This window comes from Anabrus simplex, chromosome 3 (genome assembly GCF_040414725.1).
Source record: "Anabrus simplex isolate iqAnaSimp1 chromosome 3, ASM4041472v1, whole genome shotgun sequence".
NCBI classification, from domain to species: Eukaryota; Metazoa; Arthropoda; class Insecta; order Orthoptera; family Tettigoniidae; genus Anabrus; species Anabrus simplex.
This window is the reverse complement of record NC_090267.1, coordinates 372,050,533-372,194,711: the sequence shown is the minus strand read 5'-3', so window position 1 is coordinate 372,194,711 and position 144,179 is coordinate 372,050,533. Positions and strand designations below refer to the sequence as shown.

Sequence of the window (144,179 nt, the reverse complement as noted above, 5' to 3'; positions counted from 1 at the left end):
TGTTGATCTTCAGTAGTGTCCTCTAGAAGAGAAAGTTCACACTTCTTTCCACAAGCGAAACAAAAATACGTCGAAAATGACACAGTTCAAAAACTCTAAAATTTCCTGGTAGTGACATCTTCTGAGAAACTTGAAGATTAATACCGTCAATAAAGTTCAGACTTCCTCCAGCAGAGGAGTTTCAACTGGCGCACATTTTAAATTAGCGGCGTGGAGGTGTACCGCCCGGTACAGACCTCCCCCCCCCCCCAAATGTTCCTCCAGGGGTGACACATGAAATTTGTTTGAAAACAAGGTCCAAGTTTTGATATAGATATGGAGATTAATTGCCGAAGAATTAATAAGATTTTCTTAATGTGGTTTGATTCAGTTTCAAAATTTTTGTTGTAACTGGAGAAGTAAAGTTTTTATGTTTGCAGAAGTTGAATTCAGAAGGAAAACTTTAGTTTTTAAAGTTGAGGAAAATTTTCTAAGTCCACCAAAAATTGCAGTAGAATACCCAAGAAAAGGGTAGTAAAGTTGATCTGGAATGTCCATATAGTTGATGTTGATTAAGTTGTTTGGCCAGACCGGCCATTGCAGCTTGCGTCCAGAGGAGGCCGCTCGGACCCCTCAAGTACCCTGAGATACCGCTCGCCCGCACTATGAGGGGAGCAGTGGTGTAGAAGCACGCCGCGCCCGCGGTGAACATATACAGGCTGCGGGCAAGTAGCAGGTTGTGCGCCGCACATCAGCCTTGGCCGGGAGGAGAGCTCCGGCTCGCCATGCACATATCGTCCTCGCTGGGGTCGAGGGGGCCCTTCCTCTAGCCCAGTCGCGGCACGGCGCCACGCGGCTGCGGGGGCACTGAAACATTAAAACTAGGCGGCAGACTTGTTGGACCATCATCATTTTTTGAGGGCACAGGCTTGGTGGAGAGGTTGAGGGGCCAGCGGCGTGCAGATATCCATGGCATTTAATATAAGCAAGCCACAGTGTGTATAGCAGGAGACGGGAGCGTGGTAATGGCCGTGGTAAGGACAGAATGGCAGTTTAACGGTGCGGGGAGGGTTTACAAAATACTTACATATGAAACTAAATTTTATAGAAGGGGCAGAAAGCCTTAAAAGTGAAACTCAAAAAAAAAATATATAACCTTCATATTCCTTTCAAATTATATGAAGCAAGTTGACACAAAATTTACACTGGTTTCACCTGTGACAGGTGAACCCTAAATATCCTCTCGGTGGCTGGATTACTTAATAACAACGTAACCGGCGTAAGAAAATCGAGAATGATACAAAGCCCATGAAATCTGGGGGCAAGCTTGCCCGCGTGAACAAAGTTCTTGACCATAACTTGGTCACCTACCTTCAAAGGGGTGGGTCTCCGTCCACGATCATACCTTTCCCTAACCTTTTCATGAGACACTTTAAGATTGGCTTTAGCTTTCTTCCTAAGATCTTTAATGTTGTCCGGATCTATTGTCTCGGATAGAATGTCACTCAGAGACCAGAGGTTAGAGAGCGGCGTGTTGGGAACAAACTTGAACATCAAAGAGGCTGGAGTAAATTTATGTGATTCATGAACCGCCGAATTCAAAGCAAAAGCTAACCAATGCAGGGACGTATCCCACCTGGAATGATCTTCATGATGATAGGCAATAAGCGCGGACCTGAGATTACGGTTAACCCGTTCAGCCAGAGATGGTTGAGGGTAATAAGCAGAAGTTGTCACATGAGAGATGGACAGGTCAAAGCAGAATTTACGAAATAAATTAGATGTAAACGCCTTAGCATTATCAGATACAATATATTGGCACGGACCAAAAGAGGCAAAAATAGAATTTAGGCAAGTAATGGTGGACTGAGCGGTAGCCAGCTTAGTCGGAAATAACCAGGAAAATCTTGTAAAACCATCTACGCATACAAAGATGAACTTGTTGGCATTTCCCTTTGACTGGGGGAAGGGTCCTACATAATCAATATACAGGCGTTCCATGGGGCGCGACGCTTGATGCGAAGACAAAAGGCCTACCTTGGTGGACATGGTGGGTTTACTGATTAAACAAGGTTTGCAAGCCTTCACTAGTTCACGGATTTCACCGTCCATACCTTTCCAGATGAACATTTCACGAATCTTTTCACGAGTTTTAAAGATACCAAGATGCCCTCCTAATGGGGTCTCATGATAATACTTGAAGATCATAGGTACAAGAACAGCTGGAACGACAACTTTCATCATCTTATCATGCCTCGAAGGGCAACATAAAACACCATTCCTCAGAACATAAGGGACAACATGTTCCCCAGAAGAAAGGGTTTCCATTATCGGAGCCAGCGTCGGATCTTCACGTTGGTATTTCTCGATATCCCTAAAGAGCATGGGAGCATCAGTTAAGATGGCATTAACATCAGATAGTATGGACTCGGGAGGTGATGAACTGTCGACCGGTGCATGGGTCTCGACGTCGTTGGAAAACATACGGCTGAGTCCATCAGCAACAACATTTTCAGTACCTCGGATATGCCTGACATCGAATTGGAAGGCAGAAATACGGATGGCCCAACGGGCTATACGACCAGTACGATGCGGCCTACCTAAGACCCAGCTTAAAGCTTGATTATCTGTCTCCAGGTCGAATTTGACGTGTTCCAGATAGAGACGGAACTTTTCTAAGGCGAATAAGACTGCCAAACCTTCGAGCTCATAGATGGAATACTTGGCTTCTTGAGCCGATAAAGTCCTAGATGCATAGGCGATGGGTCGCCTCCCTAGTTCAGTCTCTTGAAGAAGGACTGCCGCTACTGCTGAAGACGACGCGTCGGGTTGGACGATGAATTTCTTCGAGAAATCAGGCATATCAAGTACAGGGGCATTACAGAGAGCTAATTTAAGATCTTCAAAAGCGGCTTGTTGAGAAGGTCCCCACTCGAATTTGATGCCTTTCCTACGAAGAAGGTTTAAGGGTGCCGCTCTATTAGCGAAGTTAGGAATAAACTTCCTGAAGAAATTCACCATACCAATGAACCTGGCGATACCTTTAATGTCCTTGGGAGGTTTAAAATCACGGATGGCCTGTGTTCTAGAATGATCGACTGCTACACCATCAGGTGACACAATATGCCCTAGGAATGACATAGAGGGCTTAACAAAGGCAACCTTGGACAACTTGACAGTTAACCCAGCCTTACGAAGGCGATCGAGAACTTCTCGCAAATGATCTAGATGTTCTTCAAAAGTCTCTGAAAATACGACGACATCATCCAAGTAGTGATATAAGTACTCAAATTTGATGTCGGAGAAGACCCTATCTAGTAGCCTAGTGAGTACAGCTGCTCCCGTGGGGAGCCCGAAAGGCACGCGGTTGTATTCGTATAAGTTCCAGTCCGTGGCAAACGCTGTAAGGTGTTTAGACTCTTCGGCAAGGGGAATTTGATTATAGGCCTGATTCAAGTCCAAGATAGTAAAGAACTTGGCCTTACGAAACCATGAAAAACAAGAATGAAGGTCAGGAAGGGGCACAGATTGTAACACCACCTTCCGATTGAGAGCCCTATAATGAATGACAGGCCTGAAGCCTCCTTGGGGTTTCGGGACTAGAAAAATAGGTGACGAATACGCCGACTTAGAGGGCCTAATAATACCATCCTTCAACATCTGATCAATGATTTCTTTCAATGCCTTCATTTTAGGTGGAGATAGCCTATATGGTGGAAAACGGACCGGAATCGAATCCGTGACCTCAATTTTGTATTCGATAAGGTCAGTAACACCAAGAGTATCAGAGAACACCTCTGGAAATGACTGACATAATTTACGAATACTATCAGCCTGCTCCTCAGGTAGATGTCTAAGGTCTAACAACATCTCATCCTGGGTAGGCGAAATAGATGAACATGATACAGAATTACACTTTAACAAGGGAATTTTACAATTGGACGCAAACTTGAATGTGCACGACTTACTCTGGAGATCGAGCACAAGACCAGTGTGAGAAATGAAGTCCGCTCCCAGTATGATGGGGCAAGACAAGTGCTTAGCCACAAACAGTTTGATTTTCCATGTAAATTTAAAAATACGAATTTTGGCATTTACAGAACCTAGAATTTCTAATGGGGATGAATTAGCCGAAACATATTGAACAGGAGATGAATCATAGTCAGGTAATTTACAAACAGACTTAAATTTTGAATACCATTGGTCCGAAATAATTGAACAAACACTGCCTGAATCTAATAGAGCGGTTATAGGCTCGTTATTTAACTCAATCTTAAGAAAAGGAACAGGTGCGGGGGTATCCGCCGCAATCCTAAGACATTCTTTAGGGCATTCAAAAGATGCATTTGAAGACTGATCGTTCCCTGAATTCACAACCTTTTTGCCAGGGGCTGAGCCTTGGGAAGCAGGATTAGTCGACTCAGCCGAAGTCACTAGTCATTTTTTATTATTGGCATTGGTGGAATTTGCACCAGAAGTTGAGCAGGAGGGGGTGCTATTTGAGTTTGGGCAATTCTTGGCGATATGTGAGGAAGCCCCACATTTAAAACAGCCTTGTGATGAACCAGCTCCATTATTTGCCCTACTAGACTTGATCAGTGGACACTTATTGCGCAGATGGTCGGGCGACCCGCAAGCAAAACATTTACGGGGTGTGACTGGTCGGCGAGGTGGAGGCCGAGTATTACTAAAGGAAGGTGGGGGTTCTTTCGCGACACGCAAGGAATCGGCGTATCTAACTCCTTCCGCTGAGACGGCCAATGCTTCAAGTTCAGAGAAAGTTTGCGGGCATGCCGCGAAACACAAATATGACCTATAGGATGGTGAGATACCTTCCACAATGGCTTGTACAATCTGATCCTCAGGGAAGTGAAGAGCAAACACCCTAGTATAAAACTTAATGTCCTGTATGAAATCAGCCAAGTTTTCATCCAAGCGTTGTACACGGTAATAGTACTTCTGAATCAGAGATGACCTCGCGCGGGCGGGAATAAAATTTGCAAGCAAGTGTGCATGAAAATCTTCAATAGATGACTGTTCAGCTATGGCTCTTACTATTTTGTCAGAGAGAATACCAATTGCATAAGGATAGATAATTTGCAAAATTTGACATGGAGAAAGAGAAAACACAAGGGCATGATCCTGAAATTCAACTAGAAATCTTAAAAATGAAATTACGTCACTGGTGGTATTAACGGAAAACTTAGAGATACCTCTGAGCAACATTGCCAATGGATGAGGCAAGCTACTAAACCCGGGTGACATAGTAAGTAAAGGTTTCAATGGCAAGGAAGTTAATTCAGAACGTACATTATTTAATGAGTTACGGCGTTCAGACTCGTCCAATGGGGCAGAGGTTGTTTGAGCAGCGATGGTTTTCCTATTTGCTTCTCCCTTAGGAGGCTCTTCCTCACTACCTACATTCACTGTGGTGGATAGATCGCTGTTGGGAGGAACCTTCCCCGTTAACAATTGAGTGACCTTGCTAGACAATTCAGAAATATTTTCAAGCAGCGTACTAGCTTCCTTCCTCTGAACGTCATTCAACTTCAGAGACAACAGATCGTTAACTCTATTTGAAAAGTGATGTAGCCTGGCTTGGACACGCTTAATTTGATTAGGAGAAGGATCATTTTCATCAAAAAAACTAACTACAGAAGCTAGCCCAGTAATATTCTCGACGATCGTGGAAAGAGAGTCGTCAACTTCTTTCTCTCCCAAGGTGGGGATGGAAATGGGCAAATCAAGGGACTCTCTAAGCTTATTTGTGTCTACTGCAACCGTGCCTCCAGATTGCACATTTCTAATAGTTAATTCATAGATTAACTCCTCCTTGCGCAAATAGTTAAGATGGAGAACATCGCGAGGGCCGGGCATGATGACAGAACAATTTTGAAAAAATCAAACAAATTCCAGCAACTGAGAAAATTGTTAGAGTTCGGAACAAAACAATGTTTAGCCGTCAAAAGGGGCTAAATTGAGACCCATTCAACCACGCTCTGCTACCACTTGTTACCGTGTTTTAGTGGTAGGTAGAGGTGAAAGAAGGTGCGGGCGTGAACGGGTCTCAAACTACGGAATCAAAGTTAATGTAAAATTTAACAAGGTTATATTTTCTTTTTAAAATAAAGAAATAACAAACATGGCAGGTACAGAGTAGCAAGTCAAAAGGGTAATTACAATATTTACAGAATGTGGGCTTCGAGCCCTGACTTCACAATGCTTGGGCAATCAGCCCAACCTTACTTCAAAATGAGTATTAACAGAGGGGCAGAAAACCCCATTCATGCTCAGGAGCACTTGCTCCAAATTACACCGAAAAGCCTCCACGAGCCATCCAAGACTCAATTTTCGAAAAAGAGCCGCATGCTCTCAACTTTAAGCCTCTCAAAGGCCACCCCAAACTCCACCTTCAAGTTGTCCTCACTGAACATAGACACAGGGGTAAAATACCCAACCTACTGAGGTCTATTAAATGAAAAAGGGGTAATTACATGACCTCCAAAATAACAATTTGAGAGGAGGCGATCTGCACTCCTAATACACTTTGTTTTTAAAACCTAATCTGGCTCTAGGCCACTAATGCAAGGGCTAATCCCATACTACAGAGGTGACTTTAGAAAAGAACAAATTTACATAATGTTAAGGAAGAATAGGTTGAGAAAATAAGTTCACCTCAAAACAATATGAGTGGGAGCTCGAGAGGGTTACGCACTCTCTATCCCGATACGTAGTTTAAAAGATAGAATAGATACAAGTTTCTTTACATTTTTAAGGAAGGTTACATAATGGAAAAACTTCGGACCCGCCCCGAGAGTTAAACTGCTGAGCTAGCAAGGAAAGAAGTTATTAATTGGCCATTACCTTGTTGTTGACCGCTGCCGAAGAAAGAGGCGCTTCCCGCCCCCTGCTATGTACTTTACACACTGAAAGATGGAACAGAAGTGGCCCGGAGACCCTAAAATCAGCAGTTTATATCCTCTCGCGGAAGGTTCGAGGCGTTAGGGGAATGAAAACACCCTCCCACAAACTCTTTATTGGGTAGGATACAGCAACATATTCAAGTTGGGGGAAGATACCTTTGATGGGTCAGAAATTAATAACAGAAATTCGGGATTGGTTAAATGCAAAACAAGGGGAAAGAGAGGGGTATACAGCCAACTTAAACAATAACAGAAAGAAATTTAACAAGAAACAAACTTTTGAAATAAAAATTTTCTCCAAAAAAACCAGTTCTTTCACTCCGCACTAGGGTGCACTATTGTTGATCTTCAGTAGTGTCCTCTAGAAGAGAAAGTTCACACTTCTTTCCACAAGCGAAACAAAAATACGTCGAAAATGACACAGTTCAAAAACTCTAAAATTTCCAGGTAGTGACATCTTCTGAGAAACTTGAAGATTAATACCGTCAATAAAGTTCAGACTTCCTCCAGCAGAGGAGTTTCAACTGGCGCACATTTTAAATTAGCGGCGTGGAGGTGTACCGCCCGGTACAGATGGCACCAGAGAATAATAATAATAATAATAATAATAATAATAATAATAATAATAATAATAATAATAATAATAATAATAATAATAATAATAACATCACGAGTTATTAACTAACTCTCATTCATAACTATATATATTTCTCATTTCTAACATCTGGATTACAGTCAAAGGAATCAACTTATCAGTTGATTCCACTGAGGATGAAATTCACCATATTTTGCTTTCAAAATAATATGAGGTATACGGATTATTCATTTTGGATCATGACTCTGTTGGCAATGAACATATTTATTCTCTTAAATTCACCTTATCTCAAACGCAGAGTTTTATAATATATACCTCAGAATGTTTCTCAATAAAATCTTTCGTTCTACACAAAATGCTTCAATTTATACAAAAATTGTTCCTAAGCCTCCTAAGGATACTGTACGAAGAAGACATCTCGATACACACTATTTAGTTGTTGTGTGTCTGTCTGTTTCTACGTGTGTTTATCTGCTACTTTCCATTACAACAGATCGAACTGCATAGATATAAATGAGTTACTGGATTCACATTTAGGTCCATTTTAGTTTTTATATTTTTAACAGTTTTCTAAGAAACTCCACGAAGCGAAACCAAATACTACCCAAACGCGAGAACAATGAGCTACCGTTCTCATTCATTCCACAGATGTTCGAATCCACTGCAGAGAAACTCAGCATAGAATAAATACTGTGGCAGTTTGCCGGGGTCCTTAACTAAAATCAATATTCGGAGAGGTAGCGTATTTTACTATCCACTATTTACAATTATTTAAAGGTTCACTTGCATTTAAGTTTTTCATTCGACAAGGGTTTTACGCACACGCGCACACAAACGCGCGCGCGCTCGCGCGCAGAGCACTCGACTCACAGACTTCAGTCTCGTCGAACTTCTGTTCTCCAACATGGCCTCCACAGTGCAGTGTCGTTCCAGAACAATTCACTTCACGACTAAAAAGCCTCACTGAACTTCACCTAGCCGTCTGATTGGTTCACTCCCGATGAATGACTCGTCAAGAAATCACGACCTTCTTATAACTAATCTCGTTCAATCGACACTGACTGACCCAAGATTCACTCACTCGAGACTGACCGAAGGGCACCAGCCGAGTTCTTCCAGATCCAAAGCGGAGGCGGGACAGGACTTTTCTCCGGGTACTCCGGTTTTTCCTGTCATCTTTCATTCCAGCAACACTCTCCATTCTCATTTCATAGCATGTATCAGTCATTACTAAATCACTTTGGGAGTGGCGACCCCATCGTACTAATAGCATATATATGATTCATTCATTACATCCCTGACCCGGTCAACGACTGGAAAACAGGTTGTAGGTTTTCATTTTTCAGTCTTCCAGATCTTTCACATAAGTTACACTTCTAAAAGTACACTCATTCCCTAATGTGTATGAACGTCACAGAAGAAGGTTGAACGTATGTGAAAGTCACTGTAACTGCAAAGCAGGATAGGAAAAGCAAGTAATTAGAATGTTACAGTAACTATGAATTTTTCGGCCAAAGAATGTCCTCTGGACTCTCGTGTTTGACGTGTAAATTTAAGGCTGTTGAGGATTCAAATTATTTGTGTGTCAGAGTCAATATGCTTTAAATCTTTCTCCTAAAGTCTTAATGCCCCGTCGTGGTAAATGGCCCAGTTTAAACAACGGAGTTTGAACGGGGACGAATGATCAGGCTGCTTGAAGGTGGATTTTCGTACCATGACATTGCTGCTCTTATAGGACATATTGCCACAGCAGTGAGGAGTGATACGATTGTGGAAACGGCGAACTTACGAGAACCAGACGCATCGAAGATCCAGCAGTAGATTACGAACAATGACGACACCACCGCATAACAGACGGATATTTTGTCGATCGAACAAATTCATCACAAGTATTAGCAAAAATGTGGAGCACTATCGTATTGTCTGCTTAGGAGAGGACTGGTTGCACTCACTACATTGCGGCGGATTCGACTGATCGCAGACCATCAACGGATCAGGCTAGAATGGGCTCGTAAGCACACACACGACAACACTTCTCATTTTCGGACGAGTCCCACTTTAACTTGGATTAGAATGATGGCCGTATACGCAGTGGATGATATCGTGGTGAACGTTATCATCTAGCATGCATTGTCCATCATTACGCTGGCCAACCGACAGGCGCGATAGTGTGGAGCGCAAGAGGGTATTTTTCACTATGTAGGTTGCTGCGAACTGAGTGCTACCTGACAAGCAAGTTATATAAATAGCACAGATTGCCAGGAATGCTCAAGATTTCATCGAATCACTGCGGATACTGCTTCTTCCATGACCTACTCGATCGCCATATATTTGGCGTGTTAAACATAGATGGATTATGGTCGATTGGCAGCTAACCCATCGAAGTCCTCCATCAGCCAGCATCAAAATAACTATGAAATCGCAAACAATCAGCCTGACAAGAAATTCCCCAGGAAGACATTCAGTGCCTCTTTGATTTAAGTCCATGACGTAGGATAAGAGTTCTCACTGCAGCTCGTGAAGGCTTCACAGAATACTGATATTTTCATGAGTAATTCTCTGAAGCTTTAAACATTCTTGTACATCTACATTAGTAATGTATTGTGATTCAGTTTTGACGACTGCTTTATGGTGTTGCAATTTTCGTAAACACACGAATATGAATTAATACACCAATGTTTCAGATCACGATAAATTTAAACCACTTTCAGTCTGAGGATTACTAAAATTAGCGTTCATATATATACGATTACCACGTGGCAGTTGCGTTATTCGTTTGATTATTCACTAGATATCACGCAGAAATGAAAAAAAAATCGATCGGGTTTGTGTGGTTGCAAGTTTTGACGTAGAAATCGTACTGCGTGATAGGTAATGTCGAAATAAAATATCTAGTCAGTATAGGTTTGATATTTTACTGTTGATATTTATTATTGAATTATAAACAAATGTATACATATATCTTTAAGACAAAGTCGATCTAAAATGAGTTTGTTATATTATAAGTGGCATGCATATGGTAAGGGATTGACGTCAATATTACGGGCCAAATTTAAGTCTTTTTTTGTACCAATCAAAGTCGAGGAAGCTTTAGTAGATGCACCACAGCCTCTTCATTACCAAGGTGATCAGTATCCACATCCATGAGTTCCAAATCATTTTCCGCTACTGAGGGCAGATGTGCTCGGCTGGAGCTTCAGTAGCGCGGAACTCGCCTCACCAGGCTTAGCTGTCTAAAATTTGAGACACTCCCGAAAATACTTCTGATGCTCAACATGGGTGATTTTGAATTCTCACACGCTTCTTTCTTCTATCGAATGTGTTTTGGATAATGCTGAAGCCACTTATTGTCCATATGTCGCGACATTTTACGAAAGAAGGAAGTTTTTCGCATTTATACTTAGCACAATGTTCTCAAATGTTCTCAGTTTGATTTCTTACCTGAAGCTGAATAAAATGACACCACTCCAGAGATACACCACCGCACAGTACGGCGATTTTAGTTTTTAGATTTTATTTCTTTATTAATTTGCTTTACGGTGCACTGACACAGATGGGTCTTAAGGCGACGATGCGTTAGGAAAGAGCCAGGAATGCGAAGGAAGCGATCGTGGCCTTAATTACAGTACATCCCCGGCATTTGTCTGGTGTGAAAGTGCGAAACCAAGGAAAACCATCTTCAAGGCCACCGACACTATCTCCATAATGCAAGCTCACGTGGCTTGGATCAAGCAGCTGTAAGAATCAATTCGGGAGATAGTGGCTTTGAATCCCACCGTCGACAGCCCTAACGGTGGTTTACCGTGGTTTTCCATTTTCACACCAAGCAAATGTTGGGGCTGTACCTTAATTAAAGACACGGCCATTACCTTTTTAATCCTATCCCTTTCCTATCCTTCCGTTCCTGAAAACCTTCGATGTATTCGTGCGACGTTAAACAAGTAGGCAAGAAAAATGCCTTCCATATCGAGGTCGTTCTCTTCTAAATTACCTCATACGAACAAATGCAATAACATGCAGAGATCGTCGCTTTCAGCACAAGGACGTGCCAGTTGTGATAAGAGTGCTTTCGAACACCATAAGCTGCACGTCTAGATTTCTCCGATATATTCCGATTCCTCGCCGTATAATGAAGAGTTCTGTCTTCCTCGTTCATATCAGCCTTGATACACCCAGAACTAAAACTTAAAACTTTACCATTTTTCTCACGTAGTGCAAAAGCTAGTGATTCATTACGTTATTTGGTGTGAAACAAATAGCGTACGTCTGTTGAAATAGTACATTATTCAACAAGCCTCCAATGGCAATAATTAAGACACGAGTATGTTTATAAAACGAACGAAGCGAGTCGTGCATGTCACTTCAGCGTGGGTAACGGGAAAAACTAAAGAGCCGTTTTACTCTTTTCGGTAGAGCAGATATTAAGAGAGGTCTCATCAACGTCAGAGTGCCACGCAAGTGATCAGAGATACAATATGCAACCTGAGAACCATGGAGAATTTCGAACAACTTCGGAACAGTAATAAATTCGAAAATCTTCCTCGTTCTCTCTCGAATTTGTTCAGCTTCATCATATTTTCGTTACTGCCCCGTGCTGTCGTTGAAAAATATAATTTCAAAATGTCGCATTGAACGTGAGAATAGAGCCATGTAACTTCGCATAAATTCCTTAAGGAAACATGTAATCCACTTCAAATTTCCGTGCGAAGAACGGGTACAAATGCTTGTAAGTTAATATGGGAAAGACACCTGATTCAGAAAGTGATGGAAACAACTAGAGGGAAGAATATTCTGGACGTGGTGCTGGTAAAACCAGATGAGCTCTGTAGAGAAACTGAAGTAATAGATGGTATTAGTAATCACAAAGCTGTTTTTGTCGTAGTTAAAAATAAATGTGATAGAAAGGAAGGTCTTAAAAGTAGGGCTATTAGGCAGTACCGTATGGCTGATAAAGCAGGCATGAGAGAATTTTTGAAAAGTAACTATGATCGGTGGAAAACGGTAAATAAAAATGTAAACAGATTCTGGGATGGTTAAAGCAATTGTTGAGGAATGTGAAGACAAGTTTGTATCTTTAAAGGTGGCAAGGAATGGTAAATACCCACTACATTATAACAGAGAAGTAAAGAGACTAAGAAAGAGGTGCAGGTTGGAAAGAAATAGAGTTAGAAATGCCTGTGGAAGTAAGCACACCGAGCTCGATAGCTGCAGTCGCTTAAGTGCGGCCAGTATCTAGTAATCGGGAGATAGTGGCTTCGAACCCCACTGTCGGCAGCCCTGGAGATGGTTTTCCGTGGTTTCCCATTTTCACACCAGGCAAATGCTGGGGCTGTACCTTAATTAAGGTCACGGCCGCTTCCTTCCCATTCCTAGGCCTTTCCTATCCCATCGTCGCCATAAGACCTATCTGTGTCGGTGCGACGTAAACCAAAAGAGAAAAAAAAGTAAGCAGAAATTGAAGGAACTTACTAGAAAACTGAATCTAGCAAAAAGTCACCTAATGATAACATGATGGAAAGCATAATTGGCAGTCACACACATTTTAGTGAGAAATTGAAGTGTATGTATAGGTACTTTAAGGCAGGAACAGGTTCCAAGAAGGAAATTCCAGGAATCATTAAAAACACGTCAGTTAAGTCGGATATGGAACAACTAGATATCCCACTGGGACAACTCATGACCGACAACTGTTCCGTCAAGCCATCCGACATGGAGTTTTCCCAACGTCCCTTACTAGTAAGAAGACTACAGGAACTAAGTGGACAGAGGAGAGAAAGCTGGCTCATAGTCAGCAAATGAAGGAGTATTGGAAGAAGAAGAAAGCAACAACTTTACCGAAGACTAGATACGAGCCCTGTGGTCCTCAGTAGGCCTAAACGGCAAAGAAGAAGAAGAAGAAGAAGAAAAAGAAGAACAAGGGGAGTGTGTATGCGAGGATCTTCAAAAGGCAGAAATATTCAGTCAGTAGATTGTATAGATTGTTGGTTACAAGGATAATGTCCAGATAGAGGAGGTCACTAATACTAACGAAGTATTAAAATTTAACTATGAAAACAACGACATGTACAGTATTAGAATATACAAAACCGAGCTCGATAGCTGCAGTCGCTTAAGTTCGGTCAGTATCCAGTATTCGGGAGATAGTAGGTTCGAACCCCACTGTCGGCAGCCCTGAAAATGGTTTTCCGTGGTTTCCCATTTTCACACCAGGAAAATGCTGGGGCTGTACCTTAATTAAGGCCACGGCCGCTTCCTTCCCACTCCTAGCCCTTCCCTATCCCATCGTCGCCATAAGACCTATCTGTGTCGGTGCGACGTAAAGCAACTAGCAAATATATATATATAGTCCTGTCAGTATACCTTTTATATATATATATAAAAGATGAAAACTAGAAAATTAGCTGGAATTGATAATATTTCGGGGGATTTACTAAAGACAATGGGTTGGAATATAGTACCGTATCTGAAGTATCTATTTGATAACTTTTTGCATAAAGGAGCTATACCAAATGAATGGAGAGTCGCTATAGTAGCCCTTGTGTATAAAGGAAAGGGTGATAGACATAAAGCTGAAAATTATACGCCAGTCAGTTTGAATGCACTGCATGTAAGCTTTGGGAAAGCATTCTTTCTGATTATATTAGACATGTTTGCGAAATTAATAACTGGTTCGATAGAAGGTTGTTCGGTTTTAGGAAAGGTTATTCCACTGAAGTTCAACTTGTAGGATTCCGGCAAGATATAGCAGATATCCTAGATTTTGGAGTTCACATGCCCTATCTAAGGCATTTGATAGGGTAGACCATGAGAGATTACTGGCAAAAATCAGTGCAAATGGAGTAGACAAAAGAGTGACTGAATGAGTGACTATATTTCTAGAAAATATAGGTAGCAATCAGAGAATTAGAGTAGGCGAAGCTTTATCTGACCCTGCAATAATGAAGAGGGGAATTCTCAAGGCAGTATTATCGGACCTTTATGTTAAGTGATATGAGAAAATAATTGGAATCAGAGATAGGGCTTTTTGCGGATGATGTTATTCTGTATAGAGTAAGACATAAGTTACAAGATTGTAAGAAGCTGCAAAATATCCTCTATAATGTTGTGAGGTGGACAGTAGGCAATGGTATGATGATAAATGGGGTTAAAAAGCCAGGTTGTGAGTTTCACAAATAGGAAAAGTCCTGTCGGTATTAATTACTGCGTTGATGGGGTGAAAGTTCCCTTTGAGGATCATTGTAAGTATATATGTGTTAATATAAGGAAATATCTTCATTGGGGTAATCACATAAATGTGATTGTAATAAAGGGTACAGATCTCTGCACATGGATATGAAGGTATTTAGGGATTGTAGTAAGGATATAAAGGAGAGGGCATATAATTCTCTGGTTAGACCCCAACTAGAGTATGATTCCAGTGTTTGGGACTCTCGCCAGGATTACTTGATTCAAGAACGGGAAAAATCCAAAGAAAAGCAGCTCGATTTTTCTGGGTGATTTCCTACAAAAGAGTAGCGTTACAAAAATTTTGCAAAGTTTGGGCTGGGAAGAATTTGGAGAAAGGAGATAAGCTGCTCGACTGAGTGGTATGTTTCGAGCTGTCAGTGGAGAGATGATGTGGAATGACATTAGTAGACGAATTAGTCTGAGTGGTGTCTTTAACAGTAGGGAAGATCACAATATGAAGATAAAGTTGGAGTTCAAGAAGACAAATTGGGGCAAATATTCGTTTATAGAAAGGGGAGTTAGGGATTGGAATAACTTACCAAGGGAGATGTTCAATAAATTTCCAATTTCTTTTCAATCATTTAAGAAAAGGTTAGGAATACAACAGATAGGGAATCTGCCACCTGGGCGACTGCCCTAAATGCGGATCAGTAGTGGTTTATTGATTGATTGATTGATTGATTGATTGATTGATTGATTGATTGATTGATTGATTGAGTGATTGATTGATTGATTGATTGAACCTGTTAAGTACAGACTACAATAAGCACATTGGAAAGATGATGCATTGCAAACAATACACTTCATGACGGTTCCGTATTGACTTGCAAACTCATGGTTTCAATTTTTACGATTTTTAATGTTCGGGTCCACCTTTCAATACTTGATATACTAGTACAATTTAAGACATAAATTTAGTCATATTTTGTTTGGTGGAAGCTTCGATCTCTTGTGGTCATCATCAGCCAAATACAAGTACCGAAATCATTGGAATAACATTTTAAAGTCTATGAATAAATAAATAAATAAATAAATAAATAAATAAATAAATAAATACCTTAAACAATGGGTATCAAGAGTGGGTGAAGACATTATGAGCACTCAGTCAAGTGTATGTCATAAAATTTCTTGCTTCTGTCCTTGTTAAAATTCACAATATAATTCTGGAAGCTCCTCTTGTTTAGTGTAATAGATTAACGTGTTATCTTTGCGAAAACTTCTCATATTCCGTGAAATTGTATAGACAGCTTTTAATTAATGAACGTCATTGCGGAAACGTTGGTGTGTTGTTTAAAATTGTGTTTAAAAATTAATTTTGTGTTGAATGGAGAAGTCAACTCAGAATTAACTTGTGAACATCGTTGAATGGACATGCTGTTAATTCTAAGAAGAGAAAGAGACAGCAGAGGGGGTTGGAAAGTATCGAGCCTGTCCCCATGACAGACATGCTGCCAGGCAGGTTTGGTGTTAGGTTGCATGGCACTAGAGGGTGATGACACGAGCCAGGAGAAAACCCCATAGGCAGAAATAGAAAGATGCCTACAGGTAAAACTTGCTAAATTCTACATAGCACATGCAATGATATGGGCTGGAACAGTCTAGAGGTAATGTTAGTTAGAAATATGCATCATGCAAATCATAACAATTTTTCCAGCGTTTTTCAGTAAAGGGGATCAGTCGGTCTTGTCACTGCTGGGTGCGTGCTCGGGTCCACTAACATCCGGGCTTTTCCCCCTGTGGGTGGGGGCAGTAGAATAACATATCCCCTGCGTCTCGTAAGAGGCCACTAAAAGGGGCCCCAGGGGCCCTCAACTTGGGAGCGTGATTTGGCGACCATGGGGTCCGTAGCTGAGTCGTGGTATTAGTTTCACTTACTTGTGCCAGGCTCCTCACTTTCATCCATCCTATCCGACCTCCCTTGGTCAACTCTTGTTCTTTCCCGACCTCGACGGTATTAGAGCACTCGAGACCTAGGGAGTCTTTCATTTTCACGCCCTTCGGGGCTCTTGTCCTCCTTTGGCCGATACCTTCATTTTTCGAAGTGTCGGATCCCTTCCATTTTTTCCTCTCTGATTAGTGTTATATGGAGAATGGTTGCCCAGTTGTACTTCCTCATAAAACAGTAATCACCACCACCACCTCCGGGCTTTGGGGCAGGAGAAGCATGGCGTATTTATATTCGTTGAGGCGTAAGAGAACTGAGAGGGGCAGGTGAGGGCATCGAAAGTTCCTGTACGTTGCAGATCAGTGGCGTCAGCTGGAGCTGCAGTCAGTTGAATATGGTCGCGCTGCAGGATGGACGAAGTGAAGATATTTGACAATGCATAGTGCCCTCTGGTACGAAAGAATGCGGTTCGATGACGGCAGATGAGAGCTGAGAAGGCAGATAAGAGCTGATAAGTCGTATCGTCACATTCTTTGATATAATTTAAGAAGAGACTAGGTAAACACGTGGGCAATAGCTCTACTTGTGCAATAGATCAGTGCTGACTAATTACTGTAATTAAGTGACTGATAAATTGATTGATTATTCTAGAGGCTGAAATAGAATACATATAAAGGCGTGTCGAAGGATCATATTTCATTTTCCCGAACTTCCCTATTATAAATAGCGTACTTTGCTTTCAAAAGGGCACTTCTAAGAATACTTTTACACTAAATGAAGTTTAGAAGATGTAGTCGGTCTGTCCGTAGTACGGTTTTCCCCACTATGAGCATCAAAGTAGCAGCTCCCTTTTGAAGTTATGTATTAAACCTGAGACATAATTTCCATTCATAAACATGACTTTCAGAACACGATTCATTTCACTATCGTGCGTAATCAATTCATGTAAAGTATATTTTGAAAATATATATTTAAATCGATTTTCTCTATTTATAACCTATGTAAGAAGGACCACAAGTGGATGGGGGTTGGGGAAGGATAGCACTGTGTAACACAGTAACTGTGAAACGTGAGAAAACCGACCAATAGTTACCGAATGACTTGAGAAGCATAGTACGTGTGTGCATTACCTCTGTTAGCTCACGAGGTCACAATAAAGTGAAATGATTAACCATTACATGATAAGGGAATATGACGTACTAACCAACGAAGTTTCAGATATTAAACTCTCATATAAAGACGTAACCTCGTTGCTCTTGAAGATGACTGTAATGCACGTCAATTATAACGATAGCTAGCTATTGTGTTTCTTCTTGTAATTCGGTTTGATGGCACTTTGTAATATATAATTTATTCACCAATGAATTATCATGAAGTGTATAATGTCACTGTTTAGCCACAAAAAGAAATATCCCATGAATCATGAACGTGTTGTTGGATTTGTAAATTAGTTACTCTCCAATGTGTATTTCTACCTGCTTGTTATTTATTAACATAGTTGAGCATTTGTATACATGTTTTGTGATCTGATTGGACAAGTTTATCCTTCAGAGATTGCAACCATCAAAGCTGGCTGTCATTAGTAAGATTCTGAGAACGGGTGTTGCGGGACTTGACATCTCGGACAAATTACAATAGGCCCTATGTAATTTCAAACAATATCAATATGATTTTCATTTCCTCAAGTTAAAGAAAATAATTAAATGCATGAATATACCATAACTACTTTTCTAGCAACACGTTTGTTCGCTGCTGTTTCTTTTGTGGAAGTCTTCAGAAAATATGTTTTTGAAGGCATGCTTCAGAGCAAGAGAACTATTTTTGTTCTCCAGGAGAGCATCATATTTCTGTGCATGTACTTACATTTGGTCGAAAGTATTCTTGTTATTCTTTTATTAAATGTCGTTTTTCACTTTACCGAATTAGCCACTTGCGTAACACGACATCACTTTCCAAAAACGAAAGCAGCAAGGGAAGTAATAATCAGTGAAGGCAACTCAAAGGCAATAGAACAAAAGCTGAGCGCACGCTGGGAATTTGCCGTTCAGAAAAGATATTACGTTCGCGGTCAAGATTGTAGATAAATGTCAGCAAATCAATTTTTTTTTTCACGAATTGTTTTACGATAGCAAATCTCCAACCTACGAAATTATTTATTTTTTCATGTTCACTAGAGAAATAGATAAATTATACATAGCATTTCGAATTCGTAAAATCCATAATAATCATTACCACTTCGATATTGCTATAGTGTATGTGCGAAAATTGTAGATACTACGGAAAACCTGAAGTAGTTGACATCTCTGCAAATTAGGGTCCTGGCCTTGAGAATAGTTTATATATTCAGTACATCATCACATCATCCATTATACAATTAATTAATTTATGAATGTACCTACACAGATTGTAACCGCTGAATTAAATTATATTCTTGCTTGATGATGCCTGATGTTTAAAGGGGCCTAACATCTAGGATATCGGCCCATAATTATACTTAGCAGAGATATATATAAACTAGAACAATTTTTTTTTTTTTGCTATTTGTTTTACGTCGCACTGACACAGATAGGTCTTTGGCGACGATGGGATAGGAAAGGCCTAGGAAGTGGAAGGAAGCGGCCGTGGCCTTAATCAAGGTGCAGCCTCGGCATTTGCCTGGTGTGAAAATGAGAAACCACGGAAAACCATCTTCAGGGCTGCCGACAGTGGGGCTCGAACCCACTATCTCCCGATTACTGGATACTGGCCGCACTTAAGCGACTGCAGCTATCGAGCTCGCTAGAACAATTCTTGTTCACAATAGAAGATAATAACTTTATTGGACTTAAGTCCCACTAACTAATTTTATGGTTTTCGGAGACTCCGAGCTGCCGGAATTTAGTCCCTCAGGGGTTCTTTTACGTGTGAGTAAATCTACCGACACGAAGATGACGTATTTGAGGTTGACTTTTTAAGGGCACGTGAAGAGGTTGAACCTAATTTTAATAGAGAGTTTGGCTCATAAAGTACTCATTCTACTGGAGAAATGGAAAAACCCATCCCTGTTGGCTGACAGGGGTTGACAAAGATCTACGTTAAGGTGGTGTAAAACCAGCAGAGATTCAAGACAGACTTCTTTTCCGAAAGAAAGTTATCAGTGGATAATCCTCAGAAACAACCTGCTAAACCACGCAATCTCGGCAGAAGTACTAAAACGGAGAAGCCTGATTTTGATAACATTTGACGAGTAGGTAAAGATGTAAGCCTGAGAACAAAAGCATGACATGTAGATTGTATATTTATAACCCAAACTCCATTGATGTAAATAATAACAATGTTATGTCCCACTCATTAATTTTTACGGTTTTCGGAGACGCAGACATTCGTTATGAGTTGGCTACTTATCACAAGTTGTGAAAAATTTAAGCTCGCATTTGGAAAATCGCCGGTTGAACCTTGCCATCAACTACCTAGAATATGATTTTCTGTGGGTGAGCACGGGTGAGGAACTGTCCCACTGGATTTTTGTAGATCTAAAGTTGGTGTACTTGAACACCTTCAAATACCAAAGGACTTAGCCGGAATCAAACTCGCCAGCTGAGGCCCAGAAAGTGAGCGCTCTACCATCTGAGCCACTCAGTCCGGCATGAAAATAGAACCGCTAGAATATTAATGATCAAACATAATAACGTTGACGCGGGCGATAAATGGTCAATTCGTTCTTTCCTAATTGTTTAACGACGTGGTTTTTAAAGATAAATTTTCGGCGATGTTTGAAGAAAAAAGGAAGGTAGCAGCCATTGCATTAATTAAAATTTTACTGGAACCCACAGAAAATCATATTCTAGGTAATTGATGGCAAGGTTCAACCGACGATTTTCCAAATGCGAGCTTAAACTTTTCACAACTCGTGATAAGTAGCCAACTCATAACGAATGTCTTCTGTGATTTTAAGTGAAACGAAAGACATATTAGTTAATCAATTCAGTTCAGTAGTATTTGCAAGTGGATATACGATAATGCTTAAAAACATTCGGTAATTTTCGAAATTTCGTATACCAAATAACCTCTACCGTAATTTTAGTAAGTGTATCGCAATAGCGCCGGGCCCGTCGTGTAGGGGTTCGATTCCCGGCCAGAACAGGGATTTTTACCTGGAGGGGAGGGGCAGCCCAACTAGAAGGTAGCTCCTTCTCTGTGGCCAGGAGACTACGCTAGTTGCTTTACGTCGCACCGACACACATAGGTCTTATGGCGACGATGGGATAGGAAAGGGCTAGGAGTGGGAAGAAAATGGCCATGTCCTTAGTTAAGGTACAGCCCCAGCGTTTGCCTGGTGTGAAAATGGGAAACCACGGAAAACCCTTTTCAGGGCTGCCGACAGTATGGTTCGAACCCACTATCTCCCGGATGCAAGCTCACAGCTGCGCCCCCCTAACCGCACGACCAACTCGCCCGGTCCACATGAGACTAACTATATAGAATTTTAAATCAAGATCGAAGTCTAAACCTTATGCCTTCGCAGGTCACATTCGGGAGACGAGTGGGTTCGAGCCCCAACGTCGGCTGTCCAGAGAATGATTTTCTGAGGTTTCCTGCTTTCCCTCCATGCAAATGCCGAGGCAGTTCTTACTCATAGGTCACAGCCGATTCCTTCCACTACCGAATTTCACTCACCATCATTCATTTCATCATCATAAGCTCCTTAAGTGACAATGAGGTTGGCGTCAAGAAGGCATCCGGCCGTAAAAAACATGCTATATTTCATCTCAACTCTTCCCGGGCCCCGTATCAGGAAACGGAACTTAAGGGTAGATAATAATAATAATAATAATAATATAAAACTAACGTAAACTCGTGTTCTCGTAATCCTCGACGTTTCTTCCAAGGCTTTTATTTATTTATTTATTTATTTATTTATTTATTTATTTATTTATTTATTTATTTATTTATAGATAATCATATTACACAAAGCTTATTGAAATGATGTTGAAACGGCAGCTTTGCGCTGTGCAAGACGTGCAATAGAAACATGAACATTGTAAAATAATCACTGTACATTGTTTTTTAAGTTCCACACCAATTTCAAATAAATTAAGCACACTCTATAGAGTCACTGTTCCTTTCTTCCATTTCTTTTTCACGTTCAAACTCTAATTCTGGAGCACTCATTTTGTGAAACCACACTTGCACCGTTATGAATTTTATCACTCGGGGTTTCGCTTACAACAATAATAATAATAATAATAATAACGTTATTCGCTTTACGTCCCACTAACTACTTTTCCGGTTTTCGGAGACGCCGAGGTGCCGGAATTTAGTCCCGCAGGAGTTCTTTTACGTGACAGTAAATCTACCGACACGAGGCTGACGTATTTGAGCACCTTCAAATACCACCGGACTGAGCCAGGATCGAACCTGCCAAGTTGGGGTCAGAAGGCCAGCGTCTCATCCGTCTGAGCCACTCAGCCCGGCTCGCTTACAACAGCCACCAATCCAGTGTGTCTTTATGAATGAAAGGTTTATTGCAGCAAAAAACCACAATAGATATACGAATGAGCATACAATGAAAGATAATATTTTCGTTAGTGATATTTGCATTTTTTTTTGCACATATTAGCATAATACCTGGTACATTGATTGTTACAGAGTTCACATATACAATCCTCACTTGGAAAGTGAAATCTTTTGTTGGTGAAAACCGTGCACTGCAAATCGCGTGAAGGCGTATCTCACTTTGTATCCTTTAAGTGAAGAAGATACATTCTCGGATATGACTGTCTGGATAAGGAGGAGAAAGTGCCGCGGAAAATATGCCAGTAATCTAGCTGGCCTATGTTAACCAAGAACGGCATTTAATAGCGTTAAAGCCTAAATAATAATAATAATAATAATAATAATAATAATAATAATAATAATAATAATAATAATAATAATAATAATAATAATAATAATAATTTTGAACACAAAAGTATTGAGATAAAGAAACGCGAAATCATAAGGAAAAATCTCGGCCCAAAACAATGCAGACTGAGAGGCAGACAATAAATCAAACAATACACAGACACTCTCAGTGACATCAGAAAACGCAGAATATTTTTTTACGGACACGTCAAAAGAATGAACCCTGACAGACTCAAAAAACGAACAGTCGAATTCTATGAAAATAGAAGTACTGTATAATAATAATTACGTGTGGTTATTGCTAACCTGGTGCAACTCTTGTAAGGCAGACCCTCCGACGACGGTGGGTGGCATGTGCTGTGTATGGGTAACTACGTATTGTTGCAGTGAATCATAGCGTTGTGTGTGAGTGCAGGGAAATTGAGGTCAGTACAAACATCCAGTCCCCAAGCTAGGGGAATAAACCATTTAAGGTTAAAATATCCAACCTGGCCGGGAGACGAACCCAGGCCCTCTGATCCGAAGGCATCATTCAGCAATGGAGCCAGACAGGATCAGAGTGGGAAAAAGACAATATGAAATGGATGGAAAAAATGAACAACGACTTTTAATTAGCTGGAATTCCACAAGAAGACATCCAAGAAAGCGAGATCTTTAGATCCAAAATTCACAAAATGACAAGTGACCAAGTGGACAAACCGAAGAGAGTGCACTCAAAATTTGGACCAAAAAGAGAAAGAGCAAAAGAATCAAAGAATGTGTGCACAAAGGAATGTAAACAGACGCTTCTATATATGCCTACTTGCCGTAGTCCTAAATGGGCTTATTCGCAAAAAAAAAAAAGATAGAGAGAAAGAAAAATTAAGTTATTACTGTATAAATTTATTATAATATTGATATAAGTGACGTATGGCCCCAAGTACTGTTTTGCAGACTTTATGAGGTTATATCATATTCTCTAGATGGTCTGCCTTAATTCTGACGGCTCCGTTTTAGCAGTGAACCCTAAACTCGTTTGTTCGGTATCTGATATCGAGTAGGAAATTTAGTAGGGTGCCTCTGATTGCGCCATTAGGGATGTTAAATGTGGCTACAACAGTGACATAGAACGTAGAGTATTGATCCCTTCCTGCAAAAATCGTTTACTTTGGATCATGAATCGGCACGCTGCTATTGATGCACAAAGATAGTTACTTGTGAGATGAATATTTAGGAGTTTGTACTCACTGATACCTTCTCAGTAAATATTTAGGATGCACGAAACAATTCAAAGCGAAGCAGTTTTTTATGCGCTGAGTTCATAATGACATGCAGGATATAAGAGGACAGTTATCGTAAAAAGTTACCACCGCGATAAGAGGCGAGTCTTTATAGCTGAACGTTCGCACGAACGATGCCATTTAACCATGACATCCATTGCAATTACCAGCTTGCTTATTGGAGGTTTAGCGGCAACTATTGTTCACACGACTGAGGAAGAGTTCTTTCTGGAAACGGTAAGAAAATAAGTATTTCTGAAAGAAATAGGAGCGTCATTCTCAAGAGGGAAACTGTGTATTAACACTTTTCATTTATCTCCTGCATTATATGTTACCATGATTACAATGTTAAAAAGAGAGTTAAGAGGTTCGACGTATTCAGTACACTGATATTCAGTTGCACAAACTTATGTTACAACATGTTTAATTCGGGACCGGTTTCGACACATATTTGGTGCCATCATCAGCCGATTGAAAGAGCAGGGCAGAAGGTATACAATTATAAACACACATAACACAAAATATAGGGCAATGTTCACCCTCTAAAGGATATACGGTGACCGTCATAATTATTCGAACAGGCAGATTCCTTTAAAATTAAAAAAAGGAGATAACAAACATATATAGTTTAATTTTGATTACTTAATGAATAGTTACACATACAGATACCAAAAATAAACGTGCACTTCATTTCATGATACACAAAAAAATTAAAACTTATGAATGTAATTACAATAATACAAAATTGTCTGTTCATAAATATTCGGACAAAAATGCCCAAGTACAACAAAAATATGAAGGATGGAGTCTATATAGGAATATTAATACTTCGTGATTCTTCCCTTCCTGCGAAGCACTTCATTCGGGCGTTTCGACATGCTCTCCACGATTTTTCTTGCCGTAGAATGGGAAAATTTCCCCACTCTTCTTGTAGTCGTCTCTTCACATCACCTTTGGAATTTATGGGATGTTTCCGGATGTTGTTTTCCAGTATATCCCATAAATTCTCTATGGGATTGATGTCAGGACTTTGTGGGGGAGGATTCACAACTTTAGGACAGTTGTACAACAACCATAGCCGTACATTATAGGCCGTATGTTTCGGGCCGTTGTCCTGATAAAATTTAAAACAGTCCCCAACTCCCATATTTCTCCACTTTTCTTCAGGTTTTTTAAAATCCGAGGATACTGACGGTGGTCCATGTTTCCATCTATAAGAATCAGCTCACATACTCCTTGAGCCGACATACAGCCTCACACCATAACATGTCCCCCTCCATGTTTTACCGTTGCCTTCATATTTCTTTCTTCAAACTCTTTGTTGGGCTGTCTACAAACTATGATGCGCCCATCTGAGCCAGAAACGTCGAATTTCGATTCATCGCAGAAAATGACAGTCTTCCACTGGTTCGTATCTTTGCTAAGATGCTCCTTAGCAAATCGTTGTCGTTTGATCCTATTTATTTTATTGATATAGGGCTTCCTTCTTGCAGTTCGCCCGTGGTAATCACCTCTATATAACACCCTCCGGATTGTACTTGCACTGATCTTCTTTCCAAACTCGCTCTCAACTGCAGCAGCAATAGTGGTTGTAGTAACGTTGATTTCTTTTCACTTTTCTTACTACTGCCCTCTCTTCTCTCCTAGTAAGGACCCTTGGGCGACCTGTCTGTGGCAAATTTTCAATTCTGTCTTGAAATTTGCATCGGCAGATAATATCGCTAACAGTAATTTTCCTCACGTTCAACAAATCTGCAATTTGTTCACATGTTTTCCCTTTTTCATGATGGAATATTACTAATTGCCTTTGATCAAATGTGCTGTTCTTTCCTCTGCGTCCCATTTCACTCAGGAATCGTTGCGTGTGCTTTGTGCATGAGGAAGGCACTGAATGGGACCTGCCTGCACAGCGCATAACAAGTGCAAAAACATGCCTCGAGTAGCTAAACATCTCCTGTCCGAAAAATATTGACCAGCAAATTTTCGTATCTCAAATAAGTAAAAGGTATTTATACCCTGTAAACTCATCTACAAATCGCAGTTGGATAATTACAGTACCTACGAAGTGCATTAAATTCAGAGTTCAGTAATTTCGAATTTATTACCTGTTCTTTCTTTAATAACAGGGGTATTACTTGTATAGATTATTTTGCCCGAAAAATTCTGACTGTCACTGTATGTAAAAATGTAGCACTTTTCACGAAGATAAAATTTAACTCCTCTAAACACGTCTAGCCACCACGGAAAGCTGAACAAGGTGAGCCTCATAATATTACTTGTTTTTTAACTTACCAATTTATCCCCGTTTTTATTTGTAACTAATTTTCCTTTTTTCTATAGACTTCATATACCCACATCGAACAGAGGAACTTAGGTCCTGCAATATATCTTAGGAGCTCATATATGTCGCTATCCACATTTGGACGTGCCGAAAAAAAACAACATGTTATTCTTTGCCTAGCAACAACTGTTCACAAACTGCATCCTTCAAGATCCTTTTTATCACAATATAACCAGGAAACCCTCAAGATTGAATGTGTTGAATCAAGTCCCTTAAATCGTTCTTATCCATTCAATTCAACACCATTATATGTGATTTTAACGGTCAAATCAGGAGTATCATCGCCGTAAGACATATCTGTGTCGGTGGGACGTAAAGCAAATAGGAGAAAAAAGCAAATCAGGAGTGTACAAAACTGTCACGTTGCTTATGAACTTCAATTGAAAATTTTATCTTCGTAAAAAGTGTTACCTTTTTACATGTATTCTTTAGTTCTTATCCATTAATTCAACATAATTATATGTGATCTTAACACTCACAGTAGGAGTGTACAATACTGTCACGGTGCTTATGACCTTCAATATAATATTTCATCTTCATGAAAGTGTTACATTTTTACATACATCCTTTAGAGTGTAAACATTGTCATATATTTTGTGTTATGTGTGTTTATAATTGTATACCTTATGCCCTGCTCTTTCAATTGGTTGATGATGGGACCACGTATGTGTCGAAACCAGTCCCGAATTAAACATGTTGTAACATTAGTTTGTGCAACTGAATATCAGTGTATTGAACACGTGGAACCTCTTAACTCTCTTTTTAACATTGTGATTCTCAGTTCAATACGGAACAATTATGAAATTTCTAACTTTAAATTACCATGATTATACTGTTTATATTTACATATTTATTTACCTTATTTGTTCGTCAATGTTGACGTATATTACATAATAATAAAAAAATAATAGTGATAATAAGTGGTTGACAAAACATATTTTTAAAATACTGTACAATAGACCAGCATTTTTCGCATAAGTGGTTTCAAGAGGTCCAAAGGGAATTGCAGAACGTTGTGCTAAAGCGAGAAGACATATTACAAGGGAAGGACGCGTACTGGGGAATTCCCAATCTTACGTAAATTTTGCACACACGTTAAATAACACAACGGCAAAAATACTATTTTCAGAAATTAATTCATGCGACCTACAAATAGCGTTAAAGTTCGTATATTTGAATTGACGCGCTCGGTTACTCAGTTCTTGCACCGTACCCTACTGTAAGTTCACTCGTCGAGAGGCCGCTCTATGCCCTGCCCGCAACTTTACTGTCCACGAGCATAGTTGTCTGCAACTGGTCCGCGAAGAGCGGAGTGAGTCAGACGTGTCAGTGTTGTTTACATTAAGCAAGAACACAGCAGTGAACAGTGAACTTTTACCACCAAGTCTTGTTAATATTCTGTGAGATATTAGTGTTTATATTTAGTTAACTGTTAATGCAAAGCATTCGAAAGAAACCACATTGAAATGCAGTTTCCAGCGGAGTTATACAAGGCCATCAGCTGCGGAAATGCACACCTGAGTTTCTGAAATACTACAAGTAAAAATCGACCGGCTAGCAGCTCTCCAACTGGATGCCCCGGCTAATGCAGTATGTATCAAGGTAATTACATCAACCATTATGGAGAGATTATTATATAAATTTGAAACAGGTTGCACACTCAAACTTTTTGTTGGGGAGACAGTACCGGTAGTTCTTGAAGCAGTTGGAATTGCGAAGACTAGAGCTCGTCTGTTTAATATTTCCCAGAATTGCCCAAAGAAAATATCAGACATTATTTCACGAAATACGGTCATTTTAAAGACATTTATGATGAATCGTGGTCTCAGTTCTATTGTCTACCAGTACCAAATGGTGTTCTTCAAATCAAAATTCAGTTAAAACAGCAGATTCCATCCTTCGTAATTGTACCGGGTGGTACACCTCCACGCCGCTAATTCAAATATTGCGCCAGTTGAAACCTCTCTACAGGAGAAAGCCTGAACTTTAACAAACTGTATTAACTCAACGGTTTCTCGGAAGATGTCACTACTGTAAATTTGGTAATCTTGAAGTGTTCTGAACTGTGCCTATTTTGATTTGTGTTTGTTTGCTCCGTATCAAGAAGTTTGAACATTCTCTAACAGATGTCGCTACCCAAAACTATGGTAACACACTCTGGTGCAATGGAATGAACTTTCTTGAAGAAATATTGTATTCCTAAGTTTTATTTTTACTAAATTTTGTTCTGTGGTTTGTGGGTTGGCAATATAAATCCTTTCCTTCCGCCAGTTTTGAAATTAGCTAATCATAAATTTCTGTAATTAATTTCCCACCAATAAGGTGTTTCTTCATCGTCTTGTGTATTAGTTTTTGCTGGTAGCCAATAAAAGTTTGTGGGCGGGTTGTTATCATTCATGAAAGGTCTCGAATGTTCCACGAGGGTATATAAACAGCTGATTTTATTGTCTCGGTGCCACTTCAGTAACATCTTTCTCAGTGTGTGAGCATATAGCAGGGGGCGGGAAGCGCCTCTTTCTTCAAGCAGCAGCTCATCTACAAGGTAATGGCCTGTTAACATCTTCATTTCTTGCTAACTCAGCAGTCTACCCTCGGGGACGGTTGGAAACCTTTAATATGTAACCAATTCCTTTAAAATGAAAATTAACTTTCTGTGTATGTAAAAAACTTCATATCTCTTTTACCGTAAAGCGGGGATAGAGAGTGCTTCACCCTCTCGAACTCCCCTTCATTTTGAAATTGAGGTGACTACGTTTTCATAACCGTTTCTTCTCTTCCTTATGCATTAAAGTTTTCTCATACGTGTCACCTCCCTAGCTTGGGATTAGCCCCTGTATATCGGCCTAGAGCCACTTAGGTTTTAAAAAGTGTATTAGGAGTGCAAACTACGTCTCCAGTCAATTTGGTATTTTGGGCCTTGTAATTAACCTGTTTCTTTTCTGAGTAAGCCCAGTAGGTTGTGTACATGATACCCCTGTGTAAATTTGTAAGTTGTGCCTGCAGGCAAGCGATTGTAAAAGTCGAGGATGCCTTAAATAGGTGTGAGTAACTGGGAGCTGGTTCGCTCGTTTCAAATTAGGTTTTGAGTGCCTCTTGAAGGCCGGAATGTATTTGGTGAGAGCAAGTGCTCTTTGATTTCAGGGGAATTCTGCCCCCAGGTGGTCTGGTTGAATATTCGTAAAGTGGAGCTTGGAGCTCATTAATTATTCACCCGGGGCTTGAACCCCAGCAAATGTAATTTATTAACTTGTTTTCTTGCTACTTGGTACCTGTTTCTCTGTTGTTGTTATTTGTTGATTTTGAAAAGAAAATATAACCTTTGTTAAAGTTCTAAATTAACTTTAATTTGGTAGTTGAGACCTATTCCAGCCCGCACCTTCTTTCACCTCTGCAAAACCACAAAACTCCGTAACAGTAACAATAGAGGGGTGCAGGGGACAAGTTACATATAAGGGAAAAGAAAACCCCCCTGCTATATGCAAGGCCCCTCATCACCGGCGTAATGACCGTCCCCGCCGTGCGGGCAATGTTTTGAGACAGCCGACATCACTTGCCACACTATTCCGCCCTTATGTACCCACAACAACATCAATCACTCTCCAATCTGACTTAAAATTGACGAGTGGAACCTTTGCCTCCACTCGTAAACAATGTCAAACTGACTTTTTTCCGCACTCAGTCACACTTACCCAAATCTAAACACAAACAATATTAACCAACAATACGATAATATTATTTACAGTATGCTTTACGTCATACCGACACAGATAGGTCTTGTGGCTACGATAGTATAGGAAAGAGATAGGAGTGGGAAGGAAGCGGCCGTGGCCTTAATTAAGGTACAGCCCCAGCATTTGCCTGGCGTGAAAATGGGAAACCACGGAAAACCATCTTCAGGGCTGCGGACAATGGTGTTCGAACCCACTATCTCCCGGATGCAAGCTCACAGCTGCACGCACCTAACCGCACGGCCAATTCGCCCGGTAACACGATAATAAACATGTCAGATGTCATAAACTGATGCTGATAATGAGGAAGTCAGTTTTGTGGTGTAGAGGTAGCATGCCAGTTGATCCCGGTTGATCTAGGGATTTGAATTCTGGTTTGAGGGCTGTACCAGCGTTTACTCAGTCTTGTGAGGCCAATTGAGAAGCTGCACGATACAAAAGGCAGCGGATTCGGTCAAGAAAGCCAGACAATACGGCTGAGGATGTCTCACGCTCACCATGTGGAACTTATCTGCAGGCCACATGGATAGACAACAGTCTTCTTGGCAGGCTGAGGTCGTAAGAGGCTGTTACACCATGATTCCTGTGTGCGTTGATGATGATAAGGAGGAGGTGAAATATTGTTTTGAGTCTGCGGTTAGGGTCACTTAGCTGTGAGCTTGCATTCGGAAGATAGTGGGCTTGAACCCCACTGTCGGCAGTCCTGAAGATGGTTGTCCGTGGTTTTCCATTTTCACACCATGCAAATACTGGGGCTGTATCTTAATTAAGGTAATGGTCGCTCCATTCCCACTCCTAGCTCTTTCCTTTACCACCGACGTCATAAGGCCGATCTGTGTCGGTGCGACGTACAGCAAAATTGTAAAAAAAAAAACAACCTTGAGTTTCCCCTTGTATACTTCTCCTATAAGATGTATATTCTCATAATTAGAATTAGTCTGACTCGTTAGCTGAATGATCAGCGTACTGGCCTTCGATTCAGAGGGTCCCGGGTTCGATTCCCAGTCAGGTCGGGGATTTTAATCGCTTCTAATGAATTCTTCTGACTCGGGGACTGGGTGTAGATGTCCGTTCCAACACTCGCATCATATTTAGACAACATACCACACTACCAACCACCACAGAAACGCGCAATAGTGATTACATCCCTCAATATAGGGTTGGCGTCAGAAAGGGCATCCGGCCGTAAAATAAGGCCAAATCCACATGTGCGACACAGTTCGAACCCGCGTCCCCACAGGTGTGGGGGAAAGCGGCAGGAAAAGCAGAAGAAGAAATGAAATGGCGTATGGCTTTTAGTGCCGGGAGTGTCCGAAGACATGTTCGGCTCGCCAAGTGCAGGTCTTTCGAGTTGACTCCCGTAGGCGACCTGCGCGTCGTGATGAGGATGAAATGATGATGAAGACAACACATACACCCAGCCCCCGTGCCATTGGAATTAACCAATTAAGGTTAAAATCCCCGACCCGGCCGGGAATCGAACCCGGGACCCTCTGAACCGAAGGCCAGTACGCTGACCGTTCAGCCAACGAGTCGGACAGAAGAAGAAAATTCTCATAATTAGAATTTTGAAGTCAATACAGTTATTCAGTTATTTGATGTTGAGCTGAGAGTCCTTTGAGATATTCTGATCAAAAACTAGTTTACTATGAAACCGCTTAGGAATACCCAATATCAGTCATGTTAGAAAATGACTAAATACTTGAAACTTGTGGTTTGAGATGACCGCCGTCATTTTAAGATGAAATAATTGTAAAAATGACCAACGTCGGGGCATGAACCTGATAAAAAGCTTAGTGAAATAGGTTAAAATACCCATCCAGAGAGCAGAGAATATGAGTTCAAATCCCGAGTGTTAGTACATTTTCAGCTGTTTTTTCTTGTAAGAATATGACCACCGCCATTTCATTATTGCTTTAATGATATTTGCTTTCTAAATAAACGAATGGAAAGTCAACATCATTAAAGTAATAAAGATCTACAAATAAGCGTGCATGGGCGCCCGCAGGATCTTTTCCAGGGGGGGGGGGGGCACATTAACAATTTTCTTGAATATAAAAACCAATATAACGTCAGCAACATTAAATTGTTTACAGAAACTTCCAGTTATAACATATGCTAGATGACTGTCAGTAATTTCAGTTTATGAAATAATCTGGTATGATATTAAACAATTGAACATCAACATCTTTAGAATTCCAGGGGGGGGGGACAAGTGCCCCCCCTTGCCCCCCCTTGCGGGCGCCCATGTAAGCGTGTTAATAATGTATTCAGGCCTTAACAATATGTTATTTCATTAATCCAAAACGTATAGTTCAGTGAAATCAATCGTAAGGTGAGAACTATTCTCATTTGATGTCCACAGCCTGACTTGGTGAGGAGACATGGCTACCCATCAGAGACTCACAACGTTACCACCGAGGACGGTTACATCCTCACGGTACATCGCATCCCTTATGCTATGAATTCTACACATGGAGCTTCAAGGCCTGCTGTGGTTCTGATGCACGGGTTTCTCGGCAGCTCGACCGATTGGCTCATATTGGGACGTCATAATGGGTATGGTATGTCCATGCAAAGAAGTTGCATTCCTATGCAGTTCGCATACTGAGGACTGAATATACAGTTACGGTCAAATGCACAGGAGTAGTATGATAAATAATAATTGGTCGGCAGCACTGAAGATGGTTTTCCGTGGGACAGTACCTTAATTAAGGCCACGGTCTCTTCTTTCTCACTCCTACCCCTTTCCTATCGCATCGTTGTCGGAAGACCTACCTGTGTCGGTACATTGCAAAGCAACTTGTAAGAAAAGTAATAAGTAATTAAATACACTGACTGACAGAGCAAATGCAACACCAAGAAGGAGTGGTCAGAACTTTATGCCAATTGCAGGGTAGACTGACGTCACTGAGGTATGCTCATGATGTGAAATGCGCCGCTGTGCTGCGCACGTAGCGAACGATAAATGGGACACGGCGTTGGCGAATGGCCCACTTCGTACCGTGATTTCTCAGCCGACAGTCATTGTAGAACGTGTTGTCGTGTGCCACAGGACACGTGCATAGCTAAGAATGCCAGGCCGCCGTCAACGGAGGCATTTCCAGCAGACAGACGACTTTACGAGGGGTATGGTGATCGGGCTGAGAAGGGCAGGTTGGTCGCTTCATCAAATCGCAGCCGATACCCATAGGGATGTGTCCACGGTGCAGCGCCTGTGGCGAAGATGGTTAGCGCAGGGACATGTGGCACGTGCGAGGGGTCCAGGCGCAGCCCGAGTGACGCCAGCACGCGAGGATCGGCGCATCCGCCGCCAAGCGGTGGCAGCCCCGCACGCCACGTCAACCGCCATTCTTCAGCATGTGCAAGACACCCTGGCTGTTCCAATATCGACCAGAACAATATCCCGTCGATTGGTTGAAGGAGGCCTGCACTCCCGGCGTCCGCTCAGAAGACTACCATTGACTCCACAGCATAGACGTGCACGCCTGGCATGGTGCCGGGCTAGAGCGACTTGGATGAGGGAATGGCGGAACGTCGTGTTCTCCGATGAGTCACGCTTCTGTTCTGTCAGTGATAGTCACCGCAGATGAGTGTGGCGTCGGCGTGGAGAAAGGTCAAATCCGGCAGTAACTGTGGTGCGCCCTACCGCTAGACAACGCGGCATCATGGTTTGGGGCGCTATTGCGTATGATTCCACGTCACCTCTAGTGCGTATTCAAGGCACGTTAAATGCCCACCGCTACGTGCAACATGTGCTGCGGCCTGTGGCACTCCCGTACCTTCAGGGGCTGCCCAATGCTCTGTTTCAGCAGGATAATGCCCGCCCACACACTGCTCGCATCTCCCAACAGGCTTTACGAGGTGTACAGATGCTTCCGTGGCCAGTGTACTCTCCGGATCTCTCACCAATCGAACACGTGTGGGATCTCATTGGACGCCGTTTGCAAACTTTGCCCCAGCCTCGTACGGACGACCAACTGTGGCAAATGGTTGACAGAGAATGGAGAACTATCCCTCAGGACACCATCCGCACTCTTATTGACTCTGTACCTCGACGTGTTTCTGCGTGCATCGCCGCTCGCGGTGGTCCTACATCCTACTGAGTCGATGCCGTGCGCATTGTGTAACCTGCATATCGGTTTGAAATAAACATCAATTATTCATCCGTGCCGTCTCTGTTTTTTCCCCAACTTTCATCCCTTTCGAACCACTCCTCCTTGGTGTTGCATTGTCACTGTCAGTCAGTGTATCTGATTGGTAGTTCCAGTCGGTAAGTGCTGAAGGATTTATCAGAATATTTACCCAAGTAAACTCTTTCACCTATTATGAATTTCCAGTTTAATTTTTTATTGTGTGGAAAATAAAGATAATATAGCATTTCCTCCTCTGTTTTTTCTTCATCAATGTCATAATCATCTTAACGTTTTTTTCACGTGCCTGCTGGATCTTGGATCGCCACTTAAACTGGTCTGAGGCGTCAACTGGACGTAAGTTGGTCGTCTTCAAGTCTAAGTTTATGGTCTCTTGTCAAGGCTGTTTCGATAGGCTCCTTGATCGATGATCATCAACTTTCAAGTTTTGTGCCATGCTGGTTATGATAGACGCTGCTGCTTGCAAGGTGTGGCCGTACCACGTCTTTCTCGAATTTCATCATGGATGGGCGCAACACTCATCTGTCTTAGATCGTCTTCATTGATGACTGGATTGGACAAGACGAGAAACCCCAACGTCCAGTGCAACATTCGCATCTCCATAACATGGAGCTAGCTCTCACGCTCTTAGTCGCTGATATTGTTATTCCGTACAATAGTTCGGTAAAAAAACCTAGGAATGATAATGGATAGTACTCTCTCGTGGATTGAACACATAAGAATGATTATTATTAATAAATCTGTCTCTTAGAAGAAACATTCATGTCAATAAATTTACGAAAGTTCTTTGTACAGTCTCTTATATTACCTGTATTGGAGTATGGGTCAGTAATATATAACGATCTGTCAGAATCTGTTAACATCAAGATTCAACGCCTACAGAATGCATGCGTTAGGTTAATTATTGAGATCCGTAGAGATGATCATTATAACACCTCACTTTCTTCAACTTCAGTGTATTAATTAAAAGAGAGAAGAATACTGGCAATAGCATTATTAATACTAATTACGAAATATTATCAAATAAAAATCTGCCCCGTATCTATATTCTGCATTCTCTTGAATGGAAAATGGACATCACTACAGATCCACATGGAATACGATGCAGATAGCGGAAATCAAAGTACAACAAATCTTTTACATCATGGAGAGTAAGTTATATCATCATTATATTGTGTCTTTTGTCAAAATTTAAAATAGCATGTTAACCCATGCTCATTTATAATTTCTGCTATTATACTTGTATTGTGCTAATAAACTTATACCATCATAAATATGAGAGCAGATTGTGTACAATAACTGGGGGTTTCATAGCCTATGTACTCAGTCTTTAAATAAATAAACAAGCAAATAAATAAATAAATAAATAAATAAATAAATAAATAAATAAATAAATAAATAAATAAATAAATAAATAAATAAATAAATAAATAAATAAATCAGCTCCAGACAGGGCAACAGGGCGAATCACTGTTCGGTAGAATTTCGACTTCAGATTAACTGGAATGTATGAATTTTTAAATATTGTCTGTTAGGTCATCAGCCCAGAGGCTGGTTGGATCCTCAAATAGCACCACCAAAGGTTATGCGGTTATAAGGAAACCGCAAAAACCAATGGCAGCACCAAAATGAGGCGTACTAGGCAAGACGAGGAGTGAGGTAGTTTGCCATTGCTTTCCTCACTGGGTCAGAAAGTGCTATTGCAGCATGACTGACCCTATGAGCAACACCTTTCATAACACTCAGATGCACTAGTCGTGCTCTGAATGTCATTACTCAGCACCACCCATACCCCAGCAGCTTCCATATTGTCACAGCCATGGATGAGACTGGGACTTCGGTGGAAGCTACACTTTACTCTGGCCTGTGCCAAGAGTTGGATACAAAAGTACTGTATCCATCAAGAAATGGCAGCAGGCAATTTTAAATATTTATAGCAGTATATACTGTACCAACATACTGCTGGATTCTAAACATAATGCAACATTAAAATTAAGTTCCTAGCGGGGAACCATTAATTCAATTTCATAGTTCGAAAACATCTAATGAAAAATATAACCTACCACTGGATAAACTGGTTGTAGGATGGTATACCTGTACCAAAGCAATTCTCAATACCGACACAATCTCCTCTGTAGGGTTGTCCATTAGTAGATAACAATTTCGTATTCTACAATTTCCAATGGCAAATTGCATGATATAAATGTGACAACTGTAACTTTTCCATTTGCGAAAAGCTAATAATCATGAATGTGTCTTTCATTAAATGAAACTCTGACAAATATCAAGGAGAAATGCGACTCTACGTCGAAGGAACCTAACTTGTAGCCGAAGCATGTTTGGCGACCAAGGCCTACTGTAACGTCAATTCCGTCACATATTTTGTGGCGTTACACAAATTTTTGGATGACCCCCAGCCATAAAACATAATCATGTCAATAAACTGTTCAGACTTTTCATTTGTAAAACAACCAGCGTTTCGCCCAATTGTTGTAGCGGGCTACGCTTCTCGAAGGTGGTGGCTAGTACGTTGTTGAGATACGCGGCGATATGAGGTACAGGGTTGGGGTGTTAAGTGTGCTTTCCTTGGCTTTCAATAATTAAAAGTTAAATTCTCAACACTGTACCAGCCTGCTTCTTGGAGAGAACTGATGAGTGTCGTAGGGATTGTTTCACAAGTGTTGGCCGAGCGGTTAGGGGCGCGTAGCTGTGAGCTCGCATCCGGGAGATAGTGGGTTCGAACCCCACTGTCGGCAGCCCTGAAGATGGTTTTCCGTGGTTTCCCATTTTCACACCAGGCAGGGTACCTTAATTAAGGCCACGGCGCTTCCTTCCATTCCTAGGCCTTTCCTGTCCCATCGTCGCCATAAGACCTATCTATGTCGGTGCGACGTAAAGCAACTAGCAAAAAAAATTGTCACACGAAATTATTATTTTTTACTTATTTAATTTTTTAGTTATTCACTAAATAGTAAAAAACCCTCAACCTCTAGCTTCTCTCTGGATAAATTGTAGAGCTCTCGTTATATCACTGGAGGTAAGTTAATTTTTTTTCATTGCTTATGCCCCGTGACATTTTAGATGCTCACAGTTCATTTGATGTCACTCATTAATTGGTGTTACCTTAATCTTGTAATGCCATGCATTACATATTTGCCACACGAATACTAGAGACTTAGGATATAAGTTTTCTTATTAGTATCATCCTCTTAAACACACTTTAAAGTTAACATCATGTTTTATAAATTCACTCTTAAGAAACGACGTAAGTAAATTAATGCTATCCGACGTATTTATTGTCACTTATGTCTTTGAATAAGGAATGGAATATTTTTATACATATTTTGGTAATTAGGTAATAAGGAGGTATTTTGTATTCAGTTGTATTAGAGGACTTGTTTTCCAAATATATTTTTGTTGAATTTGCATAACGTACTTAGATTTTTCTCATTCCTGTTCTCTGTATAGGAACATAAAAATTAGTTTCCACCTCTTTTTCAACAATACTATGAATGTACATGTTTCCCATTAGGAATTCAAAAAATAAAATAAAATCCTGCGCCTCTTATTAACCATTCTTTGAAATAAGTTACGTTGGAGAAGAAAATATTAAAATAAGAGTGTGTTTGAATGGAACAAACGAAAATAAGTTGAGGTTGTGGGGAAAAAAATATGATGTAAATATGATTATAACATAATGTAATTAGATCGACATTGCATGGTTAAAAAAGCCAAACGCCATGACGCAACAGCCCCGAAGGGTCATGACCTATCAAGCGAACGTTGCTCAACCCGAAGGTCTGCAGATTATGAAGTGCCATGTGGTTAGCACGATGAATAATCTCGGCCGTATTTTTTGACTCTCTAGACCGAGGTCGCTATCTCACCGTCAGATAGCTCCTCAATCGTAATCAAATAGGCTGAGTGGACCTCGAACCAGTCCTCAGATCCAGGTAAAATTCCCTGACCTGGCCAGGAATCCAACAGGGGCCTCCGAGTAACAGAAAGGCACGCTACCCCTACACCGCGGGGCCGGCTTTGCAGGGTTAAGGGAGCTTAAATAAATGTTAAGAGACCTGTGTCAGCAAATAACCATGGTGAAACTCTTCTTGCCTATGTTTTTACGGGAAGAGAGACTGTAATTACTAGTGAGAGGATTTTAAGGCGCACCAAAAGAAAAAAGAGCAAAGTCATCTCCGTACAGCTCATGAAGGTCCCTGGAGGGGTGGAAGGTAAAGGCTTCCACTATCCGTAACCTCGGCAATTGGTGAGGTACAGTGGTTAGTTCTACACTCGGCAACCTTTGACCCCAGGTATTAACGTGGTACTCTTTTTTGGGGTAGGAAGAGTGAACCTCCGGAAGTGGAAATCTCGTTTCTTAAATTTTTCGACTTCCTCATGGGGAAACACAATGTGTTACACGTTTTGCACCTTTTTGGTGGGAGATTACTACATTTTGCCACTTTTTCCCTTCTATTCCATTCTTCAGCACCTCTTTGACCTGCGGTTCTTAAAGATTAGACAGAATCTTCTTTCTCTTCTTGAACAGATTTTTAAAATATTCTTTAATCAGAAGACAAGAACAACCAATAAATATCAAAATATAATTTATGGGAACCACCAGTAATTCATATCTCAGCAAGAATGGCCAATCTCCAGCTGTGAAATCAAATTAAAATTTAAACAAGTTCATTTAGTACTGACATGAATTTAATGGTTCCATCTATCGACTGTGTACTCTATTCTTGGCCGTGTTAGTGTTTAACGAGTACGATCCAGAACGTATTTTTCCACAACACAAAATCATGCCGAAGGATAAGGGAATCGGGTAGTGTAAACGTTAGTTCCCAGTAAATCTTGAATATCTCTGAAACTACTTGAGATATATGTATGATTTCGAGTAATTGTTACAATAACTTAAGGGTATATATCAGTTGAATTTCGCGATGATTTAAAAAAATATGAGCAATGGCGTAAAGTTAAATTTTAAAAAGTGGCTGATTTGTTTTTGTACAATTTTCTTGTGATCTGGAAGACTCAGAACCTTTCGTATTGGAATATTTACTTGAAAATGTGTGATTAATAGCCTGTAGCAGATTTATATTGATGGGGTTGATGGTTGATTTTTAAACAAAAATCTAATCGAGCAAACTTTTTGAGCATTTTGTAATGGCATTTTTTGTTATACTTCATAACTTATCTCAATAACTACTAATAGTTTCAAAGCGATTCTGCTATAGACTATGCACTGGTACTTGCACAGTATGTGGTAGAAATTTCAGGATTGTACAGTTTTAAGTTCCCGAGAAAAAGTTACATAACCGATCAACAATTGTGTTTAGAGAAAAATGAGTTTGAAGTTTGAATACGAGGACATTCACAATGTAAACGTCAGATTAACGTAAACATTAGAAAGGCGGTAAAACGACCGACAATCGTTAATGCGTATTCAGGCTAGCCAATGTGATGAAGAGAATAATCTCTCAAAATAACAAACTTTCCCGATTTCAGTTACACGATGTAGAACAAGAAATATTCCCGGAAAACAAAAAGAGGACGTATGCATGGTTACATTAAAATATCAATAATGACCTCAAATGTGGTTTCTATACCCATGTGTTATATATTGTTGTGATCGGGAAAGAATGGAGAATTTTGTGAACCTAAAAACAAAAAATGCTATTAGTGGTCATTCCACACTACCCAGTTCCCTTAAGAAGAGGGAGAACTTGTATGCACTTTCAGAAGAATTCAAGATGCAGTTTATCGAAACTGATGGCATCATTCTTCGATGTGCCGTCTGTGAAGTAAATATTGCAATCGATGACAAGCATCAAAGAAATAGAATAAACCTGCACGTCTAGTACAGCAAACATGTAAAAAACATTGAACCTCTCAATCGAAACCTGAACAAAAGCCTTCCCTTCGGGATCTGAAAAACGCAGCAATCAATCCACAAGTTCAGGGAGGATCTAGAAAAGGGGGTCGGCAAACATGAAGTGAAATTCATTTGAGATGAAACTACTGATGACCTGCAAAGATATATTTTGAATGTGTTGGTATTTCCATTATCTGGTGAATGGGTGAAGCCTATGCTTTTAAAAATGTATAAGCTTGAGAAGACAAATGCCTGCACAATAATGCAATCATTCAATTATTCGTGGATGAACCTGTGGTCAGGGGGCATACAATACGAAAAGGTTAGGCTTGTCGTGACTGATCAATCACGCTACATGATTTTGGCTTTCCAACAACTGAAGGGCATGTACTCCAACCTCAGTCATGTGGCATGTACTGCATATGGACTGCAGTGTGTTTGTGAAAATATCAGGGAGAATTACAGCAAGGTGAATGACTTCATTATTGCTATGAAGAAGATTCTCGTAAAGGCTCTCAGTCGTCTAGTTTTGTACCAAGAAGTGACTGGGCTCTACCTTCCACAGTTTCTTGTCACCACAATTGGGGTACTTTGGATAAAATGCGCAGTTTTCTTGGGCGGAAACTTTGATAAAATCAAATGCTTCATATACGTCGTAGACTCAACGGACGCAGCAGCCATCAAGCAGAACCAACAATTACTCAACAACAAAGAGTTGGAACTTTTTGCATTGTATGGCTACGAGTATTAGCCTGATGTAATTCAGTGTTTAGAAAAAAGTTGATGAGTGTTAGGGAGAACCTTGATGGATTTGCTAAAGGCAAATTTGAATTTAATTTGAAGGATAATCCAGATGTAGAAACCTTTGCAACTTCGACTGAACTCCCTTTACGAGGGCTGACATTGGTTTCTATAAATGAGGAGCGGAGTTGCTCTATATGTAAGGAGCTACTGAGCTCAAAGCGCCAGCAACTTACTGTCGAAAAGATTTAAATGTTGTTTGTAATCCAATATAACCAGAACCCAATAAACGGGATAAGGAAAGTTCATGTAACTGGTTTAAACCTTAATAACATGATTTCATTAACACTTTTTTGCACCTTTTTGTATGCATTTTCAGAACCCTTTTTCCTCTTTTCTGACCATACCTTCCAACTTAGAATCATTTCCATAGTAATTACCACCCAGGATACAAAGGCGTACACTGTGTTGCCTACACTGTAGGCGCCAGTCCATGAACTTGTTGACGGTAGTAGTACTGTATGTATAAATAGGAAGCTAAGAATAACGGCCGAGAGGATTTGTCGTGCTGACCACACGACACCCAATAATCTACAGGCATTCAGACTGAGCAGCGGTTGCTTGGTAGACCATGGCCCTTCAGGGTTTGGTTTATAGTAGTATGTAGAATAGAAACTGCTAAAAAATCTGGTCAAATTGTTTACGAGTCATTCTATTAGCACATTCCATAGTAGTACAATTTACCAAAAAGTGCTATATTTGATTTTCAGTCATATCTGCTTTAGAATTTTGCAGTTATGATAATGTCCAGGGTATATTATCAGATTGTTACTTAATCAGTTTTCACAATCTACATAGACTCTTTGGCCAAAATAAACCATATTAAAATTAAAATCATAAGGCAAAGTAGCAGGAATCTCCTAACGTTTAACGTCAATAAAATTATTTAAACATCGAAAAGTGGTACCCGTTCATTTTTTCAGAGATGCGTTTCTATTTATTATCTTTGTGATGGCACAATTCTGTGAAATCACATTTGGAATTATACATATACGGTTATGTGTTAGTGGAAGTTAATAGGCTGTTAATAAAAAGTGTTACTTTCTTGTAGGTTACGTCCTTGCCAACTCAGGATACGATGTATGGCTACCAAACGGGCGGGGTAACGTCTATTCAAGGGAGCACGTGTCTCTCTCTACCAACGAGACGGCTTTCTGGAATTTCAGGTAGGTAAATGATACTTCTTTTCCTCAATTGATGACCAATTTTCACTGGGATTGTGTAATTTATATGGCTCATTAGAGTAAGTAATGGGTCAGAAGAAACACGGCTGGAGCAGTCCCTCCCCTTTTATTCGTACTTTTTTATGACTTCAGATTTCAACATTTTAATTAAATATCTTTAAAGTACGATTTTAGATATTTAGCTCTAGTCTAGTGTAACTAGAAAATCTTTCTAATTTATTTATCATTATTGATTCATTTTGGAGTATTTGTAGTTATTTTATTATGAGCTGTACGTAATTTTTAGTATATACGCTGACTGATACAGCCAGTTGTTATTACTTGATAGGCACGGTATTTTTGCATTTGTCTTGTGCCACAATCCATAGCAAAATGTAGCTTCAGTTGAAGTATCCGTCTCATTTATGGCTGTCAAAGTAAGGCAACTGCTGAGGTATGGGCAGTGCTGAGTATTGGCATTCAGTGCGTCCTAGTGCATCTAGATGCTGTAAAAGGCGTTACTAACTGGACTATTAGTGCTGAAATAGCACTTTCTGGTTCAGTGATAAAAGCACTGACAAGGGAACTCACTCGTCACTTTACCTAGAACGGCTTATTTTGGCAGTGTCCTGGTTTCTGCGGCTCCCTATAACTAGGTCTACATAACCTTAGGTGACTGCTATTTGAGCATCCAACCAGCCTGCAGGCTAGTGACTTAACAGACTTGGTCTGATAGCTTGTTGTGTAATACCGTCGGGATCAGAAAAGAGCGAGAGTTGACTGAGGGAAGGAAACCCATCGCATATCTGTTCTTCCTTTACCTCTTACCTACAGCGATATGAAAGATGTTAAATCATATATTTTATCTCAGTATATTTATGGGCATATTAGAGATAATACCTTGCTGTCAGAAGAAGGAACTCCGTATGTCAACAGGTAGCTAATGTATTATACATAGCGCGAATCGAACAGGGCAGTAGCCGGCTGGTAAGTGAAGCACGTTTGAATACATTACACTTTCTCGAGAATTACTAGCTCGATTTTCGAAATAATTACGGTGCTGAATTCGTAATGTTTGAGAGTTTAAAGTAGGGTGTAGCAAACAGTGTAGTTACATTCAGACAAAAGTCAGTACCATCTTCTCAGAAGTACTGATACCATGAAAAAGTACTTAAGTCCAATTATGAGGCCCCTGTTGAAATTACTGAAAAAGTGAAAACTGAATGTCAATATTTTTAAAGCTTCACGAGTTGTTTGAGGTGGACAACTTAGCTAAATATCCTTGTATAAGCACTAAAAATAGTCTGCAAGCTTTCTGACGTATAAGATATGCGAAATATCAAACCCCAGCAACATAAAATGAAATATTCAAATTTTTAACTGTTAGGATAAACCCATTATTACTCTCTCATAAACACATTATTTCTTCATCGTCTTACCGAAAATGAAAATCTACAACCTGTTTTCCAGTCATTGACCGAGTCAGGGATGTAATGAATGAAACATATATAGGCTGTTATTACAACGGGGTCGCCACTCCCAAGGTGATTTATTAGTGAGTGATAAATGCTATGAAATGATAATGGAGAGTGGTGCTGGAATGAAAGATGACAGGGAAAACCGGAGAAAAACCTGTCCCGCCTCCGCTTTGTCCAGCACAAATCTCACATGGAGTGACCGGGATTTGAACCACGGTATCCAGCGGTGAGAGGCCGACGCGCTGCCGCCTGAGCCACGGAGGCCCATCGTCTTACTATTCAATCATAACGTAATCCCTGGTGGCGCACTAACACTTTGTTGTTTACGACTAAGCAAGGATGACAAAAAAAAAAATGTTGGGAAGGCAGCGGCCGTGGCCATAATTAGGTATAAAATCAGGATTGTCCAGGTTTAGAAATGGGAAACTTCGGGAAAAATCACGGCTGCATAACCCATCATCTCCTGAATGCAAGCTCACAGCTACGCTGCCCTAACCGTGCAGGCAACTCACTCTCAATTATAACTGATTTTCTCCATATTTTCTGGCCCTATCTTATTTCTCATATCATTAAAAAGAAATGCACAGAAAAGATCCTTTCACCATCAGGAGAAACGGGTCGACAAAACTTTAAACCGGGCAATGTCCATATCACCATCATAACTTTGAAGGACTTCGGTAATTTCTCTTACCTTGATAAGTCTATCATTACCTGCAAGGACGTTTGCCATTTTCTGCTTCGTATCACTACTACATTTTCCACTTGCATATAGTCCAGAGTTGCGCAGCTCACGTGACAAGCGAACAATCTCGGCACGGTACAGGGTCAGTGACGAAGCTTCCCTCGCACCATTTTCAACGAAATGTTCATTTTAGTACAATATTAAAAAAGGGTCCGCCTCTGTGGTGTAGTGGTTAGTGTGAATAGCTGCCTTCCCTGGATGTCCGGGGATGATACCCGGCTTTGCCACGAAATTTGAAAAGTGGTACGAGAGCTGGAATGGGGTCCACTCAATCTCGGGAGGTCAACTGAGTAGAGGGGGTTCGATCCCCACCTCAGCCATCCTAGAAATGGTTTTCCGTAGTTTCCCACTTCTCCTCCCAGAAAATGCCGGGATGGTACCTAACTTAAGGCAACGGCCGCTTCCCTCCCTCTTGCCCCCCCCCCCCACAAGGCCCCCTGTTCAGGATGGTAGGTGAGGCACTGGTCTTCCTTCCCAGTTGTATCCCCGGATCCAAAGTCTCACGCTTCAGAACACTGCCCTTGAGGTGGTAGAGGTGGGACCCCTCGATGAGTCCCAGAGAAAACTAACCCTGGTGGGTAAATGGATTGAGATAGAAAGAAATTTTTATAAGACGTTTTAAAGGCAAAAAGGCTATATTTTTTCAATATCCTTGTTTAATTTATACTGCGCTAGATATTATAGTTGAGGAAAAGAAACATGACGGCCTCAGTTCCTCGAAGCGAGCTGGAAGCCAGCAGTCAATCACATCATGCACCCTGCTCAGTTAACGAGTTCTAAGTGGTTCTTGTTTGGTGTGGGGAGGTTGTCAAACCACTTTCTTCCACACTATCTTCAGTCTTTACCGATTGTTGGCGTCGAGTGCAGTAGATGAGTTGGCAACTCCGGCTATAGTAGACGTAGTGAATCCTATAAGCCGCTAATAGACACCGGGCTGCCGCTGGAGTGCAGTGGTGTGAGGCGAAGTCGTCATGTTTTGTCCCCAAGTAAAACAGGCATGGCTTTCTTTCCCCTATATTTACATATAAATAGAAAGCTGACATGTTACAGTTTTTCGTGTTTCAATGTACAAAGATAAGGATTTTAAGCGTGCAAGCTACGATTTTAAATTTCTTGGATGGGAATGATAGTATTTCACCAAGAAAAATAAAATTCCTGTTATTCATTCAGAAAAGTATAATATATTTACTTACTTCAACAAGTTTAATGCTTGATTTTGTAGAGTTTTGTAATGTTACGTGACTTTCTTTGTTCATTCAATTTTTGAATACACTATTTAAAACTTATCATCAGACGACCATTGATAACAGCTAGCCTCTAAATCGCGAGTGAGTTTCATCACGAGTACAGACACAGGTGTGTACTATCCAATATTAAATTACAACATTTTAAATGCAGTACCAGGAAGATATACAGTAAGACTTCAAATAAATAACCTAACTAAAACTATTCTCCGTAAACATGATAGGTAATTTAAACTCAAGCAACCAGAAGCTACAACTTATCCACTTAACTCCTTATTATATTACGGATGTTTCTAAAGCATACCTTCTTAAAATACGACATTGAAAGCTGTAATTCACTGCGTACAGAAAAAAATACTTTGAGATAAACTTTTTTGGAATCCGGTCAATATACGTAAACCGCAATGAACAGAAGGAACCAATTCCTTAAAACGTAATTTATATTTATAAATACCGGAAATAAAATTACTAAAAATAAAACATAACATAATTCCTTTATTACTCGAATGAACGTTCACCGTTCATTAACCTTTACGGCCTGTGACGTAACCACAACGTCGCTATGGCTGAAGCGCACACCCTGATCGCTCGCCTGCCCACTTGTGCGCTATACGCCCGCGGGACGAAAACCCCAGCGTGAGCAAGCACGATACAGACTTTTGATTGCAGGCTCAAACTCCTTCAAATGTACAGAATTCTCCATGCTCTGTGCTTCCAATTGCTTGATAGTATTGCAGAGCAAAGCAAAGTCATCCTCTTACAGGCCATGAAGGCCCTTGGAGGGGTGGAAGGTAAAGTTTTCCACTATCCGCAACCTCGGTACTTGATGGGATAGAGTGGTTAGCTCAGGGTCATGTGCACCTGCGGTAGTGGAAATCTCGTTTCTTAAATTTTACGACTTCCTGACGGGGAGAGTATTGCATACGCTACGAAAATATGATTTTATGTACACTATGCACATTTTGCACAGCATTGCCATGGTTACCACAAACTTAAAATTTAAAAAAAGGTCTGCTGCATGTCATGTGCTTTATCGAAATCCAGAAAACGGTATTCACCCCAAGAATTTTTAAGTATGTTCTAAATATGCTCTTAACATCGAAATATACATAAACGTTCAAAATATCAGATGCTTCATTTGTCTTAATTAAACATGAAACAGGTAATATACCAAACCCTGAAGGGCCATAGTCTACCAAGCGACCGCTGCTCAGCCTGAAGGCCTGCTGATTATGGGGTGTCGTGTGGTCAGCACGACGTATCCCTTCGGCCGTTATTCTTATTAAGTTTTATTAAGATATGCGGGGTATACCTATGCATTTGCATAATTTCTCAACACTAATTTAAACAATTACAAGGAAATTGATATAATATTCGCAAGAGCTTGTGAACATTACGGAGATTTTTAGCACTACAAACAGTTTACTTGTAGACATACAGAAAGAGGTTGTGATTTGTAAGTTGCGACATTCAGAATAAAAGTAAATTAGTACTGGTCCTCTCAGTTGTGGCCTGTGAATTTATAGTAAGTATATTACTTTTGAAATTGTAACTTGTGATCTTCATGAAATTACAAGTTTTCTCTATTTTTACAGTTGGCATGAGAATGGAATATATGATCTGCCGGCAGTAATAGATTACATACTAACGCATAATGGGCAGTCGAAACTTTTCTATGTTGGATACTCCATGGGTGCGACCATGTTCTACGTTATGGCTTCAGAAAAACCAGAATACAACGAGAAAATCAGAGCCATGATCAGTTTGGCGCCGGTGGCATATATGAATCATGTTAGATCACCCGCATTGCAGTTGTTGGCTCGAACAACTTCATATCTCACGGTGAGTAGTACTTCTTATTTATTTCGGTTGTTGATGTGCACTGGTGTAGGATTAGAACTTGTTTTTCACAATTTGGGACACCGCGGTCTTTACTGTCACAACATTTACTGTTCAAATGTTGTCTAATTCATGCCTTTAATGTGCGCGTTCGAAATATGCGTGATACACTTCAACTACAACGACTGTACGCTGAACGATCACGGAATATGAAACACCTGACGCGTGATGACACGAACGTGATCACGTCATAATTCTTCTTCTTTTGAAGGTTTCATTCCCGCCCGAAAGGCGGGGTGGGCCCCCTACAGCGTAATGCGCTCTATCGGGCCGGGAGAGGTGAAAAGAGTGAGGTGTGGTGGAGGAGAAAGATGGGAAAAAGAAGTAAATAAGTTAAGGAAGATGAATGGTGGAGTCTCTTGGCTAGGGAGATGTGAGGCAGGGTGTGTAGTTTAGACGAGAGTGTCAGGGTGAAGTTGAGGGTTAAGGAATTGTAGTGCGGCGACGATATGCCATAGTGAAGTTGTAAGGAGTCTGTAGAGCTCTGTATGCGGAGGTGTGTGGAAGAAGGAATGAATTGGGTTATGGTGTGGACGAACGTGGTAACGAGGTTGATAGGGAGGATGAGCTGGCCGGATGCGACGACGTGTAGCCCGAGGAGATGTCCAGGGAAAGGTTGAGGAGTGGAGCGAGAATGCTCCACTTTGTGATGGCGTCTGCAGATGTGCGCTCCACTGGAGATGAGACGATGTACTGCGTCTTCCGTCGGTAAATGGAGGCGTACTAATGAGGTCGCACCAGAAGAGTTCATAATGCGGAACGCCCACCGTGCTGGAACGCCTTCTGCGTGAAGTCCATGTAGGACTTCGCGTTCAGTGATCGTGGTGGCAACGCCGCGAATGACGCAACTAAACATTGAGGGTTGAGACGATGGTGGCGGTGGTGACGATGTTGGCGGTGCGGCGGCTTCCTTAGTTGGAGCAGGTGCGTCGTCGATTTGCTGGTGATTGAAGTAGCGGGGTGGGATATTATGAAGACTGGGGCGTTCGAAGGTGGGTTGCGTAGGGAGGGAGGAGGGCATTACTGGTGAATGAAGGGAGTATGCGAGCGTAGAGAAGAAATTGTGGGGGAGGGGGAGGGTGGAGGTCGTGCTGGTAGTAGTGGTGGTGTAGATGGTCATGGTGGAAGTGAAGGGTATAGCGGGGTGGCTAATTTCCATTGCTTTATTAGTATCGGCTGGGAGCTGGTAGTAAAGCTGATGTGCCACCCAGCCGATCAAAAAAATACGAGGAGAGTCTGGAGTTCGGAGACGTCCAATATCGTGAGATCGATATCGACTTGTGCGATGTGTGTGTTGAGTCATAATTGGGTGTCATATAATGAGTTCATCATTCCTCTGAACAGTGGCGTCACGTGCTTAAAATTTTTGGGTGTTCACAGAGAACTGACATTAGGTAAAAAAAATCCGATATATAGGCCTAAGTTGCTCCTCACCTCCTCAATCAGTCAATACGTTAACAGGAGCTCAGTTAGCGTATATTGTGTCGCGTCTTCGATTCATTAAGCAATATTATGTTACAAGTGCGACTGTCAACAACGCCATGTGGTTAGTCAATTAACCACTCCGAGGTAACAGCTCTGTGCATGAACCACTGCCATGGACTACGCGACAAGTGCTGCCATCGTTGGGATTTGGAAAGAACTTTGACAGAAGGCATTGGAAGCGGATCAGCTGTCCGTAATCCACTGCCTGCTCGATATGAAGCAGCCATCGGATGCACATCGAACAGACAGCGCCGTGATCACACAGTAAACTATGATCATATTCGCCATACCTACAGCATTGGCCCTTCAAGCTCTACCTATGCAACACGCCGAAGTCTATAGTTCAAAACGGGCTTGTGATCGGCTGGCGTGGCGCGTGATTCATATGGAAACGTAAAGTGAATCGGCACTTACAACTTGGTAAATACGTTCTCAGCGTACAGAAATCTTGTTTTCATCATACAATGTTGTGAACATTTCACGAGGTTTGGGATTAGCAGGGTGTTCACGCGCTCATGTGATCCTTAAGACGAGACGCCTCTACCTCTGAGCAATAAAAGGCTAAAGGCAGCACATGCTAACCGTGGGATAATGAGATTAATAGAGTGACTACTATGGCCCTGGACAAATTGTTGGAACCTAGAGCTGTGATGCCATTATCTCGTAAATAAAACAGCATTCTTTCACAGTATCAAGGATGTACCAAGAGATGAGGAGCCATGAGCATACATCCAGCAGAAGATCACACTGTGGCCGGCTGCAATGTGAGCATCTAACATTTCAACTGGCTTCCAAGCATCGACGTACCACTATAAGAAAATAACTACCTATATTACACTGCGCTTCCCGGTACATACCCCTAGAACTATGGATTCGACAATAATGTTAGTCGTTTTCGATTATTTTTAATGTCATTCCCTCCGCTAGGGGTGTCTTACCCCACAATTATTTTTCTCCACATAGTGTAGTAAGTCATGTGTTCACCATGTTTAGTTGATAGCTATGCTGGAATATAACACATTCATCTCTAATTTCGGCCATTTTGAACATTCTTTTCACCCCTTCTTAACCTCCAATCCGACTGGGCCTGAACTATGACGTGAACGGCATCCATAGTGTTAGGGGAGTCCTGCCCCCACAGTAATTTTTTAAGATATTAAGCCATATATGTACTATGTTTGGTAGAAAGCTATGCTGAAACATACACACATTCATCCGTAATCTCGATTATTTTCGATATCTTCTTTTTCACGCCTCCTCACCCCCCGTGCCGATGCGGCTGAATTTGGACTTAAACGACATGCGGAGTGTTACTGTTAATTTCAGTGACCCCGAAACCTATGGATTCGACACTATTTTTGATTATTTTATATGCCACCCCCTCCCCTCCATCCCTAGTGATGACTTACCCCCACACTGAATTTTTTCCAGACAGTCATACGTGTATCAGAATCTCTCCTTGGCCCAGCCTAAATTTACGCACGTGCCTACTTCGAACACCAGGCCTATATTCTGCTGTAGAATCCTTGAGTTAACGTTGCCATGGTTACGGCTGGTCATTTCTTCATCCGATTCCTAGAACGGGGTAGTGTGATACCAATATCTCTATAATTGTTGATTTTAGGCCCTTTAAGCATGGTTTTCGGGGCCCATTACCGATATCTGTTCTTTGCGTCGTGGGCTTTTTCTCCTTCTTGTACGACAAATTCGATATTTCACCTATATTGGCCTATGTTAATGAGCCAAAGGGCCTAAATATAGGGTCCTAAAAGGCACGTATGCGAAATTTGATTCACATTGGTGGAACGGTATGGATTTGTGTAAGGAACAGGCGGACAGGCATTCTGCTTTATATATATAGGTAGATATGGTCCACCTGTACAACAGAGGGCAAGTACAAGATAACTCGACAATGGCTATGCAAAATCTTTGCTTCGTGTGGGATTCCGTAGCCTTAGACTACCACGGTTACCACTGATGATTCCGCGTCGTCGGCAACGACGCCTCATATAGGCGAAGTAAATGCGTCGAGAGACCGGGTAAGATTGCCTTTAATAACGATCACTGTTCCCTGCTGAGCCATATGGATGATCGAGTCTGTAAACAACATGAAGGCCCAACCTCTGGTTGTACCAATGGGATTTAGCAGGCCGAATTATTGTCTGAGAGCGTTCTCCTGACATGCCCTAGGATCATTGGACATCATACTGACGTAAGTGCAATAACGGGTATAACTCGAAGACAATGTTCTCCCACCCATTGGTAACTAACACAAATATCGAGCTCGAATTATTATGGTTATTATTTTACGATCGTGATTATTATTATTATTATTATTATTATTATTATTACTTGTACGGGTAGCTGCGAAGGGACGTAAACCCATTTATTATTATTATTATTATTATTATTATTTACGTAGTTCAATGATCGTATTGTATGTGAGGTTATGTCATGAAACATGTGTTGTACATAGACATTTATATCAGTTCAGTTAATGTAAATACCTGTAAATTAATATTATAATTTATTCTTACCTGTATATATAAATTGTAATCCATAATTATGAAACAGACTGTAACTTTCAGAATGGTAACAGGCACGAGAACGATTGAGAATATTCTATATATTATAACCGATATATTAGACACTCCAGAATTTTCACGAAGGTGTATTTTGTAATGCAACTTTCTAGAAGCCTGTCCAGGCGCCTATGTAAAGAGACAATCTTGACGGTGAAGTTAGTTACTGCTGAATTATTGACAGGGAGTTGTTGGAAGTTAATTAGTTGTTGTTTAGTAGAGTTTTGGTGTAGCAAGTACTGTATATATCCCGGGCTGACATGCAATATTTGCAGTCTCCATATTGAATTAGGCAGTCATCTGTTTTTAACTGTGTTTCAAAGTTGTAACCTCCATATTGAAGTGTTGGCACTTGTTTTTAATAATGGCGGCTTTGTTGACATTCTCCAAGTGAAGTGTTTTGATAATGTGATTAAGGTTATGTGTGTGTTAATTTGTGAATATATGTGAATAAAATTAATTGTACGAACTGACAGCATCTCGTGTGCGTCTGTGTGGATACGTTAATACCACAACGCTGCGAGTATCTGTTTCATTTCATCTACCACTGATTTGCATTTAGGGCTGTCGCCCGAGATGCAGATGTCCTATCATCTGTGTAGACTTGGGGACAAAACGTGACGGCCTCAGTTACTAGAAGCGAGCTGGAAGCCAGCGGTCAATCACACCCTGCACCCTGCTGAGTTAACGAGTTATAAGTGATCCTTGTTTGGTGTGGCGAGGTTGCCAAACCATTTTCTTCCATACTCTCTTCAGTCTTATAGTTGGGGACAAATCATGACGACCTAGCCTCACACCACTACTTTCCAGCGGCAGCTCGGTGTCTATTAGCGACCTATAGAATTTACTACCTCTAATGCAGTCAGAGTTGCCAAATCGGCTACTACACTCTACACGAAGAAAAGGTAAATACTAAAGAGAGTGAGGAAGAAAGTGGTTTGGCAGCCTCTCCAAAACAAACAAGGGTCACTTGGAACTCGTTAACTCAGCAGGGTGCAGGGTGGGATTGACTACTGGCTTCCAGCTCGCTTCTAGGAACTGAGGCCGTCATGTTTTGTCTCCAACTATACCCTTTCTTCGAGCCGAGTGCAATAGGTGATTTGGCAACTCTGGCTACAGTACACGTAGTAAATCCTATAAGCCGCTAATAGACACCGGGCTGTCGCTGCAGAGTAATGGTGTGAGGCGAGTTCGTCATGCTTTGTCCCCAAGTATACCTAGTTTTTTCTTAGACGATTTCAAACAAGTTAGACATTTGTCGAACATCGTCCTTGGCAAGTTATTTCAATCCCTAATTCCTTTTCCCACAAACTGATATTTTTCTCAATTTGTCTTCTTAAATTCCAACTTTATCCTACATTGGAAATTCCATTCAAGTTTACTCGTCTACTACATTCCACATCATCTCTCCACTGACATACCGCTTAGTCGAACAACTTATATCCTTACTCCTAAGTCTTCTCAGACCGAAGATTGTAACATTCTCGCAACGTTACTCGTTTGTCGGGAATCACTAAAAACAAACAATACTGCTTTCCTTTGGATATTTTACTGTTATCGAATTTCGTAATCCTGATGAGTGTCCATGTACTGGAACTGTAATCTAATTGGGGTCTTTCCAGTGAGTTATACGCCCTATGGTTTAAATATTACTACAACCCCTAAATACCCTCATAAATAAATGATCTGCATTGCCTAGATACTTACAATAGTCCTCATGAGGTACCTTCACTCTATTCACACAGTAATTAAAACTGAGAAGACTTTTCCTCTTAGTGAAACTTACATCCTGACTTGTCACCCCGTTTATCAGCATATCATTCATTGTCTGCTCTACATCTCACAAATTCGTCGAGGTCCTTTTGTAGTTTCTCACAGTCCTGTAACTCAGATATTATTCTGTACAGCTGTAACGTGTTTCCAGTTATTTACTCTTATAATTTATATATAGGAAAATATATCAAGGTCCAATTATACTGCCTCGCGAAACCCCCTGTTAATCACTACAGGATCAGATAATGCTTCATCTAATGCAATTCTCTGAGTTCTGTTTTCTATAAATCACTATTTTGTCTAATTCATTTGCTCTCATTTTCATCAGTAGTCTCCTGTGGTCTACCCTATCGAAAGCCTTGTTTAGTTCAATAACGATACAGTCTACTTGACCCCATGAATCTAAACATTTTTGTTATATGTTACTGGTTCCTTGGACCATTGCCGATGTTCGCGGGCCCATGCACGTCGTTGAGCTTTGTGTCGAGGTGTCAGCAAAGGGACACGAGTTGGTCGTCGGGTGGTGAAGCCTATGCGGTGCAGCTGCCTCCTTACAGTCCTGGTAGAATGGGTTCCAGACTCGCAACATACAACTGGGCGGTGATCTGACTCACAGTAGCCCGTCGAGCGCTCAGTATGGTTCTACGGAGGCGACTTGATGTCCGTTCGTTAAACACCTGTGGTCTACCCGTGCGGCGATTTGTGCGGGTGGTAACATTCTCCCTGCGATATTGTACTGAAGATCCACCCTCGAAACTGTTGACCTGGCAAACCCGAATTCGCGTGTAATCTCCGCAATGCTATGACCTATGCGTCGTGCGCCGATGAACATCGCACGTTCAAAGTCGGTAAACTCGCGACATATTGCCATCTTCACAACACTGGTGTCTGTTACCTGCTCAGCTATGTCACAGTTAGCTGCAACACTCAGGGGTCATACACGGCACATTTTATTATGGTAAACCCCTACCCGTGACTTCTGGTCACTTAGTGTATACCTAACCCATTGCCTTTAGTATACCCCAGTATATCTGCACCTTTATCTTCAGGTGGTCTTCCCAGCCCACTTTGTTATGTTTCAACAAGGACAACGCGCTGTATTATTGCGCTGACATCACTAAAGACTTATCAGAATGTAACTTCATAGAGCATGTTTGAGATACGATGGAACAGACTGTTAGATCTACACCCATTCCTGCGCAAATGTGCATCAACTGACGAAGCAACTGCAACGGGCATGGGGGATGTTCATCACCTTGTGGAATCTGCTTTTCGACGTCTGTATGCCGTGATTACTCAAGAAATTGTACTATTTAGTTATTAAGTAGGTGCTTCAAATCCAGTGATCGTTCGTTTTACAACACTTGTACAGGTCCCACGCTTTTCTTCCCTCTGGTAGACAGCCGGAGTTACAAGTCCAGCGAATGGAACGGTAGAATCTATTTCGATTAAAAATCTTTGAAGTAATAATAATGGCGTATGGCCTCAAGAGAGGCCTGCTGTAGGTCTTACGAGTTGACATCGTATAAGTGACCTACGCGTCTGTGAGGATGGAGCTCTACCTACGATGAAATCTAATGATAAAGATAACACAAAAACCCAGCCCCCGTGTCAGATAAATTAACCAATGAGAGCTAAAATCCCTGAACAGGCCGGGAATCGAATCCGGGATTCCTTGGACCAAAGGTCAGCACACAAACCATCTAGCCATGGAGCTGGACATCTTTGAAGTAAACCATATTCTACCAAGTTATCAAGTTACGAAGTTTTGATCGTATCGAGTTCAAGATTTTCTGATGAAATTTAAGTTTTTTGTTTTGTTTCTTGAGCTGTCTGGCTTTTCTATGCTCGGAAATTGAACACAGATCTTCCTCGTGAATTAAGCATAATTATTTAATAAAAATTATTCGAAATACGTGGGGATGTCTCACTTCTTTCTGGCTTATTTCTTTATTTATTTATTTATTTATTTATTTATTTATTTATTTATTTATTTATTTATTTATTTATTTATTTCTTAGTCTGTTTAGCCTCCAGGGTTGGTTCCCCCCCCCGGACTCAGCAAGGGATCCCACCTCTACCGCCTCAAGAGCAGTGTCCTGGAGATTGAGACTTTGGGTCGGGGGATACTACTGGGGAGGAGGACCGGCACTTCGCCTAGGTGGCCTCACCTGCTATGCTGAACACGGGCCTTGTAGGAGGATGGGAATATTGGAAAGGATAGGCAAGGAAGAGGGAAGGAAGCGGCCGTGGCCTTAATGAATGTACCATTACGGCATTTGCCTGGAGAAGTGGAAAACCACGGAAAAACACTTCCAGGATGGCTGAGGTGTGAATCGAACCCTCCTCTGCTCAGTTGACCTCCCGAGGCTGAGTGGACCCCGTTCCAGCCCTCGAACCATTTTTCAAATGCCGTGGCAGAGCCGGGAATCGAACCCGGGCCTCCGGGGATGGCAGCTAATCACGCTAACCTTTACACCACAGAAGCGGACTATTTCCTTACTTACAGTAATTAATGACTGGTTTCCTTCCTTCCTCTTTCGTTTACTTTCTTTATTTATTTCTGTGTATTCTTACTTTCTGAGTTATTTACCAACCCGTACTTGTCTACTTCTTTCTCTAGTTACTTCTGACAATTTTTCTTCCATCCTCTCTCTCCCTTTCTTCCTCATTTATGCACGTGCTAACTTACTTCTTTCCTCACGTACGTACAGAATGATAAATTGATTAGCTTCTTTCCATCCCCTCCCCTTTGTTTACCAACTTGACACCGCATTTCTTTCGTTGTTTTTTTACTTACTTTGTTCATAACTATATTAGGTACTGATTAGTTTCTTTCCTCTCTCGTCACTAACCTACAGTACTTCCTTTTTATGTACTTCCCTGCTTTTATTTCTTACCATCTTCCTTCGTATTAATTTCTTTTTCTTTCTTTCATTCTTACTGACTAGCTCCCTATCCTTTTTTCTCATTTACTTGTTTGCTTGATGAATGTTTATTTATTTATTTATTTATTTATTTATTTATTTATTTATTTCCTTAATTATTTACTGTCTGACTCGCTTCCTTCTATTCTCTCTCGTTACTTACTATTTACATACTTACTTACTTTGTAATGGTTCAAATCCCGCTACAAGATGATATATTATTATTATTATTATTATTATTATTATTATTATTATTATTATTATTATTATTATTATTATTATTATTATTATTATTATTATTATTATTATTATTATGTAGATTAACATTAAAGACATGTAAAGTAAAAGTTGCTGCTTGTGTGAAATAACTTTTGACATGCAACACATGTTGCAATACTGCTGGCGTAACTACCGAGTCATCGCTCTGTCATTGTGTGCATTTAGCGATGAGCTCATTTTTAGGGAAGTTCCTAGTGTGCCCCAGGTAATTTCACCATAGTATGTACCAGTTGTAGCCGGGTGGGAGTAACATCATCGTTACTTTTGGAGATTACGTAGGTGTGACAGCAATGCCTGTATAAGCTGGCTGTATATTATAGCGTCAGTAATTTGGAAGATGAGGCCTCAGTCGGGCAGTTCAGTTGGAAGGAGAAGCTTGCCATGAAGTGTTGTAGTCAGAGGGATGGAGCCTTGGTCGATGGATAGTCGTATGGAGAGTAAGGCCACAGTTGGTCAGTCAGTGAAATGGAGAAGCTGCAGTTACATGGATACTTAGTCGTCAGTCACCTTATGGATGAAACGTGTGTTCGGTCGATTTTTTGTGTCAGTGTGGTGACAGCCGAATACTGATTAGTAGTAATTCAGACTAACAGTTATCAATGAATTATTTGTAAAGTCGATTGTGACGTGTGAATCTAATTTCAAGTCATGCTATATCTCGTCATTGAAACGAAAAGGAAACATCACCAAATTAGGCTTGAGATACCTACAGGATAACAATTCAAAGGATAACACTCAAAGGGTTGAAGGTAAGGTTCGTGATTTAGTGAGGGATAAATTTCTTGTACAACTTTTAAATGTCCGGTCAATAGGATTTAAAATTTACTGCCTAGTTTCTTTCAGTTGTAATGTCATAGTTTTATATCATAATGCAAATTATCGCAGCAAATCTTGCTATTTAAAGTCAAAATTTAAATAATATGTTTTGTTCAATTTCAAATTAATTTATAGTTTTATTTCAATGGTAGAATTAGATAACCTCAAATTTAATGGGGAAACAAAACGACAATCTCCTTTTCCTAGAACCTATATGGTATGTTGTCAAAAGTAAGCTTATTATCCTACACCCTAGAGATATTCAAGAGACTCATTTTATTATTGCTGCACTGAGTTGTAGCTGGCGCCCATCAAACATTGTATGTGTAAGTAATCAGGTAAGAACTGTGAGTATACAAAGTACGACGAATGAGTATTTTATTTCATTAATATTTTTAAAATAATTCATTTAAATTCAGATTTATATTTTTATAATATGTGTGAGGAGAAGTCGCAACTTATGTACCGGATCATTCACTTTCTTTCATCGCCCTCCACTTGCTTACTGACTGAATAACTGGCTGTCTGACATACTTCCTTCCTTACATAGGTACTGATAAAATATGCTCTAAACAGGATAAGGATGGACTTTGCAGTAGGTTATGTGGAATCTTTGAAAAAATCTTTGTATTACAAATATATTTTAATGCCACTACAGCACATTATGATCCAAGTTTGTCTGTATAAATATCCTGTGATCTTACCGAGTTATAGGTGCTGGCTAGTCATACCTATAGCAGATTTCAAGATATTACATTACCCCTCATCTTAACCTTCACCTCAAAGATGAACGATACGGGTAACTTTGAATGTGAGAACGGAGATGGGTGATATGCTATATTTTATAATACCAGATGCAATTTAATCGGCGACCAGAAGTATGGTGTTATATCACCACCATAGCGATGTCAGAAAAATAACAGTGGTAATCATGGGTTCAGTTGCGTGTCCATATTTGCCTTAAGAGCAACGGTTAAACCGGTCAAAATTAAACTATATTTCCCTTCCTTGATAAATATTTCTATTCATTTTTATTAATTAAGTAATGAACAAATTTTATGCCTAGAATTCGTTCTTATTATGTTAGCAAAATATACACTAACGGTAAGCTAAAGAAGAACACATTGATCAAAGGGAATGACAACATACTTTCACGAGGTGCTACTAGAGTGTAACCCATGAAATGATTAAAACCGCAGCTTTGTTGCAGAATCAGGAGTCGAGTGCTATCAAGCATTTAATCATACTTTTATTGCAGCCAAACAGCTATAAAAAAGATAGGATACACTAAAATTACGCGGTTGCATGTTGTTTTGTTGTAGGTTATAGTCTAATATTTTCAGCACTGCAACAGTTCTGCTCCTGCAGAAGAAGTAGCCTGCAAATGTAATTTACATTAGGAAGAGAGTTATCTGAGTCTGTTCTTCATGTGAGGATGCACATGAGGATGAAGTTGACAGTATTTTTCTTTGTTTACGATTGGCTTTACGTCGCACAGACACAGATAGGTAATATGGTGACGATGGAACAAGACAGGGCTAGGAGTGGGAAGGAAGCGACCGTGACATTTGCCTGGTGTGAAAAGGAAAATGGGAAACAACGGAAAACCATCTTCAGGGCTGCCGAAAGTGGCGTTCGAGCCCACCATCTCCCTGATGCAAGCTCTCAGCTGCGCGCCCCTAACCGCAGGGCCAACTCGCCCGGTATTGATAACTTTTGTGAAACACCGAGTGGCATCGCAGTCAGGGTCGACAGCAAGGATAGGATAGTGTTAACGAGCGATTTCAATGTGAAAGTAGGAAATAGATTTGAAGGATATGAGAAGTGATGGAATCGGACGCGTTCACTGGACTTCTGTGCTAGTATGTGAGTAGCAGTTGCGAATACATTCTTCAAGCGAAACGTTATTCACCGCTACGCATGGCAAGAGTCCAGATCCAAAATAACTAAATCATAACCGACATTGAATTGAGAAAATCTGTTAGGTATGTGCGAGTATTCCGGGGATTTTTCGATGATACACACCACTACCTGGTCTTTAGTAAACTAAGTATCTATAGACCTATGTTATAGAAAGTGAAATATATCTACAGATGAATAAGGATAGAGAATATTCAGGATAAGGAAATTAGAAGTGTATGGATATGATTAGTGAAAGGTTTTAAACAAAAGAGAGTAAGCAGGTTCAGGATATAGAAAGAGAATGAGTGGCATACAGGGATGTATACTATAGTAGAAACAGCAAGGGAATGTCTAAGAAGAAATGTGTGTAAAGATGGGGGAAAAGCGAACGTTTTGGTGGAATTATGAAGTCAGGGCAGCTTGTAAATGTAAAAAGAATTCCTATCAGAAACGGCTCCAAACAAGGGCTGATGCTGTACGTAGATAAATAAACAGAGTGAAACGAATAATTGTTGAATCCAAGAAGAAATCATGGAAAGATTTCAGTAACAACCTGGAAAGGCATGGTCAAACGTCAGAATCTTAGAAGTAGAGGTAATAAGGAAATGAATAGTGTTTTGGGTTAAATTAGGTGAACTCGTAGTCGATGCCAGGGAATCGCAGGGCTGTCGGGGTTATATTTTCAGTATACGCTAAGTAAATGAAAAATTCTACGAGAAAAACAGTTATTTTTCATAGATTTAGACGAGGTACATGGCAGAGTACCGAGATAAAAGATGTTAGCCATGCTGAAGGATTGTAATTAAGGGTTATATTATTAAAAGCAATGAAAGGCATTTATGTTAACAATAGAGCTATGGTGAAAATTAATGGCAGAATAAGTTCTTGGCTCAAGGTACTTACAGTGATTAGATAATACCGTACTGTAATCTTTCACCTTTGTTGTTAATAGTTTACATGGATTATCTACAGAAAGGTATAAAGAGACAAGGAGAACATCAGTTAAGCAGAAATGTAGTAAAGTGTTTGGCCTATGCCGATGGCTTGGTCTGAATGACAGACTGTGCTGAAAGGCTGCTATCTTAGGGCGACCAGATGCAAATAGATAAGAAATACGACAAAACTACTTAAAAAGTAGTCCGTATTGGAAAAAAAGAGGACTAGAAATCTTTCATTAAAAGTCTTAATTTAGACTTATATATTCTAATTTTCACATACATAAAAATGTATCCATTTCCATATTATACAGTCAATTCTTACAAAATTTAAACAATGAAAGTAATTAGAACGCCTTGATTATACCTGAGGATTCAGTTGCCTTCAGAAATTTTGGCGTCTCTAACATATACGTACAAAAAGATGCACATGAAAATGAATTCCTTTAGATAATACTAGCTGATGCACCCGTGCTTCGCTACGGGATTCTCAGAAAGACTGACTTTGTGAATTTCCTAACTAAAGTCAACATAGGTAATTACAAAAACGTTAGTAGAAATGTAGTCGGGCTCCATGGCTAAATGGTTAGCGTGCTGGTCTTTGGTCACAGGGGTCCCGGGTTCGATTCCCGGCAGGGTGGGAATTTTAACCATAATTGGATAATTTCGCTGACACGGGTCTGGGTGTATGTGTCGTCTTCATCATCATTTCAACCTCATCGTGACGCGCAGGTCACCTACGGGAGTCAAATGAAAAGACCTGCACCTGGTGAGCCGAACTTGTCCTCGGGCACCCCCGGCACTAAAAGCCATACGCCATTTCATTTCACCAGGAACAGTTGTTATTAATTTGTATTCCACAACACCTTTCAGAGCTTTCTCTATTGTCAGGGAAATGTAACAAAGACTTTTCAGTCTGTCAAACACATAGCAAATAAATGTAAATTAAAACACTATAAACATATCTGTAAAACACACGCTATGTGTTTGACAGACTGAAAAACCTTTGTTACATTTAACTAAGTCAACACTGGAAAACATGGCTTCATTTTTAACAAAATATTGTCAGGGAGTGAAATTGTGACGTTTAATTGTTGCTCTATTTAATACACAGTTGTTTTCTAAGAATATTATACTACGGTACACTCATGTTCATGAAAACAGAACACCTTGAAAGACTAGAGATGGGAATGCCATATTCACAGGACATTTTCATTAGTATGTTCTGCAGAAACGATTAGCATTTCAGACACCTAGGTTTAGCATGTGTCCTGTTACCTAGTAAGCACTGGGTCCTCCATGGGCACTGATAACTTGTTCCATGCGTGATGATATCGACGCGTATAAGGCGCGAATGGCGTCCTGGGGTATAGCTATCCATGCTGCATTCACTTGGTTCTACAGTTCATCTTTGGTGGTTGGCATTAGGTCAAAGCGTCGCACCCGTCGTTTCACCATAGCCCACTTCGATTGGCGAGAAGTCCGGTGATCGGGCGGGCCAGGGCAACAGCCTGACATCATGTGACAACAGGAAGGCACGTGTTCGTGCAGCAACATGTGGTCGTGCGTTGTCCTGCTGAAATATGGCTTCTGGGGTGTCGTGCAGAAATGGTATGGCTACGGGTCGTAGGATGTCATTCACGTAGGTCAAACTGGTCACAGGGCCCTGGACACGCACCGACTGTGATTTGTGGTTGTACCCAATAGCACCCCATACCATAAGGCCTTGAGTTGGCGCTGTATATCTTGTGCGAATGTAGTCAATGTGATGCCTCTACCCCTGTCTGCGGCGAACGAAAATGCGGCCATCATTTTCAGAAAAAAACAGAACCTGGATTCGTCCGAAAACACTATCTACTGCCTTTCCTGTCCCCAGTGATGTCGTTGGGGCCGATGACCTAGATGCTAGGCCCCTTTAAACAACAAGCATTATCATCATCAACCAGTGACGTCGTTCCATACACCACTGAAGTCTAGCATGTTTATGCATATTAGTCAAGGGTAGGCGGAAAAGTGGATGACGTGCCGGTATCCGATACCATAATGAATGGCGACGGACTGTCAATCCTGATAGTGTACTATGTGTTACACTGTTCCACTGTTGCGCCAGAGCCAAGGAGGACTCAGATCTGTCCTGCAATGCCATTCGGTTGAGGTGCCGATCTTCTCGGGGGGGGGGGGGGGGTCTGGGTGGTGCGACCTGACCAATCTCGTCGTATTCTGCGGCCTTCTGTGAACCATTCTGTATACCCGTTGCAATGCCGACACAGTTCGTCCCACACGAGCACTAATTTACCGGATGGATGCATCACGTTCTCTCATACCAATAATGCACCATCTTTCAAACTCACTCATTTTACGGTACGGTTCTCGCATACGACTGTGAGGCAACCTGCACGTCTTCTCAAGTTACAGGGATCCATTACCTTCGGTTCATAGCGACAACGAGAGCCGCAGGCACATTTTACCGATCGGTAGTGATGCGCCAAGATATCCATGTGGACCTTTAACCTGAGGGCCAACATGGTTCAAATGCTAATCATTTCTTCAGAACATATTAATGCCCATGTCCCGTGAATACGAACTTTCTATCTCTAGTCTCTCAAGGTGTTCTGGTTTTTATGGACATGGGTATATTTTATTGAAGACTAGGTGCTATGTGTATTGTGAATTTGTTACATCAATATTGAGTCAACTATAGGGGTGTATCATCTCAGTAAAGTACAGTTCTTGTTGGAGCTTAGTTTTTAGATATTCATTTTCAATGTTATCATTGCGTATGTGTTATGGATCTATTAATTGCCAAAGTTTCTAAAATATCAATTTTATCCCTTTCCGATATATCTGTAAAACTGTGAGGGAATTTCGTATATTTGATGCTTAATGCCTTGTGTCAAGTAGATGTGAAACAACTGCTCATTCTTCATGCTTTACAGCGACTTACGTGAAATCCGAAGCCCCCTCCCGGCTTGCTGGGGTTAGAATCACCCCGTCATTGAAGTTTCACAAAAGAAAATAAACGGAAATTGACAATAAACAAGTGAAATTCGACTCAATGTGTTGACTTTTCTGCACATTCACAGATGCATAATTGTAAAACCCACAGATCTCTTGATCTGTTTTCTCAGAAGCCTCGAAAGTCGAATTTTATATTGTAATCTGAAGAAATCATTTGCTGTAAAACTCTTCACCTTGATGATATTGTTCTCGTTTTACATTATGTAGTGGACTGCAACCTGAATATCAACATAATTCACTAGTACCAGTGTCCTTATAAAGACACGTATGCATGCGCACACCACACACTCACAAGTACCTCCACTATGTTCTATCATCATTTTTTAACTATAACCCCCGCTCACTCCCTTCGGTCTATCATGGCTACGCTACTGGATCCAAACACAAACACGCCGATGGATTCAGCCGGTGTCACAGTTGCGCAGTTGCTTTTGCACGATCCTGTCAGCTCGGAGGTTTGTATTCAAACCACTCCCCTGGCGAAGTTTCATTCTTCGACTGGTGCACCCATGCCGGCCTTAAGCCACGTATAGATTTAGCAACAGTGTCTCGCAAAGCCCATCTGAATTCGCCTGCGAAGAGATTTGATTGGACCGGGCGAGTTGGCCGTGCGCGTAGAGGCGCGCGGCTGTGAGCTTGCATCCGGGAGATAGTAGGTTCGAATCCCACTATCGGCAGCCCTGAAGATGGTTTTCCGTGGTTTCCCATTTTCACACCAGGCAAATGCTGGGGCTGTACCATAATTAAGGCCACGGCCGCTTCCTTCCAACTCCTAGGCCTTTCCTATCCCATCGTCGCCATAAGACCTATCTGTGTCGGTGCGACGTAAAGCCCCTAGCAAAAAAAAATTGATTGGCTAACTTCAGCAGCTGATAAAATGACAACGGTGCCAGATAATTGTTTGATTATTGTTTGCATAAAGGAACTATACCAAATGAATCGAGAGTTGCTATTTTAACCCCTGTGTATAAAGGAAAGGGTGATAGACATAAAGCTGATAATTACAGGCCAGTCAGTTTGACATGCATTGCACGTAAGCTTTGGGGAAAATTCTTTCTGATTATATTAGACATATTTTCATTCCACTGAAGCTCAACTTATAGGATTCCAGAAAGATATCTTGGATTCAGGAGGTCAAATGGACTGTATCGCGATTGACTTATCTAAGCCATTTGATAGGATAGATCACGGGAGACTATTGGCAAAAGTGAGTGCAATTGGACTAGAAAAAGAAGAGTGACTGGATGGGTGGGTATATTTCTAGAAAACAGACCTGGGAGAATTAGAGTAGGCGAAGCTATATCTGACCCTGTAATAATTAAGAGGGGAAATCCTCAAGGCAATATCACTAGACCTTTGTTTTCTTATATATAAACCATATGATTAAAGGAGTGGAATCAGAGATAAGGCTTTTTGCGGATGATGTTATTCTGTATAAAGTAATAAATAAGTTACAATATCCTGAAAAACTGCAAAATGACCTCGATAATGTTGTGCGATGGACAGTAGACGGTGCTATGCTGATAAACGGGGTAAAAGTCGGGTTGTGAGTTTCACAAATAGGAAAAGTCCTCTCAGTTTTAATTACTGCATTGATGTGGTGAAAGTTCCTTTTGGGGATTATTGTAAGTACCTAGGTGTTAATAAGGAAAGATCTTCATTGAGGTAATCACATAAATGAGACTGTAAATGATGGGTACAGATCTCTGCACATGATCATGAGGGTATGTAGGGGTTGTAGTAAGGATTTAAAAGAGAGGGCATTAAGACTCGTAAGACACAAACTAGAGTATGGTTCCAGTGTGTGGGACCCTCGCCAGGACTACTTGATTCAAGAACTGGAAAAAAATCCTAAGAAAAGCAGCTCGATTTGCTCTGGGTGATTTCCGACAAAAGAGTAGCGTTGCAAACATATTGCAAAGTTTGGGCTGGGAAGACTTGGAAGAAAGGAGACGAGACGAACTGCTCGACTTAGTTGTATGTTCTGAGCTATCTGTGCAGAGACGGCGTAGGATGATATTAGTAGACGAATACGTTTAAGTGGTGTCTTTAAAAGTAGTAAAGATCACAATATAAAGACAAAGTTGGAATTCAAAAGGACGAATTGGGGCAAATATTAGTTTATAGAAAGGGGGGTTAGGGATTGGAATAACTTTCCAAGGGATATGTTCAATACATTTCCAATTTCTTTGCAATCGTTTAAGAAAAGGCTAGGAAAACAACAAATAGGGAATCTGGCACCTGGGCGATTGTCCTAAATGCAGATCAGTAGTGATTCATTGACTGATTGATCAATCGATTGCTTGCTTGCTTGATTGATTGATTGATTGACTGACTGACTGATTGATTGATTGATTGATTGATTGATTGATTGATTGATTGACTGATTGATTGATTGATTGATTGATTGATTGATTGATTGATTGATTGATTGATTGATTGATTGATTGATTGATTGATTGATTGATTGATTGATTGATTGATTGATTGATTGATTGATTGATTGATTGATTGATTGATTGATTGATTGATTGATTGATTGATTGATTTGTAGGGTGATCAAAAAATGCCGCACTTGGAGGTCGGCATGCTATTTCTCATCCCATTTCAGGTCAAAAGTTTCTATAGCCAAATCTGATCTGGTGCTGTTAGAAAACAAGTCGAAAACGAGAAGCTGGCAACACTATCACATCCTGCAGCGCATCGGAATGTAATAGAGAAACGTGCATCTTCCCGCTCTACCGTACCCGCCGTCGCAACTCACTGAGTAGACGGTTAGGTTATCAAACCCACATGCACCATGGAGCTACGGCTCGAATCTACGTCAAGATTTTTTCTTTTGTGCGTGTGACGTCTGGTCCCTAGTTCCCGTCGTGTAACTGCGTTTGTAAGCATGACATCCTGTAGTTACATGAGAATAGTCGAACACATGACAGTGTGATCCATTCAACTGAATGCATGAGTCGACTAACCACGCAGTGCAAAACCATAACTGGTCGTGTCAAGTGGATGTAGGGTGGCTTCTCGATGGAGTACACAAACGGCGAACACGTCGATATGCTTTTAGTGTTGGGTGCAACCGATAACCAAGCTTCTGCGGCTGCTCGTGAGTATGCAGCACGGTACCCTCAAAGGCGCCATCCCGGTAAGAATGTTTTTCGTCGCCTTGAGCAACGTCTGCGGGAAACTGGTAATCTTCGCCCACAAGTAGTGGACAAAGGTCGTCAAAGGACTCGACGTACTCCACAAACAGAGGACGACATTCTTGAAGCCGTTCACCAATCACTTCGGCGAAGCACTCGTTATAATGCAAGGCGGTTCCAAGTATCTCAAACACTGGTTGTTGTCGTTTTGCACGACGAAAAACTGCATCCATATCATTACACGTTAACTCAACACCAGCGGCCAGAAGACCGCATTCAACGAGTACAGTACTGTGAATGGCTTTTGCAACAAGTTGAAGATAACGAACATTTTATAACGAATGTGATGTGGAGTGACGAATGTAACTTCACTCGGGAAGGTATTTTCAACCATCACAACGGCCATTATTGGTTTGACTACAACCCATATGTCATCCTTGAACGTGGCTTTCAGGGTCGCTTTGGCATAAACCTGTGGGCTGAATTCGTGGTAGGAGTGCTTTTAGGCCCTTACCTATTACCGGACAAGTTGAATGCGACCCGCTATCGTATGCTTCTGGGCAATAGTTTGCCTGACGCTTTAGAAAACGTTCCACTTGGTGTTCGGCGACAGCTAATGTTTCAGCATGATGGTGCACCGCTACACTTTGGAATGACTGTGCGTAACTGGTTAAATGAAGCGTTTCCATGGAAATGGATTAGTCGTGGAGGTCCAATGTTCTGGCCTCCACGTTCCCCGGACCTTAATAAACATCTATACATTACTCCACCCATGGACGTTCAAGACCTAATAGCTCGCGTGCATGCTTCATCGGCAATTGTGGATGCAGCTATGTTGCGCAGGGTCCGCCAAAGTTTGCTCAGCGAGTGGCGAAGTGTTTGCAAATGCAAGGTGGTCGCTTTGAACATCTGCTGTGAAGTGAACGTTGCTCGTTAGTGTACGTACCGGATCTGTGAATATAAGACTGGACGTCGCACGTACACTATGGAATTATTGTGCGTAGCATAATGGGCAACCCAATGTAGCCTACCTACTGTACTGTATTGTGTTTCCTTGTACCGCATTGGATAGAGACGATGTTACTGTATCCACTATTATGTTCTACGCATGGGCTTTATTGTGCCATGGACGAAACAAAGTGGTCGTTTACGTCTGTAAGAAGTTCATGTTATGTTTGATGTTTAAATAAAGGTAACTGTAACGGTAAGAGAGAACATAGTGTATTGCATAGTGAAGGCGTACACTGCATACAATTTGATACATTAACTATAAAAAAAATGGCTCGCATATGGTCGGGTCCGCACAATCGGCATTTATGGCATTACCTCGTCTCACTGAACCAATGAGACAGCTCCAGCAGAGCGCCGAGTTCATGCGACCTGTGCTTGGCCACGCTCAACGCCGTTACAGCGTTGCCAGAGCCCGGTTTCTTAACTCGTATTTCTATTAAACCTATTGGTGGGACTAGGTTTAGCAAGATAAACTTCTGTCGTGAATTTCGACGAGGAACCGCATGCCGACCTCCAAGTGCGGCATTTTGTGTTCACCCTGTATAATTATTTCCTTCAAATGACTTATTAATATGAGCAACCCTCTAACGCTGATATACCCGGTTCACGTTGTTTTCGACAACCCTGTACATCGATGATGCCATCGCGTAATGATGAAGATTTCTAAAAACGAAGTTATAAAACAGATTACCCCAAATTTGGCAGATTCACTAAAAAGCGGGAGGACATTTCGGGTTTCTAAATAATCCACCCGGACATTGGTCTATAAAGGAGGACATGTCGGGAGAAAAGAGGACGTCTGGTCACCCTATGCAGTGTAATAACTTGGAACTTGAAAATAGGTCCAGCGATTATGATCTGAAAAGACTAACGTGATATCAGTAGAGAAGAAACATCATCAGGATTACTTGATTCAAGAGCTGGAAATATCAAAAGGAAAGCGGCTTCATTCGTTCTGGGTGATTTCCGACAAAAGAGTAGCGTTACAAAAATGTTGCAAATTTTGGGCTGGGAAGACTTGGGAGAAAGGAGACGAGCTGCTCGACTAAGTTGTATGTTCCGAGCTCTCAGTGGAGGGATGGCAAATATTCGTTTATAGGAAGGGGAGTTAGGGATTGGAATAACTTACCAAGGGAGATGTTCAACAAATTTCCAATTTCTTTGCAATCATTTAGGAAAAGGCTAGGAAAACAACAGATAGTGAATCTGCCACCTGGGCGACTGCCCTAAGTCCAGATCAGTATTGATTGATTGATTGATTGATTGATTGATTGATTGATTGATTGATTGATTGATTGATTGATTGATTGATTGATTGATTGATTGATTGATTGATTGATTGATTCATTCATTCATTCATTCATTCATTCGTTCGTTCGTTCTGTAGGTTGAGTACTTTTGGGACGTCAACACTAACGCTGTACCGTCAGAGTAATTAATGTGTTTCAATTTACTTTATACTTTGATAGAACTATATTATTATGCTGATGTAGAGTATTTGACGTATCTATTATTGCTTTCTTTTCAAGTTGGGGCTTCAGCTGCTGGGACTAAACGAAATACCACTAATCCCGAACTCCATCAGAGCTGTCTCTGTAATGCTGTGCAAAGACAAAGAACTGGAAGTTCGCTGCACTGCTTTACTGGGTTCTCTTATAGATGCTTCATACCTCAACAAGGTAAGCTTTAAATAGGGGTTGTTAGAAGTAAAACTTGTCACTTCCGGAAATCTCATTAAAGTAAATTTTGTGTTCATAACTGTTTGTTAAATGATCACCCCATGCATTTAAACTCTCGTTTATCAGTGGCGAATGTACTAAGTTAATGGGCAGGTGAACTTACCTTGCAATCATTCTATAGCATTGTCTCTCATTTATATATATATATATATAAATTTGTTTTTTTTTTTTTTTGCTAGTTGCTTTACGTCGCACCGACACAGGTAGTTCTTATGGCGACGGTCTAGGAGTTGGAAGGAAGCGGCCGCGGCCTTAATTAAGGTAGAACCCCAGCATTTGCCTGGTGTGAAAATGGGAAACCACGGAAAACCATCTTCTGGGCTACCGACAGTGGGATTCGAACCCACTATCTCCCGGATGCAAGCTCACAGCCGCACGCCTCTAACCGCATGGCCAACTTGCCCGGTTTTTTTAAATTTTTATTTGTACTCATTACTTAATCTTGCAAGTAGGGTGACCAGCCGCCGAGATTTATTCGGGACAGTTCCGATTTCGGCAGTAAATTCCCGTGTCCCGGTTAACCTTTCCCTGGGCCGCCAAAAGCCCAATTACAGATCTAATAAATGTTTATCATCAGATGGAGTAAACTCTCAGCAGAGAGCGATGTAATACTGAACGAGCGAAGAACGCGACGATCTTTCAGTCATTATTGCTCCATGGTCAGTGTTCGATTTGTCACTTGTTTGTTTCTTTCCATTCACTTATTGGGTTCCTGTTCTACTTTTGTGCTTGTGCTGTGTTCTTAGTGGTGGTGGTGGTGGTGGTGATAATTGCTTTAAGAGGAAGTATAACTAGGCAACCATCATCTATATAACACTAATCAGAGAGAAGAAATGGAAGGGATTCAACACTTCGAAAAATGAAGGTATCGGCCAAAGAAAGACAAGAGCCGTAAAAGGTGTGAAAATGAAAGACTCCCTAGGCCTCGAGTGCTCTAGTGCCGTCGGGGTCGGAAAAGAACAAAAGTTGACCAAGGGAGGTCGGATAGGATGGATGGAAGTGAGGATCCTGGCATAAGTAAGTGTAAACAATGCCAGGGCTCAGCTAAGGGCTTCGTGGTCGCCAACCCAAGCTCCAAAGTTCAGGCAGGGGATACCGTGGGTGTTATTCTACCGCCCCACCCACAGTGGGATGTGTTTTTAGTCCTGTGCGTGTTCCAGCAGACGTATAATAAAATATAGGCCTAATTTGCCCAATATTTAAGCTGTATGTGAATTTATGTGTGATTACTTTCCTTGTAACTAATTATTGTGGTACAATACTTGAAATGTAATAGATTGAAAATTGCGGGTGGATTTTCTAAGTGACTGCGTTTGTTATGCTACTACATGAGAGGGAATAGTTTACGTTACTTTCTGCAAATTGCATACTGATTTTGTTGCGATTGTTTTTAAACTACTGTATTTTAACTATTATCTTACACTTAAGCCTTTGTTGGCGGTATTTACAGTACACTATGTCTTCTGATATGGGCTAAAGCAATTTTGTTACTTTCATTGATCCGTCTCGACCTCATCCTTGGCTTTGACAATATGAAAGTGACTGAGAGGTATGAGCGATGAAAGTAATACCATTCCTTATGCAGCCGCAGCCAGTCCCTGCTATAAAAGGTGTGAAAATATTGCTCATTGGGTCGGTTGGCGCACGCAATTCAGTGGGCTTGGCAGGCTGATATGTAGTAGCAACTTCTGGCTCATTGAGGAAAGCAATGGGAAACTATCACACTCCTCATTTCCATAGTACGCCTCGTCAATGATGCCTAGGATATCTAATGGTGGAGCTGTAGAGGATCTAACCAGTCTTCGGACTGAGGACTGAACATACACACACGTTACACTTCTCGTATGCCTTTTTAATTGTCATTTTTTACGTATTTCGTGTTTTATGTACTTCAATTTTCTTCTTTTGTTATCGAAAAATTTCTCATTTCGATATAATTTCTCGCAAAATTTGATTTTTATGGAATTGTTTGTTTTGTGGTTGTCGTTATTATTATTATTATTATTATTATTATTATTATTATTATTATTATTATTATTATTATTATTATTATGCAATTCCCTCTGACTTAGAACAGAACGGCATTAGGGGTTTATTCTATTTGGTGTATAAGATTGATAGATAGATAGATGCCTTTATTGGTGGCGAAGTTATAGCTCAAAGCCCTCTCTTACACTTAACCACTAGAAGAGAATACATTTACATAACTTGTTATTACAAATAAAAATAACGCAAATAATAATAATAATAATAATAATAATAATAATAATAATAATAATAATAATAATTTTACCGAGTGGTACACCTCTACGCCGCACATTCGAATTTCCCGCCTTATAGTACTCCTCTGCTGGAGAAACACTGAACTTAAAACTGGACCTACTTAAACTTTTGCTCTGAAGATGTCACTGGGAGAATTTCGACTTGTTTTTGTTTACTATTTATCAAGAAGTGTGGGCATTCTCTCATAGATGTCTCTACCCCAAAAAATTATGATCATGCACCCTGGTGCGAAGTGAAGGAACTTTATTTGAAGAAAGTTTGTACTCATAAGCTTTTTCTTTATTAAATTTCGTTCTTTCATTTGTGGGTTGGCAATATTAATCTTTTCTTTCCACAAGTTTTGAAGTTAGCCAATCAATTATTTCTGGAATTAATTTTCATCCAATCCCGTATGTCTTCTTCGATTTTGTGTGTAACTGTGTACTGTAGCCAATAAAAGCCTGTGGGTGTGTCTTAATTATTCATGAAAGATCTCGAAACTTCCCCGAGGGTATAAAAACTGCTAATTTTCCTGTCTCTCGGCCACTTGTTTAAAATCTAACCCTGTGTATAGAAGTGTAGCAGGAGGCGGGAGGTGCCTTGTTCGTCAGGCAGCAGCTCTTCAGCAAGGTAATGGCCTCTTAACATCTTTATTTCTTGCTAGGTCAGCAGTTTAACCCGCGGGGAAGGTACGAAACCTTCACCATGTAACCTATCTCTATAAATATGTAAATTTCTTCCAGTTTATGTAAAACTTAAGTCAATTTGTAACTGTAAATCGGGGATAGAGTGTGCTTTACCCTCTCGAGCTCCCCTTCATTTTGATTTTAGGTGACTACGTTTTCGTAACTGAATTTCTTTTCTTCCGTAAGGTTCATATTTATTTCTTATACGGGTCACATCCATCGTTTGGGAATAGCCCCTGTTTCATCGGCCTAGTGTCTTTTAGGTTTTAAGAAGTTTCATGTAGGAGTGCAAATTCACGCCTCCATTCCTTTTGTATGTCGGGCCATTTACTTAACCTGTTCTTTTTCTGCTAAGGCCCAGTACGTTTGGTGCAAGATACCCGCGTTTAATTTTGTAAGTTGTGCCTTGATGGCAAGTAATTGTAAAATTTGATGTTGCCTTGAATAGGCTTGATTAACTGAGAGCCTGTTATATCTTTTCAAAATTAGATTACTGAGTGCCTTTTGAAGGCTTGATATTGTGAGTTGGGAGCAAGTGCTCCAGTAATTAGGGGATTTCTGCCCTTTGAACAAATTTGTGCCGTGGTAAAGTTGGGCTAGTAGCTCAAGGATTGTAAAACTTGGGGCTTGAAGCCCAGATTGTTAAATTGTCTCTAAATTTTGGATTTTCTTGTTTTGGGTCAAAGCCTTGTCATTTTACCTAACGTTTGATTGTTATGAAATTTGAATTTTAAAAAAGGAAATGTAACCTTCAGTTTAAGTTTTAAATTTTTCTGTACTTGGCATTTGTAGTTAGACCCATTCACCCCTGCACCTTCTTTCACCTCTGCTGCTCCACAGAAACCTCGGAACAATAATAATAATAATAATAATAATAATAATAATAATAATAATAATAATAATAATAATAATAATAATAATAATAATAATAATAGGCTACTAATAGAATCCTTAGTTTTAAAATTCACAAAATAAAGCACACTTAAATGATGTAACTACAGCAATCCATTCATTCATCTCGTCCATTCCTACATTCATTCAACAATTATCCAGCAAGTCAGCGGGATCTACTCAGCAAATTCTCGCGGCAAGCCACTTTAAACTTGCGATGAGAGGGATTGTTTCTAATGTTCGCACGACCTGGACGCAGAGATTATGAGGGAGCGGTTGTAAGCAGCAGAGCGGTTTACAGGTATGGCAAGAGAGGAGCCAAATCTTGTATTGTGGTCGTGATAGGACGAGAGGTAACAAAAAGGAGAAGAAAGATAGTTGGAAGTATTAATGGGAAGTATTCTGTGCAGAAGATATAACATGTGAAGTTAACGGCGCTGGTGCTCTCGAAACCACGACAGCTCGTTATAATAAGGTGTTACATGAGCATAATATCACAGATTAAAGATATATCTTACGCAGCTGTTGCAGACGCGGTCCAGTTTTTGTTACTGTCACAGGTTATTTCAGTCAACACAGTGTCACAATAGTCAAATGGAAGTAGTATCAGAGAATGAATTAGTTGTACTTCAAGTCGAACAAAGGATACATTACAGAACCGTTTCAATGCATATAAGCATTTGTGTAGTTTGCTTATCACCTGTTGAAGTCAATTTACGGTCTCAGTCACGATAATTCCTAAGTTAACCCTGAAGTAGAGTACAATATGATTTTATTGTTAAAATTATTGGAGAAATGTCCTGTTGCTTGAGGAAATATAATTTTTTACTGGTACCGATAATAATAACTTGAGTTTTATTCGGGTTTATTAATAAAGTGTTTTTATTTGCATAGTCTCTAAGATTTTGTAGGTCGGAATTTATTTTAGTAATTGCAGTATAGACATCATTCGGTTTTGAATGATAGTAAATCTGTATATAATCCGCGTAGGTACACTTGTAACTTGCAGAATTTAAGAGCTGTTGATATATCATCAATTTGGATGATAAATAACAGTGGTCTGAGGACCGACCCCTGAGGGACACCGAGGGTTTTATTTTGCCATCCTGAAACACATTTCCCACTGTCATATGTTGCCGGCGATTTTCAGGTTAACAGGAGAAAACCGAAGTGACACACTATTAAAATTTAGCTCTCGAAATGTCTGCAGTATTAACTGAGGGTTAACAGTGTAAGTCACTACTGAGATAATAATGTCAGTACAGTCAGATGTATAATACAGAAAAGTGCCATCCGATTTTAGACAGAATGTTATTTTATCTATTCCCAAGAACACAGCTGCTGACAAGTGTGAACACTATCGCACAATTAGTTTATTAACTTACGCCTAGAAAATTCTAACACACATTATTTAATGAAGAATGAAAGGACAAGTTAAAACTGACTTAGGTGGATATCACTTTGGCTTCATAAAATGTAAGAACGCGCGAAGCAATCCTGATTTTACGTCTGATCTTAGAGGATCGAATTAAAAAGGACAAGCTCACGTGCATGGCATTCGTAAGTATAGAAAAGGCATTCGATAATGCTGAACCAAGCTACTTGAGATGCTGACGGTGATCGGGATCAGATAAGTAAGAAGGATCATCTACAATACGTACAAAAATCACTCTGCAGTGATAAGAATCCAAGGCTATGAAAAAGAAGTAGCAATCCAGGAAGGAGTGAAGCAAAACTACAGTTTGTCCTCTCTCCTTTTCTGTGTTGTATAGAACAGGGGGTAAAGGTAATCAAAGAGGAATTTCGAGAAGGAATCACAATTCAAGAAGAGGAAATCAAAACACTGAGATTTGCCGATGATCTTGTCATTTTATCTGAGTCTGCAGATGATGTGGAGAAATTGCCGAATGGTATGAAATACCACAGTCTTAGAGAAGGAGTACTAGATCAAAGTAAATACATCCAAAACAAAAGTCGAACGAAGTCAGGTGATGCAGGAACTGGAATCTTGAAGGAAGTTGTTGAATATTGTTACCGGGGTAGTAGGGTAACTAGTGGTAGCAGAAGTAAGGAGGATATAAAACAATCGACAAAGGTATATTTTAAGAAAAGGAATTTTCTCTTTTCGCTCACTGATATAGGAATTAGATGTTTTTGAGGACTTTCGTCTGGGAAGTGACATAGTATGGATTTGAAACATGGACAATAACTAGCTCAGAAAGAAAGAGAATAGAAGATTTTGAAATGGGGTGTTACAGAAAGATGCTGAAGGTGAGATGTGTAGATCGAATCACGAATAAAGAGATAATCGAATTAGTGAGAGGAGAACGATTTGGCCCAGTTGGCCGCTGTTAGCGGTGAGAGAAGGTTGTCTACTCCGCATTCTCCTGCTAGTCGCGTGTGTCACGACAAGTGTACTTGTTAAGCAAACAACGAGTTTGTTTCGAGTTCTACTTGTGTGAATTCTCTTATATTCAGTGAAACAGTGAAACGACAAGTAATATTATGGCAACAAAACTTGCACGGAGAAATACACTGAAATGCATCTTTGAACGTGAGAACGAGCCATCGGCGTGGGATGTACATCATCGGATCCAGTCACTGCTGAAACTCTCATCAGATCAAAACGACATGATTCCGCTGGACAAACAGGAAACCGAAGCATACATTAAGGTAATTTCAACATTGATTTATGAACGATTGATATGTAACTATCAAGGGATTCAGAAAATATCCTTAAGTGATGGTCGTATAGGGAAAGTTTCTGTGATACCAGCTGACAGGGTACAAAAGAACGCGAGCGGGAACGAGGGATTAAGTACTATTCAGATCACTTTACAATTAAATCCGAACACACACATTAGTTTCTCATTTCTTTTCCTCAGTCATCCACCTTCAACGATACGGTGCCATAAACCAAGGCCATACCATCACCAGTTCTTACATCAACAACAATAGTAGACGACAATTTCAACTTCAAAAGCAAATGTCCATAACGAAAGATGTTCCCCCAACCCATCAGCTAATTTTAACTACCAATTATTCTTAACATCAGCTCTCCACAAGACCGACAAGTTTGATCCATACTGTACAAAAGCAGTGCACGATTATATGACCTAGAGCAAAGCAATTTCTATATTTTTTTAATATGTAAATTGTCAAATGTGTTTTATTTCAACTACTGTAGTTCGTATGTTTTCAAGTTGATTGAAACAAGACCGACAAGTCTGTTCCACGTTCGACAGACACACGGCAGTATTTTTAACCCAGATCCAAGAACTTTCGTACAGTGTCAAGCACTTCATGTCATTGTGTATATAATTTTGTCATTATACTTTATGTCAGCCTATTGATAGGTATTTAGGCAATTGTCATTGTGTCAGTGGCGACTCCTGATTTTTGGTTTAGGGGATGTAACCGAAAAAAATTGCAAATATCAACGCAAACAGACCGAATGTAGAAGAAAACACCTTATAACGATTTATAAACATAAATGTACACAGTTATAAATTCAAATGTTGAAAATTAACTTATATTTACAAAAATATATTCAGTACTATTATCATACCTTATTTCTTGAATTGTAGATCAGTTCTTCTAGTTTTCCTACCAGACTCTTTTATCACCTGTTCCTGAAACTGGGGCGGGGGGCGTTGATCGCAATATTTCTAGGGGACCACTTTCAGTGTTCATCAACGCAAGAGCAGAAAGCCTAGCCTGAACCTGTGAGTTACGAACAAAATTTTAACATTTTGATTATGCTGCTCCACTGACTGTTCACTGAGGGAAATTCTATCCTTGTCCCTCTAACAAGCATGTGTAGTTCCTTTTCACACTTAATGTGATTATCAGAGCCTTTTTGCCGTTTACTAGATCTACAAATGCGGGGTGTTTGAAAAAGGACTCCCTAGTTTTAATGTATCCTAGAATCTATACAAAGTGACATACACTATTTTAGTTTATGGTGTGTGATTCATCAACTCTCCAAATTTGGGTCCCCTGCAGTTGGTAGGTCTGCTTGATCTTGAGACGGCGCCAGTGCTGTTTGTTTGCTCTGTTCCCTCAGTTCAGTCCAGGCGTCAATGATGTTATTTTTAAAAAAAAATCTTTTTTGATGAGGCTACATTTCATGTCAGTGGAACGGTTAATCATCATAACTGCAGAATTTGGGGAGAAGAGCATCCACATGAAGTTATTCAGTATCCACGCGACTCTCCCAAAGTTAATGTCTGGTGCGGTTTGAGGGAAGATCGTGTGATTGGTCCTTTCATTTTTGTAGAAAAAACAATAAACGTAGTCATTTACTATGACATGTTGACAGAGTACGTCTTTCCCCAAAAGGATGATACTGAGGCGGAAAAGGGCCTTGTGTTTTTCCAACAAGATGGCGTCCCACCTCATTACAGTAACCATGTGCGTGCGGCTCTTGACACTCGCTTTCCAGGAAGGTGGATAGGCAGGGCTGGCCCAATAACTAGGCCACCACGAAGCCCAGACTTAACCCCACTGGACCTTTTTGGGGGGGGGCACATAATAGATGTTGTGTACGGTGAAAAGATTCGAGACATCAATCATTTACGGGAAAGAATCGTCTCGGCGGTTGGGATAGTTACACCTGAAATGTTTTGTGAATTAGTGGCGAGAAGTGGAATATCGTCTCGACGTGTGCAGGGCAACAAATGGATCCTACGTTGAAGTATACTAACATTAAACAAAACTTGAAGGAACACTCTTTCATGGTATGTACTCACTGGTGTAGTTTTCATTAATTTTCCCATTAAATTTATACTTAAAACTAGGGAGTTCGTTTTCAAACACCCTGCATTGTTCAAGTCACTGCAAACACCGTCCTTCCAAACACATTTTTCACGAGAAAACAACAAGCAAGATCAACAGAAAAGTTTATTTATGATCTCACACCCACTAATCCAATGGCCTGTTTTGTAAATATTTCTGTTGAAATGACGAACAAACGGCTTAATTTGTGTAGTTACATTCAGAGTTGGACGCGGTTGTCCTTCATTTATAATTCTGCTTTTCTCGGTAAAAGGAAGTGCACTAAACGGTTCTCCTCATAAACGTTCGATTACACAATGGTCAGAATTTAATTCGGATTGCGCGGTAGAAACGCGCAACCCTGGCGCTCCTACATCCATGCCTGATGAACTACTCTCTGATCGGTGTGATTTCATTTCAAAATCGCATTATTTCCGCATTTTCTCTGTTTAATATTTACACTACAAGCACAGGAAACTCAATAATTTATATTACTACAACACACATTTGTTATATATCATCATTTATAGCACAAGAAAAGAACCACTCACAAGCAAGAACTCCAGTATTTCACAAATCCCGCCCACACGTGATAACTTACAGCACAGAATGAAGGATTCCACCTTGCACCACCCTCTTAACGGATGTGGCTGTTCGTTCCGCATTTCAACCCCACGAAAAAGCTCTACAACCAACAAGGGTTCAATGCTAGTGCTGCCATCTCTGGAGTAGTTTGACAATTAGTAGCACAACCAACAAGGGTCCAATGCTTGTGCCGCCATGTCTGGAGTAGTTTGGCAATAGACAATTAGTAACAATCACTAGCCAGTCACGCTCGTTTATATTGATAACCGTGCGTTTGAATTTTTATATAAACCACTTCCATTAAAATATGAACAATATTTTTCGTTGAAAATATAAGGGATGTAACACATCAATCGCATGTATGGGCAATTCGCCACTGCATTCTGCATATAATTTTTCCATTATGTTTTATGTCAACCTATGATATGCATTTAGGCAATTTTCAAGTTGATTGTTATCAGATTCCCTTTGATTTAATTATTCTGTATGAACTGATGATGACTCCAAGGGAGTCAAAACCGGTCTTCGCTTAATAAATTTCAAATATTTTACATTGTGTTGAATGGTGGAACATCCCCCATATCCTGTTACATTGGGCACAAAAGAATGTACGAATATTGAATGTTCCCCTGGAAGTGCCTATACAGTCCAATTCATTAGCGTTAGGTAAATACGGGAAAGTGGTTGAACACAGGGAAGAGGAGTGGTCACAGCAATACCCCTTCAAAGTAAGCAACTGTGTACGTGCTATTAGAATGGAGTTAAAAGATCCAACACCTTCCTTCTTATATATTGAAGGATTTCGCGCTCAGTAAATTTATGACTGCCGGACTAGGACATCCCTTGCTTATACGAGGTTTGTCCGGAAAATACGTATAAAAGTTGAATAATAACTTTATTTGACAATCAGGTATTACAATATGGTCTCCTTCAAAGTACTCTCCCTGAGACAAGATGCACTTCTGCCAACGCCGTTTCCACTGTTGATAACATTGTTGAAAGTCTTCAGTTGTGATGCTGTTCAGTTGGCGTGTCGTTTCTCCCTTGATGGCTTCCACATCACCCAAGTGCCGCCCCCGAAGCACCATTTTGCATTTCGGGAACAGGAAGAAGTCACAAGGGGCTAAATCGGGTGAATAAGGCGGGTGGTCTGCCACGGTGTTTGAGCTTCGGGCCAAAAACTCACGCACAACGAGCGACGTGTGAGCGGGCGCATTGTCGTGATGAAGGATCCACCTGCCCCCTTGTGCCAAATCCGGTCGAACTCGGGCCACACGAGCTCTGAGACTTGATGTTGATGCGCTGTTCCTCAATCAGAGAGAGCTCCATACCGACGGCAGATGAAAACGGGTAACTTTCAACAAGCAGCCGCACACTGCTACTGAAACGCAGAGCTCTCCGACTCGAACTGAGCGTTGAGAAGATTGGCGACAACAGCAGTGCCACCTGGCGGCGCCTCCACGATACGTGATACGTCATCCCGACGGATTTATACGTATTTTCCGGACAAACCTCGTAATTCGCCCAGTCACTTAAAGCCGGACTGTTCGCTACGCGAAATCGCTAAGCAGAGAGAAGGAATATAAACACTATGACAGACACACTTGTGAACTCCACCGTCAGTGAGCAAGGCCCCGTAGACCAGTTTCACCCTCACTAAGCGAGCCGCACAACACAGCCAGTAAACTAGCCCCGTGGGCAGATATACACAATACGGAAAACCCAGCACACAACCCGGTTATTGACATGAATGAATTTCCTACGGTCACGGAGAGTTAGAATAAACGGCTGAAGACTGAGTTGGAACCTAGCATTTCCAAATCCTTGCCTTATGAAAAAAGCGAACAAATCAGTGAAACTAAAGCCGTCCCTACCATATCCTTGGCCACAGCAAGCTCCAAACCTGCCCAGGAGTCCGTGAATTAGGTGCTAGATACACCAAGGATCCCCTTAATCCTTGATTTTAGCCAGATATCAAGAAACGCATCCCTTCCCTGTAAGACGGAAAATGAATATATGGACTGCGCAGATACAACCGACAGGGAACTAATGGATACTAAAACGGCAGAAAACGGTATGGAAAACGAAGAGTGTAATGGAACAGAAAAGCAGAGTAAGGTGTCTTCACCTAGAATGCAAAACACAAATAAGACACACAGTACATCATCCACGGCGGCCAAAAGCTTGAAGTACAGTCAACTATCACACACTTCCTTAAGCCATAGGGACCCACGTATGCACACAAGAAAGAATAGTGGCGTACGGAAAGGGTCTAATGCTAAATCATCTGTACCTAACCGACTCTGTACTAACCACTATCTGTCGTGCCTAAAAATAACCGCCCACGGAAAAATGAATGTAGCATCTTGGCCTTTGGCTCTCCCTCTTTTTCTTTTTATTGTGTGTCTTCTCACACCTTATGCCACCTTCAATATTAATAGAGCAATAATTGTTACAACCCAAGCCCTACTTAGCCGGTCCGTGAAGGAATATGATATTGAAATATTATTCCTCCAGGAAGTTAATGAGACAAACTTCCACTTCTTATATAACTATGACTATATAACGAACGTAGGTGTTAACTTCCGAGGAACTGCAATAATATACAGGAAAGGAATTCAGCTCACAGATGTCACCATGGACACTGCGGGAAGGTTTCTGTCTTCCACCCATAATAATACAAGATTTATGAACGTATATAGCCCATCTGAGTCATAGTACAAACAGGAACGGAATCTATTATTTCCCAATGAAATAGTGCCCCATTTAGTGATTGCAACTGCACTCTTCACCCACGAGACCAAACAGGTAGGCCTATTTTAAATTTTGTCCTGGCCTGCGGGCACTCAGTCGTCTGGGAAGTGGCATAGTATGGATGTGAAACGTGGACAATAACTAGCTCAGAAAGAAAGAGAATAGAATATTTTGAAATGGGGTGTTACAGAAAGATACTGAAGGTGAGATGGGTAGATCGAATCACGAATAAAGAGATACTGAATCGAATTAGTGACAGGAGAACGATTTGGCCCAGTTGGCCGCTGTTAGCGGTGAGAGAAGTTTGTTTACTCCGCATTCTCCTGCTAGTCGCGCGTGTCGAACATCTCTCAGTTTGTATTATATTATATGCCTCTTGAATTACACCGCATTATTCATCAACAAGTGCTATGTGGAAAAGTATTAAATTTACAACATGTGATGAACACAGTGACATCTACAGTTAATTATATTCGAACGCATGGACTCAATCATCGGCTGAAATTGATTGTGATTACGCTGGCTTAGTCGTGGTAATATATTGAAACACTTCTTTCAACTTCGTGAAGAAATAATCACATTTATGAACATGAAACGGAAAGAAGTGACAGAATTTGAGGACGAAAACTGGATGTGGGATTTAGCAACACTCACGGATTTAACGCAACATTTAAACATTTAAAACTGTTCTGACATATGTGACATACATGAGTATTGGTTACACTGTGATTCGCAAGTCCTGGAGTCGAACTCGAATATTTACAAGTTCCTTAACGAGGTTCTACTCGCTGAAAATGTACGAGTTCCGTAACACCGGAATTATTCTAAGTCCAAACGTTCGCACTTCATTCGGACAGGGTCTCGTCTTGTAGACACGACTTCGTAGCACGCGGCGAATCAACATCGTCGAGATGTAGACTGGTGGTGAACTGTTGATGAATTGATGGTGAACTGATAACAGTATCGAAAGTTGTGGCCTTTTTATATAGAAATGGCTCTGACGTAATGTTTTACAAAACCTTGAACATCACAGTAATCCCTGGATCGATTCTGGAGCAATTAACATGAGCAGACGTTTAGAATAAGCACTGTAAGATGCCGTTTTCTAAATCGATACTTCTATTGGATTAGGATATAGAAAAACTTCTTGAATGGATGTTTCGATAATGTATGACGCGGCCTGTCTTTGACGAGCACTGGCTAGGCGATGACGCAAGCAGCGTTGTGCGGGTTGACTACTTGCTCCTGTGAGACTTTGTTTCTGTGAGCGTTCGAAAAATACACACGCCAATACTTTATGTGTTATTTATGGTGTATAGTACTGTATTTAATAAATACTTGATGTGCGGTCAATCCCGGTACAATAGCTGCAGTGCGCGCTTGTTATAAAGTTGAACATTTATTAGCCGCGAAAGGGAAACCATTTTCTGATGGGGAGTTTGTGAAGAACTGTATACTTTCTGTAATAGAAGAAATGTGTCCTGAAAATAAACAACTGATAAATTCGGTCAGCTTACGCGGAGCACAATGACGAGAAGAACAGAAGAACTCGGGGCTAATTTTTGCTCATAACTACGCGAAAAATCTTACTCGTTCGAGTGCTTTTCGTTGGCTTTGGATGAAAGTAATTACGTCCGTGATACAGCACAACTTTTAATTTTTATTCGTGGGATTGATAAAGCGTGTGAAATAACTGAGGAGCTGGCATATTTAAGAAGCATCCATGGAACTGCAACAGGCGAGGATTTGTTTCTCCAAATGCGTAAAACGTTGAAGAATCTCGATTTAGGATGGGATGGATTGACAGCTATAACAACAGATGGAGCAAGAAATAAGAGTGGTACAGAAACTGGATTGATTGAAAGAATAAGAAACGAATTTACTGACATAAATACTGATATGCCTCTTGAATTACACTGCATTATTCATCAACAAGTGCTATGTGGAAAAGTATTAAATTTAAAACATGTGATGGACACAGTGACATCTACAATTAATTATAGTCGATCGCATGGACGCAATCATCGGCTGAAATTGATTGTGATTACGCTGGCTTAGTCACGGTAATATATTGAAACGCTTCTTTCAAGCAATAAGCACATTATGAACATGAAACAGAAAGAAGTGATAGAATTTGGGGACGAAAATTGGATGTGAGATTTAGCAACACTCACAGATTTAACGCAACATTTAAATATTTTGAATAAGGGATCACAAGGGAAAGGAATGCATTTAAATGAAGTTACGTATTAGCGTTCCAAAATAAATTGAAATTATTTCGACAGCAATTAGAGAAGGGCACGTTCCCACACTTTTCATGTTGTACTGAGCTTCAAGAAGCGAACTCAAACAGTTCAGTGCCACATGTTCCGTTTATTAAGTTGATTGACCTACTGAAGGACGAGTTTGAAACCAGATTTAAAGATCTTTCTGTGAATGCGGAGAAAATTAATTTGTTCGAAAACCCATTTGCAGTTGATGTCGATGATGCACCTGTGCAACTACAGATCGAATTTATTGAACTTCAGTGTTGTTCCCAATTAAGGGACAAGTTCATGGAAGGATATCTTATTAACTTTTACAGGACGCTTAGTAATATAAAAAATCCGGCTTTCTTAAAATTTGCGAGAAAATGCTTGTACGCTTTTGTGAGTACTTACATTGGTGAACAAATATTTTCAAAAATGAAGTTTATAAAATCAAAATTACGTTCCTGGATCACCTACATTCCATTCTGAAGGTGACTATGTCAGATCTATCTCCAGACATTTCAACACTGTCGCTTCAATCGAAGGCCTAGGCCTCTCATTAATTGGTAATTTGATCCCAAGTTACAGAGCACAGTATTGTTTACTTTTCTCAGTTTGTTTAGTATTGTGGTTCAGGTTATTGTTTATGTTGCTGAATAGCTGTGTGAGAGCTTCGTTGGTTAATTGGTTGGTGATTGAAGAAGGGGGCGCCGGGGTGTGTGGATATATTTGTGTTAGGGTTGGTCGGGCGGGGGAGAGGAGAAGAATGTGGCCCCGGTACGTTTAGGAATCTGCCGTTTGGCCCGCCCGCAAATTAAGTTGGGTACCCCTGATGTAGAGTACGTAGATGGCGAAGCTTTCATACCACAACTTTCCATTACAAACAATACAGAATATTAAAGGCCTAATATTTCGTATTATTTTTGCCATATATTTCTTCTTTCAGAGCTTCATTTCTACTATGCTAGGCCATCTAGGAAGTGGCTCTTCCGTCAAACAATTTCTGCATTACCTCCAGATCATCCGTAATGGTAAGAAGATAGATTCAATTACAAACGAAATAGCTGTCATTATGATCAATGTAGATATAAAACGGTTGTGTATCTACATAAATACAGTTGTGACGACCGTGTGTCTCTACATTGACTATGTTGGCGAAATTTCCGTACAATTATCCGTTTCAGGTGTAATAATGACCATCTGCACATTTTTTAGCTTTGGTGTCTGTTTGTCTGTTTGTCGGAGTTCTTATAACCTGAAAACTATTGGATATATTTCTACCAAACTTGATATTTAGAATCCGACTGTGCTTGGATATATTTTAGGGCCAATATTATTTCTAAACACCTAAATTTACTGGAGGTTTATCCGAAACCAAAAGCATGATTTTGCACTCCCACAAAATATGCGCATCCAAAATTAATGGGAATATACCATCCTTAAAGGAAATAAATTTCTAAACCTTTTTTCTCATGTGCATCATTTCGATAGGATGATTAATAAGGGAGATATTATTAACGGACGGTCTTTAAGCACAAGTCCCAACGGACTTAACTCAAAAGCGGGTGCGTGTAAAGTGTATTACTTATAACTTCATATTTAGCATCCACCTGTCCAAAGGTAGGTTTTAAGGTCCATACCATTTCAAATTCCAGGAACGGATCGGGGGTTTATAGGGAACCGAAACAGTGATCTTACTCTCCCACAATATATACAAGACCAACCTGACTGGAAATAGACCAACCTTGATGGAAATCCATATCTAAAACTTTTTTCCCATTTGCATTTTTTCGACAGGGGGATTAATAAGGGAGATATCATGAACGGTCGGTTCTGCAGGTCAAGTCCAGCGGACACAGTGCAAAAGGTGTACGTGGAGCAGATTCTTTATCTATCTATATAAATAAAATCGTAACGACCGTGTGTCTGTACATTGACCCCTTAAAGGGTAATAATGACCATTGCATATTTTTAGCTTTAGTTTCCTAAAGTCCTAAATTTTACCCCCTCCTCCAAAATCAAGATTGCGGCACAATCTGCCAGACGAGGTAGAAAATTGAAATTTGACAAAATTATACTATTTAGCCTGTAACCGACGGCAAACTTCCAAGATCTTTAAATTTTTCCCTTTTTATCTCCGAAGAATATCGAAATATGGAAGCAATTTTAATGATGGTGCAGACCTTCGTTTCGAAGTATATCGTGGCTAAACGGTAAGTCCTATATTAAAACGGATGGTTAATCTCAGTTCAATTTGTAGTGATCTAAAACTCTGGTCCTATGATATTTTGCTGTATCTCTATCCCTTATACGTTAGATCTGTCTCTATTTCTCGAGTGTAAGTAAATTTTGCACTTTTTACACGCATAATTCATACTTTGAATCACTCATAGGAAATACAGAATCATCAAATTCTACACGAACATCGGCCCACCCAGTAGCCATATGTGAGCCAAATGCTATGTTTGTAGCTGTCACATAATTATCCGAAAAGGTAATGAACTGTGAGATAATCTTACTCAGATTTCACCCTATTCAACGTTTCTAACTCATTCTGAGCCATGAATAGATGACATACGAGAAAATATCATAGGATCACCCATTTACCGCTAAATATGGCATCTCATGGTACAATATGTTTGTTGATCGTATGACATACCGTTCACCAGCAGTTAATCTTTAATTGAAGGTCTGCAATATTGTGAACATGCATATACTTTCGTACGTCGAACAATATATATATTCAGTGATGTCGATTTGTAGCGATCGAGAAAGGGTGTGTCTTCTATTGTAATCAGTACTCCCCACATTGACTTTGACTGGTAGTAGGAATGGAGTCCTTCTCCAACTCCTGTGTAACTGGCATTAGTAAAGAAGGTCTACCATTGTAATGAATAATTCCCTTCTCGATTTGACTTGCAGAAGTCAAGGGAGCACGCAATTTTGTTCAAAACTCCCCTACCCGACTGTGTTTGGATGTAGGTGCCCGCCATTATAAACAAATGTACCCATCTAAAGTGTGACTAGCATTAGGCATAGTGGCCTGTTATTTTACTGGAAACTCCCCAGCTCGGTGTGACTGGCAGTAAGCTGGCTGGAAGTAGGAGAAGGGGCCTGTCATTTAATGATAACAGCACAACTCAATTTTGACTGGCAGTAGGGAATGTACCTGCTATTATAATAAAAACTCTTCAACTGTAATCTGTCTGGAAGTAGGAATGTGGGCCTGCCAGTGTAACGAAAACTACCCAAATCGATTGTGACCGCGCATTAGGCAATGGGGCCTGCCATTATAATGAAAATTTCCCAACTCAATTTTGAATGGCAGTGGGCAAGTGAACTTACCGTTATCATCACAACTCCGCAATTCACACTTTACATTGGAAACAACGTATGGGGTCCTCCCTATGCTGTTTCTCGGATAACGCTAAGAGACATGCAGTTTAAAACATCTTATTCACTGCATGTACATCAACTTACTCGGATATCAGTATACTATGTAGAATACCGTAGCGAAGCACGGGTACAGTCTATACATACGAAATAAGAGTTTTGTCTGTACATTGCACAGAACTTGAAAAGAACGGTATTTCTGTATCGGTCGTGTCCACAGTAAGAAGGAAATGCCCTTTTTTACTTTTCCGTAATGTCTGTCTGTCTGTCTGTCTGTCTGTCTGTCTGTCTGTCTGTCTGTCTGTCTGTCTGTCTGTCTGTCTGTCTGTCTGTCTGTCTGTCTGTCTGTACGCGCATCACGAGAAAACGGGTGAAGAGAATTTAATGAAAATCGGTATAAAGTCGGAGAATGAGCCACTACAATCTAGGTTATAAATCATTTTATTAGGCCGAGTGAAATGGTAGTTTGGGGGAAGGCCTAAAATGTAATTCTCAAATATTTATGTTATTAGTTCTCCTATCGATAAATACCACATAACTAAAGTTATAGAGAGTGAAATTTCCGATCATTTATGTCTGGTACAAGGGGTACAACTTTGCTTCCGCCGTTTTCTCCCCAACATTGGAGGCTTTAATGAAGCAGATCACTTACACATGTATCATTCAAAGTAGTGTCCATCGCTGGCTACGACTTTCTCCCATCTTTCGGGCAGTGTTCAAATCCCGGGTCGAAAAAATTGTTCATCTTTTGAAGCGATCCACGAATCGATCCAATTTGTGACTTCTTCATGAGATCGGAAGTGTCGGTCAGCCAGGCCATGCGCCATTCATCGAAACAGGTGATAATCAGAGGGAGCAATGTCTGGATAATACAGTGGGTGGGGTAGGACGTCCAATTTTAAAATTCCCAAGTATGTTTTGACCTCTTTTGCAACGTGGGGTCGAGCGTTGTCGTGTTGCAAAATCACTTTATCGTGCTTCTCGCTGTATTGCGGCCGTTTGTCTTTCAGTGCTCTGCTCAAACGCATTAGTTGCGTTCGATAACGAGCACCTGTGATTGTTTCACCGGGTTTTAACGCCTCATAGTACACGACGCCGAGCTGGTCCCACCAAATGCAGAGCATGATCTTGGAGCCGTGAATATTCGGTTTTGCCGTCGACGTTGAAGCATGGCCGGGATATCCCCATGATTTTTTGCGTTTAGGGTTATCGTAATGAACCCATTTTTCGTCCCCGTTCAACGTCTCTTGGTTTCAACTCATACGGGACCCAAGTTCCTTCTTTCTGAATCATGCCCATGGTCTTGGGACGTTTTGAAATGGCTTGCTGTGTCACTCCCACTGATCGTGCCAATTTTTCTTGAGTTTGACACAAGTCTACACTCAGCAATGTCTCCAATTCTGCATCTTCGAAAACTTTCTCTCTTCCACCACTATGTAGGTCTTCGACGTTAAAATCACCGTTCTTGAAGCGTTGAAACCACTCACGACACGTTCTTCCACTAATAGCGTCCTCACCATACGTACGTGAGAGCATTCGATGAGACTCAGCCGCTGTTTTCTTCATATTGAAACAAAACAGTAACACCTCCCGCAAATGCCGAGAATTTGGCTCGTACACTGCCGTGCTCAATCGAGAACAACTTTATGAAGCAGACACACATCGACTAAGTTTGAATGGGGTTATGTTGACCGAGGTCCAAGCTAACTGCCTACGTCTGCGATCTGTTTCGTTCGACCGCTACGTACCGTTGTCGCCATCCATCGGCAAACGGCGGAAGCAAAGTTGTACACCTTGTACATTTTTACTGTACCGGCTCTGATAACAGAGATATTCATGTTTTTGTATTTTTGTTGTCAAGTCCACATCAACGCCGAGGCAAACGAAAATGGGTCAGAATTGAACGAAAATCGGTATATGGAGTCGGGGAATAAGAAACTACAGTCTAAGCTACACACATTTTTACCCACCCTGGATGAAATTGTAGTTTAGGGGGAGGCGCCCAATATTTAATTTTTAAACACCTATGTTATTGATCCAACCGAAAAGTTTAACTGTTTTTTCTTTACAAGTTGTCGTACGTCGTACTGACACAAATAGGTCTTATGGCGACCATAGGACAGGAAAGGTCTAGGAGTAGGAGGGAAGCGGACATGGCCTTAATAAGATACAACCCCAGCATTTGCCTGGTGTGAAAATGGGAAACTACAGGAAACCATCTTCAGGGCTGGGGACAGTGGGGTTCGAACCCACTATCTCCTGAATATTGGATACTGGCCGCACATAAGCGATTGCAGCTATCGAGCTCGGTGGTTTAAACTATGTTGAAATATATATGTTCCCTTGCTCCTGTGAATCGGTTTATGTCGGTCAAACATGTAGGAATGTAACATGAGTTACTCGGGTCTAGACTTCGTGAAAGGGACACGTTGGCACCAGGGACGACAAACTATTGGTAGAGACAGACCCTGGAAGGAACTATATTTCTAACAGGGACACACTATCCTGAGTCTGGTTACTGTGGAGTGGCATTTGTCATTGCTCTGAAGACGATTTTAATCGCAAGACCGATACGCGTCAGCAGATTATTAACATTACGCGACCCAATATCCCCAAATTAAGTACGATAATATCTATTTTGCCAAAATTAGCACCGATATTAATAAATTCTTGTCCGCCTCTGTGGCATGATTAGCTGTCATCCCCGGAGGTCCGGGTCCGATTCCCGGCTCTGCCACGAAATTTGATAAGTGGTACGAGGTCAGAAACGGGGTTCACTCAACCTCGGGAGGTCAACTGTGTAGAGGAGTGTTTAATTCTCATCTCAGCCATCCTTGAAGTGGTTTTCCGTGGTTGCCCACTTCTCCGCTAGGCAAATGCCGGGAAGGTACCTAACTTAAGACCGCATACGTTTCTTTCCCTCTTCCTTGTCTATCCCTTCCAATCTTCCCATCCCCCCACAAGGTCTCTCTTCAGCATAGCAGGTGAGGCCGCCTGAGCGAGGTACTGGCCCTCCAACCTAGTTGTATCCACGACCCAAAATCTCACGCTCGAGGACACTGTACTTGAGGCGGTAGAGGTGAGATTCCTCGCTGAGCCCGAGTGAAAAACCAACCCTAGAGTGTAAACGGATTAAGAAAGAAGAAAAAATGACCTGGGTCAAGTAGATGTGCAACAACTGTTGACTTTTCATCCTTATGTAAATCAAATGTCCGCCTCTGTGGTGTAGTGGTTAGTGTGATCCCCCCCACCACCACCACCATCACCAGCACAAGCCCCCTGTTCAGCATAGTAGGTGCGGCCGCCTGGGCGAGGTACTGGTCCTCAACCCAAACTCTCACGCTCCAGAACACTGGCCTTGAGGCAGTTGAGGTGGGATCCCTCGCTGAATCCGAGGAAAAAAACAACCCTGGAAGGTGAACGGATTAAAAAAGAAAGAAAACAGATGTAAACAAAATAAAATTATTATTATTATTGTAGCGGCACTTGGATCATTACTAAAAGAATTATAAATGAAAAACGTTTGGAACATCAACCCGCGGAGGCGCTGGTTCGATTCCCGGCTCTGACACGAAATTTGAAAAGTAGTACGAGAGCTGGAACGAGGTTCACTCAGCCTCTGGGAGTCAACTGAATAGAGGGTGGTTCGATTCCTACCTCAGCCATCCTCGAAGTGGTTTACTGAGGTGTCCCACTTCTCTTCCAGGCAAATGCCGGAATGGTACTTAACTTAAGACCACGGCCGCTTCCTTCCCTCTTCCTTGCCCGCAAGCCCCCTGTTCAGCATAGCAGGTGCGGCCGCCTGGGCGAGGTACTGGTCCTCCTCTCCAGTTGTATCCCTCAACCCAAAGTCTCACGCTCCAAAACACTGGCCTTGAGGCGGTAAAGGTGGGATCCCTCGCTGAGTCTGATGGAAAAAACCAACCCTGGAAGGTAACCGGATTAGAAAAGAAAGAAGAAAGATGTAAATAAAATAAAATTATTATTGTTATTATTATTATTATTATTATTAATATTATTATTGTTATAACGGCACTTGGGGCATTACTAAAACAATTATAAATGAAAAAACGGTTGGAACATTAAAACAAATTTAGAATCGTTAAAACCATATCGTACAAATTAAACAAGGTAAAATACACGGAAACTAACGGCAGGATGTGGACAGCGGAAGGGACCCTACGAGGTTGTGGATCGAAGAACTTTTGTGTCCGAAATGTCGACCTAAGAACGATTTAGTTAATACCTACTTATAGGTAATTATTTATTATACAGACGTTAAAGAAAAGGAAATAAGGAGCACTACTGGTAGCATAAACACACAAAAAAGTACAGATCCGGACAAAATGAAGTGGCATCAAAGAAAATTACAAGTCGAACATTTGAAGCGACCACCTTCACCAAAGAAATAAAAATACAGGTCATGGGAAAACTTTTTAAATCAATCAGAACTACTAAGGTCAAGCGTAATGAAAAATTAATTTAAGTTATCCAACTGTTAGAGAAAGCTTGCCTCGTGCCAGCGTGAAAATGGATGTAAGACATCTTTACACCATCATAAATTACAATTGATTTCTGATAGAAAGATCGACGGGTAAACTCCTGCGAGAAATTAAAACGTGAAATAAAATAAACTAAGTTGCATTAGGAAATTTAACATTTGCTTACCCCAAGAGAAGGCAGATCTCCAATGGAGCACAGAGTTCGCGGACAACACGTCCGCTCTACATGATGCCGAAGACCGAATTCATCCACCCTGCGACGCGCTTCCGAAGGTACCCTGCGCTGGATGAAAATGGCACAACAAAATGATTCGGCTCCATGGCTAAATGGTTAGCGTGCTGGCCTTTGGTCACAGGGGTCCCGAGTTCGATTTCCGGCAGGGTCGGGAATTTAACCTTAATTGGTTAAATTTGCTGGCACGGGAACTGGGTGTATGTACCATCTTCATCATCATTTCATCCTCACCACGACGCGCAGGTCGCCTACGGGAGTCCGATCAAAAGACCTGCACTTGGCGAGCCGAACATGTCCTCGGACACTCCCGGCACTAAAAGCTGTACAAACCAAACCAAACCACATGGCGCAACAGCCTACCAAGCAACCGCTGCTCAGCCCAAAGGCCTACAGATTACGAGGTATCGTGTGGTCAGCACGGATCCTCTCGGCCGTTTTACAGCAAAATTAATGACCAATGACCGCACAGGAGTTACCTTCCGATTTATTTAATCAAATTTAAATGTTTAATTGGACGCTTGTTATCTTGTGCTTTGGAAACATCTCCAAGCTTGTATCTTTTACAAGTCCCAGAAAATTCGTCACGTGTGGCATAGGGTGTCCCGAAATTTCCGACAACAAAATTTAATACAATTTTAAATGATCCAAAATTTAATTGAAGGAGGCCAAATATATAAACTCTTGCAGCACACGTCACAATTATTATATACGCACATTCGTAAGACCCAAGAGAACAGCCAAGGGTGGGTTACTGGCGGTTAGATCGCCATCTCCCCATGGAAGTTCTACAAAAGAAAGTAAACGGAAACTGACAATAAACAAGTGAAAGTAGACTCAGTGTGTTGGCTGTTTTGAACATTCACAGGGGCATAATTATAAAACCAACAGATCTCTTGAATATTTTTTCTAAGAAGCCTCTAAAGTTGGATTTTAGTTTTTAAAAAATCTAAATATCTTTATTTGCAAATGAGGTATCTACTTCGGTGGCAAATAGTACACTAACATACATCATTGTCAGGCACTAATTTTTTAATTAACAAGAGAAGAAGAAAATTTGCTAGAATACAATATTATACAATTTACTCTAACAATTTTTTATTAAACACACAGCTCATCCTTAATAAATATATATTGTTTACAAAATTCTACTTATAATATCTCCTGTACTTAAAACCATAGTCAACTCATATACAGTATGTGGAATTACTTCAAATAATACTATACAACTGGTATAAGATTAAAATTTGCATTGCGTTTATTTACTTATAGTTTTTACCCATTTTGGAAGCTAAGTGGCATAGGGACGAGCTGCGTCTTAACCAGAGCCCCTTTAGCCACCGCTTTCCAGAGTTCCTGAAGGGCCTTCACAACTACCGTAGCGGGTTGTACACCATTCGCTGTAAAACTGCTGACCTTCACCATAATGTTCTCGTTCTGTATTTTAATGTAAGGTTATGTAATGTACTGCAATCTGAATATCTATATAATTCACTTGTATCAGTGTCCTTATGAAGATACTCATACATGTTTAGTGTGATTAGCTGCCACACCCGGAGGCCCGAGTTCGATTCCCGGCTCTGCCAAGAAATTTGAAAAGTGGTACGAGGGCTTGAACGGGGTCCACTCAGCCTCGGGAGGTCAACTGAGTAGAGGTGGGTTCGATTCCCACCTCAGCCATCCTGGAAGTGGTTTTCCGTGGTTTCCCACTTCTCTTCCAGGCAAATGGCGGGATGGTACCTAACTTAAGGCCACGGCCGCTTCCTTCCCTCTTCCTTATCTATCCCTTCCAATCTTCTTCCCATCCCCCGACAAGGCCCTTTGTTCAGTATAGCAGGTGAGGCCGCCTGGGCGAGGTACTGGCCATTCTCCCCAGTTGTATCCCCGACCCAGAGCCTGAAGCTCCAGGACACTGCCCTTGAGGCGGTAGAGGTGGGATCCCTCGCTGAGTCCGAGGGGAAAACCAACCCTGGAGGATAAACAGATAAAGAACAAGAAGAAGTTTTTTTTTTTTTTTTTTTTTTTTTGCTAGTTGCTTTACGTCGCACCGACACAGATAGGTCTTATGGTGACGATGGGACAGGGAAGGGCTAGGAGTGGAAAGGAAGCGGCCGTGGCCTTAATTAAGGTACAGCCCCAACATTTGCCTGGTGTGAAAATGGGAAACCACGGAAAACCATTTTCAGGGCTGCCGACAGTGGGGTTCGAATCTACTATCTCCCGAATACTGGATACTGGCCGCACTTAAGCGACTGCAGCTATCGAGCTCGGTGAAGAAGTTTTTAAATGAGCTGTGTTCTATCTCCACTCCTCTTCAATATTTACTCTGAAAGGGTATTTTCTGAAGAACTCGAAGTAAAACAGGAGGGCATCGTTGTTAATGGGATCACAATAAATAATCTGCGATATGTAGAAGATACTGTTCTGCTTGCAACAGTCCGACTCGTTGGCTGAATAGTCAGCGTACTGGCCTTCGGTTCAGAGGGTCCTGGGTTCGATTTCCGGGTGGGTCGAGGATTTTAATCGCTTCTGATTAATTCTTCTGACTCGGGGACCGGGTGTACGTGTCCGTCCCAACACTCTTCTCATCAAATTCAGACAACATACCACACTACCCACCAATACAGAAACATGCAATAGTGATTACATCCCTCCAAATAGGGTTGGCGTCAGGAAGGGCATCCATCCGGAAAACAGGGCCAAATCCACATGTGCTATACAGTTCGCACCCGCGACCCCCCAGGTGTGGGGAAAAAGCGGTAGCAAAAAAGAAGAAGAAGAAGAAGAAGAAGAAGACTGTTCTGCTTGCAACAGGTGCTGAAGATCTGCAGACATTACTAAACTGTGTGGTTGAACCACTGCCTGCTCGATCTGCATCCGATGGCTGCTTATACTGCCTGCTCATTACAACATTTTAACATGGCACTAAATGAAACACTCCGTTTACAAATACCCACAGCAGGTGGCAGCACTAAAGGCTCCAGACCTGTCGGAATGAAATAGCGGGAAATAGGATAGGCTGTACTTGTTTTCAGTGAAAATGGTGTATTGCTGCGTGCCTTTCTGCAAATCAAAGAATGGGAAACCAGAATGCCGTGATATTTCATTCCAAGATATACCTTCAAGTACACAATTGCGTCGAAAGTGGTTAAGTATTATATCCAGGGAAGGAAACAGCAAGGGAAGTAAATGGATTCCTGATTATTCCGTGGTTTGCAGTCTACATTTCGTAAATGACGATTTCAAAGTGACCAGCAAAACGCGAAAATTAAAAACAGGATCTGTACCCAGCCCTTTCCCTGATTATCCAGCTTATAAACAACCGCTAATTTCAGAGATGATTAAGAGAAGGGATTCAAGCACAGAGACGTCTAACAAGAGCTCTTCAAACACCATTGCAGAAAATGGTAAGCGTAAGGTTTGAAGTATTACATACTAAGTAATATAATATCTGGGGACACTGTACTGTTAATGTGAAGGTACAAAACAGAATAATATGCTGTCATAGATTCCATTGTCCGCCTCTGTGGTGTAGTGGTTAGTGTGATTAGCTGCTAACGCCGGAGGCCCGGGTTCGATTCCCGACTCTGCTACGAAATTTGAAAAGTGGTACGAGGGCTGGAACGGGGTCCACTCAGCCTCGGGAGGTCAGTAGAGGTGGGTTCGATTCCCACCTCAGCCATCCTGGAAGTGGTTGTCCGTGGTTTCCCATTTCTCCTCCAGGCAAATGCCGGGAGCTTCCTTCACCCTTCCTTGTCTATCCCTTCCAAGGCCCCTGTTCAGCATAGCAGGTGAGGCCGCCTGGGCGAGGTACTGGTCATCCTCCCCAGTTTCATCCGCCCGACCCAGAGTCTGAAGCTCCAGGACACTGCCCTTGAGGCGGTAGAGGTGGGATCCTTCGCTGAGTCCGAGGGAAAAGCCAACCCTGGAGGGAGGGTAAGCAGATTAAGATTCCATTACGAGTCTTTTGCTAGCAGTATAATATCGTGTCAATATACTGCTCTTTTTATTACTATTATTATTTACGCAAGTAGGGCCTATTTAGTTACTGCAAGAAATCTGCAAGTCTGCTCCAGATTATAAAAAACTATGTTCTACCTTCTTTGTGCCAATGTAATTTTTAAAAGTGTTTTAGTCACAATAAGCACCAGGAACTTGTGTCAGAAACTGTGCTGGTCAAAGTCGTGAAACCTCTACTTAGTAATGTAGGGAAGTACCATACAGACAAAGTTTCCAGGTTTTCTTGTTCGTCGAAACCTCTTTCTCGAAAAGTGCTGAAGCTATAACTCTCTTTATACGTAAAATTCTTTAATATTTCTCTTACTTTCAGATTTTAAATTTTGCTGGTATGCTTATCTAGTTGTATTCACGCGGTAAATGGGTACGTTTGGTGCTGCCATCTAGCGGCAGATTGTTTGTAAGGCGTGTTACACGTTTGAGTATGGAATGAGCAGGCAGTTTAAGCAGCCATCGGATGCAGATCGAGCAGGCAGTGGGTTGAACATAGTTTTGCTGCAAGTCTGCGCTTAAACATGAAAAAGTCCAAAGTAATGGTCAGAAGTAGGGCTTGGAAGTTGAGGAAAAATCTTTTTTTTTTCTTTTTTTCCTCGAGTACGCGAAGAAGAACAATATCTTGGCTTACAAGGTCTTTACACCACGTAGCAAAGATGCGTAAATCTGCTTATTGACAATTTATACACCAGTGGATGGACTCTCAAGGGAACATTCTTAACTCCAAAGTTGACTTGCTACGCGAGGGTGAACGATACTTCCACGAAATGTTTGCAGAAAGTGACGTGTCCGACATATTTGTGGAAAACATACTTTCCCTTGTAGAAACATACGTCGATGAAGAAGACCTATCACCAAAGAGGAATTAGAAGAGGCTCTCAAGAAAGCTGCTCGTAATAAGACGCCCGAAATGGATGGCTTCCCTTATGCAAACTCGTGTCGTCATACCGAGGTGGTGCAGCTCTTTTTAGGCACACCCCAATGGAGGTGAGCTGCATGTCCCCTTTCAACTACGTACCATCCCTCCTGCCATTCTTAAATTTCTGGCAGTGCTGGGAATCGAACACTGGCCCCGAGGACGGCAGCTAATAACACTAACCGTTACGCTACAGAGGCGGGCAGCTTCCTTTATGAATGGTACAAATACTTCTGGTCTATGATCGGAGATGACCTTACCCAAGTCCTTAACTACGCATTCCGTGAAGAATTTACGCCCGCATTTACGGAAGGCATTATTATAATGATTCCGAAGAAAGAAAGCTGCCGATATATGTCGGATTATAGACCAATAACGATACTAAATACTGATTATAAATTATTTTCTAAAGTGATAGCTAATATAACAATAAACATATTATCCCTACATTGATTGGAATGGGCAAACGTGTGGGATTCTAGGTAGGACTATTATGTATACTGTAATTTGTTGTCAGTCCGTGACTTAATCCTTTATTATTGTGGTTTCCCTGAAGAGCCTGCTGTAATTGCAAGCATAGATTTCAGCAAAGCATTTGACAGGATTTCACACAATTATCTTTGGACATCTTCGGTTTCCTGAGCAACTTGTAACGGCCTTGAAGCGCATGTACGTCGGCTTCACGGCTGCTGATCAACGGGCATTTGTCACGTCGAATTCCAATTAATAGATCTATACGTCCAGGATGTCCACTGTCAATGTTGCTCTTTATCTTAAGCATGGAACTACTTATCCGGAGACTGGACTGCACTCTGAATGGCCTTCGTTTAAACACTGAACACTTTACATTGCGTGCTTATGCAGATGATTTGACGTTACTCCTTACCGATGGTGATGTCCGACTCGTTGGCTGAATGGTCAGCGTACTGGACTTCCTTTCAGAGGGTCCCGGGCTCGATTCCCGGCCGGGTCGGGGATTTTAACCTTCATTTGTTAATTCCAGTGGCTCGGGGGATGAGGGTTTGTGCTGTCCCCAACATCCCTGCAACTCACACACCACACATAACACTATCCTCCACCACAATTACACGCAGTTACCTGCACATGGCAGGGGGGCTGCCTAACAAGGGCTTCACTCGGCTAGAAATAGCCACATGAAATAATTATCATACAAATGGCGATGACCTATCAGATGTGCGTCGTGTGCTTGTGAAATTTTCAACTGCGTCAGGGGCAAAAGTAAAGTTTGAAAAGTCATCCATGCTCCTACTAGAGCGGTTTTCCCCGAACAAGTGCAAAATCTTGGGAATCACATTCTGCAAGAATATATTCAAGACAATAGAACTACATTGAAATGCACTATTGCATATGATTCGCTTCCAGTTTGCAGAAAATCTCGTTCGAAGGGTAAATATACCGGTATTTCAAAAACTTGGTTTATTAACACTTACGCCTTGTCTAAAATATGGTTCACCTGCTCCGCATGTTATCTGTCAACGCATAGAAATGTCAACTGGCTACTATCTTTGGAAATGCTTTCGGTACAGAGTGCAAAGAGAACAGTTAAACTTACAGGAGCATCTTGGCGGATTGGGACTGTATGCAGTTGAACTGAAATATAGTTCCCTCTTCGTTAAACACGTTATCAAGGCAATGCATATAAGGGGAGAATCCCTTGATTGTAATTTCAGTCAACTGAAGAAGATCCCAATTTCCGAATAACCCGTGAATTAATATATTGTTACAAGAAAGCACTAGCAATTATTGAACAGCTTCCGCGTAACCAAGTCTTAGACGTCTCCTTTGATCAAGTTAAAAAGCTGTACAACTTCATGCTTCAAAATAGAAACTTCGAGCCGAACATTCAACTAAAATAGGCCACCAGGAATTAGCAACTAATCTGGAAAAATATATGCAATCAATGGCTGCCCATAGAATGGCGAGTGTCGGTATACAGCTATCTAAATGAGTTCACCCCTACTGGTGAAAACTGAAAGACATAAGCAGCTAGTGGATGACAGATGCTCTCCATGTGATTCTACAGACACTTTGGTTCACCGGATTACTACGTGCCTAAATGCTGCTTTAATGTGCTTATGGATAATGATCGTTTAAAAAGTACAGGGTACAGAGACTGATAATTCTCTCCAACAAGAGATTCTGCAATTTGACGTTCCACAACGATCGAACAAGAAAAGGAACACAGTCCTATGGTTTCTAGCCGCTGCCATTCATTATAACCTTTCTGGCCATAAGCAACCAATGTTGCTCCTCCTCACTGGTTTTCTGGATCATCTGAGGAAGGAACGATGGAAAATTTCCCGACACCGACAGCCTGATGCAGCCTTTGGTCGCCATCTATATCACTTTTGATCTTCGCCAACATGATGTCCTACAGTCGTGGTCGTGGTACATTTGGTACATATGTTCCAGTGGCTAATTAGGGTGCTAGAGACTTAGAAAATCACTTCAGTGAGGGAACATTCCAGATTTAAGGTGACCAAATTCCTCAGAAAAAGTGTCCTTTTTCGCCACCGAACTGAATGGCATACTTGTAATTATGAGTGTTTTAGATATGATTGTAAGTTTTTGTTTCCAAAGTAATTGGTTGAAATTATGTTTATAAATATCTAATACTATGATATAAAAATATAAAAAATACAGTTCTTAAACTTTCTTGTTTTTATTATTACTATTGTTATTTTAATTTAATACGAATATTACCATTTTGTACATTATATTTCGGATTATTATTATTGTTACTATCTCTATTTCTGTTCTTAATGTGTATTATCCTCATTTCCTCATCAGGTACATTATTGCATTTGTAGTTGTTTGTTGTTAATTTATTAGTATTACCATGTTATTTTCTAATTTTATGTTATACTTTGTAAAAAACAAAGGAAATGTATTTTCACGGGAAAAAATGCGCACCACTAATGCATATCACGGACAAAGGCAAAAGACTACGGCCTTGTCTAACCACAGTAACTACTTTCAAGCAAGAACTCGTTTCACTACAGTACCGTATATGTGAAGTGGATAATGACCCCGTTTAGAAATAATATACAGTGAATGTAATGTACAAGCAAATCTCGACATCAGAGGATTATAAAAGAAGTCATTAAAAATACACTGCCTGACAAAAAACTAAAGCACCCAAAAAGAGTGGTTCAATGTTATCCCATTTCGGTATACATGCACTGATGTGTGAGTAAATGATTAGATTTGCTAGGATCTGTAATATGTAGAACGCCCACCACAGTGCATTCGTGATGGCACCGTCTTGTTGTTGATAAGTTGTTACCAGTCAACTGCTGTAAGACAGTTAAGCAAGACGTGCAGAGAGGGCTACGTACGAAGCACCCACGATGCCTCGCAGACGCGTCAGACAGCCTATCCACCAAGTGACAGCATTTGATACAAGCCGTATGAGGCTGGTTCGTGCCAGGCATGCGGGCCATTCAGATGTCACAGTGGCTTGATGTTGGACTCAATGGGTACATGAGAGTATCCAGTCACGTCGTTCAGGTTCGGATCGACCAAGAAACACCACCCCGAGGGAGGACCGCCGTATGGTGTGCCAAGCATTGTGGGGTCCCATCCGCGAACATGTACTGGAGACTCTACAACATTCTGTGAGTTCCCACATAGTGCCTCGACGACTCGCATCCGCCGGATTGGGTTCCTACCACCTCATGCGTCGGTTTCCATTGACACCAGAACACCAACGCCTGCATTCGGAGTGGTGCCTTGCCCGGGAAGCATGGACAGAGGAGGACGACTGGCGCCCCATCATGTTCAGTGATGAGTCCCACTTCTCCACAACCTCCGATGACCATCGTGTGCGGGTTTGGCGGTGTCGAGGGCAGATCCTGCCCATATTGTGGAAAGACAAATAGGCGTAATCCCTGAAATCATGGTGTGGCGAGCCATAGGATATGCGTTCAGGTCATCTCTAATAGTTTTTCGGCAGACTCTGACGGCACAGCGATACGCCACAGACATTCTGAGTCCTCACTTCCTACCCCTTATGCACAGCACCCTGGAAGAGTATTCCAATAAGATAAAGTACGTCAACACACAGCACGTGTGTCTATGGACTGCCTGAAGCATGCTGTGGTCGTTCCGTGGCCAGCAAGATCGCCGGACCTCGCCATCGTTGATCACGTATGGGATGACATTGGAAGGGGACTCGGTCCCAGTACCAACCTGAGGAATCTGGAGGGTCAGCTACAACAACTGTGGACGAACTTGCCTCAGGAGAGGATCCAAAGGCTGTTTGACACCATTCCGAACCACATAAGGGCATGCATTCCGGCCAGGGGGGAGGGGAGTACGACACCCTTCTGACCTGGCGCCAACATTCCACCTGTAACTGCCAACGACCTTGTCTCTTTCGTCGCATATTGTAGGCAGTTAATTAAGACAGGTGGTATTTCAGCATATGTAATTTCATTCAACCACTCCTTCTGGGTGCTTAACTTTTTTTGTCAGGCAATGTATTGTACCCTACAGGGCACATCAACACTGCAGGATCATACCTACCTGCTCACCTGTGCTCACATACGGGCACCAGCTCAGCTGCAGTCGGCAGAAATGGTCGATAGTTGGGTTCTTGTGACGAGAGGATCACGGGGGCTAGTACAATTACATTAAACTACGAAATGAGGAACACTTTCGCTGTGATCAGAATTTTTGAGCATAAGTTTGTATTCACAACACAAGTTATTTACAAGGATTGCACCTGTAGTGCCAAAATAAATGCCCCAAAGGCTCACGTCTACAGTTCAAAAGAAAACATAATCTGGGTTATGACGTTGTGCTGAAGTTTGTCGATCTGTGAACCAGGAAACGAAACGGATGTGTCCCCAACATGGAAAACAGCATCACTATGCCTGCGACATTAAATGACATGATGGTAGAATTAAGGATACCCGCAGAGATTACCGCTATTATGAAAGTTTCCTCCCATATCGGGATATTTATATACACAAAAATAGCAGCACAATCAGTGATAAAAATCATCTCAGATAACCTACTCTAGCGCCCTCAATGACATATTTACACGGACGTGAACCCACGTCCACCAGGCAGAACTTTGTGTCAACAGGGCAATCATAACAGTAGCATAGTGCCAAGATCACATTAGTAAAATACGCAACCCTAAGAATGCGAATCAAACAAGAAAGGAAAAGGAGGTAAAATGGTTAAGATAAATGACGCACTGTGTTTGCAAAATGCTTCTCTGCCAATGGAGAATGACCTACCTCCAGAGCGATTTAAAAATGGCCGAGCTCACCCCAACACAGAGCAGGCGAACATTGACCCGCAGTCTGGTCTGGAGCCTCCCCCTACATCAAAAAAACTTGTAAACAAACTACCGCTAGACGTCTTATCCTACATTCTTTCACAAAGGGACTTTCAAGCTTCTACTCATAGCAGCAAATGGCCACAAAATAAGTGAGGAAAGACACATCTCACTTTACGCACCTGACTTCAGTTAACCACCCACACGGGTCGCAGTTGAATCACATAAAATGTTCTACCATACTATCACATCAAACCATCACCGTCAATATGCGGCGCGTCAACAGTAACCTTGGGGGTCAGAGATTCAAACCCAACGTTTGGCAGAGTAGCACAGAGTCGAATAGCGTTAAAACCTGCCCCTCCGCTATAGTTTACGCCCGTCTAAGGCACGTAAATAGAGCCACTTAACTAAATAAATACCATCAGCATGCATGCCTTACATTACGCAGGTATGTCTGCCCTTCCCCCAGGGATATAATGGGAATTACACATAGTGATCCTAATCCTATAAGGGACATGTATACAACTGACCGACCCAAAAGAAAAATGTCCGGTCTATCGTACTCAAACAATATGTATCAACTAGGCACACTACCTCTTGCCGCGTTAACAAAATTACATCATTGTCTGCTTTACATAAAGAAAAGAAAACCTATCTACACTTACCCTTTAGATATATCCAAACTATCTTAATATGCAGCCTGATGGGCCACAATCAAACCCTATGTTAATATTTACAAGTTTAATTCTACTATCTCTGCGTGACACCCCAACTCTACCACATGTCTATTATCTCATGGTCCACTTATCTCATTATGATGATCTCCTCCTCTCTCCCTCCAGGTAGGCTATCATGATTTAGCCCATCACTGTAGAGGTCCCAGCCAGGGTCGATTCTTGGAGTCCGGTCTTCCCGCCCCGCTGGTCCATGGTGCTGTCTTCTTCTTGAGGGATGCCTCGTTCAAGGTAGCGTCTTCGAAGCCACGTTCTGAAGTTCTTGCACCTCACTTCCCTCGGAATACCTCGACTTCTTACTACAATTAAATATTCACTTTAAACACAACGCAACATTCTGGACTTCATTTAGGTTGAGCTAGCACACAGCGCTAACACTTTGCAATATACATTCCTCGTCCTCCATTCTCGTATAACTGCATACTCGCTAACTTGTGCACTATGCCACAAACTATTTTCTGCTCTAGAGACTATCCACTCGGTTATTGTGTTTTTATGCCCGCTTAATTTGGATTCAACAGACTATCAGAGGATAAATATAGACCCCCTTAGCCGATCGTCCGCTCTTCCTCGGCACCTCGGGAGCTTCGCCCCTACCGCTATTTATCAGAGTCTATAAGTACGGCGTTCTTTTGTTGCTGATACAATTAACCACACGCGATCTCACTGATAGGTATCTGAACATCGCCCCACCTATAAATCTACCACCTGTAACTCTGTAAGTCACCGATCCACTGGATCAAAGTTATCGCACTGCAATAATTACACACTGTCTTTGTTCTGAACAAAAGGTTTCTGGCGCAATCTAGGCTGACGTACGACGCGTACTGGCAGCAATAAGATCGTCGACTGGATGATCTCCCCCCATATCACTCAGCTTTTATATGAGGCAACACACCAAAGGACGCCAGGGAAAGCCCCGAGAAACAACTTGAGTCTGGAATGTGGCCACTACAGAGCTTCCCACGGTGGTTCTGCTTGCTACATATTTATTGATCTAATTCTATGTTAATAAACCTAGAGGTATCTATAGCTTCGTAAAATTCTGGCAATCATTTCCATCTTTTTATTTTCCTGAGAAACCTTCAATTACGGGAATCACGACTCAATTTCCGTAATGTGGTGGGCCTGTCTGCTCCTGCTAAAAATCTCTGTTAAGATGGCAGGTCTCTCCCCCAGACAAAATCCCATCTCTCTTTCTTTCTTCCTCACATATTCTTTCTTCGTCACACATGACCACGCCTTGCCTCGGGAAATCACCTTCTCGATTCCCGCGCTCTATATAGCATCACGCCCTCACAAGCGGCGTCCTACTGCAAAATATTTACTGCGTTAAATATCCATTCTCGCGGTTAAATATAATGGTACAGTATATTGAAGACAGGAACCAAGCGGAGCATCAGGGATTTTCGAAATGTAAAGTCATTTTGCTCAGATTCAGCTTTCACGAAAAACTGTAGGTTCGTGGCTATAAAGAATTCTTAACAATCGACACTTCTAGGTCGGCCAGTGCACACACTAACTATCCAAATGACTTGATCAAGCAATATTATTATTATCATTATTATTATTATTATTATTAATCGTCTGACAAAAACAAAACATAAACATGAAATAATACAAGCACTGGCGTGAATGATGTAATATTTCGAATGGATGTAGAATCTTCACGTTCACGTGGAATCAGAGCCGCAGAGACATGAATGCCATATTTCTAATGAGTAAAAATTCTTCACTTTCAAGTGAAATCTGAGCCACAGGGACATGAATTTCATTTTAGAACATCTCCCATGTACTGGTCCGGATTTGACAGAAGTTGTTACCACTGTCTTCCACTTCGAGGCGGCAAGGGTACTGGAAAGTAGGCAAATAAAGAACGATTTTGGTTGGACCTTCTTAACTTGTACTTCTGAGTGCAGGAGTTCTTTGAAATTGAAGAGCTTGGTGTACATTTAATAATTTATATATTATTTTGAGAATATGTATGTTTACTAATGGCTTAATTTTCCGAGATAATGTGTACTGAATGCAACATGCTCAATTACTGAATAAATTTAGTCAGTCCTAAATTCCGGATATAATTACTGGGACCTATGTTCCCCAATAAGTACTCCTCTCACAAAATGTATTGCTAAACACAGGGTGATTAATTTGAAAGTTCAGAGCGGAGTGCCGAGTATAGTCATAGTCGGCTCAGAGAAGCGGCATGATTACACCTATAGAAACTAAACGAAACTGAACTCACCGGCTATATAGATGGGACAAATAAGTAAATGAATAAACAAATAAATAAATCAACTAGGAAATTAAACTGAACTCACCGGTAACAAATAAATAAATAAATAAATAAATAAATAAATAAATAAATAAATAAATAAATAAATCAACTAGGAGATTAAACTGAACTCACCAGTATTTACAGATGATGCTGAAAGTGATCTCCTTCAGCTGCAATGCAAGCTTCACATCTTGTAATGAGATTTCGAAACACACTTTTGTAGTTCATGGACACCGGTAGAACGCACAATGTACCTAATTTCAATTTTTAATTTTTCTGCAGTTCGAGGATTATTCCTGTAAACTTTTCCTTTAAGATTTCCCCATAGATAAAAGTCACATGTGCTTAAATCAGGCGAACGAGGAGGCCGTAAGCCTATACTGATGATCTGATAATCATCGAACATTTCCCGTAACCGTCGCATAGAACTACGCGCCGTATGGGCCGTTGCACTATCCTGCTGGAAATAGCCGTACCTTTTCTCTTCTTCAGTCAGTTCAGCAAAAAATGGTTCCAGAATGTTGTGAATATAACGGTCAGAAGTAATCGTGTCCTGAAAAAATATCGGACCGATATAATTCGTCGGGCACTGATAGCGCACCACACACCCACCTTCACATCGTGCAGAGGTCTCGGCTGTAAAATGTGCGGGTTGTCTGCATCCCAGATTCTATTGTTCTTTGAATGTACCAGGCTTCGTCGCTCATAAAAAGAAAGTTCGGATCCACAATACCGTCATGGACACTATTCATTAGCCAATTGCAAAATCGTATTCTTGCATTGAAATCTGTAGGCAGTATGTCATGGACTGAATGAGTCCGATAAGATCGTTAATGTAACAATTGTGTTGCATTACGTGCTGAAGAAGGTGAAATACCACTTTTCTGAGCTACTCTCCGAAGCGACTTATGTGGACTGACCTGGAGTCTTGCCTGTATATCTTCTAACATCTCCCGTGTGAGAGCTGTTCTCCTTCGCTTCTTTTTCTTATTACTTACGGAACCAGTACTACGCCACTTGTAAACGAGCTGATGCACGTAACGTTTTGATGGTACTGTTGCACCGGGAAATTGTCTACGGAATTTTCGAAGGCACCTTTTAACTGGTTCCTTCTTCTTGTGCAAATAACACTCGACCAAAAATATTCTTTGCTCTATAGTGTATTTAACCATCGTGATAATAACCACACAACACACCTTAAAAGTCCAATAGTTTCTAGCGAACTGAGGGACAGAGTGCTAAACAGCTGCGCGCTGGCAGTGAACACTTCTTATCTCGCCAGTGTTGACAGAAGCCATATGGCGGTCGCTCGGGACTTCCTACGGCATGCGAGGAGAAGTCTGAACACTTAAATTATTCCCCCTGTAGTTCTATTAACCAGCCCCGCGGCCTAGCGGTAACATGTCTGCCTCTCACCCGAAGGTCCCGGATTCGATTCCCGGCCAGGTCAGGTATTGGGGGTTGGTTCAAGATCCAATCAGCCTACGTGATTAGAATTGAGGAGCTATATGACGGTGAGAGCGCGTCCCCGGCCTAGAACATCAAGAATAACGACCGAGAAGGTTCTTCGCACCGACCATGCGTCACCTCGTAAACTGCAGGCCTTCGTGCTGAACAGTGGCCTCTTGACAGGCCAAGGTCTATCAGGACTGTAGCGTCATGGTGTTTCTAAATAGTTCCATTTACTTGTATTGTCTACTCGTTCATCTTTCCTGCTTGATCTCGCTTGGTATACGTTTGTTGTCTTCAGTACAGCTGGATTCACAGAAGACTAGTATATTTTGCCATGACAACATCCATAAAATCATGCTACATACATTGGTGTAACGAAATCGTATGTTCACATTTGAGGAGTGTCTGTTCAAACGGAGCTATTTCCACCCTCAGAAAGTTGTGGAATAACGCAAGAAAACGTGTAATGAAAGGCACATGGGATGTACCCGTGATCGGGTATGGTACTACTTTTAAAGAATCACATTTTTCTGGTCTGGCTGCTCATGACATTCAATAGTATTCAACTACTGCACTGCAATGCATGTGGGCGAAATTATAAATAAAACTAAAACATTGATGTGGAAATAGCACCTTTTGAATAGACACTCCGCATTTTGACATGCAGCTCTAGAACTAAAGATCCGACCCAAATGGTTCAGGTACCGTTTAATTGGAAGCAGGGACATGACAGAAAATATGACACTCGGTTGACCTTACTTTTGATGGGGCTGGGGGTTCTCTGAAGATGACGATTTTGAGGTATATGATTTTGTTTGCAATTAATAACTTTGAAACTAAAAGACATACCAAGGTGGTTTCTAAAAATAATTTTGAAACAAAAAAGATACCAAGGTAGTTGCTAAAGATAGAGCATTTGGTGCCTTACGTCCACATCACAAAATCGTCCGAATCCCAAAAGAATAGCACAGCAAGGAAGGGACCCAAATTTTGAAGATTTTTAAATAGGTTGTTTGACCTTCCAAATATCAGTTTAGGCCCCTTATGTGGGATACCACTAGGAAGCTCTCTCTTTACCTGGAATGACGGTACCAGGGTGGCTGCCCAATAATCCTTTGGAACAAAGTTATGCGGAGATCAAGCATGTCAGAATTTCTTAATTTGCTTCCTATCGACTTCTGAAAGTAAATTCCAACCCATGATATCTGTATTGTTCAATAGAGTTTCTTACTCCTAATATAAAGGTACCGGCCGGTCTGAGTGGCTCAGACGTTTGAGGTGCTGGCTTTCTGACCCCAACGCAGGTTCGATCCTGGCTCAGGCCGGTGGTATTTGAAGGTGCTCAAATACGTCAGCCTCGTGTTGGTAGATTTACTGGCACTGAAAAGAACTCATGCGGGGCTAAATTCCGGCACCTCGGCGTGTCCGAAAACCATAAAAGTACTTAGTGGAACGTAAAGCCAATAACATTATTATTATTATTATTATTATTATTATTATTATTATTATTATTATTATTATTATTATTATTATTATTATTATAGCGGTACCATTCTTGTAGACATAGAACAATTCGGGCAGAAGTTACATGATGTACGACATTTCGAAAATATTGACGTCGATCCTGTACTATACAGGATGATTTCTTCCACCTTGTACAAACTCTAGGGATTGATCGCGAAGAGGATACGGAACAAAAATGGTCTAATGAACGTATGTCCGGAAATGCATGGTGTCATGCTAGCGACCATGTATTCAATCAATCATACTTTGTTACAAAGACTGCAGGCCAATACGCGCTGTACCATGCCGCCACAGTTACAGTATGTGTGGTTTCCTCCTAGAGTCCGGTTCCATGGCTAAATGGTTAGCGTGCTGGCCTTTGGTCACAGGGGTCCACGGTTCGACACTCCCGGCACTAAAAGCCATACGCCATTTTATTGTCCTCCTAGAGGGTGGTACTGTTCCTCATACGTCATGCCCTACCGCCCTCCCCTGTCATAGTCATTGCTAACGTTGTGTCCGAGTCATTTCTCGTGCTGACTGGCAGGGTAGTGGATGTGTTACAGCGTTGTACACAATGGTTCCGTATTCGATTCGAGAGCTTGACGACATGGTTGTTTGCTTACGGCAAGGCAAATTGCAACGGGCGGCGGGCAGCACGGTTGTATCGGGAGACCTATCCCCGCCGACAATAACCACAGCATTCAATGTTTGCAACAGTGTTCCGCCGTTTGTCTGAGACGGAGTCGTTTAAGGAAGCAGGAAATCACGAAGAACGTACCCGCCCTGTTCGGACACCAGACGTGGAGGAAAATGTGATTAACACTGTGGAAGGTGACCCACGTGTCAGTACCAGGCAGTTGTCCCGTTAGTAGCCTACAGGGTGGAACATTCTCCATGACAATTGTTACTACACTCATCACGTACAGCGTGTGCAGGGCTTACTAGCGACAGATATATCGGGAGCGGTTTTGTCACTGGTTTATTCACCAGGCAACCACGATTCTGGGATTTATGGCATCCGTCCTATTCACAGATGAGGCCACCTTTACGCGGAGTGGTATCTTCAACTTTCATAACAGTCATCTGTGGGATTGTATGCAGAAACCCCGTGGCTTGGTGCGAGCGAATTATCAGCAGCGGTTCAGCCGAAATGTGTGGACCGGAATAATTGGCGACCGTGTTTTTGGATCAGTCTTCCTTCCACCTCACCTAACAGGCCGGAACTATCGGCGTTTCTTGCGGGTGACTTTGCCTCCCCTGCAGGAAGACGTGCCATTGATGAATCGCAGGCTTATGTGGCTGCTACATGATGGTGCTCCAGCCCACTTGGCCTTGAACGTCCGGACGCATCTCAATCGTGTCTTCGCTGATCGATGGATCGGACTAGGAGCTCCAGTTGCATGGCCTCCTCGTTCACCAGATCTCAACGCGTGCGATTTCTGGTTATGGAGCCATCTCAAAAGTATCGTGTATGCAGATGAGGAGACATTGGAGCAGCGTATTCATGCTGCCTTTGACATTGTTCGAATGCAGCCCGGCCGATGTGAACGTGTGAGACAGAACATGCTACGGCGCGTACACGCATGCGTGGAGGCACATGGAAACCATTTTCAACACATACTGTAACTGTAGCTGCATAGTACATCGCGTATTAGACCGCCGTCTCTGTAACAAAGGATGATTGAATAAATGGTCCCTAGCAAACAAACCATGCATTTCCGGATATGCGTTCATTAGACCTTTTCTGTTCCTATCTTCTCCTCGATCAATCCCTAGAGTTTGTACACGGTGGAAAAAATCACCCTGTATATTTGTGACACGTTTTGCGGAAAGGGACTTAAAGTCGGAATTTTTATTTCTGAGAATTTTGTGGCACTAAAGTTGGCATAAGACACTGAGTATTTTATAAAAGAGCTCATACTTGTAGGTGCAATACTTCAAAATATATTAATCATTGGCTGTTTCTATTAAGAAAACTGTATTTTTTTTAAAAAACCGCAATTATAGTTTTCACTATTTTTTTTACCAATTGTACAAACTTTTCTTGACATCGAGTGGCGAAGACTTGAACTGCTGCATAACTTAGTTTGTTAAGAAGACCCATAGATAGTGCAAGAAGTCAACACATAGAAATGCAATTTTCACACCCCGGACGCGTTTGTTCAGCTTTGCTGTAAAATTTCCATCTTCGACTTTGGGTCCCTCTCCGCGCAAGAGGTCACATAGGCCTATGTATGTTACTTCTCATGTCACAGACTCACTTTGCCTTAAAGATGTGTAAACTTGTTCAGAATTAAAAAGAAAAAATGTAGAGAATAACATTTCAAACTCATAGGCCTACTTTATTTCGACAGTACCTATTATGTAGTACGTATTCTACTTCTAAACTTGCGGCCGTGACCCCGATACAGCCACGTTCGATTTACTTTTTGCAATTTTTTGTGTGCAATAACTGTTGTCTTCTTCAGAACTCATCTCGATTAACATCACATGTGAAACACGGATTGTGTTATTCTTTCTTTGTTCAATATGGACATACGTGCATTGTAATACTAAATGTTTCGTTTTCTGCAGGAAGATTTCAGAAATACGATTACGGATACATTGGAAACATGCTCAGATATGGCAAGAGTGAACCACCAGACTACAACCTGGATAAGATTACTACTGCCGTGGCTTTGATACACAGCGAGGAGGATTGGTTGTCAATACCTTTGGTAACTGCTCTAGTCCTACCACCTGTAAAGCGCCTCTTAAAAAATATTCTTAAATTAATTGTTGAGAAAAGCTAAAATGCCATATCTCGCCCATATTTGCACTGTGACTCTTAAACCTCTAAATATTCAAATATGGCACTGTATTTATTTATTTATTTATTTATTTATTTATTTATTTATTTATTTATTTATTTATTTATTTATTTATTTATTTATTTATTTATTTATTTATTTATTTATTTATTTATTTATTTATTTATTTATTTATTTATTTATTTATTTATTTCCAAATGTGTGTCATTGTACCCACAATTTTCAAATTTGTCACAATATCTCTTAAACCAAGAAATCTCCAAAAGTTACGTACATCGTCGCCATAAGACCTGTATGTGTCGGTGCGACGTAAAACCAATAGCAAAAAAAAAGTTACGTACATAATTTTATAGGCCCATTCACAATGAAAACGTTAAATATTAACTTTGGAAAAAAAATCCTTTTGTAAGGCAAAGTTTAAGGAAGTAGATCACGAGGAAGAACACAAGTAGATGGTTAGATCACTGCCTTCGTGATGTACATGATATTACGAAGGCGGTGGTTAGATAAAGCGAAGAACATCGCTGGCCTACCTCTTCAGTATACAGTATTAAGAAAAGCTGAAGACCGCTCTGGATGGGGATGTCTCGTCAAGGCTGCAACACAGAAATGGTAAAGTAAATGAGGTCACGACGCTCAGCAATGAGCAGAACTACTATTGATTACAATAAATATTAACTAATCATTCACAACGGCAACAAACATTAACGAGAAAGTCGATGCCTCGACGGTAAGTGACAACGTAGCAGTGCTATTTACACTTCAACTGGATGTATTACTTTGTGTTCTGGGGAAACTACACTTGAAAACAAGTAAAACTAGTAGTAGACGCAAACGATTATGGGTCTTTCTTTCTTTCTTTCTTTCTTTCTTTCTTTCTTAATCTGCTTACCCTCCAGGGTTTCTTTCATGTGCCGGTAAATCTATCTATACAAGAGGCTGACATATTTGAGCACCTTCAAGTATAACCGGATTGAGCCAGGTTCGAACCTGCGAACTTGGGCTTAAAATCGGCGATGGCAATATTTTGTCTACTTTACCCCAAAATCTCGCCAACGCTTTGAGGCCTAAAAACTCGCTCATCTACTTCGTACGAGAGAGGACATTTTCGGTCGTTGAGCAGAATTATAGCAAAGTCCTGGTCGTTTACACAAAAGATAGCGAAATATACGTGCCCTCCTTCTAAACGTATGTTGTTAGAAGATATTATGAACAGAAGATTGATTTTGTGTTACGTAACTGCACCTGAACACCGTCCCATTTTATCACGCATTCTCCTGTGTTTATGCTTTTAGGGCTTTCTTTTTTACTGGAGAGCAGCATCGCAAGTATTCTGTAGTATCTGAGAATATTTACACGTAATAATTTTAAAACTTATCTATATCCACACAGTTTTAAAAGTCCCCTATTTGCATTGATAAGTACAGCGGAATGAGCTTTTTGCCAAACAGCCGCGATTTCAACATGGCGCAATATCGTGCATAAACTGCCCGGGGTAATAGAGGCTGCTAAAGGAGCAAACGAAGTTACAGAATACTGGAATTTGTTTTTCAACAAGGGTATGATCGAAAGTATTGTTGCGTAGGGGTAGGAGGGGGAATGGCACCACTCGGGGGGAATTCCTACACCCTTCAAATCTAACGTACTGCAACTGTAAGACGTGAGCCGATAGGTGCGAACTCTAGTGGAATTAGATGTAAACATAGTGCGCTAGCTTCCGGTCGGCCGAAACAGCGTTGTTTCTTATAGTTTTAGTATATACAAATACAGCAGAGACAATACGCGACACTCAGTGAGATATCGAGGGACAGCTGTTAGAGCTCTCTCTAGCGGGTAGACCTGAGAACTACTGATTATGTCATAAGAGCACTGTATTCGTGTGTGAAGTTTTTGGTGTCATTTATGCGTTTTCAGTGAGTTGACATAATTAAATAGTAGCGTGTGTCATCCCTTGATATCTCCTATCAACATGAGGGGAAAGGTATGTGCTGTGTTTGGCTGCAGTAACTATGAAGTAGAGAAGAATGCGCGGTCATTCTTCCGTTTGCCTCGTGACAAGAAAATGTAAGTAATATTGTGTTTGCATATATATTCTTCCAGTGACAAAGAGATTTTTATAGTACTTCATAATCTTCTGACCTGCTCGACCCATATTTTAACTGGCTTAAAATATAATACGCATATTTTATTGTACAGTGCAGCAGTTAACCTTCAATACCGATGTGTTGTTGTAGGTGTGATCTGTGGGTTTAAAAATGTCACAGAAGTGATTTGGATAAGGTGTACAAGAAAGAAGGGACGTTACACTTATATAAGAATTATAAGATCTGTTGAGATCATTTCCAGGCCAGCGACTTTAGAAATCCTCGACTATACAGCCAAGGGTATGTTACATTTTTACTCTAGTTGTACGTAAATATTCCTCAAAGCATCACTATCGACAACATTTTCATACGTTTCTTTCTTTTATCCATCTTCTCAGATTAAACCCGGGATTTTATAGATTTTCTTTCTGTTAGTAGGCTTCATGTTAAGAGGAAAATTGTCCAGCTTTTAAATGTTAATTTAATTTGCGTCATGTGTGTAAGGAATGTGCCGATATTTTTATTGACAAGTGTCTTAATGTGATGATACAATGTTTTTAAATGAGAAAAAGACAAATATAACCGTAAAAGTACAGGCAGGAATGCTAAAGCAAAAAAGTAATGCATAAATGAAAGATCAAGCCATTTCACAGCAGTCCATTTCACATCTTGTTTGTATGTCTAATTTCAGTCTTTAAATAATAACCTTTTAAATAACTCTTCATTCATTTATCCAGAATTGCTTTAGCAACTTCGAAGTTAATATCTCAATAATACTTTCTTTCTAGACGTAATTTATTTATACATTTTCGTATATGAATTTCCAATGATATTTGAATTTAGCGCGACTTTTCAGGTCAAGTCACTAGGAGCGCCACCGTCGAATTGTCTCCCATTTTAAAAAGGCTACATCCGTAAGTGTCGCGTATTGTCTCTACTGTATTTGGTATATATAATTTCGCCTGTTTTGATGTAATTTCTACAATCTAATTGAAGAGAGGTAAGTGAGCTTGAATTTCAAGTTATGAATAGAAGCATGACATACTGTGAAATATCAACTATTAAAGAGTGTTTTAAGATCTTATTTTGTGTTGATAGTTTTATAGGTTATGTGAAAATGTGGAGCGAAATTGTTCATACAATATGGGGCGATACCGCCACTCCTACATGGGAGAACGCCGCCAGGGTGGCGGGTATTACCCCAAAATGAATTCGCAGGGAAGAAATCGGAATGTTTTTCAGGTGCCACGCGTTAGGAAAAGGACAACAGAAAAAGGAAATTGGACATAGGAAAGTTTGAAAGAAGCTATTAATGCTGTGCGGAATGGCAACTCAGTAATAAGCACAGCGAATAAATATAACATTCCTAGGTCAACTTTGAGAGACCGACTGAAAACGAACACAACAACAAAGCAATTCTAGGAAGAAAACCTCTTATTCACTCCAGAGCAAGAAAAGGAAGTTGTTGATCATGTCTTATTGCTCTCAAAGTTACTTTTTAGCATTTCTCTTACTGAACTTAGGCGTTTGGTATTTGAATTAGCGGAAGCAAATGGCATGCCACACAACTTCAATAAGGGAACAAAATTAGCTGGCCCTGATTGGGTCTGCGGTTTCTTGAAGCGAAATCCCCGAATAAGTCTGCATAAACCAGAAGCTACGAGTCTTAATCGCATTTCCGCATTTAACAAAGTTGAGGTGGACGTTTTCTTCACAAATCTGGAAACAATACAGGTCAAATTCAAATTACCAGCATCCAGAATCTATAATGTAGATGAGACCGGCATTTCAACAGTACACAAACCAGAAAAAATTCTTGGACGAAAAGGTCAGAAGCAAGTGGGAGCAGCTACAAGTTGGGAGAGAGGAAAGAATGTGACGGTAGTTTTGTGCTATGAGTGCTACAGGAAACTACATCCCTCCTATGTTTATTTATCCACGCCAGTGAGTGACACAGCAGTTACAGAAGAGAGAGCCCCGTGATGCAATTTACGGATGTTCAAAGAATGGATGGCTAAATGAGGAACTATTTATGGAATGGCTCCAGCATTTCCAAAAGCACGCTCGACCTACCGCTGATGACCCTGTATTGCTTATATTGGATAACCACTCCAGCCACAAAACTTACGGAGTGAATTTCTGCAGAACGAATCACATCCATATTGTGTCACTTCCACCCCATTCATCTCATCGACTCCAATCCTTGAACATATCCTACTATGGACCTCTGAAGAACACCTTTAATAGTGAATGTGAACTCTACATGAAAACCTACAGCAGCCAGAACGTAAAAATAACACCAGATGAATTGGCAGAAATTTTCAACCGAGCCTACATTCGTGTGGCTACAATGGAGAAAGACGTCACAGGATTTTTGACAGCAGGAATTCATCCTTTAGATCCTAATGAATTTGGAGGAGATGATTTTGTTGCTGCACGTCATACTGATTTCACAGTTTGAATTCAAGATGATGAAGAACAGAAAAATTCATGTAGACCTGCATCAGATCAACCTCCACTGCCAGAATCAATATACCAACACAATACACATCTGAAAACGGAACCTGCACCTTCAACATCTGGAGGAAATGATAAAGTGAGCCAGTCGTCTTGTTCTCACTGGACTGTATGTGTAAAATAAATCTCTCCAACTTCTTAGCCATGTTCATCCAAATCAGGACAGAAAATGGCCACAAGAAACCAGCACTCGGAGAACATAACTTGGACTCCCATGAAAGCCCACTTTCAAGACATTGTCAAGAAGAAAGCCGTTAAGAACGCAGTCATACAAGAAAGGAAGAAGAGGAAAATGTCCAGCAAAACTTAAGCATACGAAGAAGAAGACCGTCTTCAGATGAAGAGGAGATAGATGAAAAAAATGTGTGATGACGACGAAGATGATGACATTGACCCTGTGTGCATTGGTGATGATATTAATGTTTCTGTTATTTGTGAAGAATTTGGAAAAAATAATGAATTGTGGTTCCGATGCACCGTATGTTCCAGATGGGCTCGTTCAGAATGTACTGGCAGGGAAATAGCTGAAAATTATGTGTGTGACTTTTGTTTTTGTTCCTAGAGTGGCAATGAAATGACAGAATGCTATATAAACCTACGTGACTTTAATCTATGTTCTTAGTGTAGGCCTAAAAGAAAATATAAATCAGAAATTTACAAATTCTAATAAATAGTATGTCTTATTTGCAAGTAATGTCTATATTTGAAGTAGGTGGTTGCATTACCCCAACTAGCGAGGTAATTCCGCCATTTACAGGAGTTTGAATATATTGTATTTTCTTTATTCCTTATTCTTTATTATTATTATTATTATTATTATTATTATTATTATTATTATTATTATTATTATTATTATTATTATTATTATTATTATTATTATTATTCTCCATATCACAGTAACCAAATACCCATTCGATCCATTGAATGAGAAAAATAACAATGTTCAACCTAAGCCACCAACTCCACAAACAGAAATTGACAAAACACACTACTAATAAAATAATAATACCATAAATAAATAATAATAAACAGAAATAGACAAAACAAACTACCAATAAAAATAATACTCCCCGCAATAAATGATAATAGTAGTGATCATCACAAACGTACTCCTTAGACATGCCATGAAGCCCGTCGGATACCCCGGAAACGCGACCCCTAAAGATAAGGTCACCGTAGTAGTCATCCTCGGTACCTTCATGCCACGTCCATCGTCTCCCCTAAATACTCCTACTACTGTCCGGCCGCGTCATCACCCCTGGTGAGAAGAAGGCCGCCCTCTCTGGTTAAGACGCAGCAGGTCGTTATGCTACTTATGTTCCAAAATGGGTAAAATATAAATATGTAAATAAATTCAATGTTAATTTTAATCTTATACCAGTTGTATATTATTATTAGAAGTAATTTCTCATACTGTATATGAGTTGACTATGTTTGTAAGATATTATAAGTAGAATTTTGTAAACAATATAAATTTATTAAGGATGATGTATGTGTTTAATAGAACAAATTATTAGCGTAAATTGTATAATATTGTATTCTAGGAAAATTTTCTTTGTCTCTTGTTAATTTAAAATTTAGTGCTTGACAATAATGTATTTTAGTGTACCATTTGCCACCGAGGTAGACACCTCATTTGCAAATAAAGGGATTTTGATTTGATTTGATGACACGACCGGCCCTATCCGTGAGGTCCTAATGAAGGTCTCACCAACCCTACCAGATGACAATGCTCTTTTTTCTCACCATTCCGTTGCGGCCATCCCCGTGAAACTGGAGCCGCTCTCCTCCCGTCTATCTCATATCTCCCTTCTTTGACTTATTTGGAGTGGGCCCGTCCCACCCCGTCTTTTTATGGGTATGTCCTGCCCTCCCTTACCCCTCCTTCCTTACCAGCTCCCACTATGCTTGAATAGTGAGACAAAAGCACCTGCTCTACTGTTTGCAACCCACTATCCATAATATTAATTTTAGTAATAATAATAATATTAATAATAACAATTTATGTAATAATAATACCAACATCTTCATAGTATTATTATTAATAATAATAATAATAATAATAACAATAACACAAATAATAATAATAATAATAATAATAATAATAATAATAATAATAATAATAATCATAATATCAATATTAATAATACTAATGACAATAATAATAATAGGAGTAAAACTGTTAGCTGTATCAGTCACTGTCTCACGGTTCTTAGCATACTCTTCACGTGTCCTTATGTACTTAGCACTTTCGTCACAATCATTGTTCCCTGACCTACTCCCGATCGATACCAAAACAGCAACATTCAGCATTTCCATTCCAACCCGCCATAACATAAACAAGGAGACCCTGCATTTATGAAATCACATATCAATTACCCAACTCCACATGCTTAATAATGTACTCCACACCTATACACTCCTTCCCATTCAATTTTATCATACTCTCTCCTTCCATTGCCTAAGCACTGCTTATTACACACTCTTCCCCTCAACCTACATGCCTATTCCAATCACCTACCCTCTTGTCCACCCTCTAACTCACCCTCTTTCATTCTACTCTCACAGGACTTTTTACCGCACATAAATACCTGTTCAACTCACCCCCGCTTTCCCACTCCTTAATAATCCATCTCAGGATTGATTGCTCGTCCCCTCTTCCCAATAGTTTCTTATGCTCGGCACTCAATAATCTTTGCCTTATCTTACTCATTTCTTCACAGTCACTTAATAAGTGAAAATCATCATTTACTGCCCCGTAAAGTATACACACAGTCTTGTCCCTCCCTTGCAGCCACCCCTTATTCCTATGCAATCCTAAGAGCCACCACGTCATCCCATACCTTTTAGACCTGTCAATGAATCTAATATTCATCCCTGCTATCTCCTCTATTTTCGTCAAAACATGCAGCGAATTTCTCAGTCTACTTTCCCCTAATAATTTCTGCCTATTAATATCTCTAATCCTCCTCTCAAGGATCTTCATCCCTCTAACTTCTGTCTTCGTCCATACCTCCCCCCCACAAGTGTCCTAATCCTATCATCTCCAAATATCCCTTAATTTTTTCTAGCCATCCGCCCTTATACATGCTCTTACTTTGCTGTTCATACGCTGCCTGTAAAACCCTCCCACCTTCCTGTCTTTTTAAATTCATCCAGTATCTAACTATTCTTTTCACACCCTCGGATTCTAAATCCTCCCCACACATTAATTCCGCCCCTGCATTTGCTGTGCACCTCGGCAAACCCATTACTATTTTACAAAACTACTAATAATACTTCTTAATTCCCCTCTTCTCTCATCCAACCCCCAAACTTCTACGCCGTACAATACCCTCCCAAAAATAACCGATCTTAACACTAGCCTCAAGGTGTTATAACTAATACCCGGGTATTTGGCTATCAAGTTTCTGACTGAGGCTAGGGCTGCCAATCCTCTGTTTTTCATCCTTCTAATCTGATCTTTCCACGTTCCTTTACTGTTAAAAATAACTCCTAAATATTCCACCTTCCTTACTTGTTCCAATCTTTCTCCCTGGAGTATCCATTTCCCTTCCATCTTTCTTCCTTTGTTTCCCTGAACTACTATTATTTTAGATTTATTACCATTAATTTTCAAGCCCCATTTCTTCGCAAACAGCGACACTGCTTTTAAAGCTCTATTCATCCCCCCTGAAGTTCGAGTCATCAATATCACGTCATCAGCAAATATCAGTCCCGGTACCTCCAGGCCATTAATTACCGGCACAGCCCAGTTGTTTGCCCCATGCCCCTCTAGAATATCGTTAATAAATAAAATAAACAATATTGGCGATAACTTGCACCCTTGTTTTAAACCCACCCTGGACTGTAAGGGTCTACTCAGTCTCTCATCTCCCAATTTTACACAAAACCTGACAACCCTATATATTCCCTCTACTGCCCTCAACATCTTATCAGAAATCCCCAGCCTACCTAATTTCTCTAATAGGGCCTCTATTCACCTTATCAAACGCTTTCTCAAAATCTATTGCTGCCACATAAACCGTACTTCTAGCCATACTCTTGTACTTTTCTAAAACAGTCTTCACTATTATTATATTATCCACTGTTCTCTTCTTTTCCCTAAATCCCCCTTGAAAATCTGTCAATATTTCATTTTCTTCCGCCCACTCGCTTAATCTGTTCGCTAACACCCGAGTGTATATTTTACTTAAGGAGTCTAACAGAGATATTCCTCTATAATTGTTCACACTGTTCCTACTACCCTTACCTTTATATATTGGACATACAATTCCTATTTCCCATTCCTTCGGGTACTTACCTCCCTCATAGATCTCATTAAATAATTTAACTATGCCCTCTATCATAGTCTCATTTTTGCTAATTTCTTTCCAAAACTTGTTATTTATCCCATTACATCCCCCGGCCGACTTTCCTCTAACTTTGCTTATCACTCTCAGGATTTCCTCCCTTGTAATTTCCTTGTCCAGTTCATAAATTGCCACTCTCCTATTCCTCCAAATTACTTCATCCCCCGCCCTTCTCCATCTTTCTTCCCCCTTCTCCCCCAGTAATTCATCAAAGTACCTCGCCCACTGAACTTCCTCAATACTCGCTCTCTCTATATTCCGTCCACCCTTAATTATTCTATTAATCTTATCACATACTCTCTCAAAGTTGTTAGACTTACAATCCTTATTTATGGTTTCAATTTGTTCCTCTAACCACGCCTTTTTTAACCCATAAATGTTATTTTTATACTCCTTCCTCAAATTGCAGAAAATCTCCCTTTCTTGGTCCCCACCTTTCTTTCTGTATTCTCCTAACGCGCCCAGCACTTTTCTCCGCATTTCTTCACACTCTCTATTAAACCATGCTTCTCCCTCTTTCTTATTTCTCTTTCCACATTCCGCCTTCTGCGCTATCATCTTTATAGGATGTAGCAGCATCTCTAAGGCTTTATCAATATTATTCTCCTCTAACGCATCTTCCCACCCATATTTCAGAAGTTGTACTTCCTCTTTTACTACCCTATTCCAAACCCGTCCCACTTCCTCCGTCCATTTATACTTATTATATCTACTCCCGTGTTTATCTTTCGTCTCAGCTTTCTTCCTTGTGCCCTTCTCTTCCCCTCTTCTCAACATAACCCACACTGGGAAATGGTGTGATACAATCCAGTCTCCTACTTCCATTCTTACAATATCCTCAGTCACTCCTTCCGAACTTAAGATCATATCTATCACACTACCACCCTTCTCAGTAACATGTGTAAATTTCCCCTTACTGTCACCCTCCATCCATCCATTCAGGATATACAAATTCCCCACAGCGCACATCTCTAGGAGCTTTTCCCCATAACTGTTTATAATTTTATCCTCACTCCTTCTACTCTTCCACATACACAATCCATCCTCCCTACTATATACTGGGCTCTGTTCCCCTATTCTCGCATTCCAATCCCCGAATAACAACATATCCTCTTCTCCTGGAAACTTTCCTCTTGTCCTACTAATGTCCACCAATAACTCTTCAAAAAATATTTGTTTGCATATGCTGAACTACTAGGATGGCAGTAAACGAAAGCTAGATTTATTGTCTTCCCCTTTCCCTCAACCCCTCCCATATTCAATCTCAACCATATAGTTTCTTTTATACCAGATCACTAATTTCTTCCCTTATTAAAACTATCATCCCTCCTGGGGAGCGGCCTTTATTCCTCTTCTTTCTTCTATATTTATATTTTATCACAAACCCCTTCCATGAAATCTCCCTCCCTGTATCCAGCCACGTCTCCAAGAGTGCCACAACATCGAAACTTTCTATTACTTCCCGGACTTTCTTATTCCCTAATTTATTCATTACTCCCTCAATATTCACACATCCTATTTTCCAATATAGTTATAACTTTCCCTCCCTCCCTTCTAAGTCCCCCCCTCTATTCTTGCTCCTTGTATTTATTCCCCAGATGTCTTTTAAACTCTTACTTCTTCCTTTACTCATAATTGCTTTACCTTCCTGCTGATCAGTCTTCTCGGGACCTTTGTTGCTCACTACACCACTACACTCTGCACTCACAGTTTCTTGCTGCTCACTCTCCCTGTCCCCTTCACTCGCTTGCTCTTCAATCTCCACACGGCACTGTCCGTCCCCTGTTCCTTCCTTGTCGGTGTTCATACACTCACTTCCATTTAGCACATCTCCCTGTCTCTCTTCGCACTTTTCACTAATACTTTCGATAATTACACTTCTACCATCCTCCTCTTCTCCATTTTCAATATCTTTCACTTGCCCAATATCTTTCACTTGTCTATCTTCCCCACTATTCTCTACACTTCTCTTTGCCTCTTCGTCTTGTTTCATCCTCATTTCTAGGTCCAACAGTCTATCCACAGACCAGATTTTACTCGAGTTGTTGCCTGACACCACTAGTTCCTGTCCTCTGATGATTGCTCTCAACCCCTGCTGCCTGGCTCGTATCCTATGTTTCCTAAGGATTCTTTCGTTCTTTCTCGCTTTAGTTCCCATGTCCCTCTTTATCCATATTTTTCCCTCCGCAAGTTATCTGCATTACCAACCACTATATCAGCCATCAATGTAGAAAATAGTTGCACTTTGATAGGCCTATTACCTCTAAATCTTCCCACTCTCTGCACATCATCTATGTCCACTTGACTGAAATTTATTTTCATTTTACCTTGAATTAGGTCCACTACTTTATAAATTATACTCGTCTTATCTTCCTTCTTCTCCTCTTGCACGCCGTATATAAATAGGCATTTATTTCTACGATTTCGAGTGTTAGTAACTACTTCGGCTTTCAGTTTCGACATCTCCTCTTCTAGTAGCCCTATTTTCTCTCTTAATGCTGAAACTTCTGCGCCATTTTTCCTCACCTGCGAAGCTGTGTCTTCTGCCTTTTCTTGGAACCACCCCTTCATTTTTTCGAACTCCCTCGTTTGTTCCCGGATCATGTTTGTGATTTGCTCAAAGGGACAGGCCTCCGCGACCACCTCCTTTACGATTTTTCTAATTGCTTCCATGTCTTCCCAGCTCATATTTCCCCTGGAAGTCGGACCTGGGTTCAGTTCTACCCCACCAATCCAAAGCAATATCATAATCACCGCCGCAGATAGCATTAATTCTCCTATTTTTTCCAATTCTATTTTACATCCTCTTGTCTTCGCTTCTTCTTTCTTCTTTCTTCTTTCTTCCCTCCCATCCTCCTATGCTCGCCCTGTACTGCTCCACACCAATCATTGCCTGTAAGCACCTCACTGCCTTCCTGCACTCCGCACTTACACTGCCTTCTCCCACTCCATGGACCCTCCACTAAATACGTCCGCACTCGTCAGTGGCTCAAGCTGAACTGGAATATATTGTATTTACTGCTACAAAAGTTCATTTCCTAAACTTTGAAAGGCGAATAGCCACCACTAAGACCTCAACTATGAAGTATAATTGTGTACTAATAGTCAGTCATTACTTACTATTTTCTCTTAACGTGGCGTCATTTCCCCATCCTCCCCTACACGAATTTCTTCATTGTGAAAATTTCTTCCAGATATGAAGATCCGAACGACTGTAAACTTACGACAGTTTCAGAAATTAGAGCACTTTTAGGACTTCTTTATGGTATGGGTTTCCTTCACGGTGAAAGAATGAATATTCAAGATTTCTGGTATATTGATGACTTGGGAACTGAGCGCTTGCCAGTAACTATGGCTTTCGGACGTTTCAGATTTCTTCTCAAATGTATTCGCTTTGATGATGTGGGGACCAGGTGGCAGTCAAGAGAAGGTGATAAATTGGCAGCTGTAAGAGAAATGATGGAAATATTAAATGGAAACTGTAAGAAAGCCTACTACCGTACCTTGGGGAATTCATGACATTAGATGAGATGCTTTGGTCTTTAGGGGACGGTGCAGTTTTAGAATGTACACTCCCACGAAACCAGGTAAATACGGAATTAAAGTATTCGCTCTAGTTGATTTAAAGATGTTTTATACATCCAATTTAGACATTTACTGTGATAAGCAACCTGAAGGCCCGTATCAAGATGTGAGCTTCAGACCTGCTTATGTTGTAGAGAGAATGTGCATCCCTGTGTCCGGAAGTGGACATAATTTGACAGTTGACAACTGGTTTACCACGTACCTTATTGTAAAAAAATGAAGCATGAACATAATATTACCATGGTCGGTGTTGTTCGAAAAAATAAGAGAGAGTTGCCCACAAGCTTTGTTATAGCTGCAAAACGAAAACCTCATATCAGTTTATTTGGCTTCCAAGAGGACATGACGCTGGTTTCCTATGTTCCAAAGAAAGGAAGAACTGTTGTTTTCCTGTCGTCGATGCACAGTGATGATAAAACTGACGAAAGCACAGAAGAAAATAGGAAGCCTGAAATAGTCACATTCTAAAATTCAACTAAAGATGTTGCAGACTGTGTAGACAAGAGAACGGCATTCTACGACGTGGCTCGAAACACCAGACGCTGGACAATAGTGATTTTCTATGCGTTGCTAAACATTGCAGGCTTTAACGCATATTTAATATTCGGAGCCAACAACCCTTACTCTCCAGACGCAAGGGACAGAAGATTTTTTCTTCTAACTGAAGAACAAATAAGAGAAAGAGCTCTCTCAAGATTATCTTCCAAAGAGCATTCGCGATACTGCAAGAAGTATATCTGGGGTGACGGAAGAAGCAGGACGTGAAACGACAAAAAATAAAAGAGGACGTTGTGCATACTGTAGAGACAGAAAGACCCACTGCCGGTACTCGTGCTGTTTGTGCAGAAAGTTCCTGTGTCCTGAATACTCCGTATTTGTGTGCAGTGAATGTAAAGCTAAAATGTGAATGTTCCAGTGAACTTTCTGAATGGTGAAGATTAGGTTATGACGATTTCATACATTTTGACTTGATAAGTTCTGAATTTTGTGATCAAATAAAATAGTGTGTGTAAATTTGCAGTGGTTTGAGAAATGCTTTGTAAAATGTTAATCATCAATGATTTTGTGACAGCAATGTGTTTATAATGTTATCGGAATAGGAGAGAATGAATAATGAAAATAAAAATATATTAGCATAGTACAAAAAAAATTATGATGGGTCTGTGAGACCCAATCCATTTATTCATGTATTTTTTGTGACCCGTGCACTGGCGGGTTATATATCCCAATTTTCAAATGCATTTCACTGTATTTCCTAAATCTCCTTGTTTTCAAACGTATGCCATTGTATTTCTTAAACCTCAAAATTTCCAAATGTATGTCACTGTTTCTGTTAAAACTCTCTAGAACTCTCTTCGTAATCTATTTTAAGTTCCGTAAACTGGGGATACTTTGAGTCTTTGACCTCCAGGGGTTACTTTGACCAGAAACACTAAAACTCACTTTGTTCTATCACGGCCGACTTGATTCGTCGCTCTAGCTAGCTAGCTCAGGGAGAGATCCAGAAATCTCTCCAGTCGGCCGTGGTTCTATTGACAATCGAGGTTGCAGATAGTTTCGTTGATCCCTACAGATGGCTCTGGCAACTCAGTCTTTTTTTTTTTTTTGTTATGTTGTTGGTCAGCCTAACCGTTTTTTGAATATTCATGTCAGTTTCCCGCTAAAAAAGTGTATGTGGAAAAATAATCAATTCTAGCCCATCTTGGAGGAACATTCTGCAATTTTAGACTACCGAGGAATTAAAAAAAAATAGGTTAAAGATATCAATGGCTATTTTGCACCTATAGGTATGTACATCTGTGGTTTATCTGTTAAAATATATCCTTAAACATAGGACTTAATAATGGATTACGTCAATTCCAGATAAATTATTTAAACATGCTCCATAACCTATGAAATTGGGGATACTTTGACTGGGCAGCTAAGTTACCCAGCATGGTCAAAGTAACCCCAGCCATGTATAATAAGTAATAAAACACTTCTTTTATAGGTAATACCATATCCTTACGTAATGAGGAAAATACAAAATGAAGCCAGGGGCTAGGCAATATAATTTCAGCATTGAAGAGGATATGCAGAAAGCAATAGACGATGTTAAGAGTGGCAAGTTATCAATGACCAAAGCTGCAAAAGTCTATAACATTAGTAAAGGAACACTATTCAGTAGGATCCACGGCAAGCATTGCAACAAATTTGACCATCCAACAATGTGTACAAATGTAGAGGAGGAAGCTTTTGTGCAGTATGTACTAGAAGTGAGTGAGTGGGGTTTCCCTCTTGATCTTCAAGACTTGCGCTACCTAGGTAAACCATATTTAAGTTAGATAAAGTTGGGCGTAAGGTACCTAAATTTGGTCCAACAAATTTGCCTGGTATAGAATGGGCCACTGGTTTCATGGAAAGACACAAAAATGTTCTGGCTTGTAGAACATGTCAAAATTTGAAACTTTCAAAAGCCAAAGTGACTGCAGAACATATGCAGGGATATTTTGGTCACCTGAAAGTTTCTCCTAAAGAAAGTGATTCTGATAAAATGATTCCACCTGAGCGAATATTTAATTATGATGAAACTAATTTAAGTGATGACCCAGGTGTAAAGAAATGTTTGTTGAAGCGTGGCAAAAAGTATCCTGAACGGATCAAAGACTCGAGCAGAACAAGTGTGCTTGTAATGTTTGTTTTGCGGCTCTGCAACTGGATTCCTTCTCCCACCTTATGTTGTATATAAGGCTGAACATTTGTGGGAAAATTGGATGCAAGGTGGGCCCAAGAACATACAGTAGAAGTCGTAGTGGGTGGTTTGATTCCACAACCTTTTTGGACTGGTTTCAGAGTATCTTCATTCCCCACGTTAGGCACTTACTTACACAGGGTAAAGTTGCACTCATTGGTGCCAATCTTTCCAGTCACTTCCCCCTGATGTTTTGAAACTAGCAGCAGAAAATAACATTTGTTTCATCTGCATACCTAAGAATGAAACACATATTTGCCAGCATCTGGATGTAGCTTTCTATGGACCTGTGAAGAAGTACCGGAGAGGAATTTTTGACAGACGGAAGTCGGGACAGAGGAAAAGATCTCAGGCTGTCATGAAGGAGGCATTTCCTGGATTGCTGATTTGACTTATTGAGAAAGTCTGTGACACGAAGAACTCAAATCTATCACTGAATTTAAAGGTAGGTTTTAGAAAATGTGGAATTGTACCATTTGAATCCAATGAAGTTATTTGTAGGCTGCCAGATTCCACAGAACATCACATGGAGGCAGTATCGCCTGTGGTGTCAGTGTGTGTCAAAGAAATGCTGGAAATGAGGCATGGGGAAAAAGACAAGTCAAAAGGAAGAGAGTCAATGTTCCTGCTGGAACAGGGATTACTGTTGAAGATTATGAGCCTCAGCAGCTGAACAACTTGTCAGAAACTCCTAAAACATCTAGGAAAAGTAATAGGAGGAATCTTTCTACGTCCAGCAATGAAAGCAGTGAAGCCAGTCTTAATGTGTCCTACATTGACATTTCTGATAACAGGATTGAAGATGATTAAGACAAAAATTCTCAACCAGGTGATGAGAATGGCACTGAAATGACAGAACTGGAAGAGATGGAGCCAAAGTTAAAAATAAGTTGTTATGTAATTATTAAAGTTCTTACAAATAGGGAGAACATCTTCAGGCATTATGTAGCTGAGATTCTAAATATTGACTCTGAGCAAAAGTGTTGTGTCAGATATCTGAGGAGAGTGAACATAAAATTTGTTTGGCCTGATGTGGAAGATAAGGATAATAAAGACCAAATTCAGATTGTTCTTATTCTCTCAAATCCAGACAAACTGAAACGAGGGTTTTTGTTTAAAAAGAATGAAGTTGATGAGTTCAGTTTGTGCTAATTTGTGTTTTCAGGGTTATACTAACTCTCTCTCATTGAACTTAGTACATTTTGATAAGGTATTTCAGTTTGTAAACAATTTAGGAACTTTGTAATACTGTAACTATATTTTATTTTGCCCATTCAGTTGTCAGTTGTTTTAAATGAAAGTTATCAAGCTCAAAGTAAAATTAATTCCTAACTTTTACTTTCTAAGCTTAACTCTGTTAATTTGTAGTGTCAAAGTTTGCTTATTAAAGCTTAACATTGAACAAAGTATGTATTTATGTAACTGTTACTATTCTGTTCAAAGTATCCCCAAACATCGGATAACTTTGACCACTCAGTTTCCTGCAGATACCGACCAAATTTTTCAATATTGGTGAGCACTTGCAACTAAATCCTATTTACACATTCAAGCCCCCACCCCCATAAAGCAATACAAAACTGTATGTTTCGGTCAAAAGCCTGATTTGCAGGTTTCAATTAAATTTTAAATTCAAAGTATCCCCAGTTTACGGTTCGTAGTTTAAATAAAATACACAAATTTTAAAATTTAAAACATTTTAAGGACGAATATATGATATATAAGTGCGTCTAATTTTGCCTCTGAGTGAGTTTCTTTATCTGATTCTGGTCGAGTGCCTTCGTTTAATTCTCTTTAGGGTATCTGCACGAATGTTTAAGTTTATGGTTTCAGTAGTACTGGTATCTGAGATACAGGTAGATTACATATAGATGTACAGTATATAGAAAATGTTGAAAACTGGAAATTGCGATCAAAGTAACTCGGTATAGACTTGAACAACGAAACATTGAAGTATAAATTGAATACTACACCCCCAGGTATCGACATTTTCTTATGGAGTTACTACTAAACAATGAGATTTTCTGTAGTAATATAAGGAGAACTCCAGACTTTATCTAGAGAGAATGTGTAGCTCGAGTTTTATTTATTTTGACTATTTAGTGAACAACTACAAATGAAATAATGACAATAAACGTGCTGAAACATAAAACAAATCAAATATATAGCGTAGGTAAGCTTATTCTTAACCTACACAGGGGCCCAAAATTTTCAGAACAGGAAGGTATTGTTTCATTTTTCCGCTAAAACTGTTGGGGCCGCTGTCTACAAACGTGGAAAATTCTAAATTCCCATGGAGGGAATTAGATATTTTTCAACAATAGAGCATGTCAAAAATGTCAAAAACATATCAGATGTAAGGCTTTTCAGGCGTTTGCTCTATTAACCAGAGTTTCGTCCAGCATCAGTGGGAAGGGTCTGACACATCCCACTCTGATGAGTCTAGTGTCAGACCTAAGACGAAATGCTGGTTAATAGAGAAAACGCCTGAAAAGCCTTACATCTGATATATTTTTGACATGCTCTATTGGTGAAAAATATCTAATTCCCTCCATGGGAAGTTAGAATTTTCCATTTGGAATTGCTAGGCGGGCAATAATTCCATTGTGGAGATTTATCTCCCATATGCAGTTTTATCAGACTGTGCCTCTTGTAAGGGCTTCTGATAAGTTCACCTGTGTACACCCCAGCATCAGTGGGTAGGGTCTGACAAATCCCACTCTGATGAGTCTAGTGTCAGACCTAAGACGAAACGCTGGTTAATAGAGCAAACACCTGAAAAGCCTTACATCTGATATGTTTTTGACGTCTACAAACATGTCAACTGACCTTCATAGGGAATAACACAGCAATGGCGAATATAGAATATATTTTTGGAGGGGGCCAAGATTAATGTAAGGTTAGGTTAAGCAATTTTAAGAGGTCAGACGATTTCAAACACTTTAGAAAGGAAAAAAGAAACATTGATTTAGGCTGATCCATACATACGTACATACATACATACATACATACATACATACAGTACACCAATGGTTACAAAACAAAGTCCAGGTCTCTTGGTACACTTGCAAACTTATCAAGAACTTCTTCGTCACTAACTATAATGTCTCTGTGGATAAAGAGTAAAGCAAGCCCGTTAAGCCTAGGCCTACTTTCAGAGGTGCTGTTCCTTAAGTAAGTCTTCAGTCTTCTTAGGCTAGAGAAAGTTCTTTCTACAGTTGTGATAGAAACAGGAAGAACTGCAAGTAAATTGAGAAGGGTATAAATGTTGGGGAAGAATCTCTTGTCACATTTTTCGAGAGAACTTACAGCCGTTTTTGGAAGATTTGAAGGATTTTCCTGACTCCACTTTTCTTTCCACAACATAAACTCACTTTGCACAATCTCTTTATGTGACAGATCTTCTTCGTAGAAACTAAAAGCAGCCTCCAGTGAACCGAAATCTGTTATGATACACAATTGTGGAAGGATGTTTTGTAAGGATGCAACTGTTTCCTTGTGAGATTCAAAGCGTTCTTTTAGTGAGTTACAAAAATCGTTCAGGTATGGCACATAAACAGCTACTTGATAGTATTCTTCTTCGTGGTGTCAGGGGCATTGCCACATGCTGTTTGAAGGCGGCAAATTCTTGGAATCTTCTTTTATGTCGAGGTTGGCAGCGAATGACTTTACTTGATTATACAAGGCTTTAAATGAATCATCAGCATTTGCCCTCTTCTTCAACAGAAGGTGTAAGACACTCATGATGTTAATCAAGGCCTGTGGAAGATCTATATTTTTGTTCTGAAACTGCTCAGATAAGTTATGCGTTGTTGATAGCATCCGGCTCAAAATAAGAAGATTAACAAGAAATGCAAATTGACTAATAGCACTACTTAGAGTGTGAGCCTTACATGCTGAATCACTTAATTCCTCTTCTATTTTGCAAAGATAGGCTCCAAAACGTCTTTAAATAAAATTACTGAGTCGTGCCTTTCTACCCATTGGGTTTTGCACAGTGAAATAAGGTTATTTTTCTTTTGTTCTAGACAACATTCAGAAATCATTGATTTCAATATTTCGGTTCTTATGGCTAACATTTGAAAGAATCCACAGACTTCTTTTATGATAACCATACACTTTCTTATAGAAGGTATTTTGCTCTCATCTGATAAACATAAATTTAGAGTGTGTGAAGAACAATGTGTATACAGAGCCAACAGTAGCTTTTCTCTGATGGAAGGTTGTACTCCTCTGAATTGCCCGCTCATCATGGCAGCACCATCGTACCCTTGACCTCTCATTTTGTTTCGGTCAAGCCCTAATGTTGACAAGGTCTCCAATATTGTGTTGGCCAAACCTGCTCCAGTGACGTCATGAACGGAGACGAATGTCAGAAAATCTTCTCTGATTTTGAAAGTTTGGTCCTCTACGTAATGTACACAGAGAGAAAACTGTTCGATTTGGCTCATGTCAGTGGTTTCATCTGCTAAAACAGAATTAAAAAACAGACTTTCTGACATTTTCTACAATTTTTATTGCATTATGTGACCAAATGTGTTAATAAGTTTGTTTTGAATGAAAGAACTTGTGTACATCATCTTCCTACCACTGGTCGTTAACTGGTCTTTAAGAATATTATCTCCACTCTTGGCTCGGTATCTCAACAACGATTGAAAATTCCCATCATTTTGGTCCAGTTCTTCAGGCCTATTCGTCCAGAGTCACGATGACCCCTTAGAGCTATTTGCTGCCTTCTGCAAAGTCGTACTGTTTGTATTATAGGGTTTAGCCATTTTATATTATTCTCCATATCCAGTCTTCTTTGGGCATTTACTTGATTGATAATACTTTCAGCCTTTTTCTTAACTATACCTTTTGTATTTTCAGCGATCAAAACATATTTCTTATGATAGGATAAATGTTCATGCTAAACATTTCCCTGGCTTTTTTAAGATTGTTAAAAGCCTGAGTGACCAACACCCCTGCTACTTGGTGATTTCCTTTCCCTACATTTTCGATATGGGAAAATAAGATGCAGTACTTGCAAAAAGATCCAGATTCTTCCTCTGAATAAGCTAACCACGTAAATTCTTATAGCCACTTCATTTGAAAAGATCTAGTATGATTTGAACTAGTAATGGAGGGAAATTTGTATCCAGGCTGAGATTTCCAAACATTTTGTAACATGATTTTTTTTTTTTTTTTTTTTCATTTGTGAAAGACTGAACGGAATTGTTTTGACAATAGTTTCCAATGTCACAGATATTTTTCCTTACTTGGTTAGGCCTACTATCCTCCATAACCGGAACTACATTACTTGAGTTCGAAGTAGCGGCATCACAAGAAGCAGTTCTACCAACACAGCCAACTTCAGCATTGTCACCGTTACACCCATTTGCCAACAGGCTTATTGACACTTGTTTTTTGTTTTGTATTTTTTTTAAATTTTTATGGCAAAAAGGCCTCTTCATTACGATTGTGGTACTCTTACGGCCAATTTCAGTATACTGATAAAGTACGTAAATATTGACACTTAAAACAGCACCATACTTCAGTACAACAGATGCCGAACAAACGTAAACAATGTCCGGTTGTTGTGCTGGCCTCTGGTGGCGAATGGTGTAGTTCAGTTGTCCGCACACGCGCAGATAGCCGGGCGGGAGCGGGAGCTTCCGGTGTTCAGAAAATGAAATTGTCAGTGATCACTGACACAAACTTCACACCACTTCCACCCCACTCCCCTCACCTACACGGGAAAGTAGGCGATGCCTTCGTGCATGATTCATTAAAATAATTCAGATTACGGTACTTATTTTTCTTTATATTCATTATTTCGGGGGGGAGGGGGCAAGCCCTCTGCCCCCCCTCACATGTATACGCCCCGTAACGCAGTTACGTAAATATATTATAGATGAGAACCGAAGCACGATATTACAGCAAAGAATGAAGTTGCGATGAGTGTATATGGAGCTGGAAGTCAACTAAGGATGACAATATCATTCAATCAATCAATCAATCAATACTGATCTGCAATTAGGGCAGTCGCCCAGGTGGCATATTCCCTATCTGTTGTTTTCCTAGCCTGTTCTTAAATGATTGCAAAGAAATTGGAAATTTATTGAACATCTCTCTTGGAAAGTTATTCCAATCCCTAACCTCCCTTCCTATAAACAAATATTTGCCCCGATTTGTCCTCTTGAATTCCAACTTTATCTTTGTATTGTGATCTTTCCTACTTTCAAAGACACCACTGAAACTTATTCGTCTACTGATCTCATTCCCATCTCTCCACTGACAGCTCGGAACATACCACTTATGATACAGATGTTGATTCCCACAATTTATATTCATTATTTGATATTATTTGATACGGATCAACTGTATTGGTATTACATACCACTTAGTCGAGAAACTCGTCTCCTCTCTCTCAAATTTTCCCAAACCAAACTTTGCAGCATTTTTGAAACGCTACTCTTTTGTCAGAAATCACCCAGAAGAAATGGAGCTCCTTGTTTTGGGATATTTTCCAGTTCTTGAAATCAAGTAATCCTGGTGAGGGTCCCATACACTGGAACCATACTCTAGTTGGGGTCTTACCAGAGACTTATATGCTCTCTCCTTTACATCCTTACTACAACCCCTAAATACCCTATAACCATCTGCAGAGATCTGTACCCTTTATTTAAAATCCCATTTATGTGATTAACCCAATGAAGATCTGTTCTGGGCTGATGACCTTAGATGTTAGGCCCCTTTAAACAACAGGCAACAAGATATTTCCTTATATTAACACCTAGGTACTTAAAATGATACCCAAAAGGAACTTCACCCCATCAATGCAGTAATTAAAACTGAGAGGACTTTTACTACTTGTGAAACTTACAACCTAACTTTTAACCCTGTTTATCAGCATACCATTGCTTACCGTCCATCTCACGACATTTTGAGGTATTTTTCAGTTTCTCACAATCTTGTAACTTATTTATTACTCTATTAGAAAGATGTTTTTGAAGACTTTCGTGTGGAGCGTGGCATTGTATGGAAGTGAAACATGGACAATAACTAGCTCAGAAAGAAAGAGGATAGAAGCTTTTGAAATGTGGTGTTACAGAAGAATGCTAAAGGTGAGATGGATAGATCGAATCACGAATGAAGAGATACTGAATTGAATTGGTGAGAGGAGATCAATTTGGCTAAATTTGATGAGAAGAAGAGATAGAATGATAGGGCACATCTTAAGACACCCAGGACTTGTTCAGTTGGTTTTTGAAGGAAGTGTAGGTTATTAAGAACGGTAGGGGTAGACCAAGGTATGAATATGACAAGCAGATTAGAACAGATGTAGGATGCAATAGTTACGTAGAAATGAAAAGGTTAGCACAGGATAGGGTGGCATGGAGGGCTGCATCAAACCAGTCTATGGACTGATGACTCAAACAACAACAACAACAACAACAACAAAGAATAACATCATCTGCAAAAAGCCTTATCTCTGATTCCACTCCTTTACTCCTATGATTTGTATATATAAGGCAACTTAAAGGTCCAGTAATATTGCCTCGAGGAATTCCCCTCTTAATTATTACAGGGTCAGATAAAGATTCACCTACTCTAATTCTCTGAGTTCTAGTTTCTAGAAATATAGCCACCCCTTCAGTCATTCTTTTGTCTAGTCCTACTGCACTCACTTTTGCCAGTGGACTCCCATGATCTTCCCTATCAAATGCCTTAGATAGGTCAATCACTTGACCTCCTGAATCCAAGATACCTGCTATATCTTGCTGGAATCCTACAGGTTGAGCTTCAGTGGAACAACCTTTTCTAAACCCGAACTGCCTGCTATCGAACCAGTTATTAATTTTGGAAACATGTCTAATATAATCAGAAAGAATGCTTCCCCAAACCTTACATGCAATGCATATCAAACTGACTGGCCTGTAATTTTCAGCTTTATGTCTATCACCCATTCCTCCTTTATACACAGGGGCTACTATAACAACTCTCCATGCATTTGGTATAGCTCCTTCATGCAAACAATAATCAAATAAGTACTTCTGATATGGTACTATATCTCAACCCATTGTCATTAGTTTATCCCCAAAAACCTTATCAATTCCAGCTGTTTTGCTAGTTTCTAACTTTTGTATCTTACTGTAAATGTCATTGTTATCCTAAGTAAATTTTAATACTTCTTTAGTATTAGTCACCTCCTCTATCTGGACACTTTCCTTTTAACCAACAATCTTTACATACTGCTGACTGAATACTTCTGCCTTTTGAAGATCCTCGCATACACACTCTCCTTGTTCATTAATGATACCTGGAATGTCCTTTTTGGAACCTGTTTCTGCCTTAAAGTACTTATACATACCCTTCCATTTTTCAATAAAATTTGTATGACCACAAATTATACTTGCCACCGGGCGAGTTAGCCGTGCGGATAGAGGCGTGCGGCTGCGAGCTTGCATCCGGGAGACAGTGGGTTCGAATCCCACTATTGGCAGCCCTGAAGATGTTTTCCCGTGGTTTCCCATTTTCACACCTTAATTAAGGCCCGGCCGCTTCCTTCCAACTCCTAGGCCTTTCCTATCCCATCGTCGCCATAAGACCTATCTGTGTCGGCATGACATAAAGCCACTAGCAAAAAATTATACTTGCCATCATGTTATCCTTAGCTGACTTCTTTGCTAGATTCAATTTCCTACTAAGTTCCTTCAATTTCTCCTTACTTCCACAGCCATTTCTAACTCTATTTCTTTCCAACCTGCACTTCCTTCTTAGTCTCTTTATTTCTCTGTTATAATATAGTGGATCTATACCATTCCTTACCACCTTTAAAGATAAAAACCTGTTTTCACATTCCTCAACAATTGCTTTAAACCCATCCCAGAGTCTGTTTACATTTTTTTACCGTTTTCCACCGATCATTGTTACTTTTTTAAAACTCCTTCATGTCTGCTTTATCAGCCATATGGTACTGCCTAATATTCCTAATTTTTATACCTTCCTTTCTATCACATTTACTTTTAACTACGACAAAAACAACTTCATGATCACTAATGCCATCTATTACTTTGGTTTCTCTATGGAGCTCATCTGGTTTTACCAGCACCACGTGCAGAATATTCTTCCCTCTAGTTGGTACCATCACTTTCTGAATCAGCTACCCTTCCCATATTAACTTACTTGCCATTTGTTGGCCATGCTTCCTGTCATTTGCATTACCTTCCCAATTGTTATTTGGTAAATCTAGATCACCCACTACAATCCTTTCCCACATGTATGTATGTTCAGTCTTCAGCCCTAAGGCTGGTTGGATCCTCAACAGCTCTGCCATCAGCTGTCATAGATGGCCTAGGCATCACTGAAGAGGCGTACTAGGGAAATGAGGAGTGAGGTAGTTTCCCGTTGCTTTCCTCACCGAGCCAGAAGTTGCTATTACATATCAGTCTGCCAAGCCCATTGAAATGCATGCACCAACTGATCCTATGAGTAACGTTTTCACACCATTCATAGCAGGGACTGGCTGCACAAGGAATCGCATTACTAGCATCGCTCATACCTCAATCACTTTCATATTGTCAAAGCCAAGGATAAGACAGAGACAGATCAATGAAAGTAACAAAATTGCTCTAGCCCATACCAGAAGACATAGTGCACTGTAAACACTAGGTCCTGCCAGCAAAGGCATCCTTTCCCACATAGCTGTTTATATTATCAAATAATTCTGAATCAGTGTCAGCGCTACCTACCCTTTCCTGGTCTGTAAAATCCAAAAAACATAAGTTGCTTCATTATCTTTAGAGATGAGCCTTACACATAGAATTTCATGTTTGTCATCTTTAACTTTTTCGTAGTTTACCAATTTTTCTTTCACCAGAATGAATACTCCCCCTCCTTCCACTCCTATCCTATCTCTACAATACACACTCTAGTTCTGTGAGAATATTTCTGCATACATTATATCATTTCTCAGCCATGATTCAACTTCTATTACAATATCTGATAAGTATATATCTATTAAATTACTTAATTCTATTCCTTTCTTTACAATACTCCTACAGTTCAGCACTATCATTTTTATGCCATCCCTACTTGACTTCCAGATCCCTATACCCTTATCACCACTCAATAGACCACCCCATTTCCCTGAATGTACCTCTCTATAACCCTTCTAAACAAATTTCTGCACTTATATGTACCACATCATTTCAAGTGAAGGCCATCTGAGCACAGATCCCTATCTCCTACCCACCCATTAGGATCTAGAAATCTCAATCCCAGTTTCCCATATACCCACTCCATAGTCTCATTTAAATCCCCAATCACCTTCCAGTCCGTATCTCTCCTACACAATATTCCACTGATAACAATCTCTGCTTCCTTAAACTTCCCCTGTGATGTATTTACCAGATCCCACACATCCCCAACTATGTTGGTACTTATACCTGCTTTCCTTACATTGTTGGTACCAACGTGAAACACTACCACATTCACCTTTCCCTCCTCCTTCTATTCTAATTTCCTCAACATCTGCCTTAACCTAATTCCTGGATGACACTCTACCCTGGTTCCCTTTCCTCTAAACACTTTACCCACATATCTAACAATGGAATCCCCATGACAAGAGCCTCAATCTTACCCACCTCATTTGATCCCCTCCCCTCCTGATCAGCCCTATCTTTCCTCACTGATGCAGAAGCTACTTCCTCCTCCCTTTTCTCCCTCCCAAGACCCTGTTCCACCAGTCTTTCCCTATCCTCTGTTCTACATTTCCCTTTCATGCCTTTTCCTTTCCTCCTACTTCCACACTTGTCAGCAAGTTCCCTGATCCTCATTTTCCTCTGTTGTTCTACCTGCAGTGACTCGTACCGATTTCTCACAGATATCTGTCCTGAATTCTGATCCTGAATAGATCCCTTAGCCTGAAATCTCCTTCGCCTTAAAACATTAGACCATCTGTCTTCTACAATTCCCCCCTTTCCTTCCCATCCCTCTTTTACACCTACTGTATCCTGTACATTGTTTGAGGGAGGCCTACTTCCCTTCCTGTCTTCTGAGGGAATCCTAATTATCTCCCTCAAACTCTCCCATCTCCTCCCTCATACTTCTTAATGCCTGGCCACACCCACAGTTCTACACTTGCACTCTTTAGCCATTCTTTATGGAATAATGGAAAGAAAAGGAAAAATAGAATAAATTATTCTGTGCACAAAAGAAAGTGAAAGGAAAGAAATATTGTCTAGGATAGTACACAAAGATCACATGACAATAAAGTAATTAATATAGGCTACTACTACACTACAATACTACTTAGTTGTACTAAATTTTTTTATCCTACAACACCCTAACAGGATGAAAACTGCCAATAATTACTGAATACCAAAAGGAATACACAAGAATTACACATCTCTAAACTTCCGTTAAGTCTACCCTAATTATTACAACAAAATTCTAGTGAGTGTTACTACAGATATTTCTACTATACAACACAAATATTTCACAGTGATAGAATAAGCACACTAATTTCTAATAAAATACTACAATATACTACAATAATTTTAAACGATGTTCAGATGTATCCTAATTACAATAGGTTATTATTAAGCACAATCAGAAATGGAAATTAACAATTAATGAAATTCGCAAGAACTACTCAAAGATTACCAACAAAGCTAAATGCATAGACAGATTATTATTAGTATTGTACTATTTTATCCTACTATGCCCTAATAGAAATGAAAACTGCTGTTAGTGTTAAACTGTGGAAATATTGTAAGGAAAGGAATAGAATTACAGTAAATATTTTAGTCTATATAAAATAAAAAGTAAGTGTATTTTGTTTGTTTGTTTGTTTGTTTGTTTGTTTGTTTGTTTGTTTGTTTGTTTGTTTGTTTGTTTGTTTGTTTGTTTGTTCATTCGTTATACAAATCTATGTGCCTCGAATGATCAGTACCAAAATTTACATCAAGGCGCACAAAGCACTGCGATGGGTCATAGAGGAAGTTATATTGTAAAATCAAATTTGAACTCCATATTGTAAGGTGTCACAAAACAAAAAGAAAAATCCATAAAATAGACAAATATCCAAGTTGTCGTAGAAGGATCTCAGTGGTGATGGTGATGATTGTTTTGAGAGGAAGTATAACTAGGCAAAGATCCTCTATATAACACTGATCACAGAGAAAAAAATAGAAGGGATCCCACATTTTGAAGAATGAAGATATCGGCGAAAGGAAGACAAGTGTCACAAAGGGCATGAAAATGAAAGACTCCAAGGGCTCTCAACCTAATACCATTGGGGTTAGAAAAGAACAAGAGTTGACTAAGGGAGGTCAGATAGGATAGATGAAAGTGAGGAGCCTGCCACAAGTAAGTGGGAACAATGCCAGTACTCGATTAAGTGCCCCATGGTCACCATCCCACGCTCCCAAATTCAGAGCCCCTGGGGCCCTTGTTAGTCACCTCTTACGACAGGCAGGGGATACCATGGGTGTTATTCTACCACCTCTACCCATAGGGGTAGCAATACTGGGCGAGTCCCAGAGGAACCCTGAAAACAACATTTTAAGGCCCTAAAATTAACTGTTTCCGATATATTTAAAAAAAAAAAAAGCTCCTCGCACTTGAAAACTGATCAAGGAATGGCCACCATAGCCATAGCAACTCTAGCTCAAGATGTCCCATTCAATTTGCCTCTAGTTCTGTAAGAGGCATGCCCAAAATGGCGGTATTTTTTGTGCCATCTCTCGACGTCCTAAAAAAATTCTTTTTTTTTGTTTTTTTATTTTTTTTATTTTTTTATTTTTTTATTTGCTTTACGTCGCACTGACACAGATAGGTCTTAATGGCAATGATGGGATAGGGAAGGAAGTGGCCGTGGCCTTAATTAAGGTACATCCCCAGCATTTGCCTGGTGTGAAAATGGGAAAAATCTCTTTAAGTTTTTAAAGCCTGTTGTGATAATTGACTGTACAGCTGGATTTTGCTCTATGATACCACCTAGTGATTCGTTCTTTATAAAGTTAACCTGAATTCCATGAATTAGTAAGGAATTATTGCTTCAAGTTGAGGATTACTTGCTTCAGTCATATGTACCATAATTTAGCATTCCACTTCGTTTCTTAATTCTAAAATGATGCCTTTCTTGGCTCTATTTATTCCAACCTGTACAGACTTTGTTTTAGTCATAAACTGCAGCAACTGGAAAGTGTGCTCTGAATCCTTCACTCAACTTCATCGTTAGGAGAAATCATTACTTCATGCTTAGCAGTAGAAACTGTTGCTGGTATATGAACTATCGTGATGACTGTAAACAAAGCTCAAGAGCAATCACTAGAAGTAGTAGAGATTCATTTGGAAATTCCACTTTTGTCTCATGGTCAATTTTATGTAGCTTGTTCCAGGGTTGAAACTTCGAGGGATTGCGCTCCTAATAGTGTGACACGTAATATTGTTCATCCTACGGCAATGGATTCATGATTTCGCAGTTAGAAATGAAGTACAAAATTGACAAACTGATATATATATATATATATATAATAAGCAATAAGTTCCTTTTTCCACTAATAACATAAATATTTGAGAATTAAATTTTAGGCCTTCCCCTAAACTACCACTTCAGTCAGCGTGAATAAAATTATTTATGGCCTAGATTGTAGCAACTTATTACCCGACTTTGTATACTGATTTTCATTAAATTCTCTTCAGCCGTTTTCTCGTGATGCGTGTACATACAGACAGACAGAAATTACAGAAAAGTAAAAAGTGCATTTCCTTGTTACTGTGGGCACGACTGATACAGAAATACCATCCTTTTTTAAATTCTGAGCAATGTACAGACAAAACTCTTATTTTGTATTTATAGATTTATATATTGGAACTTGATTAACCTATACATTAGTCAGTATTGTGATGGTGGCAGATTATTTGAGCTGGGAATGTAGAGACACAATTTTTTGTGTAGATTAGTACAGAACTATGGTGCTACAACCAGGTGGAGAAATAATTTAATAAGGTTAAGTTTGGTGTTCCTTGATTCATGATCTCTCTGACTATCCGGGTTTACGTTATTGGCATCGGTTATTGTGAATCGGAGTTCAACCAATCAGAAACGATTTGCAACAAAACAGTGCAGAAAGTAATTACAGTATGGTAAAGTATCATTTTCCATACTCTTTTGAGTACGGGAAGAAGGCAATTACTTCATAGTAGAAATAAAATCAAATGATCATAAATATGTTTAATACAGTGCCGTATGTCTCTGATCATGGCCATCCATCAACAGTCGCTAATTTCAGATGACCGCCAGCCAAGCTTGCATTGTTGCTAGGTAACATTGTTTGGCCATCCATCCATGGTGCGAAATTGCAGGGGGGAAGGGAGGGTTTCCCCCCCACTGATGATTTTATCTCAAAGGTTCCCCCCACTAAAATTGCCCAGGAGGGATTCTTTTGTTATAAAATGAGGAAAATATAACATATATTACTGAAATCAGTGCTTTTTTGCTGTGCATATTTTCATAAAAACAATAATACCAGTCCACGTAAGATAGAAATAATAGGATGACTGCCAGACCTTGAGCAATAAAACAATGCAGCAGTGGCAACTCTGCACATGCAGCCTATTTTTCATGTTTCACTGTGGCAAGTCCATCTGAAACCCGGGAATAATTTTCCATTGAACATCATTCTCATTATAACAACAGAATTCAACAAAAATATTTTAAATTTATATTTTTTCAGGGGGAAGTGGTAATTTTCTTACAAGGGAATTATACACCCTTCCCTGGCCAGGTACTACTTGAAATAAACACTGGTTGTCAAGTCCTATGATCCTTCTCTCCCCCACCACACAATTTTTTTCCGATTTCGCACCCTGCATCCATCTATGCTTTACATTACAGCCTGCACGGCTGCTAGGTTACATTTCAGTCACACATTTTGTTATGACACCATTTCATTATACAAACTTTCAGATGACTCCAACTCTAAGTATATTTGTCAAAAGAATGAGAATTGGCTGGAAAGTTACATTGTCAATAAAGATGTCAAAAAGCATCATCAACAGCCTATTATGAATATGTGAGAAATTTTTTGTTGGTTATCTCAAATATTAAAACAAGCTATGGCAATTTCAAAATTTATTTAGCAGTTGAGACTTTCAAAATTTTAACATTATTCAGCTATCGTCTCCCCTTAGGAACACATGAAAAAATCTGTTATAGAGCTGATCTTGATGTGAATTTCAGAAATGCATGACTTCCAAATACTGGACATTACTTACCAGAAGATATGATGTGAAACATTTCTTGGCTAAGCTGTAAATATATTCATATATTCACCGATGTATGCCAGATGAAAATGTATGTCTTCTTTTTCAGGATGTGGAACGACTATACAAAGAACTACATAACCCTGTCCCCATTTACAAAATTCCTCTGAAGAATTTCAAGCACACCGATTTTATGTGGGGCTCGACGGCCAAAAAAATGGCCTTCCAGAAATCCATAGAATTTATGAAATCCTTCTGAATGAAGGATGTCATGTTATGTACACTTAATGGGTCTAAATGTTAAAAGTGGTAATATGCACCTGAAATGATGTTATGTACATTCAGTGGGTCAAAATGTCAAAAGTGGTAATATACAGCTAAAATGGTATCCATAATATAAGTGTATGGAGTTCTTCTGAATGGATATGAGCCAATAAAATGTTACTTACACTACTTGCTTATTTCTTATTGTGTAACCTTTGAATCATTTGGCTCGCGTTACCAGTATTGGTCAGCCTATCTTCAGGTGATTCTATAAATGAATACGAACATTCATTTGATACATAAGCGAACTGAAATATATGAAAAGGAGCAGCTGCAGATGCTGGATGACAAAAGGGGTGGAATGAACAATAAGTGGAAGTGGCAGATTATATACATCATCTACAATGTCAACAACGTTCTTCAGTGCACCACCTGTCACCGTCTCTTCAAAACAAAACAAAAATTGGGTTCATAAGAGAAATGCGAATGACACTGTATAGTTGTCGCTATGGTCGGATAATGCCAGAAACGCACACAATCATGATATTGTCTGTTACCGCATTTTGGTGGATCAGCAGAGGTGAGAGAAGGTGCGGGCTGGAATGGGTCTAACTACAAGTCCAAAACATGAATTTAAAATTTAAATAAAGGTTATATTTTCAATAGACAACAAGGTTTAACAATTTTCACTAGGTGAAATAACAAAGAAAAATCAGGTACAATGTAACTCTACAAACGAAAGCACAAGTTAAGGGGTCTTTACAAATTCTGGGCTACGAGCCGCAAAGTTTAACAATTTATGAGCTCTCAGCTCACAACCACAAATTACCAAAGAGCAGAAAACCCCTCATAATATGGAGCACTTGCTCCCACCTTCACATCTCAAGCCTCTCTGAGGCACTTTTACCACAACACCATAAAGAGCTGACCCGCTCTCAATCTTTCAAGCCTATTAAAGGCAATACAAAGCTTTACAATCACTTGCCATCGAGGCGCAACTTACACAAATTAAACAGGGGTACCTCGTACCCAGCCTACCGGGCCTTAAAAGAAAAATAATAGGTTAATGAAATGGCCCAAAATACCAATATGAATGGAGGCGTTACTTGCACTCCTACATGCAACTTGTTAAAACCTAAGGGGCACTAGGCCAATTACACAGGGGCTATTCCCTCACTAGGGAGGTGACTCGTATAAGAAAAATAATTTAACACATTAATGAAGAGAAGAAAATCGGTTATGAAAACGTAGTCACCTCAAATCCAAATTGAAGGGGAGCTCGAGAGGGTAAAGCACTCTCTATCCCCGATTTACAGTTAACGTGATAAGAAAATATTTACCTAAGCCGGGACTAAGTTACATTTTTAAACAGGTAGGATACTTTGGAAAGGTTTCGAACCTTCCCCGGGGGTTAAACTGCTGAGCAAGAAAGAAATAAAGATGTTAAAAGGCCATTACCTTTGCTGAAGAGCTGCTGCTGGAAGGAAGAGGCGCAACCCGCCCCCTGCTATACTTCCATACACAAAGCTAGATGTTGTGTAAGTGGCCAAAAGCCGTGAAAATCAGCAGTTTTATACCCTCGTGGAAGATTCGAGACCTTTCATGAATAATTAAGACACAGCCACAGGCATTTATTGGGTAGCTTACAGTTACACATCAAAATTGGAGAAGAAAGACACAATTGGCTGAAAATTAATGACAGAAATTATTGATTGGCTAACTTCAAAACTGGCGGAAAGAAAAGATTTATATTGCCAACCCACAAATGAAAGAACAAAATTTAGTAAGGAACAAACTTATGAATACAAAATTTCTTCACCAGCGTGCATGGTCATAGTTTTTGGTAGAGACATCTGTGAGAGAATGTCCACACTTCTTGATAATTAGTAAACAAAAGCAGTTCGAAATTAACACAGTGACATCTGAGAAACTGTTGAGATAATTCAGTTTTTAAAGTTCAGAGTTTCTGCTGTAGGGGAGTACTTTAAGGCGGAAAATTCAAAAGTGCGGCGTAGAGGTATACTGACCGGTACCGACCCCCCCCCCCCCCAAATGTCCTTCCCTGGGGTGACACAGAAGAAGTTGACGAAAATTATTTTCCAAAACAAAATTCCAAGTTTTTTTGTTTAACCAAAATTAATCATCACTTGAAGAAAATTTCTGCTTCCTTGCAAATAGATTTGTGGGAGGATGAGGCATTAAGAATTTTCAGTCTTGTAGAGGAATTTTGAAAAACCATTTAAAGCATCAAAACATTTTTTAAGTCTCCTTTGTTTTGAAATAGATAGTTAGGTGTTAGTTGAACTCCGACTTGAGAGTGTCTTTGTTGCCGTAGAATGCCAACCACACGATGAAAATTTTGATGGCAAGACCAACCGCCGCTGCCGTTATCCAGTCGAGGTCGCCCGGACCCCTCAAGTACCCTGAGATACCTCTCTCCTGCACTATGAGAGGGGTAGTCGTGGTGAAGGACGCCGCAGATGCGAAGTTTGTTTACAGTCCCCAGATAAGCTTGCGGTTGGTGTGCCGCATTTCAGCCTGTGCCGGGAGATAGCCTCCGGCTCGCCGTACACAGAAGGACATCACGGGAGTGGAGTGGGCCCTTACCCCACTGCGGTACGGTAAGGTGACGAACGGCTGCGGGGCACTGAAACAGTAAGATCTCGGCGGCAGAATTGTTGTTGACATCTGATTTAAGAGTACAACCTTTGTGGAGGGGCAGAGGGGCCAGCGGCGTGGAAAATTTTTCTTTTGCCACTGATATGGTTTTAGCAGGAGACGGGAGCTTGGTAATGGCCGCGAGGAAAGGACAGCAGAATAATCAGAGGGGAAGATCGTACAATTAACACATAGACACAAGGAACGTAATTCAAGGGCAGAAGGCCTTAAAATGAAACAAAATATAACCTTCAGAGTGCTTACAAAATGTTAAAGACTAAGTTAGCAAGGATATTACGCAGGTTTCACCTGAGACAGGTGAACCCTAAAGATCCTCTCGGTGGCTGGATTGCTCACTAATAAAGTTACTGGAGTTAGAAAATCTAAAATGATATACGGCCCATGAAATCTGGGGGCAAGCTTGCCCGCGGGAACAAAGTTTTTGACCATAACTTGATCTCCTACCTTTAAATTGGTGGGCCTCCGTCCACGATCATATCTTTCCCTAACCTTTTCATGAGAAATTTTAAGGTTGGCCTTAGCCTTCTTCCAAAGATCTCTAATATTATCTGGATCTATTGTCTCACGTAGAATAT

The 144,179-nt window shown here is 40.5% G+C and overlaps 1 protein-coding gene across 1 annotated transcript; it reads left to right on the top strand.

Annotated features, from left to right (window-relative positions):
* The first annotated feature begins 23,898 nt into the window (after window positions 1-23,898).
* Window positions 23,899-141,114, top strand: LOC136866811 (lipase 3). The gene is made up of 6 exons (XM_067143917.2): window positions 23,899-23,988; window positions 32,186-32,384; window positions 41,705-41,819; window positions 46,876-47,122; window positions 68,580-68,729; window positions 140,771-141,114. The coding sequence occupies exons 1-6, from the start codon at window positions 23,899-23,901 to the stop codon at window positions 140,918-140,920; spliced, it is 951 nt and encodes a 316-aa protein (XP_067000018.2). The 3' UTR covers window positions 140,921-141,114.
* The last annotated feature ends 3,065 nt before the right edge of the window (window positions 141,115-144,179 follow it).

Bases quoted from the DNA above. Each gene is read 5' to 3' on its own strand.
- LOC136866811 (XM_067143917.2), top strand. From the start codon at position 23,899: ATGACATCCATTGCAATTACCAGCTTGCTTATTGGAGGTTTAGCGGCA. The intron at 23,989-32,185 runs GTAAGAAAATAA...TGATGTCCACAG, and splicing joins AAGAGTTCTTTCTGGAAACG to CCTGACTTGGTGAGGAGACA. The intron at 47,123-68,579 runs GTGAGTAGTACT...TTTCTTTTCAAG, and splicing joins GAACAACTTCATATCTCACG to TTGGGGCTTCAGCTGCTGGG.